This window comes from Lytechinus pictus, chromosome 17, assembly GCF_037042905.1.
Source record: "Lytechinus pictus isolate F3 Inbred chromosome 17, Lp3.0, whole genome shotgun sequence".
In the NCBI taxonomy this organism is placed as follows: Eukaryota; Metazoa; Echinodermata; class Echinoidea; order Temnopleuroida; family Toxopneustidae; genus Lytechinus; species Lytechinus pictus.
The window spans coordinates 1,927,941-2,048,484 of NC_087261.1; the positions used below are offsets into that span (position 1 = coordinate 1,927,941).

The 120,544-nt window shown below is 36.6% G+C and overlaps 4 protein-coding genes across 7 annotated transcripts in view; 2 read left to right on the forward strand and 2 right to left on the reverse strand.

The window, feature by feature from the left end:
- Positions 1-4,931, reverse strand: part of LOC129280769 (Krueppel-like factor 10) — an 8,859-nt gene extending 3,928 nt beyond the window's left edge. Inside the window, exons 1-2 of one of the 2 annotated variants that reach the window (XM_054916777.2) lie at positions 4,680-4,931; positions 1-38 (exon numbers count right to left, since the gene is read on the reverse strand). The exon at positions 1-38 is cut by the window's left edge and continues 232 nt beyond it. In XM_054916777.2, the coding sequence (XP_054772752.2) occupies positions 1-38; positions 4,680-4,733 (92 nt within the window). In that variant the 5' untranslated portion in view covers positions 4,734-4,931. Of the gene's footprint in view, positions 39-356; positions 1,152-4,679 lie in introns of those variants that run through there. The other variant, XM_064111935.1, reaches the window with a different exon arrangement.
- A 25,352-nt stretch (positions 4,932-30,283) lies between these two features.
- Positions 30,284-49,908, forward strand: LOC129280487 (ornithine decarboxylase-like). Its single transcript, XM_064112524.1, has 13 exons — positions 30,284-30,628; positions 31,668-31,801; positions 32,279-32,488; positions 34,155-34,251; positions 37,187-37,263; positions 38,343-38,515; positions 40,008-40,142; positions 40,672-40,837; positions 41,226-41,403; positions 42,295-42,428; positions 44,248-44,374; positions 46,426-46,513; positions 47,897-49,908. Exons 3-13 carry the CDS (start codon positions 32,381-32,383, stop codon positions 48,093-48,095), a joined length of 1,482 nt encoding a protein of 493 aa, XP_063968594.1. The 5' UTR covers positions 30,284-30,628; positions 31,668-31,801; positions 32,279-32,380; the 3' UTR covers positions 48,096-49,908.
- Positions 49,909-52,154: 2,246 nt separating this feature from the next.
- Positions 52,155-65,542, forward strand: LOC129279885 (squalene monooxygenase-like). Its single transcript, XM_054915951.2, has 10 exons — positions 52,155-52,488; positions 54,387-54,505; positions 54,904-55,129; positions 57,665-57,848; positions 58,356-58,452; positions 59,109-59,394; positions 60,021-60,236; positions 60,786-60,905; positions 61,488-61,575; positions 62,776-65,542. The coding sequence occupies exons 2-10, from the start codon at positions 54,395-54,397 to the stop codon at positions 62,969-62,971; spliced, it is 1,524 nt and encodes a 507-aa protein (XP_054771926.2). The 5' UTR covers positions 52,155-52,488; positions 54,387-54,394; the 3' UTR covers positions 62,972-65,542.
- A 233-nt stretch (positions 65,543-65,775) lies between these two features.
- On the reverse strand, positions 65,776-95,396 carry LOC129281036 (elongator complex protein 3). 3 transcript variants are annotated; one of them, XM_064111816.1, is made up of 15 exons: positions 95,271-95,364; positions 89,440-89,669; positions 82,207-82,306; positions 81,711-81,801; positions 81,078-81,125; positions 80,571-80,705; positions 79,823-80,046; positions 79,206-79,286; positions 78,454-78,534; positions 76,061-76,187; positions 75,371-75,564; positions 74,089-74,245; positions 73,145-73,317; positions 70,622-70,676; positions 65,776-69,675 (listed from the first exon to the last, which is right to left on the reverse strand). In XM_064111816.1, the coding sequence occupies exons 2-15, from the start codon at positions 89,627-89,629 to the stop codon at positions 69,517-69,519; spliced, it is 1,815 nt and encodes a 604-aa protein (XP_063967886.1). In that variant the 5' UTR covers positions 89,630-89,669; positions 95,271-95,364; the 3' UTR covers positions 65,776-69,516. The 3 variants fall into 3 exon arrangements, with proteins under 3 accessions (XP_063967886.1, XP_063967885.1, XP_063967884.1); XM_064111815.1 differs by lacking the exon at positions 89,440-89,669 and having other exon boundaries at positions 95,271-95,396; XM_064111814.1 differs by lacking the exon at positions 95,271-95,364 and having other exon boundaries at positions 89,440-89,536.
- Between the last annotated feature and the right edge of the window lie 25,148 nt (positions 95,397-120,544).

The window sequence follows — 120,544 nt, forward strand, 5'->3', positions numbered from 1 at the left end:
GTAACGATATGGATGCCTTTCTCAGATGCGTTCGTTTCCTGCAGGAAGATAAATTGCAAAGACATCCATGATAAGATACGATATTCGTCTTGAAAAGTTAAAGATATCTAAGTTACACACTTTATACTCTACTTTTCTTTACAATACTACATTCCAAAAGAAAGAAAAAATGTTTTCGCTTTAATCAGGGACGATTCGATTCGCGATGTAAAAGAGGATAAATTCTCCATTGCATTTTTTTAAGATTAAGAAGATAAATGAAGATCGGGGTGCGTTTACGAAATTACGTTTGATGGTATTCGAACGGGAAGAGTACAGGGGGGTTTACGTCGTACGTGAATAAAATAAAGATTTACTTTGAAGAAATGGTGCAACTTGGAGGCCTAGACCCAAGTGCCTAGCTCTCGGGGGGGACGTCGTCACGTCGGTAAGATGCGCGTCGGATCTGATACCATATCAACCGTGCGATGGATTTAAATTAGGGAAGGGGATGAGAGATGTAACTTCATCATGCAGCCTATGTTTACTTTATATTCTGTTCACATGTGTAGGACAAGTGCGCGGGAATGATGTAAGGTTATATCAGAGCATGGACCTAGTATGTCCATGATCAGAGCAAGGACTGATGAAATCACACGCGCTTCGGTGTATGATCCTCATGACTGCATCCAGAATATATTGCCTTTGATATCTCATCAACTTCGCTCATTTACAATGAACACGTTGAGTGAACGTATGTTTGAAGGGCACTTTCAAACACGCGATTTACTCGTGAGCATAAATGCATGTTGTTGAATAACTTTTCTCTCCTGTGAGAACCATGAATTGACAATTTATAATCAAGGGGTGCGGGCGTTCCTTGTGTTTTAGCCACGTTCATGTCAATGGGGGCGTAGGTTACCAAGAATTACCGAGTTCATTTCAAGTTCACGCATCTTTTTTTTAACTGATTGGAATAATCAAAACATTCACGATCGAGACACGACAAGGACACACATAATATTATCACGCGCCAAGGAAAAGCTAAAGTTAACTCTTAAGTTAAAGATAAAGGACCCCCCCCCCCCATATTATCGACATTCAACCATTGGTGATATAACCAGGGAATGGAATAGTACATCCCTGATAAGTGATATAACATCCTCTACCCCCGTTACATAACCATGGTTCGATTTCACGTGGGCTTTGCCATGGAGAAACACCACTGCACACACCTCGGACTGACCCCCTCATGCATTATTCATGATCATTCATATGTTAATCAATTTTCATTCTAGTCGATCGATCTCGATCTCGCGCGCGCGATGAAATCGTAGTTACGAAACGTGTGTCATTGAAGTAATGAAGGTCAGAACATAGAGCTATTAGCTCCATGGTCAGAACATACTGTACTCCCATGATAAATCAGGAATTCGTTGCCTCGATTTTTTTTGGTGCATCAAAATTTGTGAAGTTGGGCTTCACGTAAAGATTTATTTCCCCCATTTTATATGTGTATATATAAGTATGGTATAGCGCTAGTCCCATCATGGTTTCATCTCGATCATTCACGTACCCAAATACGAACAATGAAACTATTCTAGCTACCGTACATTGTATATTCAATTCGTTATTAATTATTTAAACAATTGCTGGTCAAATTTCAGCCAGACAAAGTCTGTCGAACGCACACATTCTGTAACCATACAATTAATTACAGACACGTGCCTACGACATGTAATTTTCTGATACACTTTAGAAAGAAATGAATACAGACACAAATCTTTATGTACAGTGTATGCGATATGGACCATGTTTGTTTACAAACAAAATGTTCAAATTTTATATTTTATCCCGTCACCGATCACCGAAACAGAAAATAATTTCCCTCATACTGTACATGATGTAGGTCACTCCAACAAGTTCATCTCTGGATACGAGCTTTCGCAATAACATTGCTCATGCTGCGCGTGTCTTTGAAAAACGAGAGAGAGCCGTCAGCTATACGCTGAAGGTGACTTTCAGAGTCTAATATCATATGGGGGAGCGACCAATCAGATTGCGCTATTGCTGCCGACACCCATTTTTATGCAGATACAGACGTTCCGCCTATGTGGTTCAATAACTCAACACAATAGAATCGAGACAACAATGAAAATACATTGATTGCTCATTTGGGCACAGACAAAAACTACCGTCTTTTTGTTGATAGTTTATCATTTCTTTTTCAATTGAGTCTGTTCTGTGAAGATCCAATCAGCTTCTACAAATCAAATTTTGACCAAATCTGGACTCTAGCTGCTGTCAATTATGATATGATGATGATGATGATGATGATGATTATCATAATATCAAGTTATTTCAGGCCCATGTATCAAATCAATGACCTTGTTATATTTGTATAACATTTGTTTTATTTTGTCTTAGCTTATACAGTGTATGTATTAATATCGAATGGAGTGAATAAATCTAGAATCTCTTGAATGCTTTACTACTACTAATAATAATAATGCAGTTCTTATATAGCGCATTTCAGACCTGAAAGGACTCTCAATGCACTTTACAGAAATAAGAATTATACAACATAAAGAATTAGGCCTACTTATAGTTATAATAACACTTAACAACGTCAACATTAATCAGTTACATACATGTATGGCATAAGTATTGGGAAAGGTCTATTTGAGTGCTTCATTAAAGAGAAATGTTTTAAGTTGTGATTTGAAAAGTCCAGGATTATTTTGTGATCGGAGAGTACTGGGGGGGGGGGGGATTCCAAAGGGTTTACATTAAGCTAATCATGGCTGATTGGTAGTGGAGATGGTGGGAGCTGCATGAAGGACTCAATCAAAATTTAAATACTATCATTTTATTGTAGATGAGTATTTGTAGTCCAACAAGGTAAAATTTGGCATTGATCTATTTCTCGACTGGATTGTAGATCAATTTATTGACTTATTGTTTCTTTAACCTCAAAAAGCAACGCATTACTAAGTCTAAGTCAAAGATAAAGAGCTTCAAGGAGAGCTAGATATCTATTTGATTTATACAACTTCCACAAAACAACTTCAGGCTAGTAAGACTACAGTAATCTCATGTTTTCAGCATTAATTAGCAAACAAGTAAAATATAATAGTTAGTTTTTGTAAAGTTAGGATCAACTTGATGGAAATTGGAATATGGAAGTCAACCGAATTTCAAAATTAACTTGAATAACATTCACTGAGCTAAATTTCATAATCTAACTGTAGTGTTTACAAACTCGGCAGATCATACACCACATTTCAGCACAAACTTACAATTTCTGCTATAGTCATAGACTCAAGAGATCTACGGTACAGTATAATTTAACTTTGATCTAGATCTACATTAAATTCAACATCAACAACAAAATTAATGAATTCGAATTATTTTTAAAGTTTTAAAACATTTTACACTCAGCTAAATTTGGAAAAGTCACCAAACAACAATCTAAGCCATATTATGCAAATTTCAATGACTGAAGTTTTTAGCAAAATTTCTCATTCAGTCTGCTTAATTTGAACAGGGACGTTGAAGAAATAAACCAAGACCCTAGCCTAGATATAGACCATGCACATATCAATGAACAATATTAATACAGGCTTTTTTGTTAAATTGAATTCTCAAATGCATAACAATTCAATTCATAACATTAATAACGACATGATTACCGGTTTGTCATCAACAATGTTCAATGAACAAGACATTAAAACAAATTAATTGAGGAAATTTAATGCCCCCGTTAGAGCCTGATGTGTGAGAATAACTTCTGGTCAATTCTCACTAAAAAAATAAAGATATAATTTCTATACAATTATAGATTAGTCATGCAGATAAATAGGCCTAACTCCTAAGAATGTATAGAACCTAAATTAGTTTACATGAAACATTACATCCACTGGCGGATACAGCCTTACAGGCATGACAGGGGGGCACAGCCGGCCCGTGCCCCCTCCCCCCCCCCCCCCTTAAAAGTGAAGACCTTTTTTGGCTTGTCAAATTTTTTCATTGACGACATAGGGCCTACCCTTAATTTTTGGTTAAAACACTTTTTTTTAGCTTGTCAAAATTTTTCTCTGGGAAAATGTGCCCCCCCCCCCCTTTCGAAAAAAATCCTGGATTCGCCCCTGCAACCGCGTGTAGACATAGCCTAGATCTAGGCCTAGTTTAGCCTAGGCCTAGTCCTAGATCTACACTAAATCGGTAGGCCTAGATCTAGATCAAAATTTTCTCAAACAAAGTCATGAATAACTTATGCCATGGGTGACAAAAATTAAATAGAGCCAGGCCAGCCAGGAGCATGAACAGTTGAGTTGCGCTCGAGCGCTCCGGACGAACCGGTACCGAGACGAGAGGAACACGGGGCGAAGCGGGGAGTGGACATGGTGGATGCCCGTTGACATCCGTCTCCAAGCACGGCCCCCATAACTTATAAGTTTTTACGTTTTATTTAGATTTTTGAAAAAATAATATACTTGACAATAAGGTATTCTGAAATCAGGCCTAACTTCAAACCTTTATTATCAAATTAAACAATCATAGACACGTTCATGATTGTGATCAGCAGCAGATTTGGAATCGGGGAATCACGCTCGTGATCGCGAGTTAGGCAGTTGAGTGTCTTGGTTTTGGCCATAAGAAACTGACAAAAATGGGGCAATAAAAGAGAATATGCTTACCGAAATTTGTAGAGTTGGTGGTGTAGATGGCGGAGATGGTAAAATGAATTCCATTACAAGGTAAAAGATAAAACAGAGTACAAAATCCTTCTTGCCTTTGGTTAGAAACACGTTAACATTCCCAAGTTGTTTACGTTAGACTGATTCATTGACGAAAAAATCTTGCAGCAAGCTGTGGATCTGCATCGAATTGTCCTTGCTTGCACTGTATTTCAGCCTGTCTTGTCTGCATGCCGAGCAGCTGTGGGAGCTTACGAAACCATATCAAAACAAAGTAGCACGCGGTCGGACGGAGGCGGGTCGGAGGATTGACCAATCAAATCGCGTAAAATGGGGGGCTCGCCCAATCTTTGGCCTTTTATCACGCGCGGCATGCATGAGAAGCTCCAAATCATACACTTTTCTCAAACGCACGTGGAGGAAGCCTGAATGAGAGCAATACAAAAAGGGATTTCCCGAACGGGGTACACTACTATTTTCAACCTGGGTACGTGAAGCGAAAAATAAATAAGGAGATCAGCGAGCTGTGAACGTGAATTATTTGTTATCATTCTTATGACCGCTTTCTGGTAGGATCGGGCACTATTCTTCCCAACAACAACAAAAAATGCTTGTCGCCTTTGGTTAAAAGTTAGTCATAAACGTCGCTCAAAACGATTTTATCTGAATTGAGCACTGGGGGCTCTTGTCGTACCCCACCCCCGAAAAAAAAATCACGACCAAGAAAAAAAGGAGAAAAGGGAAGAGAAAAGGGTGAATATTATTATTTCTGAATATTATGTCAAAATGTATCACAAACTTTGATTATTGTAATAAAAGTGTCGAAATTTTTACTCGCTCGATGTGCTCACTCACAACTTTTTATAGATTTTACACGACATGCCATATCTAGCCCCTCGTTTTTTTTTTTTTTTTTTTTTTTGCTCATTACGCTATATACTTGAGTAATATTTCACGGAGCGAAACGCTTTCATTTCATATTTTCAATAAATAATAATAATAATAATCATGTCTCCCTTGTAACAAGATTAGTTGTAGCAATCAGGGGCCGCGGAACGGTTTTCAAAGTGGGGGGGGGGGGGCTGACCATGCAAAAAATCACAATCCTACGGTTTTGGAAAAAAAACAGCCCCCCGCTTCCGCGGCCCCTGGCGATAGCCCTACGCATTTACTCAGTTGTCAATCCGGCCATTTTTTATGGACTGAATTTGATAAAGTAAAAATAATGTCATAATGTCACAACTTTGTTATTTCTATCCGATTTCGATGAAAGTTTCCGAGGTTTGTTTGACTTATTTTACTTTGTTCAAGACACAGAGGCGTAACTTCGGGGGGGGGGGAGGGAATTGGGGCATGTGCCCCCCCCCCCCCCCCCCCCCATCGGCTGGCAGAAAAAATCTTGGGAAAAGGAGAAAAAGAGGGAGAAAGGAAGATAAACGTAGTGGGACAGAAGAAATTATTGTACAATATAATATCATTATATATCATGTTATCACATGCTTTATGAAACATAATTTGCACAGGGTCTATAGATGTGTTCATCGTTCCTGGTTCTCGCATTGTCCGTTTAACAAGATATATAATCCTGTTGTACTAGTAGTCAAACATCCCGTTTTCAAGTCAATATACACCAAATATATTTCCTCGCACTTCGAGTTATTATGGTTTTATGTTATTACATATGCTTCTTTTTCATGACTACTTAAAGTGATTGCCCCTTTAGGTCTGAATATCAAACATTTCCAGTCCGTGCTTACGTTCGCATTGGTGAGATATGAATTCCCAGATCAGTCCTTGAAATGTCCCTTTTTCTGATCTGAATATCTGATAATCATCATTTGGTTAGTGTAATACGTATAATGGTCTTCGTGAATTAAACAAGCCTTAGAATGCCCCTCGGAGTCAGTTCTAAATTTTCTAATTTTCAGCTCGCGCTTCGCGCTCGCAATATTTGATTAGTGAGATGCGTACGATAATCATGATTACAATGACTACAAAAAATGCTTCATGTGTTTAAATGTAAATTCTAACAAAATCAGCAAGCGCTTGGCACTCGCATTAGATGACTGTGGTGAAATATGTATACTCTTAATGGATTCCTAAAAATATGGTCCCTGTTTGGGGTCAATGTATACAAAAATTTCAGCTCGCTCTTCGCGCTCGCATCATTTGGTTTGTGATATAGTACCATGGTCTTCGTGAATTCCTACAAACAAGCCTTAAAATGCCCCCATTTCAGGTCTGAATATATATTCAGCTCGCGCTCGCAATGTTTTGATCTGTGAAATACGCTTATATACGCCATGCTATAATCATGATAAAAATGACTACAAAAAGTGCTTCGTGACTGTGTTTAGATGTAATTCTAACAAAATCAGCAAGAGCTTGGCACTCACATTAGTGAGATGTGTATTCTGAATGGAATATAAAAAAAAATCAGCTCGTGCTTCGCGCTCGAATTGTTTGCTTAGCGAGACAGGTACGTATCATGATTACAAAAAATTGCTTATAATTTCCCTTTTTAGGACTGAATTTTCAAAAATTTTCACAATGGACTGAATTATCAAAAATGTTGACAATTATGAAAAATAATTATGTTCACAGCGCGAAGCGCTCGCATCATCCGTGAGATATCCGTGCATGTCTCTCTTAGGTCAGTATACCTGGCAATAATTGAGCGCGCTTCGCGCGCCGCTGAGTAACTCAAGATTTTTGCTGCAGTGCCCCCCGGCAATGTCGTGTCCCACGGTACGCCACTGTCAAGACATATGTCATTTTTTTATCCTATTATGGAGCACCCCTTTATTGGGAAAAGTACAAACGATTATTGTCCAACCCTTATGGATTGGCTAGAAAGTCAAAAAATGGAACGGAAATTTGTAACCAAAAGTTACGTTTTTTCTTTTAATTTCGCTAAAAAAAGACTTGAGAGCTGTAGGCCTACAACTCTAGTTCCCCAGCTTTCGGAACAGATAAAATAAACAAAGTGACTGAAAGTTTTCATCAAAATCGGACGAGGAATATAAAGTTATGATGCTGTAAAGTTTACCCCTTTAAGAACTATATATCAATAATTTCGATTTACATGATAAAAAATGCAAAATTAATTTTTGATAGATTTTTACATGATACAAAAAAAAAACGCATTTCACGATTTTCCTTTTATTTTCTCCCCTCCACCCCCCCCCCCCCTTTTTTTTTGTTCCAGCCATAGAGATAATCCTTATGGTCCAAACCTAACTTCGCGGCGGAAAAAGAAATTATATCGAAATAAAATTAATGTATATATGCAAATCATTATTTCATACTTTCATATCCATGCGTGCATTTCTCTCTTTTATCAATATTGCAGCAATCCGTTTCTATCGATTTTTTTTTTCACTTTTGATAGACAAACTTCTTAATAATTTTTTTAATGATTTTTATGAAATAGCTTTGGGTATGCATCATTAGGTTATTCATCCAATATCAGCAGCGTCATAATGAAGTATAATTACCCCGGCTAGCAGAGCAGTATATAGCTATTACACGCGCTGTGATTAAAGAAATAATCAGGTACCCATTCACCTCACCTGGGTCGAGTGCAGCACAATGTGGATAAATTTATTGCTTATGAAAAAGGGGCAAGGGGGACAAGTGCCCACCAACTGCTGCAACCCGACAGAGATGACCACATTTGCATAAGGTTGGTTCTTCTACTGGATCTCATGCAAACCACGTAAAAAGCTTTCAACCTGTTTACGGCAGATGATGGCATATGGATGGTGATATGCCAAAATCAACGCATGACTTTTCAACAGCCCAGTTGGAATGCATGGCATTAGAAAGGGTATAGGCCTAATTTCACCTGATAATACAAATGAAATATTTGAGACATTATGCAGGGTTGGGAAACGTGGCAAAATATTACGTGTTGATGGTCAAGTCCATGTCTAAACGATGCCGGTGTGTCCAAAGTTGAAGTGCACCGAAGGATCCTCATTCAATTCAGGCCTATGATCAAATCCGTCACGTTTATACCACCCTTTTATCACGTTTGCCACACTTATTTACAAACGTCATTTATAAACAATGCACACGACTACTCATGCCTCAGATGGGTTGAGCACCCCCGGTTATAGACGGGCCGCCTGACGTCATATAATTGAGGTTATGTTTTTGTCATTGACGCTGCGGTTTCGTCGACACGCGCATGGGCTCGGAGGCTCGTCGTGTGCCCTTCACGACATCACAAAGTCAAACCAATGAGCTAGTCTTTATGAACTAACCCGTTAGTCCCTTAGCGCAGTAATAATGTGAAATATTAAGAAGAAAATGCAAAAGTGAATGAACTTGATTTATTATTGTTGAAAGCTTTAAAATATTTAATCTTACGGGATACAAAAATATCGATGAATACGAAATGCTGCGCTCACAGGCCTCCCTTACTATTATTTGTACCAAAAGCGGTTTAGAGTGAGAAATCTACCACTTGTAAAATCCGACAAAGTAATAAACTCGTGACGAGCTGCACATCATTTTTTATAGCAAAACATCGTTATCATTTTGACCTATATTTGGAATAGAATTTTCTTTGCACCCTTTCATTTGCAACCGTGAATGATATTAATAATAATAATCCTAAATTATGTCTGAACATTAAAATGATAAGTAAAATTGGGTGATAAGGTCGAAAGCTTGAACAATAATATTTTTTCTCTTTGTTTATTGAAGCGGTTTTACTACACGTACTTTGATCGGTTGAACTAGCATCACAGGCAGTAAACTATATACTATATACAAATAAAATAAATAAATATGTAAATAAATACTGGTCCTCAATATATACACCATCCATAAAGTCCGCCCTCCACAAATGTTAGTCAGTTGTTTAGAATAGTAAAAGAAAACTCGAAGGAGAGATCAGAAGCACTATATAGGATCACCTATACTTCTTCCGTACTTGATGATGATGATGCCCGGTGATTGATGATGATGGTGCATGATGATGATGATGATGATGATGATGATGATGATGATGATGATGAATGATGATGATGATGATGATGAATGATGATGATGATGAATGATGATGGTGATGCAGCTGATGATGATGATGATGATGATGATGATGATGATGATGATGATGATGATGATGATGATGATGGTGATGATGATGATGATGATGAATGATGATGGTGATGATGATGATGAATGATGATGACAGTGATGATGATGATGAGGATGAGGATGATGACAAGAATTCCAGCTTCTGTAAAAAAAATGTTTTATAAACACGATGAGTCCACTCCTATTTGAATAAAAAGAGAAAAGCCAAACAAGCATAGCTTTGAAAATTTCATCAAAATCGAATAAAATAATAAAGTTATGACATTTTAAAGTTTCGCTTAATTTCACAATAACAACGTTTGTATGCACATGCAGGGCCCTGTCTTACAAAGAGTTACGATCGATCCAATCAATCTATGGAAATCCATCAGTGTCATATAATTTTTTTCTATTTATTATAAAATTTTCAAAATGTCCTAGTTTGTAAACAAAGGCGAACACAGCAAATTGTCAAGAAAACAATGAATAAATGGAATTTACGTCAGATCTACAAAATATTTTGAACATTCATGCATTTAAGAGTTGTCGTTGCTGGCCGTCCATAGTTGTGATTGATTGGATCATTGCAACTCTTTATATAAGACGGCCCCTGGTCGATGTACGAGGTGGGACTGATCAATGGCGCAGTGCCACCTAAATATCGTGACTCTCTTTTGTATTTTATTATATGAAATTTGACTTATTCTAAGTTTCCCCTCATTGTCCTGTATTATAACAAAGTTTATTCCTCCTTGATGTGGAATAAAATTTTAGCATTTTGTGGCTAAGTCACAATTAAGTCGATCGTTATTGTCAAAAATTGAAATATTGTATAATTCAAACAATAAAAAAAAAAGAAATAGTGAGTGAAGGACAGCATCGACTTATTATGTAACTGAATTTAATATGAATAATACTTTGCGGAAAGCGAAACTTTAGAACTTTACTGAGATTTCTTATTTTAGGCCTATATACATGAGCGTAAATTCTTTCATTAATCATATAAATAATAATATATTTTTAATGCCCATTGGAACACATTAAATTGAGGGACATTAAATATATAGACACAGGCACGTTAAAAAAAATATATACATATTTGGGGCACAATTTTGGTTGAAAAAGGATGACCCATGTTCCGGAGGGGGGGGGGGACACTCCCGTAATGGCAGTATAGGCCTATATAGGTAGGCCGTAAATTATAAAAAAAATTTCACGACTTGTCAGCACGGTTCCCAAGCTTATTTTCACTTTTTTTTCGTCATTGAACCCACTTCTGCCTCGTTCTTACCATGGACCTAAAGTAGTAGGTCCATGTCATGATCCTGATTTTCAGGCGTCCGTTAATTACTTATCACATGTCAGAGTATTCTTATTAAAGGAGAAGTCCACCCCAACAAAAATTGATTTGAATAAAAAGAGAAAAATCCAACAAGCATAACACTGAAAATTTCATCAAAATCGGATGTAAAATAAGAAAGTTATGACATTTTTAATTTTCGCTTAATTTCACAAAACAGTTATGCACATCCTGGTCGGTATGTAAATGAGGAGACTGATGATGTCATCCACTCACTATTTTCTTTTGTATTTTATTATATGAAATATGAAACATTCTAATTTTCTCCTCATTGTCCAGTGAAACAATGATTAATTTCTCCATGAACATGTGGAATTAGCATTGTTTAATACTATTATGATTCAGTCAAGTCTGTCCCTATAAAAATTATGGTCAAATCTGTAAAAAAGAAATATTGTATAATTCAAACAATAAAAAACAAAAGAAATAGTGAGTGATGGACATCATCGACTGACTCATTTTGCATGTCACTGAGTTGTGCATATCACTTTTTTTGTGAAAAATAAGCGAAACTTAAAAATGCCATAACTTTCTTATTTTACACCCAATTTTGATGAAATTTTAAGTGTTATGCTAGTTTGGTTTTTCTCTATTTATTCAAATCAACATTTTGCTGGGGTGGACTTGTCCTTTAAATTCCAGTTCCCAAGTACCCCCATTTGCAGGGTGAGGGCCATCTAGTTCTTAAGCCCCTCATTTCAGCTCTGAACAGTTTTGTCCCATTTGGGGGCAGCTGTGCAAGCGTGACCAGTTATTGGAGACCGAGTTCGTACACTGTAAAAACTGTGGTGTTAAAACTTACTGACATCAGTTGGTGTTGATAGAGGACCACATCCTGAGGTGTTAAAACTACACCCTAGAGATTGAACATAACACCAAAGAGTGTAAATATAACAACCAAAGATGTTGTAATAACACCTATGGGTGTAAAACTAACACCACCAATTTAACACCGGTGTAAAACAACTGGTGTGGTCCTCTATGTACACCGGTTAACACCACAGTTTTTGCTGTGTATACATGCAATAGGCCTATGCAGACCCTAGACGATTCAGAATTTAAGAAACAGAGGGCCAAATAGTGCATGGAGCACTCGGAGTTATGTAAAACAATCCCTTAGAAAAATTAATCTAAACTAAATGGTCAGAATGACAGATTAGGAAGCAGTTTTGATCCCCCACGGCATGCACCCTGCCTCACATTTATCTTGTTTTTATTTACTAAAGTTGTTTTGTGGTGTACTATTCCTGAACACGCATTCTCTTTCAACTTTTTTTTTTAAAATAGAAGTGAGTTGACGTTGAAGCCAGGCGCTATCATACTTTCAAATATCAGTGTCTCAATATCAGCATCAAACTACGTTTTATTCCAAAATCGGGTCGGAGACCAGTCGTATAAGGACGGTGTGCGATGAAAAGTCGACTTGCAATAATCTGGATCAATAATTGCTCTGAATGAAGTTGAATAGCGCCCCCTATGACGTCATGATTGAAATTACCGCCGTTGTCGCAACGTGCAGTAAGTATTCCCACCAAATGTTCTTGAGCGTGATATTTAGTCCATCAAATAAAATGTGAAGTATTTCAAGAGAGCTGATGGGTGAATGTTAACAGCAATTCTTAATCAATGCTTCCCTTAAAAATACAATTAATAAATGAACATTTGCTTTAATATTGTTAATAATTTCATAATATAATTTATTTCCTTGCAATGAAATTATTGGAATACCGGACTCAATATTATATTGTATTCATCCGCGCATTGGTTGCATGCCTGGCTGATCGGTCGATCTCAAACTGGAAGAAAAGAAAAAACTTTCAGGACTAAAAGACTAGTAACGACAAAACTAAAATACTAAAGTTAGGTTCGTGTCAATATTTGGATTATGATTTCTCCTTCGGCGAAATACTTGATTTTGTTGAAATATTGGGATTTTTGTTTTCACCCTTGATGAACATACAAGAAAGAAAATCTAAATTACAAAGGAATATTCTTGAACTTGTGAAAGCTTGAATTGAGGGATGGGAAATATTCACCTATTGAAGGTGTGCATCATTCTATTCTAAAGTCATTTATCGAGCATCCCTTACTCCTGTTCCTAAATGGGTTTATGAATTATTGGATGAATTAACTTTTGATTTTATATGGAAATTAAGGAAAGAAAGAAAACTTAAAGGTCAACTCCACCCCAGAAAAATGTTGATTTGATTTGTCATATTCGTTTGATTTTTTTTTCTCTTTCTATTCATTAGAAGTTTAGAACTCTTTGTTGGGGTGGACTTGTCCTTTAATCAATAGACTATAATATGAACTAGGGGGTTTAAAATGTTAGATTTTCCTGTGCAGGTTAAGGCACAGCGAATTATGTAGATTCAGAAACTTTATAAAAATGATTTGAAATGGAAACAATACTTTAATGTTATCACTAATGAAAACTGATTCGGGTGGATATTAGATTTTTGTGTGATTATATACCAGGTTTCGCAGCTTCCAGATTTTATAGACCGTCAAGAGTGATGAGACATAATAGGCCTCGTACAGAGTTTGTGAAAGTGGTGATTTTCTTCTTCTTTTTTTTAATCAAGCGCAAAAAAGTGCGTCCAGTAGGCCTAAAGTTTTCATTTATTTGAATGCCTAAAAGTGCATTGTCGATTTTAAGACATTTTGTACCCGAGCATTAGGTCAATGCGTGAGAAGTACAAAAAGAGGGGGCACAGCATGGTGCACGCGGCAAAAGGTTGTCTGATATATTCCCGAGCAAGCGAAGCGAGCGAGAAAAAAATTACCTTTTCATGAGAATTTATATTTTGAGATTGATTTGACATATTATATTCAGAAAATAACATCATAATCTTACATCTTCCTTTCCTTTCCCTTTCTTTCATCTTTCCGGTTTAGTTCTCGGTTGTAAAAACTTTTGGGGGCCAGTGCTATATGCGGATCGGGTCCGGGGCAATGGCGGCACCAGGATTTTTAACCTAGGGGGAGGCAAAAGAACATTGCATGGGGGTAACACACAGATATTTTGCCTATTTCACAAAATCGAGCGAGAATCACGAGGCGACCTGCCTGTTTGGACTAGCTGTTTGCATTGGGTCATGAAGATGATATCTCACCAAATGAATAGTGCGAGCGCGAAGCGCGATCTGAAATTTTTTGATATCTTGAGATGATAACTGGGCGCTCTAGCACAATTTGTAATCATGAACTGGATATGGCTATCTAATTAAACAATGATTGATGGGAGCGCGTACCGCGAGCTGGAATTTTCGATTTATGAAAATTATGAATACGCAGGATGCGTATCTCGTTAAAACGAATAATGAAAACTTTAATCGCGAGAAGCACTGAACATTGGATTTTTAAGCCCCATGTGAACAGATAATGTACTTATCTCAGTCAACAGTTACTGCGAGCGAAATTTTGAATTTTATGTAATGACCTGAAAGATTTATGTTAGTGACAAAAATTGTTGGGCATGTTGGGAGCTAAAGGTAGTGAATAATAATTATTGAGAAAAATTTCAAAATTTAAAGAACGAAAAAGCTGTAGTAGGATGCTTATGACAACATTTACTACTAGTATACATTTTTTCAAAATTTCGGGGGGGGGGGGTGGGGAACTTACTGGGGGTAAATGCCCCCCTCCTCGTGCCTACCCCCTTGGTGCCGCCACTGGTCTTGGGCGGAGCCCCCGGAACCTCGTGATATTTTTAAGCATTGCAGATGGCCAGTTTTTTTTTTTATCAAATCGCGGGTACATAATTTATACACATCACATCATAACCTCGACGCAATTGCAGATAATGAACGAAATATTTTGAGGCAGCACAACATTGCAAAATTAATGTGGGAAAAAATAAAAGTCGTCAGCGAGCGAAGCGCGAACCAGAAAAATTTGGCCTTTTTATATGATTTTAAAATTAAATTCTAATTATGTGATATCAGCTTTGGAAATTTGGCTAAAGTAAACATTAAGAGGCTTTTATGGTAAATCTAGCCAGCATGAAGCTTTACTTATAGGTTATAGGACACATTAGGGGGGAAAACTATATTGGCTAAGGAATTTGTTTGTCCTGATGGCGACCAAGCATTATAATTGCACAAAAAGGCAAGATTATATACCATCCACCTTTCTTCCCGTTCTTTATTATTTTCAATCCTCGGCAGCCTGGTCGAGAAGCTCTTTTCTTTTTTTCTTTCCATTTTCTTCATATTCTGATTTTCAAATTTAGCTTTTGGCTCTACCTTCATTCCCCTTGTCTTTTTCCTCTTTCTCTAATTTTCCCGCCATTCTTGCCCGTGCTTTTGAGTCATATCTTTTATAAATCCCTCTCTTGCCAATGTAGTATTTCAGGATATTTTGTACTTCCTCACTTGTTCTTCGATCTTTCCTAATTCTCTTTCCCGCTTTCCTTTCATTTTCCCTATTTATGTTCTTTCTTTCTTTCTCTTTCTTTTCATTTTCCCCTTCCCATTTCCTTTTCCCCTTTCCTCCTTTTCTGTCTTTCTTTTCCTTTCCTCTCTCTCTTTCTCCCTTTTCTCTTTTCCCGTTGAAATCCGCCGGGGAGGGGGCAGCTTGCCCCCCTGCCCCCCGCCCGTTACGCCACGTGTGTGTGTGTGTGGGGGGGGGCTGAATCATGATCCCACCCTCGGATCTCCGTCTTCTTATATAGGGTCAAAGTAGCTCAGTCTTTGAAGAAGAATGGCAGATTAAAAAGTAAAATAAAATCAAAATGGTATCAATGGTGTAAAAGGCGGCCGGGGGGGGGGGCAGGGACAGGCGCTGTCCCCCCCCCCCCCCCGGCGGATTTCACCAGCTATAAACAAAAAATGGGAAAGGGAGAAAGAAAGAAAGAGAGGAAAAGGAAAGAAAAAGAGGTAAGAGTGTGAAAGGGAAAGGGGAAAAGTGAGAAGAAAACTACATAATAAGAAAAAACATAAAAAAGGGGGAAACGAAGGAAAGCGGGAAAAATAACTTAGTATAACTTATGAGAAAGAACATTTTATTCCGAACTATATACAACATTAGCTTGGAAATGAATTAAAAGATGACAAATTGCAAACAAACTTGCCAAGCGGGATATGAAGGTAAATGGAGTGAGCCAAAAGCTAAATTGGAAAATTAATAAAAAGAACAAAAAAAAAAGCTTTTTATTATATAAAGTTGTTTTTTTAAGAACTTAATAACACCGTCGACAGGGCTGCCGAGAATTGAAAATAAAGAACGGGAAGAAAGATAGACGGTATTATGTATGAAGTCTGTTATGCTTGCCGCTAAATTTTATGCAATAACGTTTTCAGGACAAAAGAGTCCTATACAAAGATTTTTATGTCATTATCTAGTTACCGTAAAATGAAGGTTTGGCTAATTAATCTCGTAAGCTACCGGGGGCTGAGCTCTGCCCCTGACCCCGCCCATGACCCTGTGAAGGGCAAGGGCTCTTCATCTATAACCTTCAAAGGGCTCTCTAGCAGGCCCCTGACCCTTCCTGCATTAAGATTTAAGTTGAAGCACTGGCGTACGGGGGGGGGGGGGCTTGGATCCACATGCAGCTTAGGGGAAATAAAAGAAAATAAAGGAAGCAACGAAATGAAAAAATAATGAAATACGCATTTGCTGAATATAATATACAAATCTATCACATAATTAGAATTTCATTTCAAAAGGCCAATCATTTTCCGGCTCGCTTCGCTCGCTTGCGAGGCTTTTCTCACATTTGCTATATAGTTGCGCGCCCCTCGAAATATTTGGTTTATTACGCATCTGCGTTGAATTAATGTGTTGTTTGGCAAGTCATCATAACATTATTATATACAGTAGCATTAAAACAACATGCTTGCACAGGATGACCCATGCACGAAAGCTCGAAAGCTTATTTCTAGTGGGGTCCTCGACATACAGTATTTTAAGATAATAAAATGGTAAAATTATACTATTTACATATTAAAAAAATGAAGAAAAAAAATAAGAATTTACTATTACCAATAAATAAGATATATAGATAATATATACAAGAATATAACGAAGAAGAAGAAGGAGAAGAAGGAGGAGGAATAGAAGAAGAAAGGGAAGGAGAAGGAGGAGAAGGAGACGGAAGAAAAGGATGAGGAAGAAAAATAATAAGGAGAAGAACAACAGCAAAAACGGCGACAACAATAACAACACGAAGAGGAGAATAGAAGGAAGAGATAAAAGAAATAGAAAGAATAGAAGAAAGGACATATCGAAGCTTCAATCAAACTATGTAAAATAAATAATAATACCTGGTAGAGAAGAGAAAAGAACGTGGTCAGTATTCAGGCTAAATCAACCGTATAACATATCATTTGCATCTTTTCTTTGACTCTCAAGTGAAAGATATTCTTTCAATTTCCTCTTAAAATGCAAAAATTTCCTATTTCCTTTATATCGTTGGGAAGGGAATTCCAATGTTTTATAGCATTGTAATAAAAGTAGTTACCAATACTACCTACCCTTTCTGGTAGGCAAAAGTTTAAATGGCTGTTTCTTGTATTATAGTTATGTAATTCGGTAACTAGATTAAAGTTTGATCCAATGTAATGATTCGATCTATTGTGATATAGATTTTATGCACGCGTGGTGCAAAATAAGCTGTTTGATCTCTTGTTGACTTCAAGAAAACCTGCTCCAGAGAGTTCGGTGTAGCCAATTTTTATTCTGTGAATAAAAAGAAAAGAATGCGTGATTTAGAAAATGATTTAGAAAAAGAAATTGTAGCCCTAGAAATTGGTACGTTAAACGGACATGATACAAATAAATATATTGAGATGTTGGAAAACAAGAAAGTTCAGTTATATTTGATAAGAAAAGAAAAGATAGATGGTCTAAAGATGAGATCAAAAGTCAAATGGATGGAATTTGGTGAAAAACCTTCAAAATACTTCTTAAATTTAGAAAAAAGGAATGCAGTGAACAAACAAATAAATAGACTGATTGATAACGAAAATAAAACTATTTGTCTTCAGGAAAATCTTCAATCCGAGATTTTACGTTTTTATTCAGAATTGTATCGAAAGAACGAGGTCATTGATATTGATTTGAACACCTCTTTAAATTATGCTGATGTACCCAAGTTAACAGACTGTTTATCTCAATCTTTGGAAGGCGAGCTTACTATAGAGGAGATATATCAATCATTGTCAAATATGAAGAATTGTAAATCTCCCGGACTAGATGGGTATACAGTCGAGTTTTTCAAACATTTCTGGAAAGATATTAACTTTTTTTTGCTTAGATGCTTAAATTTTGCCTTTAAATCAGGTAGCATGTCACAGATTCAGAAACTTGGTGTGATATCTCTTATTCCAAAAAATAAAAAAGAAAGACTTTATCTTCGAAATTGGAGACCTATATCTTTATTGAATGTTACATACAAAATAGCTTCGGCGTGTATCGCAAATATACGAAGCCCCAAACCGGACATTTTTGACAACCAAAAAAAAAAAATTATCACGTACGTACGTAGTATTATTACGTACGTACGTGATAATTATTACGTACGTACGCAGTATTATTGCGTACGTACGTGATAATTATTACGTACGTACGTGATAATTATTACGTACGTACGTGATAATTATTACGTACGTACGCAGTATTATTACGTACGTACGCAGTATTATTACGTACGTACGTGATAATTATTACGTACGTACGCAGTATTATCACGTACGTACGCAGTATTATTACGTACGTACGTGATAATTATTACGTACGTACGCAGTATTATTACGTACGTACGCAGTATTATTACGTACGTACGTAGTATTCTAATTTTCATTGGTCTATGGAATCCGATATTCGCCGAATGTGGCCGACATCGGCACCCCGCATTGGCCCAACCAACGTCAGCTTGCTAGCTGGGACCATGGTTGGACCATAGTCATGCTGGTGATGATCATGACTTTTCATCGATTATAGGGCCTATATAACAGGGACTTGGGAACGATTTTTTCAGTGGGGGTGCTGAAATCTCTCCTCAAAGGTGGGGGGGACACAATAATTGAATTTTCCATAATTACACACACACACACACCTCTAAGGGCACCACACACACACCAATCAATCCTCCCCCCACACACACATATATATATATATATATACATATATATGACAGTCACTTCTTAGCTTTCTTCTTATAAAAGAACATAGATATATAATGAGATAAGTCGAGCGCGATCGAAACGCGAGCTATTTTTTGGGGGGGAAATTCATGTATTTTGTCCTGAAAAATTGAAACTCCACACTGAATGCAATATGGTTTGAACAGATAAAGAGAAATCAGGCGAACATAAGAATAAAGATTTGATCAAAATCCGACAAGGAATATCAAAGTTATTGCATTTTAAAGATTAGCATTATTCCGGTGAAACAGTTTTAAGCATGTCTTCATTAATATTCAGTGAGCAAACTGATGATGTCATATCCCCAATTGTTCCTTTGTATTTTATTATATAAAATTAGGTTTATTTGATATTTTCCCTTCAAGAACCAAAAAACAGTTGAATTGACAACTGATTTAGTCTATTAGATATTCTTTGCTGCAACTTATTTCATTATAAGGGAGACATATCATTCACACTGGTATGAAAAAATTAAACAATTTTGATTCCATGTAATAACACAAGAAACAGGATAGTGGGGATGTGATATCTTCAACCCGCAAGGGCGGAAATCCCAGAGGGGACAGGGGGACGTGTCCCCCTACCAAAAATAGTAGGGGGACACAATATCAAATGCCCCCCTACTATTTTTGTCTTTCATGGAGAAAAATACATCACTTCACAATCGAAATAATAGCTTTTGGACTAAATGACCTTACATTTTGGGTGAAAAACTTTTTTTTCTTTTTTTTATGCTTGTCAAATTTTCCATGCAGGCCCTGGTCCCTCTACCTTTGGGAAGAGATTTCCGCACATGTCAACCCACCTATTTAATATTCATGACGACATGCATATCACCATAAACTATTGCTAAACTTTAGAATTAAATAACTTAACTATTTGTTATCAGATTTTCATAAAATTGTATTTGATATAAATATTTTCAGCCCGGAGTAGCCCCAAAACAAGCTGCGTATCTGAATAAACATGCGTGCGCGTGTTTAGAGTTAGCCCTTTAGTATCTGGGCGTTGTAAATACTTTGTTTTTATTATAAAAATCAATAATGCGAGCGCGAAGCACGAGCAGAAAATATTTGATATTCCGATTTGAAAAAGGGTGAATTTAAACACTATTTTAAGTACTGTGTCGGAAAATTCTTAAGGGGGTGGGGGTCTACAAAACGTCGTTCATTTTCATTACATTTCTGTCATTCATCAACTTACCACTAGATTTCCAGGAGGTGTTGCCTATGGAAAATAACACATGCAGCACCCCCACATTTTGGGGTGCTTCACCCCCAGCACCCCCGCTTCCCAGGGCCATGGGGCAGGGCGAAAAAGACTGAAATTTGATTTTTATTGTCTGAATTGTAATTCTTTATACAAAACACGGGCGGTCGGGCTCGCCCACACTTGATTCGACATAAAACCCTCTAAGTTTCAAGTCCAACCACACCCTTGTCCCTCCCCGCTATCGAGTAGTCATGGTAGTGTGTAAACTATAATGGTTATCACGTATCGCGCGCGACTACGTCTGTATCGGCGTGCCGGAGCTTGATTGAGTCGCGTTACATGTTATAGGAGGGATGTTATTGGAATTAATATGTGAAAGACGTTGTATGATTTGCGATTGTCGGATGTGATAATTATGTACATTATAACATATATAAAAAATACAAAGGGAACCTGATTTCGTGGGGGTGCTGCCTATGGAAAATAATACACGCAGCACCCCCAGCACCCCCGCGAGTTCCCAGGTCCCTGCTATATAACCCACAATATTCATATGATAACCATTTCATTTGTTCTCGTCATCAGGCTGTGTTTTCAATTAAACCATTCCTTTCAGAAACTGCTAGAAACACATTGGCCGGGAAAGGACAATTAAAGGCCTATTATGTTAGTGTTTTGGCGAGACAGTTTTTTTCAAAAATGTACCCACACGCGACACTGGGATGAGCCCCTATTATTTTACCACCCTTTTGAAATTGCTTCGTTCTCTGCTTAAATTTGAATATGATATGGTATTAATTGATGTAAATTAAGTGAAGATGTACATCGGCGGATCCAGGGGGGTGGCGCAGGGGGCGCGCGCCCCCCCTAATATTTGAGCGGCGCCGCTCAAAAAAAAAAAAAAAAAAAAAGGAAAACAAAGAAAAGGCGCCGCTTGAAAAAATAAATATAAAGGAAAGAAATAAAAAGAAAACTACCTTTTTTCCAACAACTTCGCCGGTAGCAGTGCGCTGCCTGCATATAACTGGTGCCAATTAAGAATAATCAGCGCCACCTAAATCTAAATCGGCGCCGGACAAGAATAATCAGCGCTATTTGGTTATGAATCGGCGCAAGTCAAGAAAAATTGACACTACCAGAGTCTTAACCGGCGCCAATCAAGGATAATCAGCGCCACCTAAATCTAAATCGGCGCCGGACAAGAATAATCGGCGCCATCTGGTTATAAATCGGCGCAAGTCAAGAAAAATCGACACTGCCAGAACCGGCGTCAATCAAGGATAATCAGCGCCACCTAAATCTAAATCGGCGCTGGACAAGAATAATCGGCGCCATTCGGTTATAAATCGGCGCTGCTAGAGGCTTAACCGGCGCAGATCAAGAACAATCAGCTCCACATCTAAATCGGCGCCGGGCAAGAATAATCAGCGCTATTTGGTTATAAATCGGCGCCAGTCAAGAAAAATCGACACTGCCAGAACCGGCGTCAATCAAGGATAATCAGCGCCACCTAAATCTAAATCGGCGCTGGACAAGAATAATCGGCGCCATTCGGTTATAAATCGGCGCTGCTAGAGGCTTAACCGGCGCAGATCAAGAACAATCAGCTCCACATCTAAATCGGCGCCGGGCAAGAATAATCAGCGCTATTTGGTTATAAATCGGCGCCAGTCAAGAAAAAAATCGGCACTGCCAGAGTCTTAACCGGCGCCAATCCGGGCGCCAATCAAGGATATTCAGCGCCACCTAAATCTAAATCGGCGCCATCTGGTAATAAATCGGCGCCGGTAAAGAAAAATCGACGCTGCTTGAGTTCTTAACCGGCGCCGATCAAGAATAATCAGCTCCACCTAAATCCAAATCGGCGCCAGTCAAGCATAATCGGCGCCTCCTGGTTCTAAATCGGCGCCAGTCGATTATTAATTGCCGCTGCCTGAATCTTACGTGACGTCTGTAAAAATAATCAGCACTACTTGTTTGAATCGGTGCCGGTCAAGACAAATCGGCGCTGCCTTTGTCTTAACCGGCGCCACCTAAATTTAAATCGGCGCCGGTCAAGAATGATTAGCGTCCCCTGGTTCCAATAAATAGGCGCCGGTAGAATAATGAAGAATGGCCTATTGCCAACCAAATCTAGATCGTCGCCGGTCAGGAATGATCAGCGGCACCTAGCTGGTTATACATTTTATTGTTGAATGGTCATAATGAATAACAAAGCTTATCGCATGCCCTTACAGAGTGGACTAGGGCAGTTGCCCACAGATGTCATGAAATCTTAAATTTGTTATTTCAAGAAATCCAAGAATCATACAAAGGTGTAGAGCAAATCCTTTAATTTTGATCTTATTTTCCAACGCTTTAGTAAAAAAAGGTCAGTCACTTTTCTTCTTTACACATTCCACATTGTGCCACCTCTATGGCCTTTAGTGTAAGACAGCTACTCTAATGTTTTATGAAGATGATTCGATATTTTATTCCAAAACGTTGCTTATACCGGGAGTGTATAATTACGCAACCATGCAGACGTATATTCGTTAGACCTTACACCACTAAATATCATTTTCAATGTGTAAATACAGTTTGTCATTACCTTTGTTTTAACGTTTAAATGTTTACGCCACAAAATTTGATTTATTTTAATCTTCCATTAAGTTAAATATTATTCATCTGATCACTCAGGAAGAAGTTTAAAACAAAGATAACGATACCTATAAAACTGGTGAACTTTTTCCAAAGCTCTGTCTTGAAAGATCTCTTTCTGAATTCAACTCATAAGCATTATATCCAGTTTCATCAAAGTAATTAGATAAAAATTGCTCATCATTACAAATTGCATTAGATTTAGTGAAAAGCATCACAATATATAATTCTGTATATAGGCCTAAACATCATGTACATGAAAATTGAATGAAATTATATAAACCTGGGTTGGTGATGTATTACCAAATGATTCACGATGACTTGTAGTATCATTGTATATGCAGTGGCGTCGATCCGGGGGGGGGGCAGGGGGCGATCGCCCCACCAATGAAAATATTTGGTTTGGGAGGCAAACATATCGTTTTGCCCTCCCCCAATAGTTCCGCATGTGCAAAAATAAAATAAGATGGTAATGTTACACAGAAATCAGCAAGTGAGATAAAGCTACACAACTCGTTCTTTATTTAAAATCGTGCAAATTGTCCGCTTTACAGATTGGAATATAAACATTTTCAGCTCGCGCTTCGCGCTCGCATCATTTCTGTAGCAAAACCCCATACTTTTCATGATTAAATATATGTGAATAGAATGTCCCGTTATCAGTTCTTATCAAAAGAACTCCCGCTTCGATTTGCAATAATCTTTTATTGGATATAATCTTGTTCTCTATCAAAAACGTCCATTAAACTGTCATTTTTTCAGATCGAAATATCAAAATTTTATGCTCGCGCTTCGCGCTCGCATCTATTTTTTTTAAGATACCCATCATAATCATTGCTACCAAAATGCATAGAATATAAACCTTTCTGGTCAGAATATAAAGAAATTTTAGCCCGCCCTCGGCACTCTCGTTATCTGTGTAGTGAGATATGTATCCTTCTCATGAGTTACTACAAACAGTCCTAAACAGGCACCTTTTTCCTTTTTAAAGGTCAGTATACTATAAAAATTTCAGCTCGCGCTTCGCGCTCGCATTAATTTGTTGGTAAGATATGTGTCTCTATCTCATGAGTCATACAGATATATATATATATATATATATATATATATATATATATATATATAATGTATGTATATATATATATATATATATATATCAATTTTTCAATTTCAATTTATTTCATTCATAAAAACACATAAATATACATAGTAATAAACAAAATATCAATATAAGAATGTGGAGACAGCTTAGAAGAACCAAGTCTTATACAGTGCTGCCACCAAAATGTAAGCACAAACATTTTGAAATGGACATTTTATATATATATATGAATATATATATATATATATATATATATATATACACCTTTTCAACATTTTCTTTTATGGCGCCGGTGAAGTGCAAAAATTTGTGCGCCGCTCGGCAGTGCGCCCCCCCTTTCGCAAAAAGCTGGATCCGCCTATGATGTATAGGTGTTTAAAAAAAGAAAAACTATTTGAAGAGGCTGGTATTTAAAAAGGGAAATTCTATGCGGGAACAATCAAAGCAGAAGGCCTATTGTAGGCCCACATAAAAATTTAAAGCCTGCGGGCTTCGCGCTAGCGTGATCAGATTTCAGTAACTACCGGTATTTGAATTCATGTATGACCTTTTGGGAGATAACATTACGTACGTACGTAATAAATACTGCGTACGTACGTGATAATACTGCGTACGTACGTAATAATTATCACGTACGTACGTAATAATACTGCGTACGTACGTAATAATTATCACGTACGTACGTAATAATACTGCGTACGTACGTGATAATACTGCGTACGTACGTAATAATATTACGTACGTACGTAATAATACTGCGTACGTACGTGATAATTTTTTTTTTTTTTGGATGTCAAAAATGTCCGGTTTGGGGCTTCGTACAAATAGACTCAAAAAGGTGCTTCCTTTTTTAATACATGAGAACCAAAAAGGTTTCATGGAGGGCCGGTTTATTGGTGAAAATATTCGACTGTTATATGATTTGCTTTTGTATACAGATGTGAACGACATCCCCGGTTTATTGCTTTTAATCGATTTCGAAAAGGCTTTCGATTCGATTTCTCACAGCTTCATTATAAAAGTTTTTAAATACTTTAATTTTGGCCCATCGATTATACAATGGTTTAATGTCTTCTATGAAAATATTCAATCTTGTATTGTGGTAAATGGACACCTCACTCCGAGATTTAGAATCGAAAAAGGTTGTCGCCAGGGGGACCCATTATCTCCCTATATTTTCCTCTTGTGTGCAGAGATTCTTGGAATTTTATTTAGAAATACAAGGTGTATTAATGGAATAAAGATATCTGAACAAAATTTGAAATTGATTCAGTATGCGGATGATACTTTACTCACGTTAAACGGTACCGCTTCGGAATTGAATATCGCATTAAATATTTTAGATGAATATGCTGCAATATCTGGATTAAAAATAAATATTCATAAGACACGAGCGATTTGGATAGGGCTAAATAAAAACAAAAAAGACAAGATACTTTTTGATCGTAATTTAACATGGGTATTTGATGAATTCTTTAGATATCTAGGTATTGATTTTTGTACGGATTTGCAGAAGATGGTACAATATAATTACAACGAAAAAATTATAGAAATAAAGAGTCAAATGACATCATGGTTAAAAAGATATCTAACTGTGTTAGGAAGAGTAACTGTGGTTAAATCCTTGTTGGTTTCTAAGCTTAATTACCTCATTATGTCTCTTCCGAATCCTAGTGACGAAGTTTTAAAGGATTTAAATTCATTATTTTACAAATTCATATGGGAGGAAAAACCGGACAAAGTTTGTAGGATTCAAATGTCCCAAACATATTTAAACGGTGGGGTTAAAATGATAGACATATATTCACACTGTCAATCATTAAAGATTTCTTGGATTAGGAGAATTGTAAACGGATCAATTGATAGTTACATTCTAAGCTTTCTTACGTTATCCTTGCCAAGACTACAAGATGTTCTTTTGTATATGACATATATGGGTAGTCACTACTTTCGAGAATTATCAAAACAGACCTATATAACTCTTTCTGGAGTGAAATGTTTTTTGCTTATAGTAATTTCTTAACTATCTATTATAATAATCATGTCAATATACCTTCACATCCTTTATGGAATAATAACATAAAAATAGGCAATTTGCCAATATATATGAAGAAATGGAGTGAAAGGGGTATACGTTTCATTAATGATATTTTGGATGAAGGAGGGCATTTTTTATCTTTCAAAGATTTTCAGGATCTTTATGATGTCCAGTCAAATTTTCTTTTTTATCATTCACTGTGTGCTGCTATCAAGGAAGCCTACAAAAGGTCCACTTTCAATAGAATCCCCCAACCATTAATTCCAGATGTGCTATCATTTATTATACTAAACATAAAAAAGGATGCTCGCATATTTATTCCATTCTATTGAAACGACGAAAAACAGAAAACAAAAGCTTTCTTAAATGGAAGTGCATATTTGATCTGAACGATAAAAGGTGGGAATCCTATTGCTCATTGGGTTTTCAGTGTACCATTGATGTAACATTGCGTTGGTTTCAATATAAGGTTGTGCAACGTATATTATTTACAAATGATTTGCTTTTCAAATTGAAATTAGGTTCAGTAAACAAATGCACCTTCTGCCGAAAAGAAATCGAAACGGTTTTGCATCTATACTCGGAGTGCAGGCATGTTAATCACATTTGGAAAGAGTTAGAGGTTTGGATTAGGACCAAAACCAGTGAGACTCTACACTTTTCAGATGAAAATAAAATATTCGGATTTATTGGAAAAAACAATTGTGCACTTAATTGTATTTTTATTATAGTAAGAAAAACTGTATATGATTGTAAAATAAACAATACAATTCCTCTTTTCAGTATCATTAAATCCTCAATAATCAATTATTATCAAAATGAGAAATACATTGCCCAACTTAATTTCAAACAACGCAGATTTGACAAAAGATGGTTTCGGTTGAAAAATCTTTTTACTGTTTGACTTCAACATGTAAAATTATTTTGTTATACTTGTCAGTTCATTGTTTATATCAGTGATTGTATTATTCATTGTGCTCTGTACCTATTGATTTTTGATTGCCAATAAAATCCCTGTGGAGGGGAAAAAGATTATTTAATAAAAAAAAAAAAAAATAATAATAAGGAGAAGAACAACAGCAAAAACGGCGACAACAATAACAACACGAAGAGGAGAATAGAAGGAAGAGATAAAAGAAATAGAAAGAATAGAAGAAAGGACATATCGAAGCTTCAATCAAACTATGTAAAATAAATAATAATACCTGGTAGAGAAGAGAAAAGAACGTGGTCAGTATTCAGGCTAAATCAACCGTATAACATATCATTTGCATCTTTTCTTTGACTCTCAAGTGAAAGATATTCTTTCAATTTCCTCTTAAAATGCAAAATTTCCTATTTCCTTTATATCGTTGGGAAGGGAATTCCAATGTTTTATAGCATTGTAATAAAAGTAGTTACCAATACTACCTACCCTTTCTGGTAGGCAAAAGTTTAAATGGCTGTTTCTTGTATTATAGTTATGTAATTCGGTAACTAGATTAAAGTTTGATCCAATGTAATGATTCGATCTATTGTGATATAGATTTTATGCACGCGTGGTGCAAAATAAGCTGTTTGATCTCTTGTTGACTTCAAGAAAACCTGCTCCAGAGAGTTCGGTGTAGCCAACATGGGTTCTGGTACCAGAACAGTTAATGTATCTAACCATTTTATTCTGCATAATTTTCAACTTCTTTTTATCGAGTTCGCTTATGCCACTAAACCAAGCAGGGTTAGCATATAGTCAAATAAACTCTGAATAAAAGCAAAACAGAGGATACGCATTGCTTTTTGATCCATACAACTTTGATACATGTACAGAAATTTCAAACGGGCATTCGCCTTTTTCACGATTGATTCTACTAAAGATGAAAATGAAAGGGAACCAGTCAACTCAATGCCTAACTACTTTACAGATTCTTTCCTCTGAATTATCTTATTATTGTATGATACTTCAAATTCAAATGAAGTTTTATAATTACTTGTTGAACAAAACAGAATGCTCTCGGTTTTGCCTATATAAGTGTAACGATAATCTATTATCAGTCATCCAGTCGACACATGTAGACAGCTGTTCGCTAAGTTTTTCCTCAACAAATTTTGGGTTGGAATTTGAACAAAGTAGTACGCTATCGTCTGCATACAATAATAATTCAAAGTCAGCTTTTATACAAATAGACATGTAATTGATATAAGTTGAAAATAGAATTGGGCCTAAAATACTTCCCTGTGGAACTCCACACGTTATAGGCATAATTTTGGAACGAATATCGCGAATAGCCACTACTTGATGTCGATTCGACAAGTATAGGATTTGAACCATGCTATACAGTAGCCTGGTTAAAACCCATTATTTGTAATTTTTTCAATAAGGTGCCATGATTAACTGTATCAAATGCTTTTTGAAGATCTAGGAGTACCATCCCAACGATTTGTCCCTTAGAAATATTAGTTCTCAGATAATAAGTCAAGTGAATAAGGCATGTCTCAGTCGAATAGTCATGTCGAAAACCAGACTGCATGATATTCGTAAATCATAATCATTTTCTTTAAAATATTTTTCGATCTTAACACATACCGCCTTTTCTAGAATTTTGGATAATATGCTTAAAACACTGATAGGTCTATAGTTTTCAACAGCAGTTTTATATTTCTTCTTATGAATAGGAGTTACTTTTGCAATTTTCATATCCTCTGGGAAAGTGCTAGTAAAGATAGATAGATTTATCCAAAAAAATATGGTTTGTACAAACTCTGTGCTCCTTCTTTTAGAAATTTAGCAGGGATCAAATCTAACCCAGTGCTTTTTGATACATTTAATTTACGCAACTCATTAAAAATGAATTGATCCCTAACAGGTAATAATTCAAATTTATCTTGGCTTATACCTTTTTTTTCATAAAATTCACGAATGTTCTCACTGTCTGCACTGAAAATGTCTTTGCAATTTAAGATGGAAGTTTATCTACCAACGTAGCTGCGACATTTGTAAAATAGGAATTGAATTTATCGGAAATAGTTGTCTTATCATGACACGATTCTCCGTCAATTGAAACGACTAAGATCTTGGTCCTTAATTTCTATTTTTCTTTTTTAATCCCAAACTTTTTAGATTCTGCCAAAGTCTTTTAGAATCATTTTTATTTTCTTCTATTTTATTTTGTATTTAGGTATTCTAATTTGGCCTTTTTCACCTCTCTTTGAACCATATTTCTTAATTTCTTGTATCTTTTGGAAAGCGTATAGGCCTTAGGTTTCAAATGACTTTAATATCAAGAGGTTCCGGGAGCATTGTCGCATAATGTAAGGTTTGGGCCACGGCCCAAAGTAGTTCTGAACCAAGAATAAAAAAAAAGAGGAAATTTTAAGATATTATTTCTGAATATTTTTTTACTCATCACGCGACTGCCGCATATGGGGTGGCGGAACCTGGGGGGGGGGGGGGTGGGCAAGTGCCCCCAAAAATTCCCCGTAGGAAAAAAATATCCTTTTTCTAAAATGTAAAATTCCCTTTTTTTTCAAAATGATTGGGAGCGAGTCGCGCACAATTATAAAAAAATTATACTTTTCACTGTGGCGTACAGACCATAAAAAAAAAAGAAAAGGAAAGAGTAAAGGGCGAAATATGATTTTCTGAATATTATGTCAAAATCTATCACACAATTGGATTTTCGTAATGAAAATGTGAAAACTGTTGCTCGCTCGCAACTTAAAAAAAAAATCAAATTAACTCGATCAGTTAGTTTGGATACCGGCTTGGATCTCGAAAACACTAAGCTAGAGAGACAGTCATTTATAACGGGGGACGTCGTTTTCTCTATGAAATTTACCGACGATTTCCTATTATGACAAGTGACCCTCATTCATTTTTTTTTATATGTTTAGCGACCCTTGTTGATTCCAAGTTGGGATTATGAATAGCGGTCGACTCTTTTGTGATTCTTGATGAAGACCGTCATGGTGAATTATGGGTAGGTCCTAGATCTATGCCCCAATTCCTCCTGTGTGGTGGCGGCCTTCACACCCACCCACCCCCTTTCCCGCTGTCATGTAAAAAAACATGTAGGGTCTATATACATCTCTATGGGTCTATATTACAAAAAAGCATGATCTAAAACGGCCCCTTTCGATTTCTCACTTACGATCGCCGCGCGCTGTACGCGTACGTACGCAGCAATTACATACAGCGCGCGCTGGATTATATCTTATCATATTTTATGCATTCGAGTTTTCGTGTTCGCTGAATGAGGAATGAGAGAAATCTCGGCTTGTCATCAAGCCAAATGTCCGTCATTTTTTCATCTGTGGTTGTCCCTATAATTCGCCAAAATTCCGTCGTTTAAGAATTCCCGTGTTCGTTCGACTGAACTGTCAGTCCAGGTGAGTATATTATTTATAATTTTGTATGTTTTTCTAACTTATTTGGGGTGAGGACGAGGCGAGCCAAACGAAACTCGCCTCGTTTGGCATTGCGCTATTTTACATGTAGTATTGAGTACCGTATTGACTCTGCGTGGTAGGCCTAATTGCTTTGAGAGACGACTTCAAAAAACTGTTTTTTCTCAAGCAATTATTGAATGAATTTTCAGATTTTATGAAACAACGAATCCTCAATGATATTTTGATGTTATAACTTATTGAAATAATGGAATTGATTGCCTGAAATTATATTTTTGATCGTGCTTTGTGGGCTCGCTGACATCTGCGACCGGAACTATTTTCATTCACGTGTTGTGCGGGCATATGGCCAAGAGAAATCGGAAATGATTCGCCCAATCGCCGGGCCAGTCAGTCGGCAAGCCCTCAAAAAGTAGCTTCTTTTATCCAAATGATATTCATGACGAGAGGGTTTTTGAATTGTTAATGAGATTGGTGGGGACGAAAACACCTCTTTTTATTAGGCCCTAGGGTAGGATGGAATTCCTGGAATGCTTGATGTCATTTCAGAAATGGAAGTTCTTTGCTAGTCACAAAAATCTCCCTCTGGAGTCCTACATAGTACATGTACATTACATTTACATTCCAAACAGACAATTTTATATTAAATCAGTTTCTAATCAATATTAATTTTGCTAACAATACTTCATAAAATATATTTATTCAAACCTAATACATTTATAATATTATTATTTAGGAATTTGCAGGTTTTTTTTCAAAGTTAAACAGATCTTAACATGGCATATTTAAATTGATGTATGTCATTCATTGCCCCACTCGAAGTGGGGCAGAAGGATTATTGTCACAGTTATTCAGTTAATTATTACTGCCCCTGGCATTCCAGTGGTTAATCTCTATTTCTACTAAGTATTGTTCATTCTTTGATCTTTGAAGTGTTTGCGTTCTTAATGTGATTTTCATTTTGCCAAATAATGAATTATGATAATAATAATAATATATATTGTTTACATTGTTATTTCAGGGTGGGCATTGTAACAAGTACTGGAGCACTGAGCCTGGCGGCGCACTTTACCGAGACCAGTTAGACGTTAACTTCGAGCCTGAGTGGGAACCTAGCTGATATTTACTGGGTTCAATCTGGTTCCAGTTTGCTATGTGAGTACAATTTGTATTCCATTCACTCATGTATACATCATAGAGCAGTCAAATGCTCTCTGGCATACTATATCTGATGCAGCAATGAGATCTATTACAATCCCCTTTTCCGTGTGATACAATACCAAAATTTGAACTTCTCATTTTTGTAATGTGCTTGGACAGATATGAATGATACAGTGATACACCTTCTCTAAATTATGTTGGAACAGATTCACATATTTTGTTCATTGTTTGTTTATTGTTGGAATGGCATCTGTTAAAAATCACGTACTACTATATCTCGAGTGTGAATAAAATCTTTTCTAAACATGTGTTTAATTTTCTATACATGTGTTTAACATGAGGGAAATTAAGGGTAATCTATGTGTGCTATTCAGTTTCAGTAATTTCTTATGAGATTAATACTATTCCAAATGTGGCACAAGTTACCTGGTTATTCACAATGTCTATTTCTTAATACTTTTTTCCTTACAGCCTTCTTCGAATTTCCTAGCACATCCCTTGACTTTGGCCTCGATTTGTGGACTATTTTATCAATCTCTTTGCTCAAGCATTCTTAAAGGAACTGTTACCATAATGGAACAACTTAATGCTAAAAGCCTGAAAACCGAGCTGTTTGACAGCTCAGAAATGACTCTCAAGGATATCATTGTATCTAAGATCAACGATCCCACGATGAGAGAGGTACGTTGAAAATGAAATAACTTATGGATCATGTATTTTATGTATTCATTGTAATCTGTTATTTTTAATTGTGAACTCGTTAATTTTCAGACGTTTTGATGATCATTTGTTATTAAAGCCGAATTGAATGTGAAATTTTAATTTGAATAACATGACAGGGCTCAAATTAACCCAAGGACATCCTAGTCCATGGTCTCTGATGTCCCCAGAATGGCATTGATGACCATCTAAATCCGTCTACTTGAGGCCAAAATAAGTGCTCTTTTTCCTGTATATATATTAGTGACCTGTGGTAATCCAGTGCATGTGTTTCAAAAGAAAAGTACATTTACTATTGATGCCCTTTTTTAATGGCCTTGGCGATGGATGCCTCCTAAAGTCAGCACTGCCTTCCCTTTTAAAGGTAAATGCTAGTTTTGGTAACGATATCAAAATGAGTTCGTACAGAATCCATTGAAATGACCACCAAAGTGTCTGTTTGTATAAATAAAACGCATGTGCCAAAGGATTCTGGAAGAAATTGTGTAATTGCTGAGAAATCAGCAAATAAGCACAGGATTCGGGTAGAGCGTCGGGCCCGACGCTCAAAGCAATAATTATACACTGTCCCACGTGCGCTTATCTGTGTTGGGGAAGTTCAGTCTGAACATTTTTCAGCGTAGATTGCAAGATTTCACAAAGTTCAGTTTATGTAACTGTACCAGATCTAGATCCTCGATGATATACATGTACTGACAATTAAGCCTGGTTTTACAGACTTTCTAATGAAATCAGTGTTTACTGCAACTACTGGAATTTCTCTTTAAGTGTTTGAATTCTTACTTTGAGCTCTGACATGGCAGTGATATGAATCCAGATGACAGAGAAATGTTTTTTACATTTCACCTAAAGGATTTCAGTGTTAGTAATGCTGGATATTTAGATGCACTAAGAATATAAGTAGCAGATTGTGCTTACAAATAAAAGGAAATAAGTATACATTCATGTTTTTGATTAAGAATGTACAATGAAAATTGGGAGGAAGAAAGATTTTCTTGTATTAGAAGTAATGAATGTAGGCATACAGTTTTGTTATTCTCTGAAAAAAAGTCAAAGTACATTATAGTGACTCATTATACTAAGCGCTTAGAAACACCATGTATTAAGCGCTATATAAATACAATATATTATTATGATTATTATTATTATACTTGAAAAAAATTTCAGAAGATATACTGGTTTCAGTCTGTTTTCACTTTTAAGTAGAAAAAACCCTGTGTTTCTCTGTGTGAGGAAAAATTATGGAGAAGGGGATGCATATCGGTAGTGAGTTTGTGAGGCCTAAAATATTGTCATGTTGCCCTATTTCAACCGACCCAAAAATGCGAAAACAAGGTGTTATTTATTTTATTTTTTTTGCAGACCCAAAATACACACATGCAATGTTTTTGTGAGAATATGTTACAATGTGGGTGAAGAACTTGCATTCAAGGGCTTAAAAAAGCTCTTATACTTTTGACTGCATAAATGTATCATCACATGCATAATTTTCTGTATGCAGCACTGCATCAAAGGTATTAAAAGAAAAAGAAGGAAAACAATCCAATCCATCTCTCTGATTTTGGGCCTCATTTGGGCTTGACGAAATAATACAGCTATTGTAATGTTGTATTGTTGTCATTGTTAGGATGCTGATGATGCTTTTTTCATTGGAGACCTTGGAGATATCATCCAGAAGCATCGCAAGTGGCTCCGAAATCTTCCAAGAGTGGAGCCCCATTATGGTAAGCAAAAGATAAAAACTTTGAATGTGAAAGACATAAAAGAGGGGTTTTTTTACGGGTTCTGTCTTTGTAAAATATTTTTTGTAGTAAAAATTGATTACTCTCCTACATAGCTTTCCCAGAAATTAACATCAGTTCTAACCCCAGGCTTCAGTTCCGAGGGGAGTTGAGTCTGCTGGTACTTAACAACCAGACTACACACCGACAGTGTAGCTCTTTTCATGTCCATATAGTGCATGGAGCTAATGTGTCCAGTAGCATGATTAAAGGGGAAGTTTACCCTGACAAAAAATAGCAGAAAAAATAAGGGTTAGGAATATCCATCAAAAATTTAAAAAAAAGTTAAATTAGAAAATTTGTTGATATGTGACATATGCGAGTCGTTTTCCCAGATGATATGTGGTTAAAAATTCAATGAAATGTCATTTTTTATAAAAAAAAGAAAATTGCTTTTAATGTAGCTTCTCTTAGAAATCAACAGACAAATTATTTCACACCTGCTCCTGAAAGAAAAAAGAAAAAGGAAGATTTTGCATCAGGAAGCATTATAAAATTTGATATTATTCATTTTATGTTACTTAACATTTGTTGCAGAGCTGGTCATGATGACATATACCAAAATCTTTAAGTTCTAGTAACTCTCTAATCTTTGATGGATTTTCTTTACACCTGCATCAATATTTTTTCTTTTATTTTCACAACAAACTTAACTTCAGCTTGAACTCTTTCCTTTAATATCCCCCTCTCTCTCCTTCCCCCTCTTTCTATACCCCACTCATTTTTTCTGTTTCTCAAATCAACTTTTTGGTTTTCTTTTTGTTACCGAAACTTAATCTGTGAAGGGGGGATAATTCTGTGATCAAAAGATAAGAGAGGCCAGATCAGGGTCTTTCAGAAATTCAGGTAGACTTGATTACTAGACTCTGATGCCCAAGCCTATTAACTACATACATGTAGAATCTGAAATGAAATTACATGTAAATGAATAATTTCAGTTGTAACTGTCTCAATCAAAATGAGTTTGAACAGAATCCAATGAAATTCCCTAATCACCCAATTAGTTTGTATACTGTGTACTGGTATGTAATAAGATATGTGCTAAATGATTGTGGTAGAATATTTGTAATTGCTGAGAGAATGAGCAATGTATGTATGCAGGGCATTGCAACCAGGTCATTTAAGAAATTATCTTTATTATAGCAATGCTACATTTTTGTACCAGGAGCACTGAGCTTTGGTTATAAAACCATGTCCAATGCATTGAAATGTATTTCTTGTATCTTGTATTTCTGCATGTTATATTACACTGTACTGCATACATGACCATAATTCCTTTTATACACACTGTAGGGTCTACATGTACATGACAGTACCATCACATATGCTATGCTTGTTTTCTTTACAAATAAGAATTTCTTTGCTTGCTTGATTATATGACTATGTTTACGAAGTTGCAGGTATCAGAAATCATACATGTACGTACGTTACATACCCGACTTAGGCCCCATTGCATAAAAGTTCCTATTATAGTAACTTTGCCATCCAATGGTAACTGTCATGGTAACCATTATAATTAGCCAATCAGAGTCAAGGATTTTAGGGAAGTTACCATTGGATGGCAAAGTGTATCAGAATAGTAACTTATGCAATGGGGCCTTGGTCTGTTTTTTTGCAAGAAAACAAAGAAATAAAAATTTGGGACGTACATGTACCGTATGTATTTCCAATCCCATTTCTGACTGCAAGACTAAACTGTCAACTAGCTAGCATGTTTATTATTTTCTAACAGTTTGAAAAGAGATTCTAAATTTTTTTTTAAAGTAATATAACTTGTGTCATAATATTTTGTATATACCCCAGACAGTGAGTAACTATTCAAGCTAATTAGGTAGAATATCAATGAGAGCTTCATAGCTTGAGGAGAAAATGGGGTTTGAAGTTTGTTGTTCCCTCAAGCATGAACAAAGTATTGTGCAAGATCCTTTGAAACTTCATGTACCGGTAGTTGTTAACACCAGGCAAAGGGTTTTTATATAGTGAATTATGTGAATTATATTGGAGTTTCTAACATTCCAATTTTTTCTTCCGTTGAGCTTTTGTCTAAATTTGAAGGATGTTTATCGCGCTCTCTATTTATTTCTATTGTAAAAGGGCCCTTATAATCTTTACAATTTTTAGTGATATCTAAAAGCTGGAAACACAAATTGTATCCCTGACATTTTCAAGCCATTCCATCCTTGATAGAGGGATTTACATGTGTAAAGCAAAAGGGGGGAAAATACCCAACTTTTACTTGTGACCGGAATCCCAACTTCATTAATTTCCATGTAAATTTACAAAATACATCCACTGAAATACATATAATTTAAGGACATCCGCATTTGCCTTATTTAGTGATGAAGTAGAACAGTGACCATCACTTTTGAGGGATTAACTAAAAATATTGGTTAACATGGCAAAGGTCTTGTTAAAAGAAAAAATCTTAAATTTTGATTTACAGTATCTTTTAAATATTTAATATTGTTCATATCAATCATATGGAAAATAAAAACAACTGGAAGGGAAAGAAGGTGAATTTGTGCCGACACTTTCAAGCAAACTAGGAAATAATTTCTTATATTTTAGGGGTGATTTTTTTTGCCATATTGGGGCTATCGCGGATTTTTGGAGGGCTATTTCTTTCAATTTTAGAGGCTACTTTTTCAGGGTAACAAGCAATTATGCAGTACAAGCAAATATCATTATTCTGCTATAGTTAGAACTTAGAATATTGATTTTCTAAATAATCTTGAATATTGTTTGTGACAGATCTTGGGGGGGGGGGGGATTGTAGAAAGAATGGTCACCCCAAAGCATGCATTTTGGGAGGAATTTTGCATTCCATTACTATAGCCAATGCCATAAACTTTACATATATCTTTTCTTTCCATAACAGCTGTGAAATGCAACCCAGATGTTCATGTCCTGAAGCTTCTTGCAGCCTTAAACATTGGCTTTGACTGTGCCAGCAAGGTATGCCAATCAGATAGACAACTCTGATAAAACATCCCTACCTGCATTTATTCATAACACTGGATTTTGATGTTTTGTTTTTGCTCAAATGAACGAGCATTTTATACGGGGGGGGGGGGGGTCAAAAGACAAATTAATTGTATGATGACATAGATGACTTTGGTAAATGTTAATAGTATGTAAGGGGGGGGGGGTGAAACATAAATTATATGACAACAGAGATGAAAGTAGTAAACGTTACTGGTATAAAACTGTCTGTCTGGGGATTAGAGCCCTCACAAATCTAGCTCTATAAAAGCTTTGAAAATCTGAGGTTATTGTCCTGAAAACTAATTACTGATGTTTATTAACTAACTGAATTGTATTACATATCAAATGCTCATCATCTTGGTTTGAGTTTGAGAGCTATTAGATTATAGCTGAAAGATTTATTTACAATAAATGTACAGTAGAGAATCAAAGGTACAGGTGATGTATGCATCAGTGCTCTTGGTCTTCGATGATATTCCTCTAAGTGAATTCAGATAGTTTATAAATTTTTTTTCAAGCTGGCCCTATTCACTTCTTCCCAATCAGCATATTACATTTCTAAATTGAATGTAGATATATCTGAAATGAGAATCATTGTGTTAAGTTTGCCAAGAATATTAGAAAAAAAAATTGTTATAAAGGTTATTGTTGCTTTGAAGATTGTTTCTTGCAAGCGATTTTATTTATTTTTTTGTTATCAACAATAGATCATGCACTTGGGCTGTCACGCTGTGTACAAAATATGTAGAATTTTTTCCTTTTCCTGTTTCTCTGTGTTAAATGGGCACTGGCCAAACCTGATAATGTAGACCATGCATAATGAAAGGTGGAACCATCACCCATATTCTATTCATCCTGCAGAATGTGATAGGTATTTCATTTCCATCCATTTTCAGCAATGCTAAACTATTTATAGACATTTAATGGCCATAAGCAATGGTTCCTACCCGTTTAAAGCCGTGTACAGCAAATTTTCAGCCATTTACAAACAATTGTAAGCCCTGTCTAGCCATCCTCTGACCTTAATCTCTATCATCTCCTCCCCACAGACTGAAATCCAGGAGATTCTCAAGATTGGTGTGTCTCCATCCCGGATCATCTTTGCCAATCCCTGCAAACAACGATCCCATCTCAAGTATGCAGCCGATAATGATGTACGTCTTATGACCTTTGACAACGAAGCAGAGCTGCTCAAGGTCAAGAAGGTCTTCCCTGATGCCAAGTAAGTATTACGTAATTTACCATCAGTGTGTTAAGTAGGCTCCCGGGCTCACCACTGGTACTGCTAACGTTTGAGGTCAACAGGTCAATATTTTGATGTAACACGTATAAAAACTGGCAACTAGCCATTCCTATGTACAATTTTTTAATCTGGAGCAAGCATGATCATGAAGAAAGGGGATGCATCCTTCCATGTAACGTCATTGATGAAGCAATTGCAGTGGCACTACCATATCTTTGTCCAACTCCAACAACTGTCTGCAGGGAGTCTATTCAAAAGTCATGCTGAGCATGTTACAACTCCCTCTTGTGTGTCAGTGCATTGGTATTACTTTAAAGGGGAATCCAGCCTTGGCCATAAAATGTTTTGTTGGGAAGGAGAAAAATAAATTAAACAGAATGGTGAAAGTTTGAAAGAAATCGGACAAGCAATAAGAAAGTTATAGCTGCTTTAAAATTGAGATCACTAATAGTATGTACATTTCAAATTGGCAACTGGGTAAGTAAGTTATGACAAGGGCAAGGACAACTTTCCCATAGGCCATGTACTTTATTATCAGGGATTTGTGGTTTTCTCCTAAGTACCCATTCCCCTGGGGCAGTAATCTAAATATAACCTAGGTAGTATATTGTTTAATGTCCTCATGAAAGAAAAATATAATTTGAAGTAAAACTTTGGGGAAAAATGACATTTTAGCCATAATATGTATTGGAGTACATGGAAGAGTAGTCCTTGCCTTACATCACTATGACATCCCATATGCGGCCAATTTGAAGTCTCCATGAGTATAGTGATTACTAATATTTACAACTTTTAAAAATTCATAACTTTCTTGTTGTTTGTCCAATATTGTTCAAACTTTCACCGATCAACTTGTCTGATTTTTCTTTTTCTTATAAAAACAAGTTTTTATTTGGGTTGGATTCCCCTTTAAATTTTTGAATACAGTCATATATATCATTAGTATCACACATACCCCCGAATTGTTATAATGATAGACACTTACATAGCGCCATCTATCTACATGTAGATATAATCTATTCCGAGGCGCTTTGTTATTACTATTAATAATACCCAAATTTAAAATGAGGTGCGTTTTAGCTCAGTGCATTCTAGGAATTAATCCTGCCGGGTACCCATTCACCTCACCTGGGTCGAGTCCAGCACAATGTGGATACATTTCTTGCAGAAGGAAACACGCCATGAGTGGGATGTCCTTCTGATTGAAAGATGGATGGTTGTTTTGATCTCTTACAATGTATTTGGCGGGTACAATGAAATTGCGGAATTATTTTCCTGGAATCGCATTGCAATTTGAACTACTTGTTTTTATAACTGCCAAACAATGTATCAATTTTTACATAGGACTACATAGTTTTACATAGTTGAAAGCTGTTCACTTACATCCAGAAATGCTAATCTAATTTGAGACGTAAACTTATTCCCTGAACATACATGAAATGAACCTTGTTTTATGTTCTGACTTGGACAGGCTTGTTCTTCGTATCCTGACTGATGATTCCACTGCCCAATGTCAACTGGGTCTCAAGTTTGGCTGCCATCCCCGTCATGCTCCTGCTCTGCTTCGTACCGCCCAAGACTTGGAGCTTGATGTCGTTGGAATCAGGTAAGAACGACAGAGAAGGGTCTTGTTCAGAATTTTGTTTTATGCTATCAATCTATTAAATAATTTGAATTCATTATATAGTAAATACACTTTATGGCTTTCAACCCAATGAATAAGATCGATCAATGCGATCTTATTTACTGGGTTGAAAGATATCAATTGTATTTACAACATAATGAATCTCCCCAGCAAGTCTTTAACATTCCAATCTGATTTGTGCTTATGACATTGACATTTCCATTGATTTTCTTGGGGGGTAAAACAAAAATGCTCAGGGTCATTTTGCAAAGAAGTAACTCTTTTGTTAACTTTGCCATCTAATGGGAGTTACAATGGTGACAATGAGCAATAGCCAATCAACATCAAGGATTTCATGAAAGATACCATTGGACTGGAATTTCATCTAAGCCATTGGGAATAATATTTGCAAACAAGCATGCATGCTAAGAAGAGGCAAGAAAACAAATGGAACATTGAAACAACTAATGACTAAAAAAAATTCTTCTGTTTTTGTTTTTTGCCATGACAGCTTCCATGTTGGCAGTGGATGCCGCGACCCCATGACCTACATCGAGTCTATCCGTAATTCCAAGGAGCTTTTTGACTTTGGCAATGACCTTGGTTTTAAGATGAACCTCCTTGACATTGGAGGGGGATTCCCCGGCCAGGATTCTGCACCAATCAAATTTGAGGAGGTAAGTAGCAACATGGATTTTAAATTTGACAATTAGATTTCGTAGGGATCTTATCAATGGGCTCATATTTCTTTTTTTTATGCCACTTCTACAGAACATTCCAAAATTCATGTGAGACCGTTTACAGCCCATCATCATGTCCCAGAATTTGAAGATTTCAAGATTGAATCTCTTTGATAGAATGTTTGTCAGTTATTATCTCCATCAGATAAACTTAACAGAAGCAAGTCCATAAGGAACTTGATGGAAAAAAGCGATAATGACTGATAATTTTGATTTTTTACTGAGGCTGGAGTGTATCAGTTTCTTCCATTTAGGAAGAGTCAAGCTCAAGTAGTTATTGTATCTTGTTGATATTTTGTACTCAATTTATGTTTCTTCCCGTTAGTTTGCGACAGTCATCAACCAAGCCCTCGCGGAGAACTTTCCCGTAGGTAGCGGAGTACGTGTGATTGCTGAGCCCGGCCGTTTCTACGTCGCCTCTGCCTTCACCTTAGCTGTCAACATCACTGCTAAGCGAATGGTAGCCAGAGATATCCCCACCTTCAAAGTCCACGAAAGTGAAGGTAGGCTTTTTTTTGGTATTGGTGGTGATTTTTTACCTGATTGCTAAGAAAGCATGAATGCTTGTAAGCAAGCAACCAGAGTACCGACGGCTTAAGGTCCTCTCCGAAGGACCTGGTACTGAGGATTAATGCCTTACCAAAGGGGTAGCGCACCAAGTGGGAATCGAACCCGGGTCACCGGAATATGAGTCCCCCGCTCTACCGACTGAGCTATCGCGCCTCCACAAAAATATTATGAGGTTGGGTGTGTTAGGACTTTTATTGGTGGGGGGGGGAGCAAGTTTATTCTTGTTAGAGAATTTAATTCAGAAAGCAGAAAGAGATAGCAAAAAGCATGTTGCAAAATCTCATTGCCTGCCTCGTTTTGCTTTGTTATGTTAGTAGTAGATCTACAATAATTAATAAGTTTCATTCTTCCTAGAGTATTGTCTGGATGTGTGTAAATATTACAATCAACTCCTAATAAGTCCAAGTGACGTAATTCGTAATATTTGTTCGTGTTTCAGATAAGTCTCGATGTGTATAGATTTTATGGAACCTGATACTGGTCAACTTTTTAAGTTAGAGGCTATTTTTTTTTGTATAGTTCCTAACGGAACTAATCACTTCATTCTTGAAATCCCAGTTACATAACCTGATTATCTATCAACAGTACAATGGCTATTCCATGAAGTATTCACCATATTCTGCATCCAGCCATTAATTGGTCTATTCTTACTTCACTTAGCAAACTGCTGAAGCAATGATAATTTGAGAGCATGACAACTCATATTAACTACAAACAGACAAATTAATTCAGGAAGTTCCCAACTTATGCGTGGTCGGTCTCGCATACCTTACAGAATTACGCACGAGTATAATGGGATTTTCTTTTAATTGTTTCACTGACAGATATTGTGGCCAACACCATATCTCCCTCCAAGTGCGATGAGCCTGCCTTCATGTACTATGTTAATGACGGTGTCTATGGCTCATTCAACTGTCTTCTCTTCGACCATGCTGAAGTCGAAGCTACCCTTCTGAAGGTGAATATTTGGTTATCCATGCAGTCTGTCATCAGTGTCTCCTTATGTTCATTCATTCAGCCCCCTCCCTCTTCTCAAATCAACAATGCATTTATTCATTCACAATTTACAAGGCCAAGAACATGGACATTGTCATCAATTTGTGGTATCCTATAAGTTCCATTGGTGGCATCGGATTATTGAATTATACAGTGCGTCCCAGAAAAAACGAAACCGAGATTTAGCGATGATTTATCATAACTTAATCACAAATAAAATAGACAAATGACCTACCAATGTAAAGCTTAGAATCTCCTCTTTCATCTGATATTACTTAGATTATTTCTCCTTCACGCATGAGTGAGCAAAAACAATTTGAAGAGGGGATACCAAAAAGTCATTTGGCGGGTTGTATCTGAATTTCAAAAAGAAAACCACATTTTCCAAAAGTTCAATATCTGCTCTTTAATTTGATACCTCAATTACAGAAAATGGTCAAGAAATAACAAAGTTCTGGTTATTTGAAATAAGGCTTGAATTTCAATAATTTCATTAAATGAAGAGGTTTTACAGGCTAGCGTTCAAACTCACTAGGCACTCCGTTTTGTTGACGATCAGCCATGCATTGAGTCTTTTGTTAACCATGCGATAGCTTCTGTGGGAAACCGGTGAAAACAGTTTATTTAATGAAATTATGGAAATTCAAGCCTTATTTCAAATAACCAGAACTTTGTTATTTCTTGACCATTTTCTGTAATTGAGGTATCAAATAAAAGAGCAGATATTGAACTTTTAAGACTTGTGATTTTCTTTTTGAAATTCAGATACCCCCCGCCAAATGAGTTTTTGGTATCCTTTCTTCAAATTGTTTTTGCTCACTCATGCGTGAATCAGGAATAATCTGAGTAATATCAGATGAAAGAGGAGATTCTAAGCTTTACATTGGTAGGTCATTTGTCTATTTTATTTTTCATTAAGTTATGATAAATCATCGCTAAATCTCGGTTTCGTTTTTTCTGGGACGCACTGTATATTAAAAAGAGAGATTTTAAAAGTGAGAGAGAAAATGCTTGATATTTCGGTTCCATGACATTTGCTCGGGCGACAATCGCTCTGCTGTGAATTCTACACATGAATGAAATTGCCAACTTCAACCCTGGATTTAACACTATACCCTGTCCTAAACCTATCCCTAAACATAAAATAAACCCTAAAATTGCAACCCGAACCTTATCTATTAGACAAAATAAAGCCCGTAGCAGTTGTGGCAGGAGCAAATGTCGTGTCACCGATATTTCAGTGTAACAAAGTCATGTTGCTATCATGTTATGCAGGCGAGAGTGGTAAGGTGATCCATTTGTTTTGTTGATATGATGACCCAGGAATTGCCGTCTGAATTATTCTATGATGGTTCAATCCAACCCTGATCAACAAAATGAACAAAGTTTTGAAAAATCTCTTGCAAGTTTTCATCAATTGTATCTTGGTGATAATATATGTCAATTAGGAATAAAGATATTTTTTTCCCGGGGGGGGGGGGGGGCAAGATGTGTAATACGTAAAACTAAAGAAACTGAATGCAAGGGAGTGAAGCAACCAATCTTGTCATGGCGGCACTTTTGCATTTTCTGAAGTGACATTGAAGGATTTTTTGCACACTTTTGGCACCATCACCCCCATCCCCCTTTCTTGCTGCCATTTTAGGGACCAATCTTTCTATCTGATTTATTTCATTCCATTGCCAGCTTGACTAGCAGATTGGGATCTTTGTGAAATGTTCTCTCATCATTATAAAACACATTAGATAGATTGTAACGGGTGACTTTGGTAACTTTTTTAGGAGCGTGTTGGGGATGTCCAGATGTTCTCCACCAGTATCTGGGGGCCATCTTGTGATGGTTTGGATCGCATCATTGAGAACCATCTCATGCCGGAGCTGGAAGTTGGAGAATGGCTTATCTTTCAAGGTACACTTTATTCTTTGTATTTCCCCTTATTTGTTGAAGTCTGAACATTTTTTTTAATAGATTATGAAAAGCAAGTGTTATTTTGACTTTTCTAAGATAAACCTCGTCTAAATGAAACAGATCTGTAGTCCTAATGCAGGTCTGTATGTATGAAATATTGGTTAATAATGTATTTTTTTAGAGGTGTTATTTTTTTTAGAGTGTGTCCTCACAAAAACTTAAATACTTGAATTTATTTGTGTAACAAGAAAATTGAATGCAAGTAGGACAAGCTAACCTCATACAAATTTAAAGCTTGGAAGAACTTTGCATCCAAAGCCAAAAGGTTATATGTATGACTAAAAGTATTGTAGAGATTTTTTTATCTTAGGCAATAAAAACTGCTTATCAATCAAATTCTTAACAAAATTAGCACAAATGTGAGTTTATTCATTAATTTTTGTTGGTCAATTTCTTTAGAGAATCGAACAACAATTTGGTATATCCTCTTACCATGTGTAATCACTAGATTAAGATATTGCTGAAGTTTGTTTCACAGTGTTAGAACGAGTCTGAAGATCGATTTATCTTCTTTGATTCTGAGCACTGAACTGCCATGATTGTTGATATGATGACCCAGGAATTGCCGTCTGAATTACACAATGATGGTTCAATCCAACCCTGATCAACAAAATGAACAAAGTTAATTCTTTTGGCAGAAACAAAAATCAGTGGGGCTCGTTAAAGGACAAGTCCAGCCCAACATAAAGTTGATTTGAATAAAAAGAGAAAAATCCAACAAGCATAACACTAAAAATTTCATCAAAATCGGATGTAAAATAAGAAAGTTATGACAATTTAAAGTTTCGCGTAATTTCACAAAATAGTTATATGCACATCCTGGTCAGTATACAAATGAGGAGACTGATGACGTCATCCACTCACTATTTCTTTTGTATTTTATTACTTGAAATATGAAATATTCTAATTTTCCCCTCATTGTCAAGTGAAACAATGATTAATTCCTCCCTGAACATGTGGAATTAGCATTGTTTAATACTATATGGTTTAGTCAAGTTGATCCTTATTGACAAATCTGTAAAAAAAATGAAATAATGTATAATTCAAACAATAAAAAACAAAAGAAATTGTGAGTGAGGGACATCATCAGCTGTCTCATTTGCATGTCACTGAGTTGTGCATATCACTGTTTTGTGAAAAATAAGCGAAACTTTAAAATGTCATAACTTTCTTATTCTACATCCGATTTTGATGAAATTTTCAGCATTCTGCTAGTTGATTTTTTTTCTATTTATTCGAATCGACATTTTTCTGGGGTGGACTTGACCTTTAAAAAAACCCCACTGTTTGTAAAAGCCCCTCTCACAATTGGTGGTGCGACTGGTTACAACCGTTGTGCTTGTGTGCAACATATATTGTGACCAAATGATCATAAATGATTGCACAAGCCATTGTGAAAGCCCCTTTAGGTAGAATTACAAAAAAAACTGTCATGTGGGAGGCCAAAACTGAGTTCCCAATCATTTTTGTCCCTTGACCATTGTGCTAACTGTTACATATGGAGATGATGATCAAGATTTGCAAGGTTCAATTACACTTTAATACAATTCTATTCCAGCATTTGGCTAAAGTTATTTATACTGTGTTACAGTGACTGATAAAAACATCTCAACTTGCTGTTTTGCATTTCATATTTCAGTTGTTCATTAATTAAGTCATGCCAAACTTCCTAAACTGCCTTTATGACCCCACCCTCCCTAGTCTGCATGCACAGACCCTGATTGAAACTTAAGATCAACAAGTGTGTCTTCAAACAAGACTAGCACACAATATAAAACTAGCACACATAAAAAAACAAAAAACATCAAATTTTTTCCCCAAAACCTTGTACAAAAACGATCAAATTACCATCTAATTGTGATTTCTTGCATGGTCAGCCCCCCTACTTTCAAAACTGTTCCGCCGCCCCTGAATTATAAGATAAAATCCTAATGAAACATCTTTTGGTCCGGTATAGTTCATATTTATTATCCACCTGTTCTTTCTTACAGATATGGGAGCCTACACTATGTGTGCCAGCTCTGAATTCAACGGCTTCAAACGACCCATCTTATATTCCATCATATCCAAGGAATATATGTAAGTAATGCGTAACCCATTAATGTAAAAACTTTGTAATGAATTACACCCTGTTGGATGTATGTTTCATGTTGTTCATTAATGTGGAGCGTTGTGGCCCAGTGGATTAGTCTCCGGACTTTGAAACAGAGGGTCTTGGGTTCAAATCCCAGCCATGGCGTAGTTTCCTTCAGCAAGAAATTTATCCACATTGTGCTGCACTCAACCCAGGTGAGGTGAATGGGTACCTGGCAGGAATTTATTCCTTGAAATGCCACAGCGCTGTAAAAGGCTGCGGGGCTTAAGCCAGGGTAATAATATCCAAGTCCTTTGGAAGGGTATAGAGACGTTATTTATGTGTTATGCGCTATACAAGAACTGACTTTTATTATTATTTCATGTGTGCCAGCAATGCAAGATTCCTCCATCACAAAATCATGTTATGGTATCGCACACTTACGAGACTAGGGTCAATCTCTCTTGCGTAGGTCATTCACAATGAATTGAGATGATTTGGAAGATACTAAGGAAATTCACCAGAAACCAAGAGTAAAATATATATGGTCTCACAAATATAGCAATTTTGTTTTTGATGCAGATTATTTGAAAACGATATCTAAGCAGTTTCAATTCCGTATTATCTTTCTGTGCCAGCTTTTTACTCTTGAGTTTCAAAGTCTCTCGTTATGTTTTGGTAAATCCCCCAAAATGTATAGCTGGCACTATTTAACTTGTACTTATATAAATGTTTACATCCTTCATATGTTAGGGTGTAGATGATTTGAAATTTGGCATGATTTTTTATTAAATTTCATTTTGATAGAGATCCTGACCAAAATAAAAATGAGATATCAGTCCTTCACGTATATAATTTTGTGGAGCTCAATAAATCACTCTCATTTTTTTGAGGAGCTCAATTGAGCTCCTCAGAATCTCTCTCCTTGAGGAGCTCAAATCAATTTGATGTATGCTAAATTGTAGATTTTTATTAAAATTTCAAATGCAATAGCTGTGTTGCTATTAATTAATCTGTGGTGAAACTAGGCCTGGGTCATTACGTTTACAAAATATCGCGCTCCTGCTTTCAAAAAATTACAAAAAATTGCTAAAATTTCACATTTTACATCTTTAAATCCATGAAATGGTCATCTGTTTTCCATGATTCCTTGAAATTATTTTGATTTAGTCAAAAACTATCAGGAAAATGAAGAATATTCAGCTCTTTCTTGACTCTGATTGATGATGTTACAAATGGTAAATATTGTAGTCCCACATGTAGACTTCCATGGTGTTGCAACTTTAACTGAAAACGATCTTTGATCGTTTGATCATTATTGATCGTTTTACACTTGGTCAACACCATGAAAATTTTTTAATGAATTTATGTTTCTCCCATATCCCCAGGTCCATCGTAGAGCGCATCACTGACCAGCCTAAGCCACGTAACAGCTGCAAGGCTTCCTTCACCCAGCTAGCTACATCACCACCAAGAGGCTTCTTTGATGAGAACAGCTGTTTGGTTGATCTCCCAGACCCACCCTACGATGACATCTACGGTTTGGTGGATGGGGGCGCCTGCAGAGAGATCGCTGCAGAGATTTGACAGTTTCTCAACAACAAAAACATATCCAGATACCCAAGATCCTAAGTCTCACTCTGATATTCTTGATCGGTAGCAGTTGGTTTCCTTAACAAAAGAATGTCATTATATTATTCTGTAATGTCATGCTTTATACTTTCACGTTTTCCTGTGATATATATCCATGGTAGTTTAAGTTGTGATTAGCTCCTTTAAGAATGCTTGATTGATGTGCGTTATTTATCCCTCCATATCAAGTTCCTTTGTCTTTTATTAGGCTATATGATCTTAAAGAGAGTAATTGCCAAGATGTGTTACTTGCTTCATTACATGTAACACATGTTGAAAGCCACTTTCTTTCTGAACACAGAGTAACTTAGCAGTTCTTTCCTTTATAATTATATGTATGTATATACTAACTGGAACTATATTTGTTGTGGTGTACTGTGGAAAAATAAGAAGCAGCTTACCTTAAAATAAATTTGTTGTGTCTTGGTTATATTACATCAGTAGGACTGGTATTTAAATTTATTTATATTTTGATTTTCGTTTTTGTGGATTTTTGATAAATGGAAAATATATATCATATACAATGGATGCTATTAACATTGAAGTGCCAGAAAAAGAAATTGCCTCCTATTCGTGTTTATCTTTTTGATTCACTGGAAATTTTCAAATGCCAAAATAAAGGCAAGGCACATTTTTTCATGTATGAAAAACTCAAACGAAACAGAATTTCAGGTCTTATATTTGACAATCTGCAAATTAACATTAATTGCTGATTGTGAGTCATTGTGATGGAGGATTCTTTGAAGTTTTCTATTAAAAATAGCAAAACATATTTGATATGAGCATTTATATTATATGATTTTTAAGTCTCAAAAGGCCAATTTCAGGTTATTGATGTATTTTGGTATTGTGGATATACAACATTTAAAATTCAAGAGAAAAATTATGTGTCTGATGTTTCCACCAAGGAGTAAGAATTGATGATTTCATTTACAGTCCTACCTGTAATGATTTTACTAGTAAGAGATATTTGCTTAAGTTTTCATCTATGCTGCTATATTTCATGCTAAGATTCTTCATTGGTGTACAAAATTAAGCAATTATTAATCATATGAATTCTAAATTAACAGAATTATTGGCATTAAAATTGATGTGTTTGATATCTAATGTATGCTGTTCTTTTATTTAGGGCATGTTGTATAATTTTCTTTCTAAAAGTAATGTAGTATTAATTAAGTGAGATCAGTATTATTCATTGAGTACACTGTCCTGTTCTAAATATAAAATGGTGAGAACTGGAAGCATGCATTACTAGACAAGTTTTATGAATGAAAGGTAATATTTGATTTGTCAACTATATATTATTGTTATCAATGTATTTGTGAGAACATGATCTTAAAAGTTAAATGCTATTATCCTAACCTTTCTCTAGGTTATTTTGGTATGTTTGTTCTTTGTAAGAAAAAGAAAAGTAGTAATGAAAGTAGAGCATAAATTGTTAGTACAGCCCATTTCTTCTCATATTGTTGAAGCATTTAGGAACAATTCAATATGAATCAAAGTTTAATTCTATCTACTGGAAAGCCTTTCAAACTTGACATATCTTGGCTCCATATATTTCATTTATTTGCAACATGGTTATACTCACGTATTGCATGATTGGTACATATAGTGGTTAAATATATATACCCTTGTATTACAGGAATGTTTAATTTTGTGGCTATCTGCTCTATGATAATTTTAAACTAACAAACTTGTTTTCATTTAACAATTTTTGGTTTACAGTTTACTCCATTGTAGTAGGAATAAATGATTGGCTTATCACGAATGAGATTATTTCTCTGTGTTTGTGTGTGTGTGTGTAATATCAGTCAGTGAGAACTAAAGTGTGAGGAAAATTAAATCATGGCTCCACCAGTAGGGAGGCTGTCAAGACTGGACTAAGTCCTGCGTCACATGGCTATGACACAACAATTGCTCCGGGCTTTATTTTGTCTAAGATGTAGGGGCAGGGTTAGGGTTGCAATAGGGTTTTATGTTAGGTTTAGGGTGGGTATAGTGTTGAATCCAGATTGGTGTTTCGTAAAGCTGTCCGTAAGTTAAGAGCGACTTTACAAATGACTGGTGATCCTATCTTAGGAGCTAAATCCACACCAATGAGATTTTGGTGTGCGTGCATATTTCACATCAAGAAAAGATCAAGTCATTCCCAAAGTCACTTCATTACTTTACAAACAGCTCAATGAAACACATCCCAATCCCAACAGGAAATTAGTCATTGGATTAGTGTGTGGAATTTATAGCAGACCAATTGTCGCTGGGGCAAATGTCACGTTAGTGACGTAACACACATGGCTTCTGGGTATTCAGGCCGCCCTTTACTCCCATCATTGTACAAACATGGTACGATAAAGCCTGGCAACATGCCTTTGTACACCCAGAGATACATTGAGATCATTGCATTGATGATCATTGTGTATGATCAATGGTAGTAATCGGCGCCACGGTCAAATACTGATCTTTATGTTACCATGCCGAGTGTTAGAAAAGAGATGGAGACATCAAAGTGAAGATGAGAAAGAGAGGAGAAAAGGAAAGTGATAGAGAAACGGGACATTTTATACATGTAATCAAGATGTTGAAAATTCATTTAATGAGAGCAAAATTTTGTGAAGGCGAAGGGTGTAAGTTTTGAGTGAAATTGATTTTAGAGATATATATAAGGGAATAGAGGGGATCAAAGGACAGTAAGAGCATTAATTTTTAAAAAAACTTTTCATTCTCTTCCTCTGCCTTCTTCACCCCAATCTGCCTATGCACTCCAGGGGCCTGTAACACAAAACTTAGCAATGATCTTAGAACATTTTTCTACAATTGATTCCATTGACTATAATGTACAATCAATCGTGAAAATCAAGCGTTCGATCAATCGCTAACCTTTGTGTTACGGGACCCTGGACTGATGATTCTGTTCATGCTCCTATACCCGATTGAAGAGGTACTCCAGGCCGAAGATAATTGTATATGAATTAATAGAGTGAAATTCACCGAACAAAAACACTGAAAACTCTATTTCTTCAAAAGCAAATATTTTTAAAGAAAGTTATTGAATTTTGAAGTTCAGCATTATTGCGTCATATATGCTCACTGTCATGAATATGCAACATGTGGGCTGGTGAGGTCATGTTTCTACTTCCATATTTTAATACATGAAATCATAATTATTTTATATTTTCATACATGATTATATGATATGTCTATGTGACAAAATAAGTTGCCACTGTCAACATCTTACACATTGAATAAGTTGTCAGTTCACTTTTTGTATTTCTTCAAACATGCTCGCTATAAAGTGTAATTAGATGTAATTAAAACATAAATATGGGGGCGAGGACATCCATCAGCTTGCTCATTGCACATTCATGAAGATGTGCATATACTGTCTAAGCAAAATAATAATAATATAATGCCAAACTTTAAAATGCCATAACTTTGTTCCTTAATTATCCAAATGAAATTTTGTTATTTTTTTTTTTTTTTTTGGGGGGGGGAGGGGGCGGGTCGATCTCATTTATTGATTTCAGTCAGCCTGGAGTACCAGTGCATAGCGACCCCTATGCATGCATGAGTAGCACGCTTATTTGGCATTTATTTCTGAACAGAATTCAAGGAGGAAGCCCGCGCTCGGAGGAAGAAGAGGGGGGGGGGGGGGCAGCTATATGCGTGCAACTCTATTCATCACTCCTTCAATTAGTTTGACGCCACTTTTTGGTGATCATCTCCGGCCCCGGCTGTCCCATGCCCCTCTGTATTAATTTAACGTGGCTCGTACCCGCGGGCCCATCCTCCCTCCTAAAGTACGTGACTCATATTTTCTCAATTGTATACATATAATAGCTATTCTAATAATAATATCTATAATAGCTCTTCTTTATCCTTTTTCATTTGCTTCACCCTTCCACTATTTTCTCCTCTATTTAGCCTGCCTATAACTAAAACAATTGGGGCGTGGTCGCCACGTGCATGCCCCCCCCCCCGGCCCCCCATTTGTACCGCCCCTATGGCTATATATGTGCCTATTTATGGATAGATGAGAGCCTGTCCAAGGCCCGGGTCCAAGGAAGTCAAAGCAATGAACAATCAACATGGCAAAAACGAAATTACTATTTGATTTATCACTAAAGTTCGGTTGATGAATTTTCTAAATAGTCTGAGAATTTCAATCGTAGCTAGATTTTCAGTTGCATAATCCTTGCTCACGCGATTTTCCCTGCGATGTTGTCGATGTCAAAGGTCACGTTATCTCATCAGCTCAGCTGTATTGCACAAAGAACGGCAGCTAGTGGAGTAGCAGCCGATAATTAGCATTTTGCCGATGAAGTTTGCACCTATAATCACTCGGATATAGGTAATCATTTGATTTTATATATTCTCATTGATCTTAGGTTTAATAGTCAATTACAGAACGAAATTTTAATTGATATCTGTGCACTATCCTTCGGTTTGCCGCTGCCGGGATGCGGGGATCGGGAAAGTTCTCCGCTGATTACAAGTCCGGTTCCGCTGGACAAGACGCAGGGCGGAGCTGCGCTACGCGACAGCGTTAACGTGTAAAGACCTGTGGCTGTGTATCAATGACAATGTTGACCTGGGGTGGTATTCTGAAAATGGTCTTAAATTTTCTTGTAACTTTTCTTGTAAGTCAGGAAGATACACGTGGCTGATCTCACAGTCATATTTTCTTTGAAAAGATTCATCATCTCGATTACCAATTTTTAATTGCTGAAAAGTTTACCAATGCGTCTCTGCCTCTGGGCCTGGGGACTGTCATGTCTCATGACTGTAAATGTCTTCGGAATGTCTCCTGCAGTAAAACACGATGTTCTTGCGGGATGCAGCAAGAAATTATTATTTTTGATCGAGAAATATCGCAAGCAACATTAAGTTACAATAGCCACCTACCTCTTGTAAATTTTCTTGTATTTTTGCAAAGAAGTTAACAGAACGCAAAGATAAGAGAATTTTCAGAATACCTTTTATCTCGATATGTTATCTTGCGCACATACATGTATGTAGGCCTAGATATTTTAGGCGCCGTTTTTAACTTACGCATCATTATAGCTCTGACATCATACGCGCTCAGTGAAAGTTACAAGAAAAGATACAAGAATTTTCAGAATACGGATTTTATTCTTCAAACTTACAAGAATATTTCTCTTAAGAGACAATTTTCAGAATACGGCCCCTGTCTTTATCAGAAAAATCAGGCAAATTGTTGTTCAAAGTGAGTTGTCGTTGGGTATTCTCTCAGTGACTGAGAGAATACGGTAATGTCTGTCACAACAATTTCAATTTTAAGTTAACTAACTTAGAATTATGCATTTTGGGCCTTTTGTTTTGCACTTTCATTTTTTGGGGACAATTGGATTTGTTCCAAGGCGAAGATAGATGGGAAAGGAGGAACTTGATAGAAAGGGGAGTTTGTCCTCTGCAGTATCATCACTCTAGAATTTACAACTTGTGAACTGGGCAGTGAAGGAGGACATTTTCAAGTGACCGTCTGTTAGATCACTATCTAGAACCTTTACTTAGAACCCTTGATTCTGTTATCGTAGTCGAGTGGTTTAAGTCATCAGATCAAAGCTCTCTGTGTATGCCATGCTGCTCTTAATGGCACAGGTCACAGGTTCGAATCCAACTTTTGATTGCCAATAGTAATATATTTTTAGAATTATAAATTGATGGCAATTTTAAAGGTCTGAAAATATGCATTATCGCACTAAACAATTCATATTCATGCATGATTGATGACGGATCAGATTTTCAACTTTAGAGGTGAAAAGCAAAGTCTATACTTTTCTGTTATATAAGATTCCTTTTTTTATTCATTTAAAAAAATTCATCTTCTGAGGACAATATGGATGAAAGATGATCACCAATGGCTCTGTAGTTTTCCGAATCAAAATGTGAAGTCAGTTTGTTTGAGGTGTGGATGATTTAGAGAAAAAATAGAATTGAATTGAATGGTTTATTTATTTCAAATGTTCACTGAAAATAAGCAGCCAAAGGCTGAATTACATTCAGTTTACAAATATACAGACATATAAAAAATATACAACTTGAAATAAACAAGGCAAATATCAAAATGAAATTGAGTACAAAGACATGCCAATCCTCACACTTGCTCTTGCTCATCCCATAATTCTCATTGTCACATTTCTAACATTTGAACACCTCCATCCCACAAACAGTTATCTGATTTTTGTATTTTGTCTAATTTGTCTCTTTTCTTACTGTTTTTTCCAGGTGTTGCAATGATTGAAATTCTAGTAAGTCTCATCCCAGAAGGGCTGGGGTATCCCCTGGCTGTGTCTGCTATACTTGGCTTGTTGCTTTACATTCTACTGGGCAAGCCATCGTCTATGGTGAGTACAAACTATTTTGACCTGGTATTCAGGAAAGTTTTACATACTGCTACTTCTTAAATATCTTCATCATGTTATCAAGTGAAACAAAATTAAGTAATGGGTAGAAATAAAAGTGTAGAGCTGCAGGTTTTATTTTGTTAGAATTTGCAATTAGTCCCAACCTTGTTTTAAAGATTATAAACTCCCTGTTTCTGTATGGCAAATTTTGCATTAAAAGTTAATTATAAATCTTTCATAATCAAAACTTAGCTGAAGTCTAACAGTGTTTCTAACTGATGCTTGATAATACCAAAGTAATCCCTTTCTCAGTTTAAGAGAACTCTATAAAGACGCACCTTTTTAATTCCTGATATTTGTTATTATTATTAAAGTGATTTGATGTTCAAACATTACAGAAGAAGCAGAAGAAATCGACCAATCATATGACAGCACCATCATCACATGACACTGATGTTCTTATTATTGGCTCTGGGATCCTAGGGTCAGCCATGGCTACTGTGCTGGCCAGAGATGGCCGTAAGGTGACCGTTATAGAACGAGACATGAAGGAGCCGGACAGGATAGTTGGAGAGTTGCTTCAACCTGGTGGCTACAGAGCTTTAACTGATCTAGGATTAAAAGGTATGGTTTAATCTGTTCTCTGTGACCATCTATCTCCAACTTTAAACAAGGAAAGGGAGAATTTACAAATTAAGTTCATGCCAACTGGTGTGTTGGCTCAGTTAGTAGAGCGTCCATCTCTCAACCGGGAGGTCAGGAGTCCCAGCCCCGGCCTTAGATCAAAAGACATTAAAAGATGATGCGAGTTACTGCTACCCTGTTTGGTATTCAACAATTCAGGAATAGAGCTACATCGATCTGGGGCTGCACAGTGGCTGCCAGGCCCACGATCAATTGGACAAAAATAATTTTCGGAGTATTTTTATTTCAAATTTCATTTCAAACAATAAAACAATGGATTTTCATTTTCAATACTACGATTTGAACCTGCAACATTGTCGCTGCATCAGAATGACAAGTTGCTTATTGAAAGGGTTCTCATTACTTTATATTCTTACTAATTCATTTTATTTCAGAATTTAATACCTCTCAGTTGCGAATATTTACGCTTTCTGTCATGAGGTTTAGCCTTGACTGAATAAACCCAATTATTATATTATTCTCAAAGACTTTGTTATCAGTAGGCTACCAAAGAAACAATTACTGGCAGCAGGACATACTCCCTTATATATTTTTAAAGCATATTTTCGATGTGTATTTCTTCAGTAATTTATGAAAGGTTGAATACTGTTCAATTGATGTTCAAAGTCCAGCTACTTGATAGTAATCTGAAAGCAAAGGACACAGACCTTTAAAGTGCCACTTAGAAAGATAGTATGAGTTGAATCCCAGGTTTGGTGGTGTATCACACACGTTACTATGCCTTTGATTATTGGATTATATCAATCAAGCCCTCCACTTTATTTCTTGTAATCTTGGTATTGTGAATTGACAGTATGAAATCAAAGTTACATAAGACATCAACAAGGGAACAACTAGAAAGGAAATAATAATAATAATAAATAATAATAGCTTGATTTATAAAGCGCTTTTTGCCTGAGGATACAAAGCGCTGCTATTATTAACCCAGCTTTAGCTCGAGCTACCATCACCGGCACTCAGTGCATTCAAGGAATTAATCCTGCCGGGTACCCATTCACCTCACCTGGGTCGAGTGCAGCACATTGTGGATAAATATATTGCGGAAGGAAAACACGCCATGGCTAGGATTCGAACCCACGACCCTCTGAAAGGCGAGAGTCAGAACCACTAGACCACAGCGCGCCCACATGAATGTAGAGAGAAGTGCAGGGTGAAACAATATTTCTTTTTTTAATGTATGAAGTGAAATGGTAATATTTTTGATAATTTCAAAGCCACATCCAATCATAAAATAGATTCATAAACTTTCTAATCAATGATGCCTTTGTACATGATGAAATATCCTAAAAATATTCTATAGCATGACAGCAAGAAGGCTTTATTGTTTGGGCAGGGTAAATAACAATGTGATATCAATGTTCTTGTCAGCTTATCTATTTTAAATATTTAGAATATTGTTTACTCAAGCACTTGTTCATAATGGATAAGATACATGTAGTTCATACATGTGGCCAAAAATCGTATGACAATTGTTTGTGCTAATGAGACTAAAATGTCACTTATTTTTTTCATTCCATATTAACCTACATCACTCCATCTTTCCTTTCACTTCATAGTTTGTAAAAGTCTATTAAACCATTTGTTTGTTTCCATCAGAAACATAATCAAACGTGTGCTATAGAATTAACACACCACACTACAGCTGTCTTTGAAATCAGACAAAAAAATGCTTTTCACTAATAATCCCCAGATCATGTTGACATGCATGCTAAGTAATAATTACTTTCAATTTCACTGATGACCTTTCCTATACAAATATAAAAATCATTTGTCTGGATGCATGTTTCTGCAAAAGCCTGGGTGTAAGCCTTTCACTAAGAGAAATCCTTCAAAATAATATTTCCATACATTCAATTCATTTCGATTTGATTTTATTCCATTCCATATAAAAATAGTTAATACATCAGCAGGTATAAATATGGTAATCAAAATACAACAATACAATGATATCTAAAACATGATTAAAAGTGGAAAATGGCTGCTGTATAAAACCCTATTAGAGGGTTTGTCTTGACAGCCACCACAACATTAAATATTTGTGTAGGAAAAGAATATATCTTATTGATCTTTTTTTCCATCAATTGTAATGATCTCCCTTTCTTTGCATGTGTGTGTGGGGGGTCCATCGCTTCTTGCTTTATGGATTAGCTTACAGTAAGTTCCCCCTTTTCTGTAATCTGTTGTTTTTTGCACTGTGACATCAAGAGGTCCGAAAATCATTTTTGCCATTGAATTCCTGTGAGTCATGACCACCAGCAGAAAAGTGATTGTATCTTTTGTTTCTCATTTATACTAAGCGCCCTTTTCTTACTTTGTAAGTTGTCTGTAGATTGAGTTGAATTTGCACTCAATAGTCTCTTGTCAATCTTGATTTAACATCATGAGCTTTTTCCTTGAATATTTGATGCAAAATCTCATCAGTAATCCAGCTCTTTATTATCCCTTAATTTGTAGATTGTGTAGAAGGCCTTGATGAACACACAGTCAAAGGTTATGTCATTCATGATCTAAAGTCTGGAGCTCAAGTTGTTGTACCATATCCTACAGACAAAGATTCAGGATCTGCAATCACAGGTCGATCATTCCATCATGGCAGGTTTATTATGGGGCTTCGGAAGGCAGCACTCGCTGAAGAAAGGTGGGTGCCTGATGCACTGCTTTAGTTTTTTAATGGAATGAAAATGAAAATAGAAGTAAGATACATATTAAGTCAAAGAGCACCCAACGTATATTGATGACACCATGAGGAATAGATACACAACTCACCCTCTACACCAACAGTGCAGATCACTGCTTGGCACAGTACATACAACACACTTACAGATCTGTTATAAGAGAAAAAATAAATAAAATATAAAATTTTAAAATTTAGATTTCATTTCTCATCAACATGCAATTATAAACTGAGTTCTGGGGACGTATTTGTATTACACTATACATGTACAGTATGTTTTACCAATTGGTAATTTGGGCATGTTAAGTGCAGTTATTCATTAAATTTTACATTCTGTCCTGCAGTGGACTGAAGAGTTTATATAATCAGTATTAAATTATTTCAGCTTGAATATGAGTATGGTTATTTCTTTTCATGTGTATGTTTGATCTAATATATCTTTTTCTTCTCTTTTGTTGATAATTTAATCAGAGTTACCTATATTGAAGGTGCTGCATCTAAAATCTTGGAGGAGAATGATAAAGTAGTTGGAGTGTCATATAAACTCAAAGGAACACAAGACCTAAAGGTATGAACATTACATTTGCATGCTTATGCTGTTTCAGATATTCTGCAGAAAATTATTTCCTGCTATCGTATCGCGATTCTCTCCACAATTTTTTAAGAATAAGCCGCTGAAATATTATTTTGAATCTGAAATTTTTTTTTTTTATTAACATTATTTTTTGTAGCAGATTTTTACATAGGACTGTATAGAACTTCAGAGCTTTTCTCTTTTGACCAAAAATACTTCTCAAATTTGTAGAGCAAAATGTTTCCCCATTCTGATGGTTAATTCATATTTATGTTCTACCTTGATATAAATGGTTTTAATGATTAATTTTCTTTAAAAGAAAAATCATACCCTGATGTTTATGCCATGTTTTATAAAAACAAGAAAAAACAGAAACATGATATTAATATATTTTTTCAAATATATGAAAGAACAAGAGGGATTAGAATATTTAAGCTGTAATCACATGCTAGAAGCTCCCCCTATGCCAACATAAATGCCATGAATATTCATATTTTGACAATGGATTGTCAAGAACTCGAAGTCGAACTTGAAGTGATTTTGTAAACATTTATAGACATCATACATGGATTAAGCACTGAAAGAAATAGGAATCCGTGTATATTCTTCTTTTTTCTTTATTGATATTGATTTATATCCTATACCTGCAGGAGATCAAGGCCCCTCTGACCATCATCGCCGACGGCTGCTTCTCCAAGTTCCGGAAGCAGCTGACCACCACCCTCCCAAAGACTTCCTCTCACTTTGTGGGAACCCTGATGCACCACTGCCCTCAGTATGCAGACAACCATGCTGAGCTGGTCCTGGCTGATCCTTCGCCTGTACTCATCTATCAGATATCATCAGAGGATACAAGGGTTCTGGTTGATGTCAGAGGGGATATGCCAAAAGATGTCAAGGAGTATATGATGGACAAGGTTTACCCACAGTTACCAGGTGAGGGGGTAACCTGTTTTCTATTGTAGTCATCATCATCATTACTACCATCATTATCCTCACAATTATCGTCATCATCATCATTGTCATCATCATCATCACCATCATCATCATCATCACCACCACCAGTATCATCATTATGACCATCATTATCATCATCACAATCATCATCATCATCACAATCATTATTGTCATAAGTATCATCATCATCGCGATCATAAGTATCATCACCATCATCATCATCACCACCATTATCATCATCATCACTACCATCCTCGTCATCATCATCATCATCACCTCCATTATCATCATCATCATCACCACCATTATCATCATCATCACCTCCATTATCATCATCATCATCACTACCATCATCATCACTACCATCATCATCACAATCATCATCATCGTCATCATAAGTATCATCATCATCATTTGTCATCACCATCATCTTCATCATCATCTGCTCAAGGTTTATCCATTATTGCAACATTACTACAATACATTTACAAAGCTTTTAAAATTCATGATAGACTACATGTATGTGCGCATGTGTGAATTGTTCATTTTCTCACTTTTCAAATCATCATCCATGATTTTCTTTCCGTCTAATGTATCTTATCCAGAGCATATCAAGGACCCTTTTGCCGATGCTATTCAAAATGGCCGCATCCGTAGCATGCCCAACAGTTTCTTACCACCAGCCCCTGTAGAGAAGCGTGGTGCTCTGTTGCTAGGCGATGCGTATAACATGAGGCATCCATTGACAGGTGGAGGTATGAGTGTAGCACTGAATGATGTCAAGATTTGGAGAGAGCTCTTCAAATCGATACCAAACTTAGGTGAGAATTTGAATATCATTCCTGGGCTGTTAAGCCCTTAGAACTCAAAATGGGCAATTTTGATGACAGCTGAGAAAAGAATATTTTAGAATATTGCATTGGTGAGAACCTCATTTGTGTCCTAACTCATGTACTGAACTCTTTCTACATGAAATAAGGCTGCCACTTGCATGTATTACATAAATCTTGAATGGAACTTTTTCTAAGCTTTCCTAGAAATTATGAGGTTTTTAGTGCACACTGGTAAAATACTGTTTTATTATTGTTTATGAAACAGCACAATTTCTACCAAGTATTACAACTTTAATTTTGAAAGAATTTCAGAGAGTAGATTTATAGGTTGATAGATTTATTGAGAATTCAATGTTTCAATTTTTTTTTTACCCTGATCTTTTATTATTCTTTGTGACCCTTTCTTGCACTGCAAATTTCCATAATTGATTGTGAAGAAAGCATGTGATATTAAGGGCTGTCCTTTCTCTTTTCATACCCAGTCGTCCTATTCATACGTATTTTCACAATATGAGATTAAATCCCTTGTATTGGTAGGTGATGACAAGGCATTATCTAGTGCACTAAGAATGTTCCATTGGAGAAGGAAGTCTACCCATGCATTCGTTGTCAACGTTCTAGCTCAGGCTCTTTATGAATTGTTTGCTGCCACAGACGGTAAGCTTTAGTGATAGTGTCATTATGTGTGATGATGGTGGTGACAATTGTGAAGATGATGATGGTGGTGGTGATGATGGTGATGATGATGATGATGGTGGTGGTGGTGATGATGGTGATGATGATGATGGTGATGATGATGATGGTGATGATGATGATGGTGATGATGATGATGATGATGATGATGACGACGATGATGTCTTGATGATGATGGTGATGGTGATGATGATGATGATGATGGTGATGATGACGATGATACTCATGATGATGATGATACTTATGATGACGATGATGATGAGTTGATGATGATGATGGCTTGGATGTTGATTTTTATTTTAATGGTGGTGGCAGTGGTCATGGTTTGGTGGTGGTGATAGTAGTGATGATGCTAGGAATATGACAATATTACAAAGAATGATAATTGTACAGATGGTGGTAAAGGCAAATTCAGTAATGAATCATGGTGATTTATTATTTTCATCACGGGATAACCTTTTGCAGAAGTACAGCAAGATTGTTTGCATTTGGAGTATTATTTGGAGAATTATTATGATAATTACAACTACTTGTTTATGTTTTCAGTTCATTTAATGAAGCTTCGTGAGGCTTGTTTCAAGTATTTCAAGCTTGGTGGTCAAGCTGTAGAGGGACCTGTAGGATTGCTCTCTGTGTAAGTACCGGGGGAGCATTTCATGAAGTGCATAGTCAGTCATTTGCACTGATTTTATGTATATATTTATTTATTTCCACTCTTTGGTGGAACACTCATTTTAGCTAAAAGCTGTTCTTCTAAGGGGTCCACAATACAAGTATACATTAAAAAAAAACAGCAATTAAAATACATACATGCATATAAATATAAACAAAGTTACATAAAAAAAAGAGTGCAGGATGGGGAGGGGGAAGGGGGGGGGGCATATAATCAATGCCTGATCCAAAACCAAAATAAACCAAAAGTTATTGACTGGGGATATTCCCGAGTAAGCATTTAAATGCTTGGATACTCTTTGATAACTGTTATAAGCTACTGAAATCCTTGCATGCATCTGATTGGCTGAGAGCAAATTTGTCAATGAAAATCACTGACAAGATGCTTCATGAAACATCCCTGATTGATCACATCAGTGATAAAGTAGAAACTATATGTAAAGTGAATGATTTCTGAATATGCTATGATTCAGGAAGGTCGAGGGAAGTTTTGTGGGAGTATACAAGAGGGGGGGGGGGGGGGACTGGAATGTAATATTTGTTTTAAAGATATATAAAAGGCATTTACATGTACATGTATATATATTGCTGTCTGTCTGAAACTATTTTATTCTGAGGCACACAAGAAAGAGAAAAAAATAATGAAGATGGTATGAATGACATAGTACCAAGAAGTGGTATATTAAGATAAGACTTAAGTTAAGCTTTCATGATAGAATTCTCAAATATAATGGTAAATTATTCCAAAGAAAAGGCACTTTTGGCTGATAAAGCCTTTTTGCCATACTCTACTCTTGTTTTGGGAATCTTAAATATGGTGACTTTGACAATCAGAAAAAAAATGAATGAGAAGGACTGGAGGGAGGAAGAAAGAGAGAGGGAGAGAGAGAGAGAGAGATAGGGGAAGGAGAGAGGGTTGTTAGAGGACGGTGGAGTGGGGTTGGCGACACCCTTTCAAAATAACAGGGGGGGGGGGTTTCTTGATAAGGTGAGTTGAGGGAGGGAGTCAAATTAACTCACCCTTTTGAAACAACTGTTGTAACAAGCCAGAGAGAGAGAGGTAAGAACATGATGACAAGTTACTGGATATATATACATGTGTAGGTGGAAATGCTTTTTAAAGGTTTAAATTTAATTCAATCTTTTTCTCTTTTGTTCACAGACTCACCCCCAACCCATTCCTCCTGATTGGTCATTTCTTTGCCGTCGCCCTCTACGCCATCTACTTTGCATTCTTAGACCAGCCCTGGTACCTCAAACCACTCGCGTTCTACGAGTCTTCTCTCATCTTCTTCAAGGCTTGTGGGGTTCTCTTCCCACTCATAAGATCAGAATTTTACATGGTCATGAGGAGTTGATGGATTATTGACCTTGTTGTAAAATGGTCTTACCACTTTACATCACTTGGTCTGCTTCAGACATCAGGGCCGATTTCATAAAACTTGTGATGATATCAAATTGCATTAACCGTTTAAAGCTACTGAAATCATTCAATTTGATTGGCTTATAATAAAGTTATTACATAAATTGAACATGTGTTATCATAACAAGTTTTCATGAAATGTGAACCAGATCAGGGATAAGGTCCACTCACAGACCAGGGAGAGTGGGATAATTCAACTGAATTTAACTTTTCTGCCCTTTTTAGTCTGACTCTACTCAAAGGCAATACTTTGAAAATTAATTTCAGTATTATTTGAATGATTTGAAAATGTGTATTCATTTGCTCATCCTTGGTCAAATATACAACGCATTGTAGATAGGGAGATATGAATTGCATTAGATGAGTATTATGTTATTCCTTTCTCTGTATCTTGTGAATACCTGGCTCTCGAGTATAATTGTTACAGTGGGTTTTTTTTCTATATGATTGCTATGAAAGCATGAATGCTTGTAGGCAACCAGAGGACTGATGGCTTAGGCCCTCTCTGAGGGACCATGTAATAAGGATTAATGCCTTACCAAAGGTCACTTTAGCATTGACCTTTATCATGTAACACCAAGATGTGCAAGTATGAAAGAATAGTTCTGATTGGTTCATGGTCTTTATTGTGAACAAATTGTATATGAAACAATGATTTTGATTGGCCATGGTATTTAGAGATTGATACAAATTCTTCATCCATGATGTAATTGGAATCCAATATTTGAGGGTTACTGTTCATGTTAAATATTTAGAATGTTAGTATGTATTCCTACCGAGTGTATGAGTTTGAGGAAGGGCATACTTGTAAAAGTACGCTCATGGTTTGAGGGAATGATGTCGACTATCAGGGTTAACGGATCCTTCAGATCATGAGAGAAATGGCGAAATTTGTAAAATACCGTTTTATGATTTAAAATGTTAAATTTGTGGATGGTTCTATTCATTGACCTAGTCATGGTGTTCTATTTATTAATTCTATTTACACTGCAGGAGTGAATCTTCAAGTTTCTATCTATCATCTTTTCATAACTTTAACATTGATTTGTTCAGTTATTGTTATTCAGTCAAGTAACTTAGGCTTTGCAGAACTTTTATCTATTGTAAGTCAGTTTATTCTTCAAAGCTCCATATGCCTTGCAAACAATTGTAAATTTGCTCCCTCAACAAAAGTTTTTATTAATCTGATATTGTTGAAGATTATCAATCAATTGATATAAGCAATTGATTGCAAGTTCATTTCTTGTATCGCTACCTTAAAGTTTCAGGGCTATGTGTATCTTTATAGTTTCACTTTACTTGATATTCTCCCGATTAAAATCGGAATTCTGATTTTTTCTTTTTTTTTATTCAGATTTTTTGTTTAAATATTTTTTTTACATGAAATCCTTTGGCCAAGAATATTCTCATGCTGTTTTTTAAAGTCAAATGATAAAACTACCATGCAGACTCACATGGAAAAATCACTTTTGATTTCTTTACTATGTAAGAGCTTGTAACCCCAACCGGGGCGCCTCAGACTTTCAAGAACTTCTATATAAGTAAGCTGAAAATAATGAAGCCGTGAGCAAATGTTCATACCTTGTGAGGAGAACTACTAACCAGTTATTATTTATCAATGATGAAATTACATGGGACTCTTTTCTACATACAATAGTTGTTGATGTGTTTAAAATAGGAAAGCTTCATATTAGAGTATGCGTAAAAGCATATTGCTAAATCAGTGTTATGGAAAAATTATCATTCATCAAATGAATGTAGTTTTTAAAGCAACAAGGCTTGTAGAAGTTGTAATGGTCAGGCATATTGTATTGATCAAAAGTTTTAGTTTAATCATGAATACTTTTAGAATTCTTCTGTCTGCATTAGATATATAAGAACATTACCGGTTTGTGTATTTGTTATTATCTACCCTGGTCAAGTGGTTGACTGGTAGGGAGAGGTTAATTGAATGAACATGGTCATGCTGGTTAGTTAAAATATTTGTATTAAACATAATGGAAATGTTTTCTAATTAATTTTTACTTTCTTTTGAAGTCGTAATCATATCATAACATATACCAAGGAGGTTAGAATAGATGGAGTAACAGCAAATTTATTCCATTGACCCATGTTCGAGGCCGTTGGGTTAAATCGTTGGTATTCATAATTCATAATAAAATGAAAAAAGGCAAAATACCATTTTTATTTTAAATATAGTTAGTTTTCCCAATAAATCCGTTGGCATTGAACTACAGACATCAGAGGCTCATTGGTAAAGTTCTAGGTTTAAATTTTTTTTTACCTCCTTAGTAATGGGCAGCTGCTTGACCTCCAGCTCTTCAATGCATCCTTGTTGACCACTTGTATGGTCCGTGGTGGGATTTAATGCCAAAGCACTCAAATGATTAGTAAAATGCAAGATAATGTGTATCTTATATTTCCTGTATGTGAGCATTGCCCAACTGGATTAATGTCAATAATAAATTATCTTGCCATTTTGGTTGATTCAGATGGTATAAAAATATCTTGGTTTTAAAAATTCCATTTATTTGTTTTCTATATTTGTCCCTGTATTTTATGTGTAAGATGAAGTTCACATTACTTGAGCCAACTTTGAAGCGACCATCATTATTGGTTGTTACAGAACAATGTTCTATTTTTATGCATTATTGCATGCAATTATACTGCTATTCATTTTATATACATGTACATAAACATCCAAGACAAAATTTACTCCAGACCAACTACACAAAAATGTCTAAATTCATATGCATGTGCAATTTAATAGATTTTCATAATTTATTCTGCTATAATTAAAGTTGAGATAAGGCTTTACATAATTATATATGATTTTAATAACAGTTTCCACCCAAAGTAATTTCATTAATGAAAACATGATCCTCAAGCATACATCTGACATGCTATCAGCATACATACTCTAGCCATCTTTAAATGAATTTTTACTGTTTCGTGACAGATTTGTGTGACTCCTAATGACCTACATGTGACTTAACCAATACATAATCTTCAGGAGAGCATTCCTAGAAAGAACTTGTAAGATGTATTTATCAGAGAGTTACCATAGGAATTGTGCTTCTCATCCACCCAAAATCAAGGTAAATTGTCGGACAAACGTTAACAAAATGCTCTCATGGGGAGCGTTTCATGAAAGGACTTGTCAGACGTTTTATCCGAGAAGTCCTGTTTTATCAGTTACCATAGTAACAGTGTTTGTCAGCCAATCAAAGTCAAGAAAAGTTATCAGATCTGACAACTTGTCAGATGAAAATGTTGATGAAAAGCCCCCCTGGAATGCATTGCCGGTTGATAATCATAAACATGATGTACATGAAAAAAAATTATATTGAACGGTTATAAAAATGGCTAGAGTATTTCTAAGCACACCTCTATGAATCTCTATACGTACTATACCTGGGGGTGTTTCACAAAGACATTTTAGGTTACTAAAAAAATTACACTTAAAGAGAAATGCCAGTTGTGGTAACCATCTCAAAATTCCGAAAAGAATCCAATAAAATAACCACTCCCATGTTTGTATGTATAATTCCATTAAATGTCAGGTATTTTTCTTCCAAGCAATATTAATACACTCTCCCACATATGCTTTTCTGTGTTAGTGATCATCAGCGTTGTCAGTTTCCGCTCAGATTTCATGATTTCACAAATATAAGTTTATGTTAATGTACCAGATCTAGATCCATGATAAAAGAGTGACAATTAACCTTGATTTCAAAGACTTTCTAATGAAATAATCGTTGGCGGCAACTACATCATATTACCTTTAAATTCCCAGTTGTGAGGAAAATGCGTCCCTGTAGTGGACAGATCCCGCTCATGGGACGCAATCTACAATATATTATTTAATGAGAATGTTAGTCGGACTTAAATTTAGTGAAAAACTCCGCAAAGAAGGTAATATACTATAATTTGTGCATGTAAATGAAATATTCATTATTCATCATTGATATGATCTAAAGGGATGTAGATGGAAGAGCCGTGGTGTAGTGGTTCTGACTCCCGGGGGGCCACTTACATTGACGAGTGGATACCATGCGCGACCAAAAAAACATGTAAAAAGGATGTCTTTTTCAAGATAGGGCACGTTACGTACGTAACGTGATAAGGGTGTCAAAAACACCAAAATATTGAAAAAAGGGTATCTATTTTGCTCGGAAAAATATACGTGTTTAGGGTCAAATATGGAGGGATGATAAATCAAAATCAAAATGTTTTATAAAGGATGTCCTTTTTGCCCCAACACTACGTGTTTAGAGTCCGATTTGCGCGAGGTGTGAAAGGTGGGGCCGTACTAAACCAAAATAATGGTGTCTAAAGGTAAAACCGACGACCGACGGACGTGTGACATAACAATAAAATATCTCTGTACTTGTTTAGGGGTTCATTTCAGGGAATACTTGCTAAGATTATCGTTTTGTTTCCAGTACTTGTTAAGGGGTGCATTTTCAGAATATGGAAAATACATCGCTGTACTTGTTTAGGGGCTCAGTTTTGGGAATACTTGCCAATAGTATTTGTTTCCAATACTTGTTAAGGGTAGGGTTTCACACGCCAATACTTGTTAAGGGGTGCATTTTCAGAATATGGAAAATACGTGTTTAGGGTGCTTTTCAAGACCCCGTGGCCGCGCATGGTATCCACTCGTCAATGGAAGTGGCCCCCCCGGGTTCTGACTCTGGCCTTGTATACAGAGGGTCTAGCGTCCTTTGGCAAGGCGTTAACCCACACTTTGCCACTCTCGACCCAGGTGCTAAATGGGTACCCGGTAAGATGCAAAAGATACTGTATGTTTGAATTTGCCAGCGCCAAAATGAGGCTGCAAGGAATGCTCCCCAGGGAGTAGAAATTGTGCACTTTTCGTGCGGGATTGAAATGAATCCAATGACCGGGGTTATAATATTCTGTCAAGCGCTTTGAGCCATTCTGGGAAAAGCGTTATATAAAAATTGGCTATTATTATTATTAGATGTAATATATTAAAACCTTATATTTTCACATCTGGAGACGAGGATAGAATACCATAAATAGAACTCTTCTGGATTTAAAATGACAATACCCTGTAACATGCCGATAAACTAGGAATATAAGTTATCTATTAATCAGTTATTACTCTGCCCTAAATGGATCGCCATATAAACATGATTGATATCAATGATTGTTCAGATTATGAGTAAAATTGATCAACCTTCACTGTAGTTAGTACAACTGACCATACCTAGAATGATGATAATTGATGCCAAAGTAAACATTACAGTAGTAACACTTCTGCAAAGGGGTCACACAATAATTCCTGAAATCCGAAGGATCAGTCCAAAGACTGACGTATAGGGTCATCTAACTGATAGCCTACATGTAGCTTGCGGTAACTGCTCCTTTAATTTTAGATAAGACGGGTCATTCGTAAGACTTAGACATGAAGGGACCATCAAGTTCATAAACAGCTAACTGAAACAGTCCCTTTGATCTTGGAAAAGACCAACCATTCCACAGAAATAGGGATTATCTAGCTTGTACTCCAGCTTGCAGTAATAGGGCGATTCCATACATGTCGTACGGAACATTTTGTCAACAGTTTCTAGTCTCTTAGCTGATTGCTTGAGCAATGAGAAATTATTTATGGTCAATATTAAAGTTTATACATGTAGTGGGTAGTTATGTGAAAAACTGATTACCAACAAAAAATATTTGATTATAGCTGAATTAAGGGCGAAAATGTTGTGTGTCGTACGGGACTCAGAAATGTCCTGTACGACACGCAACATTTTCACCTCTAATTCACCCATGGACAGCATATTTTTGTTGGTTGTCATTTTTTCATATGTCTACCCAGTAGTTCTCTATTATTACCACAAAAAAAATTGAAGTTCTTTGTTTGTTTGGACAATAGGTTGAAAAATGTTGCGAAAATAGCTGATTTTTCTAGCATGGAATCGCCCAATAGTTCCTTTGATCTTTGACAAGATGGATCATTCCACAGACTTGAACCTGAAGGGAACATCAGCTCAAAGCGGAGCTTGTAGTGCCAGTTCCTTCTGATCTTTGACGAGACTGATCATTTCATAGAAATACAGACCATCCAGCCTATCCCCCAACTTGCAGTTATAGTTCCTTCAATAGATAAGATGGAACATTCCATAGAATTAGACCAGGAGGGGCCATTCAACTGGTAGCTTGCAGTAAGAATTTCTTTCATCTTTGATAAGAGAGATCATTCCAAAATCTTGGACATGTATGGACCATCAAAATCATAGCTTGCGGTAATAGTTCCTTCAATCTTAGATGAGACGGATCAATCCAAAGACTTTGACATGTTTGGACCATCAAGCTCATAGCCAAGATTGCGGTAATAGTTCCTTCAATCTTAGATGAGACGGATCATTCCAAATTCTTTGACATGTATGGACCATCAAGGTCAGCCTAGCTTGCGGTAATAGTTCCTTCAATCTTAGATAAGACGGATCAATCCAAAGATTTTGACATGTATGGACCATCAAGTTCATAGCCCAGCTTGCGGTAATAGTTCCTGGTCCCGACTCCTGATATGACAGAGATCTTCCCTGATCCATGCTCCTCCCTCGCAATCCTCTCAGCCTCCTCCATTAAAAGCATTCCAAAGCCCTGTAAAGAACAGGTTTATTACAATTAATAAACGGCCTTGTTGGTGATGATGAAAACTAGAGTGATGATGATGATGGTGGTGATGATGATGGTAATGATGATGGTGGGGATGTGATGATGATGGTGTGATGATGATGATGGTAATGATGATGGTGGTGATGTGATGATGATGATGTGATGATGATGATGGTAATGATGGTGGTGATGATAATGATGATATGATGGTGATGATGATGATGGTGATGATGATGATGGTGATGATGATGATGTGATGATGGTGATGATGATGTGATGATGGTGAAGATGAAGGTCATGATGATGATGATGATGTTGATGGTAATGATGATGGTGATGATGGTAGTGATGGTGATGGTGGTGATGATGACATTGATGCTGATAATGATGATGAAGAGGAAGATGATTATGATGGTGATGATGATGGTGATGATGGTGATGATAATGATGGTGATGATGATGGTGGTGATGGTGGTGATGGTGATGATGGTGATGATGGTGGTGGTGATGGTGATGAAGATAATGATGATGATGAATATGGTGATGGTGGTGGTGACCGTGAAAATGATGCTGAATTTGATGACAGAATTTAATGCTGAGAATATTATACTATTAATAACCAAGGTCATAGTTCTAACTTTATAACGATAGGAACAATCATATATCTTACTGAATTACAAAGAACGCATCATTAATATGGTTCTAAGAGTAATATATGATGCACCATATTCTTATTCTGAAAACTGACTTTCTACTACGGAGTTCTTCATTGTTTTCCATTAGGTTTATTCAATTTTTTTGCTTCAAAATTATCCATAAATGATAGATTGTAAAAGTCCACCAGAGCCACTCTTCCCCCCCCCCAAAAAAAAAAATAGATATATTAATAGAGCCCAATTTTCATCCCTCAAAAAAAAAGAGAGGACCTAACCTGATGCTGAAACTTCCTTGGATCTCTTGAGTTAACAGGAACAACACTTCCATATCTGAGATGGTTACAGTCAAGGAACATTATCAGAATGGTAAGGATGGGGATTTAATTGTCAATATACAAAACATTACCGAGAGAGGGCGCTAAATGTTCAAAAAATAAAAAATTTAACTTTTCACCGAGACTCGAAGGATAACAAAAGATTCAGTAACCAATATACTTATGTAAGAATGTAATGTTAAATGATATTATTGTATACCATATCGGACATCTGAGCAGGGCAACTTTAATACATTATTGCCTGCTTATGAATGTGATCAAATGGTCGGTCAATAAGTTTCTAATTGTTTGTCCACGGACCCAATTTATTGCCCGCTCAGGAAAGTCAATGAGAAAATGTGTGGAAATGTAGCGGGCAATAAGGCAGAGCTAACATCCATGTATTCTCCGCGTCCGTATATGCGTCCTATAGAACCATGCAGTGCTACACCTCATAATGATAGTCAAGTTGAGACAACGCTGGCTACTGCGTCCCCTGACCAGGGATGCGTCATTTCAATTACGTCACAATGGTAAGGTTCAGAGGCTAAGTCTGTTCAACATGACAAAATAGATTCCCATTCTTAAACTGTAAAATATCTAAATTAAAAAAAATTTTGCTCTAGATGTGTGATTTGAATAATAATAATATTGACTGGCTTTTCTTTCGGGAAACATGAAATATATTGCCCTTAACCCTATCTTAACTGGGCGTAGAGCTGGATGTAAACTACAAGAATGTATAGTAAAATTTTCAAAAAATCAATTGTTTATATTCTTTTATTACCAGTAATCAATTATATTCAAATATGCATATGAAATTTGCCCTAAATTTGTTTTTTTTTATGTATGTTCTTGCCTTTAACTCAATTTATATAACTAGATGAATGCTAATTTTTGGTGGGAGTATCAATTATTACATTTATAACCAATATCTACAAAATAATAGCAAAAAAATAATTAGTTTCTTATGTATTTTGTTGTTTTTTGAATTCTTATGTATTTCTTTGTTTTTTCAAACCTTTGTTTTTTATTATTTTTTCCAACAAACTTTGTCGGGACCCTTTTGTGATCATAAATAGCATAAAATATTGATTTAAACCAACAAAAGCAAAATAATCATACATTTATGATTTTTGGTTGAAAAACACAATTTGCATCGACTTTGTACACGGAATCACGTTTTTGAGCAATTTCGGGTGTGACATGCACTTACAAAATGTTAAGTAATTTCGGAACCGCGTACCCGGGCATCACAAATTTGGTCTCAAAAGATGTGCAAGACTTGAAAAAAAAAAGGCAGTGAACGGCGCAGTCAAAAAATTTTGCACGACGGCGTAGTGACGAAATTTGTCAAGGGGGGGTCAAATTGACCCCCCCCCCCAAGTTTAATAAGGGTTAATAGAATCACATTGCCCTCATCTAAAGACTTGGGCCAATAGTTTTCTATTGCGGTAATATATTTGATATTCCCCTCAAGGAAGGTCAATATTATATAATTATTGACCTTTTAACACAGCTAAGATGGACTTCAGTTGCATTTACATGTATAAATACTCAACTAGATGTCAATAAGGTAAACCAAATGAGAGATATTCCCAATAATACTACAAGGGGAAGATCGGACAGTACAAAGACCGCATAATGAAACGCTCGGAAAGAGCGCCCTACAGCGTTGAGTAAGTAACTTCCTTTTCTGACCTTTGCATATCGTGAGATGGTTGTGTACAAAACATTTTTACATTTTAAATTTTTTTTTCTTAAATAAAAAAAGAATATATTTCAAAGGTGGAATTACTCCAATGCACCACCCTTGAGCCCTCTCTCATTTCCCCCATATGTTTTATACACAGCTGCGTGCCGATGTGCGATGGTTTACTTACTCAATGCTAGTGGGTGTCCTTCCCCATGAGCATTTATCGAGCGTTTCAAAAAATGGCCAAAGTGTCCTATCTTCCCCTTGTAGTATCTTTGATATTCCTAACAATTATCAAATCACAGTCAAGTGGCAGATCTACCCGGATTGAACACAATACCGTTTCAGGAGCCATCTGTCGATCCATTAAAACTATCGTGTCTAATCCGATTGGACCCGTGCTAACAGTCTGATTGTTTCACACCTGCTTCTACTCATATAGACTGTTTCCAATTAATAAAAATCATAATTTTGCTTTGCTGAAAGCCTTGTAGTCAGAGTTAAGTCTAAATTGGCTTCAAGACACAGCTGATGATGACGTCATTATGATTTGGAATCAAATTTGCATTTATTCCTACAGGAAGGCTCAAATAGAAAGAATTTCAATTTCGGTAGTCCTACTCTGATCGCTAAGATTTTATTGGTTGAAATGTTCAATATCAAATGTTATTACAATTTCTTTGAAAATCGGATCGCATAGATTGGGCCGGGCTTTAGAGTGAACGTGGCAAAGGATGATGGTAATTTTTACAATTTCTAGTTTGGTACGAATAGTAAGAAAAGGATACACATGAAGCTCTCTAACGATAGACACGCCCCCTTTGAGCTCCGGTCTGAATGTGAGGTCAGAGCACTTTCTCAGCCTGAGCAGACCAATCAGAATGTCTTGTTCTGGATCTTCGTAAGATAAGAACGTCTCCCAGCCGCTACTGGAGTAGTAATCACGACGTATCAACTCAACCTGGATAATAGAATCAGAGGTTTTGCGTTTTAAATACACATCCTTTACATACTTCTACTTATTTGACCTGAGAGCCCTGCAAAGATATGTGGAGACAGAAATTACAGGCCCTGTCTCACCGTTCCGTGCAAGCCTTAAGGGTGAGTTGCAGACAATCACCCGCAATTCACCCGCAACCAAGTTGAGCATGTTCAAAACCTTTCTGCGTGCAAATCAAACTTGCGTGTGCTCCTACAAGCAACTGCATGCGAGATAGTGTCAATGCGAGCAACCAAATAGTCACCCACAACTTGACGCAAAGCTTGCATGGAACGGTGTGAAAGAACCGTAATCTTCATATAACAGCGAAGACAAACATATTGAAGATGGGGACTAATATAACAGGTAGAGATGAATATTCAAAACTGTTACCCTGGGATACTGGTGAATTGGATTGGAGTACGAGTATAATTTCTGTGTTTTATAGCATTTCAGGGGCCTGTAACACAAAGCTTAGCAATGATCGTAGACACATTTTTCCACGATTGATTACATTGACTACAATGTATAATCAGTTGTAAAAATCAAGCGTAGGATTAATTGCTAACCTTTGTGTTATGGGACCAAGGGCAGATATCTTACCTGAAACACATCCAAACCGTAATATTTCAACACAATGAAAGGTAATACATCATAAACCCAATATCCTCTATTCCCTGAACTTTCAAATGTCACAATATTTCAATATTTATCATTATCTCATCTCTTGCAGCCCTACTCAAGACCTCTTACCTCATATGGTTTGACCTTGTGATGTATTTCTTGAATCCCGACCTCTCTAGTCCTTACATCTCTACACTGTGTACCGAGGTCTCTCATCCTAGCCAGGGCTAACTCTCTTAGGTTACCATGCTCAACTCCAGAACTCACCAAAGGCATCGGAATATCCCTAAAATACACCAAAGAATAACAGCTCCATTCATATATCGCTTTTTGCAAGAAGATACAAAGCGAAACTATAATTATCTCGGCTTAAAGGTAAAAGAAAGTAGTTGCAGCGAACAATTATTTCATCAGAAAGTCTTTAAAATCAAGGTTAAATGCCACCATATTATCATTGATCTAGATCTGGTACATTTTAATAAACTTATCTTTGTGAAATCATGAAATCTAAGCTAAAAACCGGCTGTTCTGATGATCACTATTAACACAAAAAGGCATATGTGGGTCAGTGTATTAATATTGTGCGAAAAAATACCCGATATTCTATGGAATTCCATGCTTATTTTGCTTATTTCTCAACAATGTCACATTTTTTCCACAGCCATTTGGCTCATATTTTTTATTTATACATACAAACACTTGGGTGGTAATTTTATTGGATACTGTTTAAACTCATTTTGAGATCGTTACAACTGGTATATCTTTAAGCTCGAGCTACCACTGCGCTCAGTGCATTCATATACGTCACCTGGGTCAAGTAGAGCACAATGTAGACCAATTTCTTGGTGAAGGAAATTACACCATGGATGGGATTTGAACCAACGACACTTTGTTTCAAAGTCCAGAGACTAATCCACTAATACCAATTATCTAGTCATTTTTTTTCTTTCTATATAACCTTTACTCAAATTATAAAACAAATCGAACAATGCAGACAATAAGTCCAGGATACTTATGTTCGATAACAATGTACAAGACTAATTTCATACAATCATACATGACAATTGAACCCGATAAATAAACATGAAATGATTTTCCCTCATGAAAAAAAAGTTATAGGACTGAGGGAGGTGAGACCCCAGGTGAGACAGAGCAGGGGAAGGCACTTAGTGCTACAACCACCAGACCCCAATGTCCCACACCCCATTTACATCATGGCAATACTTGGTAAAATTTGAGAAACTTCACCCAAGCGGTAATATGGAATAGACCTTATGCATTTTATGCGTTAGTGATCTGGAGCTGGCACATCTCTGACAACTCCATTAACACATATTCCAATATCCTCTGAGGGAGGGCGCTATGAAAATATGAAATATACATAAAGTCTATAATAATGAATATGACTGACCTCTGAACTCTGTACACCCTTGTCCAAGGCGGCACTAAGGCCAAGATCCTAGCGACCAGATCAACCAGAGTGCTAGGAGGGTAGCTCTTGTAGCGTCCAGTCTTCCAGAGTTCATACAGACCTGTACCCCTGATGACGAGGGTTGGGTAGAGCTTCAGACCGTCGGGACGGAAGGCTGGATTCTCAAAGAATTCCTGACATCAAGCAGAAAGTAAATATGCAGCAAGGTGTAAAAGTGATGATATAACTACCAGGTAGGGTATGTCAACTTAAAAAAAACTTGAAAATGAATCTGATGATGAGGCCACTATTCTAATTGGTGTAATGACACGAGAAAAACTTTCTTTTCTACCAAATCATGAAAAGGTCACTTTGGTAAGCAATCACTGCCAATGCTGCGTGCTTCGCCAGACCTTGCCTGAAGAGATAAACATTTTCTCTTATTTTTCGATGAGGGTAGAGCTTCTGAGTCTCAATCTAAAGTGTAGTTTATTACAATTCAAAACCAAGAGGAGATAATGCCTGAGTTCAAAATTTAAATCCCAATATTTCATCTGTTTTAATAAAAACTTTTAGATGTGGAAATTAAGATTTCTCCAAATCTAAAAACTACATCTTATATTTGGCATTTCAAATATGTACACAGGTTTGAATTGGTGAGTACTCACAAAGATAAATGATTTTACTTACAATGAACTGCTCTACGTCCCTCTCAAGGTCAACATTAGGAAGGTCAGGCATCATATGAGAAACAACCTTAAAACCAGCATCCTTAGACATCTGAAATGACTCACAAACAGCCCTAACAGTATGACCCCTGAAATAGGGCGATAAAAAAATCATTGTATTAATTATTCCTGGAACAAAAAATAATTTACAAACTATTTAAATGCATCATATGACAGGGGTGTGAGTGGTCACAAATAAAAAGATCTGAAAAAAAGCTGAAGAGTGTTGAAAAAGTCTGAAATAGAAAGAGCTCCCATACTTTATGTACAGAGGAAAACCAAGAATAAGCTGAAATTAAGCTGAAAAAAAAAAAAAAAAAATCTGAAATCAGGTAAAAATCTGAACACTCACACCCCCTGATATGAGAAACAACCTTAAAACCTGCATCCTTTAATCTGAAATGATTCACAAACAGCCCTAATGGTGTTACCCCTGAAATAAGAATAAAGATGCCATGAAAATTTTGTCCAAACTGATGGAATAAATCAACAATTACCATAGACTAAAGCTGTATATACATGTACATGTACCATAACCTTGTGGTGTGAGCCTGAAAGAATAATAGGGGTGATTATAAATCATTGTTCAAAACAGGGGGGAAATTACCTGGGGGCTGCTCAAAAGAGCCCTGGAAACAAAAAATAATAATATAAAAAGGAGCCCTGAAAATCCCCATTCGTCTCAATGTTAAAACTTATCCAATATAGCAGATTTAGACAGTGGCCTGTATTCTGAAGTCGGGTTTAACTTAAGCCCAGGTTTAAAGTTGTGGTTTAAGTATGGATAGCCAATTGTTACATAAATCACTAACAGTAGAGATATCATATTTCAGCTCATTTGGCTCTCAAATCATTCATAATTGTCAAGGAAGTATAAATAGATAATTGTCTTCACCATCGATGAATCAGGAAAGAGCAGAGTAAACATAAGAAACATAAAACTTAATTAAAATGTTGACACTGTTAGCTTCCCATAATTTTAGCACAGAGTTAGACCATGGTCTAAGTTAAACCCGACTTTGGAATACAGGCCAGTAAGTTGTGAAAATGATGTAAGGATTGATTTATCCTGGAACAAACCAGAACACAAAGAGGGAATTCCCCTGTCTGTCTTACTGGTATGATGTCATATAATAGCAGTGTTGACTTTGTGACATTGAAATACGGGCATCAATAATCTCTCTATTTCATAAGCCATTTGAATATAAAATTTCAGGATTTGAATTAAATCCTGGTGGCCGTTTCATGAAGCTGTTCTTAAGATAAGAGCAACTCTAAAAGCGACTGGTGATCCTTTCTTGTGGTACATGGTATATTCATTGGCGATGGTTTAGCGCGTAAGAAAGGATCACCAGTCGTTCTTAAAGTCGCTCTTATCTTACGAACAGCTTTATGAAACGGCCCCCAGGGCTAAGAAGGCCATGACTAAGGATGATCTGTTGACTGGCCTCATTGTCCTTCTCTTTGATCTTGGAAATGTTTGGTACCTCTATTGATTACCCTCATTAGCATGTGTAGTTGAAAAAGTTAAAAGAGTGGCCAAAATGTAACTCTCACCCCTATTAATGATGTTTCTATTTCCTTTCTTTACTGCACCATGAGCATCTTCTCATGATCTTCTCATATCATAGATTAAAGGTCAAGTCCACCCCAGAAAAATGTTGATTTGAATAAATTAAGAAAAATCAAACTAGCATAATGCTGAAAATGTCATCAAAATCGGATGTAAAATAAGAAAATTATGGCATTTTAAAGTTGCACTTATTTTTCACAAAACAGTGATATGCATAACTCAGTGACATGCAAATGAGTCAGTTGATGATTTTCATCACTCACTATTTCTTTTGTTTTTTATTGTTTGAATTATACAATATTTCATTTTTTACAGATTTGGCAATAAGGCCCAACTTGACTGAACCATATAGTATTAAACAATGCTAATTCCACACATGTTCAGAGAGGAATTAATCATTGTTTCACTTGACAATGAGGACAAAATAAGAATATTTTATATTTCATATAATAAAACACAAAAGAAATAGTGAGTGGATGATGTCATCAGTCTCCTCATTTGCATACCGGCCAGGATGTACATATAACGTTTTGTGAATTTAAGCGAAACTTTAAAATGCCATAACTTTCTTATTTTACATCCCAGTTTGATGAAATTTTCAGTGTTATGCTTGTTTGATTTTTCTCTTTATATTCAAATCAACTTTTTGTTGGGTGGGCTTATCCTTTAATCAAAACCCAGGCAAGTTGTCAGATTTGACAACTTATGGATGGCAAGTGTTGACGAGGTGCCTCCCTGGTACCATATAAAGATCAGTGACATTTCTCATTATGACTGCTTACCTGTTTGTATCTCTGGCTACATCTTCATACACACTCTGTACACCAATCTCTAATCTGGTACAGCCATATTTCAGCATGTCACTGTCAAGAGATACAAGGTTTATAGAATTTTACTAATCATCAATAAATTATGTCTGGGTAGTATTTCGTAAAGCTGATCGCAAATTAAGCACAACTTTACGCATGGCCCAGTCCAGTGACCTGGGCCCGGTCTTCCAAAGAGTTACGATTGATCCAATCAATCATAAATCTATGGAAATCCATCAGTGTCATTATTTTTTCTACATAAAATTTTCAAAATGTCCTTTGAAAACAAAGGCGAACACACCAAATTGTCAAGAAAACAATGAATTTATGTAATTTACGTTATATCTAGAAAACATTTTGAACAAACATGCATTTTAGATGTTGACGTTGCTGGCCGTCCATACTTGTGATTGATCGGATCAATCGCAACTCTTTGTAAGACGGGCCCCTGAAGTGTTTCACTAAAATTCATGTAAGTTCCAAGTTGCACAATGAATATCTTGTATGCATTGACACACTTAATATGACTGACTTATTGTGAAACCTGTTTTTTTATGCCAAAACAGACTTTCAATCATGATTAATCATATTAGTATTCTTATCTTTGTAGATAAAGATTATAGTTGTAAACAAGCAAATTTTAATAACAATTTGTAAGAATTTGATATTGGTTACAGGAAATTCACCCTCATTATGTACCACACACACCAAAGTGTTTCACTGACCTGAGATGTCTCTTGAGGCAGTAGTCTGGTCTGGTTTCTATGGTGATACCGATACACTTTGTCTTACTCCTCTCAGAAAACCTGGAAAGATGATATCAATATAAAAACTCATTCAATTTAATTCAACTCTTGTCATTTCAATTCACTTCAATACTCAAATGAATTCAATTCAACTTAATCTATTTCAATTCAGTTCAAGTCAATGCAATGTAATTTAATCCAATTCAATTCATGTCAACTTTGAACATTTCACTTCACTTCATCTCAATACTCAAATCAATTCAACTTTATCTAATTCAGTTCAGGTCAATGTAATGTAATGTAATTCAATCCAATTCAGCTCACCCATTTCAATTGAATTTGAATCAGTTCACTTCAATTCAATTAGATTCAACCCAAAACCCATATCACTTTAATTCAACTTAATCCAATTCAATTCAATTTCATATAATTCAATTCAATTCAACATAATTCAATTTCATATAATTCAATTATATTTCTTTTGGTGCAATAAAAAATTTAATTGAAAAAGTACATTTATGAGTAAAAACATAAAAGGTCAAGGAATATGATGTCTTTCTTGTCCAAGTTCATTAAAACAAATAAATAACACTCACTTGACTGCCTCTTCCACACTGTTGCTTGTATGACCAGAGAGGGCGTCATGCAGGTTACGGATGAAGTAGTCTCTGTACTCCTCAGACAGTGCCATGAAGGTCCCGCCCATAACAATAAACTCCACCTTATCAACGCTGTGACCTAGCTGTTTTAACTGATCCACTCTATGTCTGGTTTGAAGGTAGGGGTTGTATCGGGCACGGATAGCACGCATTGAAGTGGGCTACCGTATAGAAAGAAACACATCAAATTTTAAAGTGTGATCAATTATATGAAAAAATATAGGGTAATGATAGGTATTCAAACTAGAGATTTTAGCTCTGTGAGCTACCCCCAATCAAAGAGGCTGAGCCCTCCAAATTCCACTTGAAGATTGAATATTGAAACCAATTTGGTTTGCGTTTTTTTTTAATGGTATTTTTTTGACAGGGGGAGTATGCCTATAAAAAATATAATTTATGCACTGACATAGTAATGTAGCTGGCTCATTGCATCATGCAATAACATTTGAAAGTGTTTTTGTTCTTCCATTGAGGCCCCCTCCCCCTATACTTCCACAATAAGTTACGGTAAAGTCGGATTCATTTACAGTAACTTTGCAATTATGGTAATTACCATGGTAACAGGGCTCAATAGCCAATCAAATTCAATGTTTCCATGACAGTTACCATAATAATAATTCTTCAGCCAACACTGATGTTACAGTACATCAATAACCAAACTTTTCTTAATAATGTCAGAACATACCTCGTATCCAGTGTATGACTGAGTAGAATACTCAAAATCTGAGTCCGGTCCTCCTGGGCAGTACACACAAATGTTGCCTGTCATGCTAATATGAGGGCATCTATGGGGCTTACACATGACTGCTACAACTGCTATCTGTTCACAAGAAAAGACAAAAGGAAAGTGGTGTAACGAGCAATAATTTTGTGTTAGGAGGCCTTGAAAGAAAATTCTAACTGATACAAAACTTTAAATTCAAATTCATTAATTTCTACATTTCTAAGAACTATGCATTACAAATCAAACAATTCTTGAAATGAATAAAACAACAACAATTGTAAAAATAACATTCGTAAATTGCAAAGAGCCCTTGTTTGGAGTCTTCTCAAAACTTCAAAAATAGAAATAGGAAAACTAGCCCCATTAAACAAACAAAAAATATCCATATTACCTCCTGGTTTTAATAATCTATCTTGTTTCTCTCTCAAGACAATTCAAGATTATGTACCGTTAATGAAAAGTACTTACCCCACTGGCTGTCCTGATTGGTTTAGCTTTCAACTTTGGAATAAGAGCCTCCAGAAATAAAATAAAATAGAATAGATTACATGTAGCTATAAGTAAAACATACATTTTTACAAAATGCGATAGTCTAAATCAAAATATCAATGTTCATAAAAAATAACAAAGAGATAATTTTGAGATGTTTAAAATGAAAATGGAGAGAAAAATCTAACAGTCCAAAGTAAAATATCAAGATTTATGTACATATAAAAGAAATCTCTGCAATAATTTCTGATCTTAGAAAAACAATATTGTCTCAGAAACGAGTCATTAAAAAGGAGATGAAAATCTTATCTTGTACTCATTTTATATGATGAACTTAAAATTGTATTTTTGAAGAATATGCTAAAAGGTTTCCTAATAACCCCTTTACAGTGAAAGATGAACAAATAATATGAACATGTTTTCACGGCTCTTGTATTGCAATCTATCACAGGTTGGAATTTCTAGTACAAAGTACCATGATTATCAGAACACTCTAATAAACAATGGCTATTTGCACATGTATGATTGATTACTTATAAATGCTTCTGAGTAGTACCGTAGTCACAATGCATCTATTGACTTAAAAAATTTCAGAAACTGGGAAAAACCTACCTTTTTGTGTGCTTGGGGGACAGCTGCGATGATATCGACAAGACGAGGTTGAGAGGTCAGACCATACTTTTTGGCAGTCAAACTCTTGATTCTAGTGGAAAGAAAAAAAACATAACATATCATATGAGGAATGAGGTACATTAAGCTTCTTGATGTACTGAACCAAATAAAATTTTCAGCATTAAGCTGGTTTATTTTTACTCCTTTTAGTCAGATCATATTTTTGTTGGGGTACACTTGCCCTTTACGTTTCAACTTATACATGTTGGACCCAGATAAGTTCAGTGGCACTGTTTCATAAAACTTGTTATCAAAACAAAATTGCAATAACAGTTTAAAGCTACATAAATGATTCAACCGGATTGGCTAATAGTAAATTTGTTACAGAAAATTGTTCATTTGTTATTATTACAAATGGGACCCAGAAGTGGTGGTTCAATTCATGATCTTCACTCTCAAGTAGTATTTGATTACTGAAGGGAAGATAAATACTCACCTATTGAGATTAACATCTTTGTTTTCTTCATGAGCAATGACAAGCTGACTGATGATATCAGATACAGTCATCATCATCATCTCTGCATGCGACAGGTTTGCTGAAGAAAAAAAAAAAACAGTGGGAAATTTGTAAGTTGATTTCATGAGAATATAACAAAAGTTATTATATCCTCCATAAATGAAATCCTGTATGCTGATTGGTTTAAATAGCATCATGTGACCAAACATATTCTCACTATTTTGCGATGATGTTGAAAATGAAACGCCGACCGAAGAAAATGTGCTATTCCGTGATGTCAATGATGGAATAGTTGACTATTCCATCATTGACATCACAGATCACGATGGCGCAAGCACTACTACGCGTTCCGCGCACTGAGCGCGTAGCTTCAGGAAAAGTAGGTCAGTCAGCGCGGCGGGTTTGATTCAGATTTAAAAAAGGATGAAGAGTACAAGAACTAGATTATGAAGATCTATTGCTCTAACTTATTAAAGTAGGATATAAAACAAATATACCAGGCCCTTATTTCGAAAGTATAGAGGGAATTATTCATCCTTGGTTGTACTGGCAAAATCACTATTTTTCCCTTAATGCCAGTCCAACACCTTGGATGAATAATTCCCACTTTACTTACTCAAAGCCTGGTATATTTGTATAATGTAAACAGGAGATAATTTAGAGTTCCTTTTCATGACAGCCACCCAAAACCAAAATAATATATTTATATATATACTGTAATAAAATATGATGATGACAAAAGTTGCCATAAACTGGTGATAATGATTAATAGGTCTAGAAGATCCACCTGTACAAAACATAACAAAAAGCAGAAGAAAAAAAAGAAAGAAAAGGGAGAAAGCTCTGCTTAATTAATTGTACTGGAAGAAAATTGAAAAATAAACAACATGTCTTGCATTGTGATACTATGGCACAAATCGATGATGTGACATTTCAAAACTGTTCCATTAGTTTTACACTTAAATTTTATGAAATTCTGGTATCAACATCGCCATTGGTGATTTCTCCCCACTATTTCTGAAATCTATTTAGGTCTGGCCTACGACTAACACTGCACTTTGCAGTTAAATTTTGATAGCCAAATTATCATAACATACTGAAGAGGGTGACAGATGTCTGCCGCACTCTATATGCATCTCATAGCTTAGCTACTAACAAAGAGAACAAGTTGGCCACATAAACATCGGCAAGTTTTTTCCTGTCTTCTCATAATATTTTTCTCTGTTTGTTTAATGAATATTTGTTTACAAATGAAATCGATATTGTATAAATGTCGGAAGTGAAGTTCTAGCCCACTTACATGATTTAGGACTAGATCTAGCTCCGTGGAGAGTAACATAGTGAATGATTTTTAATCTCTAGGCACCCGTACGTTCATTACATGCCACCATGCACAGGAAAATGAAGGCACGACGCATGCAACTCTCTCTCTCTTAGCTGATCCCTCGACTGTAAGAATCTATGCAGATGACATTGACAATAATGCATTTTTCATGTCTCCACTCCTGATCAATGATAATGATGATGCACAGCATTTGTGTAGCACCATATATCTGTCAAAGACATTCAAAGGCGCATTTTTGGAGGAACCAGCCAATCTGGGTCGCCTAGAAGGGCGCACACACAGGACTGTGACCCGCAGGTCTCACCTCCCGATATAACAGATTGGGGGAATGCAGGTGGACCACTACACAGGGGTTTCCCCCTACTCTTATTCGAATAGTGCAGTGAGTTCTTAACATGCAAAGGTGGTGGCTCTCCTCTACACAGGGCCTCCATTTAACGTCCTATCCGAGGGACAGAGTGTTATCCACTGTAACATAGCCTGCATCTATGAAACAGGGGAGAGACATTTACACACAATGCACTGGCTTCAGTCATCCGCCCGGGGTGGACTCGAACCCACGATCTTTGGTTCGACAGGCAGACACTTTACCGACTGAGCCAACTTTGCTCTGATCAACCCAAACTTTTCCAAACAAGTTTGCACTCACTGATGGACTGGTCCTCAAAGTGGCAACTTCAATTCAATGCCACCAAGTGCAATGTTTTGCATCTTGGATCAGGTGACCAAAGAGAGCACTACAACATCAGCACTGAATGAAGCTAGAGAAGAAAGAGATGTAAGAGGTGTAATCATAGACGATAATCTAAATTTCACAAGAAATTTATAGAATATCGGTTTCATTTCTAAACAAATCCTAGACTAGGCCTATTCATTGTTTGTTGAGTAAATTATCATTATTTACCGATTTCTACAGTGCGTATCAAAAAAAAGTTTACACTTAGAAAAAATCCTGTAAAATTATACATTTGTAATATCCTGATGATTTTTCCACATTTTAACATTGGTACAGATCCATTTAATCAAATGACGATATAACTGACGAAAAATATTTCCGCTTGAGTGAGCACCACTTACTTTTGAAAAGTTAGTGAAAAATGATTTGCGCAGAACTTTGAAATAGTTATGCAAATAAAAGTAGACCTTAATCATGAAGAACACGTGAAATTTAGCTAGTAAAATTGATTTGAAGATCTCTTTAAACCTTTTTTAACTTGTTTCCTTGCCCAAAACACTTCAAAGAGTGCATTGCGCCCCACCCCACTCCCCCACACACCGAGGCCATCGTGACGATATTTGCTTTACTCTGAGCTGTGATTTACATGAAATGGCTTAGGCTTGATTTTCATTTTGTTAATCATTTTCAAGCTTGGAAAAAGTGTGGAAAAACAAGTATTAAATGAAAAATGAAATGTAAACCCACTTTAAATTATAAAAACTTAGTGACAAAATGCTGGAGACGTCTGATATGAACTTTTGTTCAGATTCAGTTATGTCCTCAGATCCAGCTGGCACAAAAATGGTAAAGGTTGTGCTTACTAAGTGTTGAAATTTCAATTTGGGTGGAAAATTGTTACAAAATGGTTGAATGTATCCGTTTTATTTCAATTGACTGAAAGTGCAAGGGAAATGTATGAGAAATTTTTCACAATGTAAGTTTGATTTCGCCCTTTCCCCTTGACACAGCGTGAAAACGAGCGTTTCTGCGCAAACAGATTTCTGCGAGCTTTACAAAAATGGACAGTGCTCACTCAAGTGTAACATTCTGTAAAAACTTTTACTTTCATTTGATAGATGAAACCCAAACCCAAGATTATATGTCAAAAAATTACCCACATGTTGTATATTTTTTAATTCCCAGAGCTTTTTCAAAGTGTAAACTTTTTTTTGATACGCACTGTATATCAAAGTTATTTATAGTAATAATTAAAATCGGCATTTGCGCAGCTAAAATAAATTATTTTATCTACAATTAAGCAATTATTTTGGAGTCTAGAGCGCGATTTAAATCTCCAAAATTGATCGTGGCACAAAACTCTACGCGTCCGATATTTGGAAACTGCGTCCGATTTTCGGCAATAAACAAGCTTCTGGTAGAAGGCAAATAATTCTGTTTGACCCTACCATAATTTTTTCGATTCTATTTTCTTATGACATTAATATTCAACATTTGTACTACAGAAATAAACATGATTTTCATTTGATTCAATAAATGTATATTGTTTTGGTCCAATTATGCTAAAGTGTCTCATATTTGAGCACTTCACTCTATCCTACTTGCTCACTGCAACCATCCTGCCTCTGGGGAATCTACAGGTAGGACTATGGTATGCCAATGCTTTACACAGCACACACTTAAAAAATTAATTGAATATCACTTTTGTGACCAAAAATACTAATTTCCAAATAATTTTACTTTGTTTTTCATTAATACATGTAGCTTGGGAATAATTTATGTATTCACCAGAACGATCAAAACTTGAATTTTTGCCATATTTTTGTGTATGCCCTCTATTGGTGGAAAGTAATATGGCAAGAAAATTTTAATTTTTAATCTCTATTTTTAATTAAGAAAAAATAATTTAAAGAATCAAATTTACTTAATAAGCCTGAGTCATATCGATTATTTTGAAAGCCGGTGTTCGACAGCTTGAATTCGATCGAACATCGATGCATCGAATTTTGAAGGTGGGGAAAATTGAGTCATTTTTTTTGTTGCTCCAGCCGTCGCGTTGATGCGCTATGCACACACTGCTGCACTAGCACTGACGGTATGCGCTGGCCTGGTGAGCGATGCACAAGCAGATGACGGAGCAAAGTTCATTCCCGAGTTCGTTTGTATTTTCCATGATCACACAACACAAAAAAGGCCGGGGACCAAAGCAGAATTCTTCCCAAAATATCTTCAACAATGATATTTGCAGATGACAACATATAAGTTTAAAATGAAACAATGAAAGACAATTATGAATCACGCAGAGTCGATCCGAATGATTTCCGGTCAACTAGCATTCGCAGTCCAGACTCGCACACACCCAGCCGCCCCGTCCGCAGCCCCGTACCGTACACTCACTCTCCCGAAACGACAGGCGTGCTTGCCAGCCAGCAAACAAGTGCAACCAGAGCACTGTAACTTGCCTGAGATAGTAAGCCTACGTATAGTAGAAAGAATTTTACTCCCCAGAAGCCTCCAGGGGCCTGTTGCACGACAAGATTAGCGATACGTAGGAACGTCCTAGGACCATTTTTCCGAGATAGGAAGATTGGCGACATATTCAGCGCTTTCCGTTTAACGAAGGCAATTTTGTCTTCCAAATCCACGACATCGTTTGATATCGATAGTATCGGAAAAATATTTAGTCTTTATCGCCACCTGAACCTTTTATTTCGGAATGACTACTTTTCATAAAATCATATATTTCAATAAATGGAGATCAAATAAATGTATTATTTGTTACTGATTGTAGAAATGATGCATGGAGCTTACTTTATAAGGTAAAACAAGAAAAATTCAAAGATTCACCAACATAGCAGGATAAAATCGAAATTTTCATTATTTCCCTAATCTAGAACACGGTGCCCTTTTAGAGACACCTTTCATTGACCCTTGTCCGACATAAAAATTGATGTAACTAAGTAATTTCGACATTGTATTAGTTCAATATACTGATTTTTTTATAGAATACTTATATATAGTGATAAGTTTGCAAATTATGCTTTAAATGTTATTTGATGAGGTAAAATATGGTTTGAATGGAGTAAACAAAATCAACGTGTCTGATTGTATGAGACTAAAAAGAAAAATATGAGAGGCTGCGTGTGAAATATCTAATTTATTTATTTCATTTGTCAGATATAACGCAAGAAATACAAATGTGAGTGTTTAGAGTATAAACATACCTTTGCATGAAAATTATGAGAAGGCAAGAAAAATATGAAAATTGCTGCAAACATGTCACGTGGGTAAAGTAGTGCTTTGCAATAATAAAACATAGAACAATGTGTGAAATCAATCCGCAATGGAAAAGGAAAATACTATTTACACTACAGAAACAATGCTAAAAATGACAAGGATCATAAATGTTGGTCATATTTAAAGTTGATAACTTTATGGAAGTTTATATAACATAAGCTTCAAGAATACAGTGTATAACAAAAAATATATGTTCAACATTTCAAAGAATTTGAGATGTATATTGCTTTGACATAACGTACAGGGCCTACCCAAAGATTAAAAATGCGCCTTTTCGTATGGAATTTCCAACCTTTTCTTTTATAGATGTACAACTTATCTTCATTTGTAATGATTGTGATGGATTCGTAAGCTATAGACCTAATCTATTTTTTAATTAGCTATTTTGTTACTGCAGATTTTTTGTTTTGTTTCATTTATCATATATCTCAATTAAGTTAGCACAATCAGTCTCAAAATTGGTGATTTAGAGCTAACATGAAGTTCCTCACACATATGAATAATTCGCTGCTGTATCGCATGCGATATGCACGAGGTACCGGGTCCGGTCCGAACTCGGACCCTCGCGCGCGCATGCGATGTTTTGAAATCGGCAGCGAATTATTTATACGTGTGAAGAACTTCATGTTGGCTCTAAATCACCATTTTTTAGTCTGATAGAAGCATGGAAAAGAAGTGAAACTTAGTGTAAAGTAAGAATATTAATTTTGTTTTTAAAGATCGTGATGTTGCATGAATTTTATATTTTCCCCCCATAAAATACCACCTTTGTCACTCGGAATATCAGATAGAGTTCACGGTCTCGAAGTTCGGGTAGGTGGAGCGGAAAAAAATACTTTTTTTTTGCAGGAGCCATTTTTCTAACTGATCACAAATTTCCGAGAGCCATTTTTTAATTTGCTAGAGCCATTTTTTAAATTAAAAAAAATAATTTTACACATGTTGAATCTTAAGTATTGTTTGTTGTGTTTTAACTTGCCATCCGTATTATTTCTTTAACCAACAAAAGTAAAGATTGCCATAATGCCATTCGTTTAATGTGCCATCTGTACTAGTCTACATCTATACTAATTATAGTACAGTCCCAATGAACAGGGAAATTGTTCCTCATATTCCTACCTGAACTTATGTGGTTGTCTAGCTGACAGTTTTTCACTCATGGTTCATTATTTTTTCACAGAATTGTTACAAGCAAACAATTCAGAAATCACGAACCAACTCCGAGAAATATCCGGTGACCAATGCGATGTGCAACTCAAATGCATTCGCCTATGCAGCTACACACATGCACGCGCACGCGGTGTCTATTTCACTACACGTATCGCTATACGTGGGCCTACACAAACAACGAGGGTAAAAAAAAAGGACCCGAGTTCGGACTGACATTGTGATTATAATAAAAATAGCAATGCAATTCCAGGACTATGAAAATGAATATCGATATTCGAATAACGGAAAAATATCCACTGGTAATTCATCAAAACTTTTGCAAAGATTGGACAGGGTTCTTACAAACAGTAATTACTTTGGGACTAAGGATAAATGGCGTTCGAGCTAAAGCCGGTTCGCATTTGTATTGCACATAGCGCAATACAACACGCGCGGTCGTTATCCACCTCTATGTACGCTGCACAAGGGAAGACAGCGGACGTACGAGCCAGTTTTTTTTAAGGAGCGATTTTTTCCCCCGATCGCTCTCTCTAATGGGTTTATGATCAACTGAAAATGGTAATAAGAATGTGATTGGCTGGCGCTTCGTATGCTCCACAACCCGGAAATCAATTGACTTTGTTCACGTAGCGATAGATTCTACAAACTCACAAACACGATGTAATATTGACGCTACTTCGTAAGATTTTGACGGAAAAGCAAGAAGTAATAAAATTTTGCTTACCTGCGTTGGTGGTATCGGTGAGAAAACAGATCCTCTGAGAATTCCTTTCATAATTCATATTAAATATAGGAAAGTGGAATTCTAGGTCGATTTTGGTACGAGGTGACAGAGTATTGCAGACTTGTTTCAATGGAATACTGCGTGGGCACGGGAGGCTTGCAATGTGCATGCTTACTATATTTTCATTCATAAATTGGCTTGCGTCGCAGTGGCTAGATGACGTCACTGCGCTGCAAAAGAAACATGGCGACGATTAAACGATCTCAGTCACATCATCATCACTTGAAAAACTTGTATATTTATGGATATTTCGAGGGTAATTGGTGAGATTCAAAATGAGAATTGTGTACTTTTGTGATGAAATACAATCATGTCTTACACTACGCAATAAAAATAAAATACATGTACGTTACTGGTGAGCATTTCTGCCCGTTCCCCCTTTTTAGATTTATAGTAAACATTTTGGAATTAAATATGTTGTGTGCCCCCCCCCCCCATGAGAATCACGTACAGCATTATTTGTAATGGGGATAATGCCAGGCGTTAGGGGAGTGACCATACGTACAGTATATTACTTTCACTCCCCAGACGCCTGCGATGCGTGCGAGTGCGTATGCATCCCTTCCGGCGGCACGAATGACGGGCGCGCTAGCGCAGAGGCGATGGTCGGACAGCGAGCTGCGGCCGCTTTTCACCAAAATTGCGACCGGAACGGCGTAACGGAAAATATGCGAAGCCCTGGAGCGGATTTTTTTCTTCTTTTTTCTCGAGAAGAAGAAAATGCTATGCTTTGGAGCGGCTTTCTTTGTAGCTTTTTCTCAATAAGACAAAAATGCTATGCCTCGGAACGGAAATTTGAGTGTAAAAACGGGGGTCCCCTCCGCGGCACATACCCACTATGCATTATATACTTAGTGCCCCCCCCCGTGCAGACTCCCCCCCCCCCCCCCCCCCGTAGGTACGCTAGTGTATAAAACAGAAGAGGAACATTTCCTTCACGTATTTTTATATCCAAAATATGTTGCCTTAGTATGGAATAATCACAATGACATAAAATGAAAATGGGTACCTTCCTAATGATCATTGAGATTTCGCCTATGGAATCATTGTTTAATAATTTTCAAAGCTTTAAATAGATGAAAATGTTCATTGAGAAAATATACATATATATATATATATATGTAAATATAAATATATATATATACACTACTCAAAAAAAGTTAAGGACCACTTTTTAATGTGTGTATACAATTTTCAAACCGGGTGTTGTATTTCTAGAAATACCCGAATATGGCTGTCTTGAATCTCCTCAAACACCCTGTAACAATTTCACACATGGGTGGTTTCAGTTGTTGCATGATGTCTCTCGCATTATTGCATATCCTGAAAAGTGGGCCCATTGTGAAGTGGTACAAATGTGGATTCAAATGCATTTTCTGTCTTTAGTCTCTACAATCAACAAATTGCTGACAACAGCAATGCCAAGATACAGCTGTCCAGGATGCCATCAAACACAATGAAATCAATTTCACACATGCAGTTCTTTCATGTCTCTTGCATCATTGCAATGTGCCCGTACAAAAGTGGCTTCCAAAGCATTTTCTGTCTTTAGTCTCTACAATCAACAACTTGCTGACAATAGCAATGCCAAGATACAGCTGTCCAGAATGCCATCAAACACAATGACATCAATTTCACACATGCAGTTCTTTCATGATGTCTCTCTGGTATCATTGCAGTGGGCCATAAGACAAGTGTCTTCCAAAGCATTTTCCGTCTTTAGTCTGTACAATCAACAACTTGCCTACAACAGCAATGCCAAGACACCACCTAAGTGAAACAGATGTAGCCAGAGCCCTAGGGATGCTGGAAGCTGGCCTCAGTCAGCGAAGAGTAGCCAGAATGATGGGCGTGTCACACAGTGTCATTAGCAGAGCAAATCAAAGACACCGAGAGACAGGGCTATACTCCGAGAGACCCCGCAGTGACCGACCAGTTTCGACAACCCCTAGAGATGATCGCTACTTGACGAATCTCAGCCTCCGCAACCGCTTTCACAGTGCACGCCGCCTCAACAATGACTTCGCTGCAGCAACTGGAGTGATTGTTTCCACTCAAACAATCCGTAACCGACTTCACAGAGCCAATATGCATGCCAGACGGCCAGCTCAGTGTGTCCCACTCACCCCTGCTCACAGAAGAATTCGTCTCAACTGGGCCCGGGAGCATGTCAGATGGACCAGACAGCAATGGCGTAGAGTTCTGTTCACAGATGAGAGCAGATTTTCCCTTGACCACAATGATGGACGTTCGAGAGTCTGGAGGCGACCAGGAGAGAGATTTGCAGACCCCTGTATTGCAGAACATGACCGTTATGGGGGAGGCAGCGTCATGGTGTGGGGAGGCATCACCTACGCCAACCGTACTCGTCTCTACGTGGTCCCAGGGGGAGCAATGACAGGAGTGAGGTACAGGGATGAGGTCCTTGAACCTATAGTGGTGCCATTTGCAGAAAATGTGGGACAAAACATCATTTTCATGGATGACAATGCCCGTGCCCACCGAGCTAGGGTGGTGACCGAGTTCCTTGAGGGCCAGGGGATTGAGCGTATGGAGTGGCCAGCGAGGTCCCCGGACTTAAACCCGATAGAGCACGTCTGGGACATGATGGGGAGGAGTCTCGAGCAGCTCGAAGCCCATCCACTTGGACTGCAGCAGCTGGGTGTGGCTCTGGAGGCTGCATGGGATGCACTGGACGTCAGAGACATCAATCGCCTCATCAGCTCCATGAGACAGCGCTGTGAAGCCGTTATTGCTGCAGGAGGTGGTCACACTCGTTACTGAACTGCCTGAAAGACACTCAGACATTCGTTTTTACCACTTCATGTCGGTAGCTGATACCCCTCGGGGCCCACTTTTCAGGATGTGCAGTGATGCGAGAGACATTGTGCAACAACTGAAACCACCCATGCGTGAAATTGATTACAGCGTGTTTAAGGACATTTAGGACAGTTGTACTGAGGTATTTCCAGAAATAAAACACCTTGTATAAAATCTTTATGTACGTTTTAAAAAGTGGTCCTTAACTTTTTTTGAGTAGTGTATATATATATATATGTAAATATATGTAAATATACAAATATACATATATATATATATATATACATATATAGTCAAATGATCTGCTCGGAGATTATAAATAGGTTCAAACAAAGAAAAGTATAAAAACTCCGTGGACAGTAATATTTTAACGAATTTTCGCCCATAGGGCTTTGTCAAGTTATGACAAATTTATTAGATTGCGTCAAAATAATGCATCATAAAAATGCGCGGTATCCAAGCAGTGAGCAAAAGCGCACAAAGGATGACGAAAAGGATACGTCATAAAGGGGAAACGAAAGAAGACAGTAGGAGAAGTAGATAGAGAGAAAATGAGAGAGAGCGCGTGAGAGAAAGAAGAAGAGAGAGTGGGTGAGAAGGAGGGAGATAAGGAAGAAAGAAAAAAAGAAGAGAAGAAGAAAAGAAAAAAAGAGAAGAAAAAAGAAAAGGAAAGAGAACAGGAAAGAAAGACAAGGAAGAGAAGGTAAAAGAAAAATAAAAATAAAAAAAGAAGAAAACAAATATCCACGTCAAACGAAATGAGTGGACATTTAAACCTATATATATATGAACAAAATGATAATGTCCCGATCGTTTCGCATTACGTGTGTTAGATTGCGGGCGTTTGTGTGTGTGTGTGTGTGTGTAGGAAGCAAGATGTTCGTGTTAATGTTTGCACAAAAAAGGAGAGGGAAAGGAAAAGGGGAGGGGGAAAGGTAGAGGAGAGAGAGGGAAAAGGAGACAATAAAATAGAAAGAAAACAAAGGAAAGAAAGAGGGGAAGGGAGAGGGAAAGAAAAATGGAAAGAGCGAGAAAAGAGTAGGGAAGGGAGAAAGGAAAGAAAACTTTAAGGGAAAGGAAAAGCGAAAAAAGGAAGGGAAAGGGAGATGAGAGAAGAAAAGAAGGGAGAACGAAAATGGGGAAAGGGAGAGAATGATGAAGGGGATAGGAAAATGTCAAGTTTGAAGATCTAAATATTAACACTAAAACAAAATTGGACTTCCATATTTTATTCATAAAAATACCGTCTTTTTCATGATTATAAAGGTTCAACGTCCCTGTTCTAGGTCTATACTTCAACATAAATCTACTGGCGCTTCGCGCTTGAATTCTGGAGGTCATTCCTTTTTTTAAAGTATAGGTAATCTGTCGGACTTTTCATAAAGTCCGAAATTCAAATCTTAAGCGCAAATGCGCTCGCATTATTTTTCATTTAGATACAGTCCTGTCATCAATATCAAAAATTATAAGCACGAGCTTCGCGCTGGCATCATTTTTGTAAGTGACATTTATGATGTTGTTCATATTTATAAAATGCTTAGAATGTCCATTTGTTGAGGTTTAAATGTCCAAAAATTCAGCGCTCGCATAATTTGTAAGGTTAAAAGGCCCACCATTTTAATTGTTATACAAATGTGCTTATACAACGTCCAGAATGCAGTTCGGAATATTGAAAATAACTGTTGGTCTCGCTATTTCTGCCCGTGCGACAAGCATTTATCATTTTGAATCATGAGATTCACCTTTAAAATAAGATGAAAAAGTATCGTTAAGACTGAATTAAGAAAAAAAGAAGCTCACGTTTCACGCTTGCATTTTGATCCGTTAGCTTATTATGATAATAATGGTGACTTCATTAATATATTTTAGCGGACATGTCCACCTTTTGGTGCTTCAAGAAAAATAAACACAACACACAAATAATAATAGAAAACGAACAAGAATACAATAGATAGTTACCTATCCCACTCATGAATTCTTATTCAACAGTCCCCAAAACGTCTTTTTTTCGTGTTAGCTTATTTCATATGTATATAATATATATGTCTCCTCATTATGGTTATAAAAAGTGCTCAGAATGTTTTATTTTCAAGTCCTTGTATCATCAGAATTTTCAGCTCGGACAGCTCTATCGCATTTTGATTACTATCCTGTTGATTTATTTACTTGAACAAAATATTTAAAATGTCCAGCTTTTAGAACAGATATCAAAAAAAGGTATTCACCTTTTCATAGATGAGGAAGAAGAAAAAAGTGAAGAAAAAAGTGAAAAAAATAGGAAACAAACTAACGAATTAATGTGACACAATTTTTCTTCATTTCAAGGCGATTCTTTACATTTCATCATCGCTGATGCTAAAAGTGATGGCACTACAATCGAAAATACCGCTTGACAGCAAAAAAACCCCCCAAAAAACAGAAACAGGAAAATAAAGCTGAGCGTCTAAAATGCAGCTAGCAGTACAAGCTGCAGATCGTAAACAAACGTTTTGTGAATAATATCGCGCGCCCTCTTTAGGCAAAAGTTGATATCCACGATCATACTGCGGTATCTACGTGATTCGTGAAGATCACGAGAAAATGCTTTTATTTTATTAAAAAACACACCAAAGAGAAGTCAAGAAACGATCCATATGGTTCGGTAAGTGTCATAGCACAATTAGAAACATTATTTAAAAAGGAATGGCATAGTTATTTTAGTAAAAAGTGTGTGAAAGATTCGCGTGCACCATGTGTATATGAATCCTTCGCACGCGAGATGCATTGATCCCATGACTGAGTGCGATTGGCCGGTCTATCCTAAGGCAAAGACACACACACAATTACACACGAGTGGGACCGAGGTTAACTGCAACTGCGTGGGTACACCGTCTCGGCTACAGAATTCGAGATTTAATTACACGATGAATATAACATTATAATTCAAAATGCAATATTATTCATAGACTCACATTTCTTCTTGTTCTTCCCCATAATGAAAGAAAGTAACTTTTAACCGTTGCTCATGTAAAAACACCAGAAACGTGAAGCAGAAAAAGTCGTGAAACGTGATGTCGCAATCGCCAAGAAAGGTATACGAACTATAAGCCATAACTTCCGTTTCCCGTTCATTTTCGTATCCGATCGATCCGACATAGCCTCCTCAAAAGATAACCTCGAAGCAGCTGCTGCAAAAGGGACAGCCCCCCCCCCCCCCCCCCCAGGGGCGGATCCAGCCTTCGCCATTAGGGGGGGGGCGGAAATTTTTAAAGCCATATTTTCTTCGATCGGCCGCTCGAAGATTATTTTTGGTTTCTTTGAAGGGGTAGTCCTAATAGTCTCTTCTTAGCATTATTCTTATGAATAAACATAAATATATAATACCATAATCCTTATATAATGCGAGCGCGAAGCGCGAGCTAAATTTTTTTGGAAATCTTATGTATTTTTTCCTAAAATTTTGAACATTCTGGGCAATGTTTGTTATCCTGAAAAACATGTGTATGCAAATGAATAATTACCAAGAACGTGAAGCGCGAGCAGAAATAAACTGATGGAAAAGGTACCTGGAGGCTGTTAAAGACTGCTTGCAGTTAGCCATGCATGAAGACGTTACATATTTTAAAAATCAAATAATGCGAGCGCGAAGCGCGAGCTGAATTTTTACCTAAGGAATGGATATTCTAAGCACTTTTTGTAACTTAAACATAATAGGTATATAACTAAACAATTAATGCGAACGCATAGCGCAAGCCGGAAAATTTCGAGATTTAGACCTACTGAACGAGACAATTTATTCAAGTTTTGTATATCGTGAAAAGGATGAGTAAGTGGGGATCTTCCTTACATTATTAATGCGAGCACAGAGCGCGAGCAAAAATCTTTTATATACGTTTTGAACTGATCGAAAAGGTACCGAAAAGGACTGCTTGCACTTAGCCACGAAGACGTTACATATTTCAACGATCAAATAATGCGAGCGCGAAGCGCGAGCTGAAAATTTTAATCAATTTTTGTAATCGTAAACGGGATAGATATATAACTAAACAATTGATGCGAGCGCGAAGCACGAGCGGAAAAAAAATCGAGATCATCTAAAAAGGGGACACTCAATTCATGTTTTGTAAATCATGAAAATAATGAGTAAAAGGGAATCTTACTACATTAATAATGTGAGCACAAAGCGCGAGCAGAAAATTTTTGATATTGTGATCTGAAACTGGATAATGATTTAAATAAAGAACAAGATGAGTATCTGAATAAACATGCGCGCGCGTGTTTCATAATATTTGTAGACCTAGAATTTAAGCATTCTAAATACATATTTTATCATGAAAATCAAAGCGAGCGCGAAGCGCGAGCTTAAACTATCTGATATTCCGATCTGAAAAAAAGGAGTCAAGTTCAGCTCTATATTTCAAGCACTTTGAAGGAAAATTGTGAGATTGATATGGATCGCACTTAATAAAGAGCTGATGTTTTTTTTTATCATTACTTTTAGTTTGAACATAGGACCGGGACATCCTTAAGACCAGCATATTAAAATGACTACTTCCTATCCCTCTTGCTAAGCGTGAGATGAAACAAAAGGGGCAATTTAATTTATTAAATTTATTAAATTAATATCTTATTCATCAATGCTAATGAGGGCGCGAAATATGATGACATTATGGCCTGAAAGCTGGACATTCCAAGCATTTTTGTAATTATAAATAGGATGCATCAGTTAATATATTTTAACCATTAATGCGAGCGAAATCGCGAGCCAAAACTTTTGATAAAATGTCATGAAATTGGGATTTTAAGTAGTTTGTTGTATAATCGATATTGAGACATACGTAACTCGCCAATCAAAATGCGAGCATGCAGCGCTAGCTGATACGTTTTGACAATCAAACCTGAAAAGGGATATTTTTAAAATTTTATGGAATACACGAAAATAATAGGTACATGACGAATTAAATTTTGCGAACGCGCAGCGCAAGCAAAAAATGTTTATATTTAGACCATAAAACAAAAAAATTTACAGAGCACGTTTTAAAAATCAATTTGTATATCAAACAAAATAATGAAAGTTTGATTTCCGAGCTGAAATATGTTTTGTATATTGAGTTCAAAATTTGATATTTTAAGCTCCATATTGAGAAAAATATGTAAATCTTGGCAAGGCAATGCGAGCGCAAAGCGCGAGCGAAAATTTTATATAGGGACATGAAAGATTAAAAAAAAAATTATTTCCAAATCTTCCCCTCATCTTTCAATCATCTTCGTCTTTTTATGTTTCCCCTTCTTTTTTCCTTCTCTTTTCCCTTCTTTTTCTTTTTTTCTTTTTTTCTTTCTTTCCCCCTTTTTTCTTTTTTTTTTGCTCCGCCAATAGGGGGGGGGGGCGGGCCCCCTGGATCCGCCTATGCCCCCCGATCCCTTTCCGGATCGCCCATGCATACATTTTTACACATAATTGGCCCATGCATACATTTTTACACATTTTTACATACATTTGGCCTTTAACAGGGGCCGCGAAAGAAGGGGGGGGGGGGGGCTCCCACTTTTTTCCAAAACCGTGTCCAAACGTAAAAATGACCATATGATTGTGATTTTTTGCATGGTCAGCCCCCCCCCCCCCACTTTGAAAACCGTTCCGCAGCCCCTGTTTAAAGGGATGGTGCGGGCTGAAAGTATTAATAGCTTAATAAATAGAGTATAATTCACTGAGCAAAACGCCGAAAATTTCATGAAAATCGGATAACAAATAACAAAGTTTTTTAATTTTAAAGTTTAGAAATATTTTGTGAAAACAGTCGTCATGAATATTCACTAGGTGTGCTGATGATGTCCCATCCCCACTTGTTCTTTTGTATTTTATTATATGAAATTAGGTCATTTTTTCCTCCAAGAACTAGAAAAGTTGGACTGACAACTGATTTAGTGCATTAGATATTTATTGCTGCAACGTATTCCATTATAAGGAGACATATTATTCACACAAGTATGAAATAATGAAAAAATCATGATTTTATGTAATAACATAAGAAAACGGAAAGTGGGCATGTGACTTCATCAGCCCACCTAATGAATATTAATGACGACTGTTTTAACAAAATATTGCTAAACTTTAAACTTCAATAAATTTATTATTTTTTATCCGATTTTGATGAAATTTTCAACATTTTGCTCAAAACATTCTACTCTATGTAATAAGATATAAATATTTTTAGCCCGGAGCATCCCTTCAATGGGGAGGGGTGATTTTTTCCTCACCTCATATTCAGTTTAGTATATGATTCCCTGATTCGTTTTGAAAATAAGGGGGTGCCGGGGGGGGGGGGGTAGTGCACTACAATAATAAACAAAATCGTACTTCTATAGGCGTCTATTTCTCAAGATTTTATTTTGTCTCAGCCCGGGTTGGGGGACAACCTTTTTCCAATGAGCTCATTACGGAATTGACAATTTCTTGGAGCACTAAAGGCCTATGGCCGTATACGCCCCAGGGATACGCCCCCACCCCCATCACGTCAAATACCTAGGCCTTTACGTACTGCTCATAATTATATATATATATCATTTTTTTAATATGATTTAATGCAGATACAGGCCAGATAAAAATAAAGTATCATATCGCCGCTGCACAGAATTATATCGTTTACAAATGTATAGTCATGATAGTATTGGTTTATCGCAGTCAGTCATTAATGCAAGACTGAAACTCTAATTGCCTCATAAATAATGATATTGTCAACATTAATTCTGTAAACATCTAATTTCAAAACAGAACGTGTAAGTCATTCATCATAAAATCAAAACTGAACGACATGAGTACAGATTTAAATTGTTATTGAATTCTTATAATCGTATTTCCTTGAGTGCATCATAAACCGAGCAACATTATTGTGAGAGCAGATCGAAAGATGAAATTGGTGTCTTTAAATTTTCATCAATCGTATACGTAATAGGATTTCAAAATCAAGAAGAAAACCAGGAGGACATCTTTCCATATTATCCAAATCAACGTGGCCAGTGCAAATGAGGGACTGTTAGTACGTTATGAGTGAGTATTCAATAATGTCCTTTTTCATGATATGAAATAGGCTTACCAAACATCACGAGTATGAGTAAGACGGATTGTGTGTTATACGGTATATATCACTGGTGGATTCAGGGGGGGGGGGTATCAAAGCCGGCCCGTGCCCCCCCCCCCTCCCTTGAGAAGCAAAATTTAAATTTGTAATATCAAAAAGTCGTGGGTATTTCATAAAGATGTTCGTAAGTTACGAATGACTTTACGCACGACTGGTGACCCCTTCTATTCGCTAAATTATAAATCCCTATGTCATTCATTTAGGATATAATATAAGAACATATTCCATTCGTTCGTAAAGTTGTGCGTAACTTTACGAACAGCTTTATGAAACACCCACCAGGGGCCCGTTTCATAAAGGACTTGCAACTCTTTTAGCTTTGCCATTATGGCAACTACCATGGCAACCTTGATTCTGATTGGCTGCTGAGCCCTGTTACCATGGTAGTCAGTGGCGTAACTACGGGGGGGCATGGGGGGCACGTGCCCCCCCCCCCCCCAATCGGCTGACAAAAAAAAAAAAAAAAAAAAACGGGGAAAAGGAGAAAAAGAGGGAGAAATGAAGAGAAACGTAGCGGGAAAGATGAAATTATTGTTCATTATAATTATAATGATTATGTTATATTGCATAAAAAACATTTTTCATAACTTTATGAAACATAATGTAGAGCTGTAGTGTGAACAGGGTTTTATAGATGTTTTCATTATTCTTGATCATCCTCTCTTCTCTTGTTAGTCATCAAAATTCCATCTTTTCTTCCATCACCTTCTTTACATTCATTTCAACATACCAGATTCACTCTTCCATCCCTTTCTTTTGTTCATGCTCATGTTCACTCATACTTGACTCTTGCTAAGTTCTTATTCTCTGATTGGTTCTCTCCCTCTGACTTAGGTTCATTAATATTCATTAGCAGCTATTCATTTGCCATGTATATTCATGTATTTCTTTTATTTGCTATCTTTGATATTTGAATATTCATTATTTACCTTTGTGATATATAAATCATGCATGTTAATATTTTATGCCAAATAAACCCCTGGGGCCCGTTTCTCAACACCGTCATAAGTCTAACTTCTTGACTAAATCGGAGATAGTGAGCTACTTGTCCGCTAACCGTTTCACGAAGCCCTCTTTACCAAGATCGGGTACAACAACCTCACTAAATATTTATGACACCTCCGAACCTGTCATAACTTCTTTCTTAATGACGTAGTGGCATCACGTGGGTAGACTATGACATGCAAAAGCGCATATAAATTTTAAAATTATAATCTTACGTAATCAATCATAGAGGTTGAAATTACATCACAAAACAAGTGGGTTAATGCATTCAATGATAATTGTAATACAAAGAAACTATAAAAACTATTGGTAAAACGCCACAAAACCATTCATTTTGAAATAGTAAAATGATTTAATCGATAAATATTCTACCACGTCAGGCCATCCATAACTGAACTCGTATTTGTTGTTTTCAGACCCCTATTAACAGTTGGATAAATTCTAATCTCTAATTTATGCATATAATTTGTCAAATATCGTATGTTTCGGTATCAATGGTTAAAAATGTTTCGTTAAACTATATTTTGATGACGTTCGGAATCGTAAAAGACCGCATAATTATCATCATTTTACAAAGAAAACCGTTATGGTTTACTTTCGTAAACTATTAAAATTGGATATCCCGGGGGTACCCAATCTCAACGTCCACAAGTGATTTTTTAGTCATGAAATGAATTATTCATAATTTAATTTTCTCTGCAATTGAATGCTCAAGTCTTCATGGTCTAAGTATGTATGATGCATAATTCACCTGTGCTATTATTTTGAAAAGATTTATTTCCCAATTTATCACAATATTTGCAATTTTGTAATAATTTTTCTTTTTTAATATTATGCTATTTTGTGACTAAGGCTACGTCTCGTCTGCTCGTTCTACCGATAGTATCGATATCAAGGTATTCTAGTTAGGAAACCTTTCGAGAAACATGTTTAGTAAGATTGGAACTAACTCCGTGGTTGGTGGATAAAGATATGACTAAATTGTCCATGTGTTGAGAAACGGGCCCCTGAGGTTTAAAGTTATTCAGCCCAGGGCAGTTCATCACAGGCAATCACTGAGTGAGGTTGTCTCATGTCTCTGTAAGTTTTTAGAACCACGCCCTTTACCGCTCTGGACACTCTACAAATTGGTGGCAGCGTTGGTCCCCACAACTTCAGGCAGAGACTCAAGCAAGTGATAGCCTCAAGCTATATTCACCCTACTTCGAGTTGAGTTTAGTTTGCATGATATTTCATCCTACTTCAGAAAATTAATTCACCCTACTTCAGAGATTTTGATATTCACCCTGCTTCAAGATAGACACCTTTGCTCTTCTCAGCGTGAATTTACTTGGATGTGGAGTTCCTGTTCTTCAATTTAGACAGATTTCTTCCTCCATCTTGAATTTTTGACAAAACAGAAAGTCAAGTCTCCATTAATTGAGTAAGTCTTCAAACTTTTACTCTATTATATTTACATATGTCATCCTACTTCAAACAAGGTTGATACTTATATAGCTTTGAATTCTGCCAAGTACATGACAGCAATTACAAGATTTTATCTTCCTTCTTCGAGACTGATGTTTGACAGTTTTATAATTATTCTCTTTTAAGCTTAGTATTGAATGATTGCATGATATTGTTGGTAGAAATTATATACCTACCTTCTTCATGTAACATGCAATCTTCTTTACTTGTTTGAGAGATAATTAGTCATCCTTCATCATAGAGAGAGAAGTCATCGCCACATAGTCTTCCTTCTTCATTTACTTATTTTAATTCCTGTTACCTGTTTCTCTCCAAGATGAATAATTTTCGCCTAGAATTACCAGAAATTTTCTCAGGTGAAGATGGAAAAGATTTCCATCAATGGATCCGCCGATTTGAATTAGCAATCCAAGTTATTCCTGATGGTCCTAGCAAGGCCCATATCCTTCTGCCAGCTAGACTGACTGGTTCGGCGTTCACAGTATACGAAGGATTGCCAGAATCTCAAAAAAAGAACTTTAACTTAATCAAGGCCAAGTTATCACACGTGTTTGGAAGATCCCAGTACATAGAAACTTTCAAATCATGTATTACAGCCAGGGTTAGACAGTACAACGAGCCCTTGGAAGTCTTTGCTTCTGCCATTATTACTATGGTTGAAGAGGCTTTTCCTAGCTACGATCAGGAGGCAAAAGAGGGGGAATGTTTTCGCCGGTTCATCGCTGGTCTCGACACTCAATTGCAAGTCAAGATACATGAACTTGGTGGTATGACTCTCAACGACGCACTTCAAATCGCATTAAGAGTCGAAAGAGCGCAGCAAACAGAGAAGACGCAACAAGTCTCCCTTAATCCAACTCCAAGTCCTGTTGCAGCAACATCACTAGATCCCCTGTACTTGAAGTTGATACAACGACTGGACAATATAGAGAAGAAGATGGATGGTTTGTCGCTCTCTCCATCTTTGCATGACACCCACCATCGCCAGGCTGATCGCCATAGGTCTCCTAGTCCTCCACCCTATCCTTACCAATCTTCTCGTTATCGTTCACCAAGTCCACGTCGCTATGATGATCGTCGTAGGTCAACACACCCTGAACGTTATCGATCACCAAGTCCACGTCGCTATGATGATCATCGTAGATCAACACACCCTCAACGTTATTCACAACGATCTCGATCCCCATCCATTACTCAAGAACCTAGAGGCAGGTTGGATCAACGATACCAAAGATCACCCTCTCGTCATGTTCGCTTTGACGAGGGAAACTACCAATAGTTGGTGACGTGGGTCACTCATCAACAGTCACTACCCCGACCCATGTTGACATAGAATATAACTCCTCAAAGGAACAGCAACCACCCTACATCCCTATCACTTTTGATAGCAAGTATGTTTTGGCATACATTGACTCAGGCTCTTACATCTCTGTCATCAGCAGCGAGTTTTACGAGTCAATACCCAAATCTAAAAGGAGCCCTTTAATGAAGTGTCATTTAGCAGCTACTTCAATCACTCAAGAAGTACTAGACATTATAGGAACGATTCACTCCTTGGTCCATCTAGGCAACACCAGTAGACGACACACATTCATAGTCGCAAGAGGTATTAGTCACTCCGTCGTAATAGGATGGGACTTTTTCTGGAAGTTTGATGCTACAATCTCCCCTACTTCCTTCACTCTACCAGGTCAGACAATACCACTTGTAAGCAAAGATCAACATCAAGAGCAATCATCCTTGAAATGCAGTGTTTCACTACTCCCTACTTCAGACATTTCTCAGAGTCAACAGAAGAATGCTGGACAGTTACTCTCAGCCTACTCAGATGTCTTCAGTTCATCATCTGATGACATTGGCAAGACCGATTCAACCTATCATCATATCACCACCACAAGCGATGTTCCCATCTGTCAGAGAGCTTACCGCACTTCTCCAGCTATGCGTGTAGAAATTCAATCCCAAGTCGACGAACTTTTACGAAGAGGAATCATTGAAAAGAGTTACAGTCCTTGGGCAAGTCCGATCGTGATGGTCAAGAAAAAGGACAAGACATTTCGCTTCTGCGTAGACTACCGAGCCTTAAATGCTGTGACCATCAAAGATTCACATCCCATACCCAGGCAAGATGACTCAATCGACGCCCTTTCATCCTCAAAGTTCTTTTCAGTAATCGACTTATCAAGCGGCTACTGGCAAGTCCCACTTAACCCTGAGGACAAAGAAAAAACAGCGTTCACTACTGGCACAGGTTTATACCACTTCAACGTAATGCCCTTTGGACTGAAGAACGCTCCAATGACCTTCCAACGACTAATGGAATCAGTTCTACATGGTCTTCATTGGTCCACATGCTTAGTCTATCTAGATGATGTTATCGTCTTAGGGAAGAACTTCGAAGATCATCTACGCAACCTTAAAGACGTCCTCCATCGCTTCAGAGAAGCTGGTCTAAAGTTGAAGCCGTCTAAGTGCCAATTCTTTCGTAGAGAAGTTACTTACCTAGGCTATGTGATCAATGCCAATGGTGTTCTCCCGGATCCATCCAACATCACCAAGGTATCATCCTGGCCTCGACCTCAAAGCCCAACCAACATCAGGTCATTCCTTGGTCTTGCTTCGTTCTACCGCCGGTTTATTCAAGACTTCTCGAAGATAGCATCTCCGCTCACCATTCTTACACAGAAAGGTGCCAAATTCATCTGGACAGAGCAATGTGAAGTCGCATTCAACACTTTGAAGAAAGCGCTTACCAATCCTCCATTGCTAGCTTACCCTGACTTCTCAGTAGAATTCAACCTCTCAACAGATGCCTCGCTCAATGCTATAGGTGCTGTACTATCTCAAGTACAAGACGGCCAAGAGAGAGTTGTTGCCTACTTCAGCCAGATGCTCTCAAAATCTCAGCAGAAATGGTCAACCTACGATAGAGAGCTTTGGGCCATCATCGCTTCTGTTCGCAACTTCAGGCATTATCTTAGAGGTCAGCAATTCACCATCTTCACTGACCATCAACCTCTTCTTGGTTATGAGAAAGTGCCTATTCAGGACGATCTCTCTGGACGACGAGCTCGTTGGATAATCGAACTGGATGCCTATTCTTTCCACATTAAGCATCGCAAAGGTCATCAGAACGGCAATGCTGATGCTATGTCTCGTCTTCCTACATCTTCTCCTGAACAAGTCGCTAACGATGTAGTAATGACAAGGAACCACACTTCCTCTACTCGAGTCGCCCTTCCATTAGAGTGCAATGTGATGCAGACTCGTTCTTCTACTCAAGCCACACATGAAAGCCAAGCTGAAGACAAGTCCCAGCCTACATTCACTCAACCCCAAGATGCCCCAGAGACCTTCACCCTCACTGGTCAAGAATCTGAGCTACGATACTATCAGAACGAAGATAGAGATATTCGACATGTCAAAGAGTTTGTCAAGGATGGATATAGACCCTCTGTAAGAGAAATTCGCAACTACAATCCGCGAATGAGGAAATTTCTTTGGGAGTATCCTCGTCTAGTCATCGACCAAGACATCCTCTATCGTACAAAGCTAGATCAGTTTGGTGCAACAACACAACAACCAGTAATACCAGCAAGCCTCATCCAGAAGGTATTACAAGAGCTTCATGGTCATCCGTCTTCAGGTCACTTTGGTCTCCAACGTACATTACTTCGAGCTGAAGCAACCTGCTACTGGCCATGTATGCGTCGGGACATAACTAACTACTGTTCAACATGTACAACATGTGAAGCATTCCGCTCTCCTAATCCGAAGTACCAAGCTCCACTACGCAACATAACTACAGATCACCCTCTGCAAATGGTCTTTGCAGATATCGCAGAACTTCCCACATCTCGCCGAGGATATAAGTATATCTTAGTCATCGTAGATCATTTCAGCAAATACGTTAACATCTATCCGATGAAGAATCAAACTGCTCAGACTGTTTCAAAACATATCTTCGAGGACTATATAACTGAACACGGTATCCCAGAAGTTCTACACACCGACCAGGGTCGCCAATTCGAATCCAGATTAGTCCAACCACCAGGCCCAGGTTCAGCTGATGTCCAACACGCCAACACCCACGATAAAACTCAACCAAAAGACGATACTGTTACAATCTCGCGTTACGGAAGAAGAATTGTTAGACCAGAACGCTTTCGTAACTCACAGAAATGATAAATTTTGATATTTGATTAATTCATCATTGCGCATGACATCGACTTATGATAACCGATAATTGAAAGACTGGATATGAAAGACTGAACATTATCGTCGACACCCTCTTTCCGAGATGAACCAAAAATCAAGGACATTTTAAATATTTCACGTAAAGAGAAGAAATTAACCTTTTCCATATATTAATTTACTACATATATGGCTAACTTGAACTTTCATCAAACATAGTTAATCAGCCTCATCAGCATATTTTTCATCAAGATGATATATTCTGGACTCTCATCAAATATTGATTATAAAGACTTTTTCATTCATAATGTAAACAGACATCTGAAGCAAATGATTTCAATATGCAAATTAGGTCTTTTATGCATTAGTGAAATTTTGTATAGTTTCATGTTACATTTGAATATTGCACGTGGCATACATGTTTATTCCCTTCATGATTGATGCCATTTTTCACATATTTCAATCTATATTTCCTGTAAATAACTGTTTAACTTGAACTTTTACATTTTGATTGGCAGTTTCGTTCATAAAATTGTCAAATGTGTATTCAATTTTCCAACAAAAAAAATAGGAAATTGTGTAAATTGTGCAGAACGAAAACTAAAAAGGTTCAGAATTGATTTTTTTTTATTATAAAGAAACTAGTATATTGATTTTTTTTCTTTGCAAAGAAGCATTTAAAAAAAAGGACACATTTGTATTGTTTCAAGTCTTGCAACAGAAGTCCTAAAAAAAAAAAAAAAAAAATAGTATTTTAGAAGATACAATATTTTTTTTTGCACAATTTGAAAAAAAAGTTTACTTAGATAAAAAGTAACAAGAGAAAAAGTAATTTCTTTTGTATTTTAGAATATATATGATCCAATTTTGAAATCATTTAATTCTTGAGTCATATGTCATAGAAAATTATCCATATTTTTTTGTATGTATAAAAGAATATGATGTTGGTCAGTTTTGGTTCTAAACCTTGTAAAAATAAGATTCAAAGAAGAGTTCATAAACTTTTGTTTACAAAATAAGGTCACATTTTATTAGTAAAATGAAAAGTTTGCAATGTACATTTTTTTTTCCAAAGGTAAACTTCGATACATTTTGGATGACGTACAAAATTTGTCAGTTGAATTGTGAAAAGTTCAATTTAGGTGATATTTAATTAGAAAAAATTATTGAGATAAACATGTCACTTTTAGGGAAATTTGAAGTTTGCTTTCCCCACAAAAAAAATACTTTGCTTGGATAATGATTGACAATGCTAGATAGTTATTGAATTATTGTGTTTAAAAAAAAAATGTACATGTATATTTAGTCTTTTTACAAAAAAAAAAGTTTTCAAAGTTTTGGTCAAATTGATTATGACTTCGACAAATTGATGTAATTTGTTTTTCTCTGATCATAGAATTTGAAAGATACACTTTTTTTTTTATCAAGGTATATAAAACTGTCATTACAGAATTGATGTGTATATAAAAAAAAATTTACATTAAAAAAAAAAAAAAAAAAAACTTCAAATGTTATATTTCGAAGTCACCATGATTGATATGAAATGTAAACTGATTTGTACTTTATTCAGATATCATAATATCATGAATATCATAGTTGAAAACATACATTTTTATATTGTCAAATATTTTTTTTTCTCATACATGAAGATAATTTTAAAATGAGGACATTTTATTTGTAAGAGGAGATATTGTTTGTAGAGCTGTAGTGTGAACAGGGTTTTATAGATGTTTTCATTATTCTTGATCATCCTCTCTTCTCTTGTTAGTCATCAAAATTCCATCTTTTCTTCCATCACCTTCTTTACATTCATTTCAACATACCAGATTCACTCTTCCATCCCTTTCTTTTGTTCATGCTCATGTTCACTCATACTTGACTCTTGCTAAGTTCTTATTCTCTGATTGGTTCTCTCCCTCTGACTTAGGTTCATTAATATTCATTAGCAGCTATTCATTTGCCATGTATATTCATGTATTTCTTTTATTTGCTATCTTTGATATTTGAATATTCATTATTTACCTTTGTGATATATAAATCATGCATGTTAATATTTTATGCCAAATAAACCCCTGAGGTTTAAAGTTATTCAGCCCAGGGCAGTTCATCACAGGCAATCACTGAGTGAGGTTGTCTCATGTCTCTGTAAGTTTTTAGAACCACGCCCTTTACCGCTCTGGACACTCTACAATAACATTGTTCCTGGTGGTCGCATTGTCTCTTTAACGAAATATATAATCCTGCTGTACTATAATCTCCCGTTTTCAAGTCAATATACACCAAATATATTTCCTCGCACTTCGAGTTATTGTTTTATGTAATGACCATTAGCTTCTTTTTCATGACTACTTAAAGGGATTGCCCCATTTTAAGGTCTTAATATAAAACATTTCCTGTCCGTGCTTACGTTCGCATTAGTGGATTGATGATATATGCCTGCTCTTGATGAATTTCTAGAATCAGTCCTTAAAATGTCCCTTTTTCTAAGTTAAATCTGAATATAAAAAAATTTCAGCTCGCGCTTCGCGCTCGCATCAATCGGTTAGTGAAATACGTATGATAATAATGATTACGACTACAAAAAGTGCTTCGTGTGTTTAGATGTAATTTTAAAAAAATCAGCAGGCGCTTGACACTCGCATTAGATGACTATGGTGAGATATGTATACTCTTAATGGATTCCTTAAAAAAATAGTCCTTAAAATATCCCTGTATGGGGTCAAAATATACAAAAATTTCAGCTCGCGCTTCGCGCTCGCATTGTTTGTTTAGTGAGACAGGTACGTATCATGATTCTAAAAAATTGCTTATAATGTCCCTTTTTGGGTCTGAATATCAAAAATTTTCAGCTCGCGCTTCGCGCTCGCATTATTTGATCAGTGACATACATATCCGTTTAATGCACTGTATTTAAAATGTCTCTGTTAGGTCAGTATACCTAGCAACTGAGCGCGCTTCGCGCGCTCATGCACTAAGTCACTCAAAATTTTTGCTGGTGCCCCCCCAATGCCGTGACCCACGGTACGCCACTGATGGTAGTTATTACCATAATGGCAAAGTTACAACAGTTGCAAGTCCGCGCTCGCATTATTTGATCAGTGACATACATATCCGTTTAATGCACTGTATTTAAAATGTCTCTGTTAGGTCAGTATACCTAGCAACTGAGCGCGCTTCGCGCGCTCATGCACTAAGTCACTCAAAATTTTTGCTGGTGCCCCCCCAATGCCGTGACCCACGGTACGCCACTGATGGTAGTTATTACCATAATGGCAAAGTTACAACAGTTGCAAGTCCTTTATGAAATGAGCCCCAAATCAATTGGAACAGCCATAGAAGCAGCTGACAGAGAATTGGAACTTGATGATTTAGAAAAACAGTGAATATGATTTCTAAATTATCCGAAGCTGACAATTTTCCAAATTGCACAATCTAAAAAATAAAAAGGAATGAAAATACCGTTACCATTCATTTTTGTCCCTCTATATGTAGTTTTAAACTATTTTGTATTGTGGTTATTGCTTTCTTGCATTTATGGCAATCATATATGTCAGTTATTTTTATTCTGTGAAACTTTAAGTATTCATTATTTTCTAATGACTCCAACGATAATTGAGCACCATAACTATTGTTTTGCTGCACTCACTCATCACACACATTCGTTATTTTTGGAAAGTAATGAGCTTTTAATGGACTGGAGGGGAATGTAGGTTTTGATATGCAGCGCATGATTTTCAGCAGGTTCAGAAAAATAAAATCGACTGAGTGCGCAAACATCTCAAATTGTCTAATTATTTAATTCCCACAATTGTATTAATTGTACTCTTCTAAAAGTAAAAGAATATTAGAATTGTCGCGAAGTTCTTCATCCTAGATTTGATATCGATATTTCACACACGGTAAGATTGATTAGAAAAATAGATTTTAAAACAATTAATGAATTAAAGTTAAATGCACTGCTGATGTGTAGCTCGAGATAAAGCCTGCGATTTTCATTCTTTGGCAAAAAGCACTATTTAAAATCCAGTTTTTGTTGTTATTAAATGTTATGGAATCCGAAGTTTGTTTATAAATGCTTTCTAATTATTTTTTTTCAGAGGATCCGGTGAATCATCAGTGGATTAAAAAAGTTTTATTCTTAGATCTCGGTATGGTGATCGCTTTATTCTTCGCTATTATAATCTGTGTGATACGTTGCAAGAGGCACAGACTTGACAGGTATGATGATTAATCTACATGTAATTATTCAAAGTTAAAGAACCTAATTAATCGTGTCTATACACAATATCTAAAGTTGGGAAACAATACAATTAAGTTATTAAATTCAAATATTAAATTTGAATGGTTAAACTGATTGAAACTTGAAGAAAAAAAAAACTTCAGCATCACAGTAGGTACGGGGGCAGTGACCCCTGTTATCAAGTGAGGAATTATTTTTTAAAGACGATATACAAATTAATTAAGAATTAAGAAATAAAAATAAAGGGCTTTGGAAGGGATTGGTCCTACAAAATACTGTTCATATCTCTTTTGAAGAGATATAGGTGGAAATGAACACAATATTTTGCAGGACTATATAGGACCAATCCCTTCCTTTAAAAATTAAGATACACTCTTAAAACAAATCAGTCAAATTGACAAGACCAGTAGTCAGCTGGGTGTAACTGGCATATAGTCTTGTGACATTTCTGACATAATTTCTAGTCAGAAATAATTCTGTTCTATAGTAAAATACGCCTAGAAAAAAGTCAAAATTAATATGAATATAATAACAGTTGCACCCAGCTGACCCTATTTACGGGTTATTTTTGACTGATTTGTTTTTAGAGTGTATTTTAAACGTGTCATAATAGGGCCTATTATAATACCCTCTATTGACGACACCATATGGATGCAGGGGTGGCCATCGTCATTTTTTTTTATAATTGGGAGTGAAAGGTGACAATGAAGGAGGGGAGAAAAGAAAGAAAGGACGAAGTGAAGATTGTGATTGGCCTTAGTCGGGGGGGGGGGGGGGGAGGAGGGGATAAGCAATTTGTATAGGCGTCACATTTATACATCTATCATATGCATACATCCGTCTGAAACTAAAAGTAAAACTCTTTAAATCATCCATTAATTTTTATCCTTCAATGGAAATTAATTGTATATTGATTGTTATTTTCATTCCTTGATTTATTCACAAAGGGATCGAGGGGGGGTGTCGCTGTTTGGCAAGTCGATCATAGAGGCTTACTGTCATATCACCGTAGGCCTTGAAATGAATAAATTTATTGAAAGCATTAATCATTACCAGGGGCGGAAATCTCTCCCAAAAGGTAGGGGGGACACAGGGGCGGATCCAGCCTTCGCTAATAGGGGGGGGGGGCGGACATATTTTCCCCGATCGGCAGTGCGAAGATGATTTGTGTTTGTTTCTTTGAAGGGGTAGTCCTCATTAGTCACTTCTTAGCTTTATTCTTATAAATTCATATATAATATCATAATCCTTACTTATATGATGCGAGCGCGAAGCGCGAGCTAATTTTTTTTTGAAATTTTGTGTATTTTTTCCTAAAATTTGAACATTCTGGGCAATGTTTGTTATCCTGAAAAATGTGTATGCAACTTAATAATTACTACGAACGCAAAGCGCGAGCAGAAATGAACTGATGGAAAAGATACCTGTTAAAGACTGCGTGCAGTTAGCATTTAACAATCAAATAATGCGAGCGCGAAGCGCAATCTGATTTTTTTTTACATTTTCACCTAAAGAATGGAAATCCTAAGCACTTTTTGTAACTCAAGCAGAATAGGTATGTAAGTAGACAATTGATGCGAGCGCGAAGCGCGAGCGGGAAATTTCGAGATTTAGTCCTATAATATTTACTGAACGAGACACTCTATTCATGTTTTGTAAATCATGAAAATGATGAGTATTAATAATGCGAGCGCAAAGCGCGAGCAGAAAATTTGTATATACGTTTTGAACTGGTACCTGTTGAAAAGGTACCTATTAAGGACAGCTTGCACTTAGCCATGAAAGCGTTACATATTTTGACAATCAAAAAAATCGAGCGCGAAGCGCGATCTGAAAAATTTTGAAAATCTCTAAAGAAAGAATGGAAAATTTTAATCAATTTTTGTAATCGTGAACAGGATAGCTATATAATTCAACAATTGATGCGAGCGCGAAGCGCGAGCAGAAAAAAACATTTCGAGATTTAGACCTAAAAATGGGCCACTCTGTTCATGTTTTGTAAACAGCCATAGGCTGATCGAGGGCTTTCTACCGTGTTTAAATAAAATAGATCAATCAAAATCAATGTTTTGTAAATTATGAAAAGGATGAGTAATAGGGGGTCTTCCTACATTAATAATGCGAGGACAAAGCGCGAGCAGAAAAATTTTGATATTGTGATCTGAAACTGGATAATGATTTAAATACATGTAGAGAACAAGTTGAGTATTTGAATAAACATGCGCGCGTGTGGTTCATATTTAGACCTAGAATCTAGGCATTCTAAATACATCTTTAATCATGAAAATCATTAAACTTTGATATTCCGATCTGAAAAAAGAGTCAATTACAGCTTTATATTTCAAGCACTTTGTAGGAAAATTGTAAGGTGGATATGGATCGCACTTAAAAAAAAGAGCTAAAATTTTCATTACTATTACTTTGAGTTTTGACATAGGGCCGGGACATCTTACGACATGTCATGAAAATGATGACTATCTTCCTATTCCTCTTGCTAAGCGCGAGATGAAACAAAAGGGACAATTTAATTATTAAATTAATATCATATTCATTCATGCCTAATGAGGGCGCGAAATCTGATGATATTATGGCATAAAACTGGACATTTCACTTTTGTAATTATGAATAGGATGCATCAGTTAATATATTTTTAACCATTAATGCGAGCGCAAATCGCAAGCTAAAATTTTTGATAAACTGTCATGAAAAGGGGATTTTAAGTAGTTTGTTGTATAATCAATATTGAAACATACATAACACGCCAATCAAAATGCCAGCGTGCAGCGCTAGCTGATACGTCTTGACAATCAGACCTGAAAAGGGATATTTTCAAAACTTTATGGAATACACGAAAATAATAGGTACCTGATAAATAAAAATTTGCGAGCATGCAGCGCAAGCAGCCAATGTTGATAAAATTATTCAGACCATAAAACTGACATTTTGACAGAGCACTTTTTAAAAATCAATTTGTAAATCACACAAAATAATGAAGGTTCGATTTCCGAGGTGAAATATGTTTTGTACATCGACTTCCAAACTTGATATTTGAGCTCCATATTGAACAAGATATGTAAATCACCTAACAGGCAATGCGAGCGTGAAGCACGAGCGAAAATTTTATATAATGGCACCAAAGATTCTTTTTATTTTCCAAGTCTTCCCCTCATCTTATTTTATGCACTCGTCGTCCTTCTCTTCTTTTTCTCCTCTCTTTTCCCTCCTTTTTCCTTATTTTGCTCCGCCAATAGGGGGGGGGGGGCCTCGGCCCCCTAGATCCGCATATGGGGACAAGGGGCGGGAAAATTTGACCAGCCAAAAAAAAGGTAATCATCCCAAAAGTACGGTCATCTCGTCCCAGCTCGTCCCAAAATACATGTTTTAGTTTGATTTAGAATGATGTATTTCTTACCATCATAAAAGACAAAAAATAGTAGGGGGACATTTGATATTGTGTCCCCCCTACTATTTTGAGTAGGGGGGACACGTCCCCCCTGTCCCCCCTGGGATTTCCGCCCATGATCATTACGTTATGATTGCTGACTTCATTACAGAAACAAAATGACAAAGCAGCAATCATCAAGCCTTACGGAAGCCCCGGTGTACGCCACGAGAATATACACATCAAAACAGGACGAATCTGCTTTAGACGACTATGCGGGTTTTTACGAAGTACCAGATGGAATAAGCATTTACTCCACTGTCTCGGCCTTAGAAAAGTCAACCTACACCACATCGGCCATGGATGGTTCGTCGTTCGAGGAGGAGATGCACGCCAGGGATGAAGATGATTTTGATTTCGAAAAAGCGATATTCAAGTCAAAGGATGACGCGTCCATTTGTTATGGTTCTACGTTCAGTGTGAAATATTTGTCCAGTCTTTTCGAGAGCAATCGACTTCCTGTAAACAACCAAGAAGAGGAAGATGAAGATTTTGATCTCTACGATACCACGATGGCGTCGCTTTCCAATGACATACTCTACGATGCTCTTTACCACGACTAGATAGGCCCTATCGAATTTGAATTTCGGTTTGAAGTGATATATAAAAGGGGCATGCGATACTGCGATACTCTAGTGTAATAGGTTTCACGGAACACCATTTATCTTTCTTGGGCCAATGTTGGTCCTGAAAAGGACTACCCGAACTCGACGTTTCGACAAGTGTATTCTTGGGTTCTTGTCTTCAGCAGAATGAGCAAAATTTGTAAAAGCGATTGACTCTGTGATAAATATTAAACACAGTACCCCCAAAAATTACGCCATATGTATACATGCCTAACCAAATTACCAACCATAGGCTTTTATGGTGTGACACTAAGAAAACCCGCAATTGCCGGCAGGAGCAAAAGCAATCTTTTGTTTTTCAAAACATGAAAGAAAGTTTTTAACTATAACTTCCAGTATGACCAGATGCGCACATAGGGGGGAATGACCTGAAAGGTGATCGACCCTTTTCCATATTTTTTGTTACATATATTTTTTATTTGTTTTTAGTCCATGTATACGTGGAGAGCACCCCCCCCCCCCCCCCCCCATCCCGGGGAAAGCTGCATGAGGCAAACCCCTCCTGTTTCTGTTGGGTAACTCTCGTATGAACTCGACAGGACAGCAGTTTTTTTGCTGCTAAACTCCAAGCTGGTATAATAATTATAACCATTGCCCAAAAGTACAGCCCCATGGTTTGCATGGTTTGGGCATATTCTGCCTGTCTAAAAATGAAAGCAATTGCGAAATCATAGAAAATTCACAATAAAATAGAAATATATAAATGATTAATACAATTTTGTGAGTATAATGCAGTGTGAAGGGGGTGACGAAGGAAATGGTGAGATATCTAGTGACGGGAATGGAGAGATCATCAACTAACACAGGGAGAGAGGGAAGAGAGTGAGGGGGGGGGAGTCCAGGGGAAGAGAAATAGGGGAGAAGAAATGAGAGAGAGAGAGAGAGAGAGAGAAAGAGCGCGCGGGGGGAGGATATGAAAATTGGAGAGAAAGACATAGACGGAGAGGATGGGGAGCGGAGGGGGCCGTAATAGGGATCGAGAGGACCGAGCAATTGTGAAAGAAGGACCAACGGATTAAGTAGCGATTGAGGCAAGGACAGCAAATTGGCCCAATAAAAAAATGTGAGGAAGAATTGGAAACAAAATATCACTGTAGACGGAGATCAGACGAATTATGATTTTTTTTGTAAAATGTATCTACAACACAAATAAAACCACTTTCAATTTTTGAGAAATGTCATATAAGGAGGTGGATCGTCTGTGACGTTACAAAGCTAAAACTTTGAAGAAAAAAAAAATCATGGATTTTTTTATCAATCCTTTCACCAAAATTTTTCTTTATTTTTCTGTTTCTATCAAAACCAACTTATTGTCAGGGTGAACTTCTCCGCTTGGCCGCTTCGACCACAAAAAAAATGCTTTTTGCAAAAAAAAGCCTTACGCCACAAATAGCTTTCCATACACATCATCAGCAAAAACGTGTTTTGTTTTCGTTGGAAAAGGCAGTCAATTGGAATCTTTCCCTTGTAATTCGACATGTTGATATACTGAAATCATCTGCCGACATAAGTCAGGTAAGTTAATCTGACTGCAGACTTTCTGTAAATATCTATTTATTCATTATTTGACTTTTGGGCGGTTGAGCTGAGCTGGCGTCTTTCGGCAGTCGAGTGGCGCGATGCGGTGGGCTACCCCCGGTCTCTCGGCAGTCAAGCTGCCCGATGCGGTGGGCTGAGTGACGCGACGGGACCTGCCTGTCTTTCAATCCCTAGGCTATGGACTTGACATTTATCAGACTCATTGACTCAACTTTTGCAGTGATACCTGCCGATCTCCGAACAGCGGAAGAACTGAAACGAGAGAGAGATAGTGGCCTTATCGTCATCCAAGCCACTGGGGAAAAACTTGAGACACACCTCAACTATCAATATCAGTAGAGCCAGAGCCGAGGCGCACGGCACTCATTCAATGAACAAGGTTATGATATAACCTTGTTCTCAGTTACCGTATATCTCCATGTGTGGCAAAATAAGGATGGCAATGTTTGGCTTACTTTCTCTTTTTCTTTGGGACGAATGCTTGATTTTTTTACACTGACAGTTTCCATTACACCTATTCGTCATACAACTTGGCCCTTAAGTAAATTTGATTCTTTAAATTATTTTTTTCTTAATTAAAAATAGAGATAAAAAATGAAAATTTTCTTGCCATATTATTTTCCACCAATAGAGGGCGTACACAAAAATATGCCCAAAATTCAAGTTTTTGAGCGCTCTAGTGAATACAAAAATTATTCCCAAATTACTAATGAAAAATAAATTGCAACTGTACGGAAATTAGTAATTTTGGTCCCAAAAGTGAAATTTTAATCATTTTTTAAAGTGTGTGCTCTGTACATCATTGGCATGCCATAGTCCAACCTGTAGATTCCCCACAGGCAGGGTGGTTGCAGTGAACAAGTGGCGCACGGCCAATATGGGAGACTCTCTCCAATAGGGGAGAAAATCTCCCACATTGGAGACTTGCTTTGCAAAAGGACAAAAGAAACAATACCAACAAAAGCATGATTTTTTCCACCAAAAAAATTGTCTCACTGAGGTCAGAAGCCCATTTGTTTTGTGTGTGATTGACAACAAAATCCTTATCAAAACAAAAGTAGACTGTGAATTTTTAAAGTAGACGGTGAAAAGGAGTAATTTTTCATGAGGAATCTGCTTATCACATTTTTATTTGCCGCCAAGGTAATCCTTTTGCAGCAAATGTAATTAAAGGAAATTGGTCTCCAAAACTGGAGACTGTCTCTGAAATTGGATACCCAAATTCTTTACAAAAGTCTCTGATATTGGAGATAATCTCCCACATTGGAGACAGTCTCCAATATTGGCTGTGCGCCTCTACTGACTATCAGCAAACTTTCAATGGAATCCACGGTTGGAAGATTTTCAAAAGAAATCTATTGTTCGCGGTGCGAAACGGTGCGAAGCTTCTCACTGAACGGGGACTTCCTTCCACCACACGTTTTCCCATTGACACAATAACAAATGACTCGGACACTTTTTCAAACGACAATTTTAATAATAGTCTTTTTCTTTTCTCTCCTGTGGCTGTATATTCTTCCAAGTTGATGAAACAATGATAAAAAACACTAAATAAAACAAAATTAATCACATTAAAAACACTATTTAACTGTCTAATTACTCCTCGTGATCCGAGTCCCCTTCCCGTGTTGAGACTGCCAATTTCCCATAGGAGGGGACTCAGATAACGAGTAATAGTACTCCTCGTTATCCAAGTCCCCTCCTATGAGAAATTGGACAGTCTTAACACGGGAAGGGGACTCGGATCACGAGGAGTAATAAGACAGTTAAATAGTGTTTTTAATGTGATTTTCATTGATTTTAATGATTCTTATTATCGAAAATATTCATTTATCATCTCTAGGAAACTGTCTAAAAGTGGCAGAGTGGTTTTGAAGAGGAGGGAAATGAGGGGTAGATGAATATCAACGGGTTAATTGCCGTTTTGTATTTTTAGGAGAGGGGACTTGGATCACGAGTAATAGTACCCCTTGTTATCCAAGTCCCCTCCTATGAGAAATTGGACAGTCTTAACACGGGAAGGGGACTCGGATCACGAGGAGTAATAAGACAGTTAAATAGTGTTTTTAATGTGATTTTCATTGATTTTGATGATTCTTATTATCGAAAATATTCATTTATCATCTCTAGGAAACTGTCTAAAAGTGGCAGAGTGGTTTTGAAGAGGAGGGAAATGAGGGGTAGATGATATCAACGGGTTAATTGCCGTTTTGTATTTTTAGGAGAGGGGACTTGGATCACGAGTAATAGTACTCCTCGTTATCCAAGTCCCCTCCTATGAGAAATTGGACAGTCTTAACGCGGGAAGGGGACTCGGATCACGAGGAGTAATAAGACAGTTAAATAATGTTTTTAATGTGATTTTCATTGATTTTAATGATTCTTATTATCGAAAATATTCATTTATCATCTCTAGGAAACTGTCTAAAAGTGGCAGAGTGGTTTTGAAGAGGAGGGAAATGAGGGGTAGATGAATATCAACGGGTTAATTGCCGTTTTGTATTTTTAGGAGAGGGGACTTGGATCACGAGTAATAGTACTCCTTGTTATCCAAGTCCCCTCCTATGAGAAATTGGACAGTCTTAACACGGGAAGGGGACTCGGATCACGAGGAGTAATAAGACAGTTAAATAGTGTTTTTAATGTGATTTTCATTGATTTTGATGATTCTTATTATCGAAAATATTCATTTATCATCTCTAGGAAACTGTCTAAAAGTGGCAGAGTGGTTTTGAAGAGGAGGGAAATGAGGGGTACATGTAGATGAATATCAACGGGGTTAATTGCCTTTTTATTTTAGAGGGGGGACTTGGATCACGAGGAGTAATTATGCAGACATTCTTTTTACCTAACGAAATCAAGCAATGGAGACTGTTAAGAGGGAGATGCAATTTGATTTATTTAGTAAAAACGTGATAGACAAAATAAAGCAAAATCATAAGAAACATATATATGAAAAGAGATTTATTTAGCATAAAAAGTATGACGAAATAAAGCTATAAGGACTGAATAAGAAGTAGATGCAATCCTGATTTATTTAGTAAATTAGGAATCAACGAAATAAAGCAATGGAGACTGAAGAGGGATCTAGGGCCTATTGATTTATTTAGTAAAAACGTAGACGAAATAAAGCAAATTTTATATTGTGAGAAACATAAAAAAGATGAATACAATCCTGATTTATTTATATGAAAAGTACCAGTTTACGGAATAAAGCAATAGAGATTGAAAAGAAGTAGATGCAATTCTGATTTATTTAGTAAATAAGGAATCAACGAAATAAAGCCATTGAGACTGAAGAGGATATAGGGCTTATTGATTTATTTAGTAAAAACGTAGACGAAATAAAGCAATAGAGAATGATGCAAATTCTGATTTATTACGCCAATAAAGTGGAGACTGAAAAGAGACAAGTAACACACAACTACGAGGTTGGTAGAGACAGGTAGGACATGTTTTACGTTGTGAAAAATTGTCCGTGGATCCGAGTCACCGGGGACTTGGATCACGATAATGCCGAGATAGTGAGTCGTTCATCATGTTCATGCAATTGCTGGATTGAATTCCTGGATCTGACACTTGCTCACTGCAACCATCCTGCCTGTGTGGGGAATATCAGAATATACAGGCAGGTAGGACTCACCCAGGCCACGGGTACATTACCGCCGCCGTGCACAGGATAACCACTGGCACTGGCCATGCTGGCACGGCCCTTTCAATAAGTTTATTCCTCTTTTGTAAAGATTAGAAATAGATACCTATTTAAAATGAGATAAGCTTTGGATATGAAACTTACCAAACGATATGAAGCCAATTTCATTTCCTCTGTCTTTCTGATTAATTCTGGTACTTTATATCAATGATTTTTCTTGATGTCGAAGCAGGCATGGAGCCACTCACACGTATTGCGAGGTTAGTATTAGTATACTAACCTCGCACCATGAACCACGTTTGGCAGTGGATTTCTAACTAGTGGGTCGCGCGTGCTGGGATCTAACTTCTTGGGTCCACAACACACGACTTCTATGGCTTGATTTTTCTGTGCGCGGCGGCATGTAATGAACCCTTGGGTGGCATGGAGCTAATTCGCTGGTTTTCTCTATACGCACAGAGAGGGCGCGCAATATTATTTAATAAACTTGCTTGTTTACGTCGTTTACGTCAGATCAGCTGTAGTGCTGGTTGCGTTCTAGGCGCTCCGCATTTTTTTCGCTGTTCAGCGTTATTTTATGATGTAGCGCCATCAGCGATTATACGTGAGATCTATGCAACCTGTTGAATTTTTTGGTACAATTTCCTATTATGCGCCAACGACTTGAATCTAGACTGTTCCTTAGGAAAAATTCGCATTTCGATTGTTGTTTGCTTAATTTCCACCGCAGTATTAAGGATCGGACGGAGTATCTTGGCTGAGATTTGGAGGTAAGCGTTTAAAATCACTTTTTATAAATAAGTTTGAGCACATTTTTGAAATTAAATTAGATTATAAGATTCAGATTAATAAATTAAGTATATTTTGAAGATTTTGGCGTGTTTCATTCTCTCACATTCGTGTGATGAATGAAAACGTCAAAATTCATTATGAAATGACATG

Coding starts and splice junctions, on each gene's coding strand:
- LOC129280487 (XM_064112524.1), top strand. CDS start 32,381: ATGGAACAACTTAATGCTAAAAGCCTGAAAACCGAGCTGTTTGACAGC. Junction 40,143..40,671: donor CTTGATGTCGTTGGAATCAG/GTAAGAACGACA, acceptor TTGCCATGACAG/CTTCCATGTTGGCAGTGGAT. Junction 46,514..47,896: donor ATCATATCCAAGGAATATAT/GTAAGTAATGCG, acceptor CCATATCCCCAG/GTCCATCGTAGAGCGCATCA.
- LOC129281036 (XM_064111816.1), bottom strand. CDS start 89,629: ATGAATGAAAATATAGTAAGCATGCACATTGCAAGCCTCCCGTGCCCA. Junction 81,802..82,206: donor AAAGATGTTAATCTCAATAG/GTGAGTATTTAT, acceptor TCTTTCCACTAG/AATCAAGAGTTTGACTGCCA. Junction 69,676..70,621: donor CAAGGAAGTTTCAGCATCAG/GTTAGGTCCTCT, acceptor TGTTCTTTACAG/GGCTTTGGAATGCTTTTAAT.
- LOC129279885 (XM_054915951.2), top strand. CDS start 54,395: ATGATTGAAATTCTAGTAAGTCTCATCCCAGAAGGGCTGGGGTATCCC. Junction 55,130..57,664: donor AACTGATCTAGGATTAAAAG/GTATGGTTTAAT, acceptor CTTAATTTGTAG/ATTGTGTAGAAGGCCTTGAT. Junction 60,237..60,785: donor CAAATCGATACCAAACTTAG/GTGAGAATTTGA, acceptor TTGTATTGGTAG/GTGATGACAAGGCATTATCT.